Source organism: Pelophylax lessonae (assembly GCF_965119305.1).
Source record: "Pelophylax lessonae genome assembly, chromosome: 6".
NCBI classification, from domain to species: Eukaryota; Metazoa; Chordata; class Amphibia; order Anura; family Ranidae; genus Pelophylax; species Pelophylax lessonae.
The window spans coordinates 52,946,559-53,089,645 of NC_138773.1; the positions used below are offsets into that span (position 1 = coordinate 52,946,559).

The 143,087-nt window shown below is 44.4% G+C and overlaps 3 protein-coding genes across 3 annotated transcripts; 2 read left to right on the top strand and 1 right to left on the bottom strand.

Annotated features, from left to right (window-relative positions):
• Positions 1 to 11,542: 11,542 nt before the first annotated feature.
• ATPAF2 (ATP synthase mitochondrial F1 complex assembly factor 2) lies at positions 11,543 to 45,052 on the bottom strand. Its single transcript, XM_082261836.1, has 9 exons — positions 44,988 to 45,052; positions 34,602 to 34,753; positions 31,289 to 31,333; positions 30,288 to 30,433; positions 21,483 to 21,580; positions 20,817 to 20,897; positions 18,928 to 19,040; positions 17,591 to 17,706; positions 11,543 to 11,850 (listed from the first exon to the last, which is right to left on the bottom strand). The coding sequence occupies exons 2-9, from the start codon at positions 34,720 to 34,722 to the stop codon at positions 11,713 to 11,715; spliced, it is 858 nt and encodes a 285-aa protein (XP_082117962.1). The 5' UTR covers positions 34,723 to 34,753; positions 44,988 to 45,052; the 3' UTR covers positions 11,543 to 11,712.
• Positions 45,053 to 45,285: 233 nt separating this feature from the next.
• GID4 (GID complex subunit 4 homolog) lies at positions 45,286 to 76,504 on the top strand (the record flags this gene model as incomplete). Its single annotated transcript, XM_082262474.1, has 6 exons — positions 45,286 to 45,543; positions 56,942 to 57,001; positions 62,882 to 62,989; positions 66,631 to 66,732; positions 71,349 to 71,479; positions 75,144 to 76,504. 6 exons carry the CDS (start codon positions 45,286 to 45,288, stop codon positions 75,205 to 75,207), a joined length of 723 nt encoding a protein of 240 aa, XP_082118600.1. The 3' UTR covers positions 75,208 to 76,504.
• Positions 76,505 to 104,126: 27,622 nt separating this feature from the next.
• On the top strand, positions 104,127 to 142,755 carry DRG2 (developmentally regulated GTP binding protein 2). The gene is made up of 13 exons (XM_082261834.1): positions 104,127 to 104,290; positions 108,397 to 108,557; positions 111,194 to 111,283; positions 114,723 to 114,783; positions 115,745 to 115,835; positions 116,237 to 116,309; positions 120,762 to 120,852; positions 123,558 to 123,655; positions 126,941 to 127,017; positions 136,442 to 136,530; positions 138,611 to 138,669; positions 141,219 to 141,272; positions 142,319 to 142,755. The coding sequence occupies exons 1-13, from the start codon at positions 104,227 to 104,229 to the stop codon at positions 142,403 to 142,405; spliced, it is 1,095 nt and encodes a 364-aa protein (XP_082117960.1). The 5' UTR covers positions 104,127 to 104,226; the 3' UTR covers positions 142,406 to 142,755.
• Positions 142,756 to 143,087: the final 332 nt, after the last annotated feature.

The following is a 143,087-nucleotide window of genomic DNA, read 5'->3' on the forward strand; positions in this document are numbered from 1 at the left end:
TTTTTTTTTTTTAAAGCTATACTTGCACTCCAGTCTAGTAACTCTGCCTAGGCTAAGATAATAGTCAGTCTGCTGCAGACAGGAGTAGGCAGATCCTCAGTCTCCTCTTGCCTAGTGAGCAGATTGTAACTATGTAGCAATTCATGAGGTCAGAGGGGCTGATCTGTGTCACATTTGTGAACACAGCCAAGAACTGCACACAAATCATGTGTGCATGATTGTCGTCTTTGAGCCAGCATCTCCGTCCAGGAAAGTAGAGTGACCCTGGGTGGTGCCTGAAAAAAGATGGTGCTGTCCTGGAGAGAAAAGAGGGCGAAGGCATTGTCAGGTGGAGTTGCGTGATTTACGAGAGGCAGTAAATGCCTGTAGTTAGCATGAGAAACATTTGACTTTAGGTCCACATTATTGGCTTTGGTTATAGTTTGGTCCTACTCCAAAGTGAATTCAACCAAAAAAAGGGGTTGATTTACTAAAACCGGAGAGTGCAAAATCTGGTGCAGCTGCATAGAAAGCAATCCATTTCCAGGTTTTAGCCTAGGTTCACCTGAGGGCGGGTTTGAAATTGAACTTGCACGATTTCAAACCGGCATTTTATGCCCCGTACACACGCGCAGATTATCTGCAGACTTTTGTCTGCAGACTTACCTTTTCTATGTAGTGCAAGGGCCTGCCGGATTGCATACAAATTGAAAGTGTTTAGGTTTGACCTCATATTATATGGTTTTGGTAAGTCTGCAGACAAAAGTCTGCAGATAATCTGCACGTGTGTATGGGGCATTAGTGTGACTTCGGTGGCGATTTGACAGACATCTGTGCCGGTTCCTGCTCCGATGTCTATTGAAATTACCCCCAAAGTCAGCATAAGTAGTGCAGAAACTACTTTTGGGAATAGGCTCCGATTTAGCATGTGAATTGACATGTCAAATTAGCCCAATGTGATTGTGGGCCAAGCCCAGGTTCACACTGAGGCCGTTTTTTAAATTGTGCGAGTTTAAGCCGGCATTTCAGTCTAACTTCGGGGGCGATTTCATAGACATCTATGCGGGTTCCTGCACTGATGTGTATGGAAATTGCCCCCCAAAAGTAGTACAGAAACTTTTGGGAATCGGTACAGCGCTGCAAAGTTGTCGTCGCACCGATTCAGACAGTGCAATTGGCTCTGATTTGACATGTCAAACTGGACCAATGTAACATGGGCTTAATGTCAAAGCTTAATTGAACTAGCTGAAGTTAGAAGCTGATTGGCTGCCATGCACAGCTGCACCACATTTTGCAATCTCCATATTAATTTTTGTGTTTTGTGTGAATTTTTAAAGGGGTATCCATTTTTTTTTGTCGATTTTTCTTCTTTTTTTTTTTTTTGTCATTGATCTAATTGTGATGATTTTACGATTTGCAGTAGATAGCCCTTTCATTATATAGGTGGACATTTTTCACTTGTTGATTCAAATACTCCAGTATTTTTCAGGGACTTTATGGCGCACAGTAAGTGGCGGTTTTGTTTCCATAGACTTCAATGGAAACGTATCAAAAATGCAGTGCTTGTGTTTTTTTTTTTTTTTTTTTTTTTTTTTTTTTTTTTTGCTGGATTCTTCCACATAAAAAAAAAAAAAAGTGTAAAGAAAAAAACTGCAAAATGCATAAATAGGAATCTGCATAGGTGTGAACCTAACCTCATACTTGCAACAAATAATGGTAAAACAACTGCTAACTTTTAAGTGTAACACATATAAGGGGCAAACATACATAAAGTGCTCAGCATAAATGAGTACACCCCCTTATGAAAAGTAAGTTTCAACATTTTGACAAAACTGAGTATTATTGAACATTTGTTTACTTTAGCTCATTCATTACGTGAAAGTAAGGTTAACCACTTAAGCCCTGGAAGATTTTACCCCCTTCCTGACCAGGGGGTTATATGCGTTTTTTTTTTTTTTTTTTTTTTAATCATGCGCTATAAACAAAAAAAGCGTAAATTTTGCAAAAATAATATTTTTCACATTTTTTTTATATGAAATTCCCCATAAAAAAAATGTAAAAATCAAAATTTTTTAGAATTTTCAGCCAATTTGTTTTATGCTACATAGGTTTGGTAAAAAAAAATTGCAAAAAGCGTATTTTGATTGGTTTGCCCAAAAGAGTAATGACGGCGATCTGCGATATTTTTTTTTTTTGCGACATTGCGGCGGACAGATCGGACCCTTGACTGACATTTTTGACACTTTTGGGGGTACCAGTGACATTACTGCAGTAATCAGTGCTATACATATGCACTGTTACTGTAAAAATGACACTGGCAGGGAAGGGGTTAACTGTATTGGAGAGGGAGGGGTTAAGTGTGTCCTAGGGGCGTGTTTCTAACTGTGATGGGACAGGTCTACTGTTGTAAAAACAGAGATCAACGGTTCTACATAGTAGAACCGTCTGATCTCCATTTTTACACAGGGGAGAATGACAGGCGGCTTGTTTACATAAGCCGCCCGCCTTTCTCCCGCTCTACCGACGATCGTAGTGTGACCGGCAGACATCGGGTCCGCCGGTCACACGCGCGGACTCTTCAGTGGGCGGGTGTGCGCCCGCCCGCTATTGGCTCACAAACCGGTCACAGGCTAGTGACGTATATATACGTCACTTTGCCTGGCCGGGGCTGACCGCCGCAGTATATCTGCTTGCGGCGGTCGGCAAGCGGTTAATAATGTAACTTGGATTACAATGTCTTCAGTTTTACTCAAATGAGTTGATGCAAAAATGAATACACCCTATAACAAAAACTGCTCCATCTAGTATTTTGTATGACCGCCATGATTTTTAAGAACAGCACCAAATCTTCTATGCATGGACTGAACAAGTTGGTGACATATTGCAACATCTATCTTTTTTCATTCTTCAAGAACGACCTCTTTTAGAGCCTGGATGCTGCTGGGTGGAGAGTGATGCTCAACATGTCTCTTCAGAATTCCCCATAGGTGTTGGATTGGGACCAGATCAGGGGACATGCTTGGTCACTGAATCACTTTCACCCTGTTCTTCTACAGAAATGCAACAGTGGCCTTAGATGTGTGTTTTGGATTTAAGCCCCGTACACACGATCAGATTATCGAACAAACTCTCATCCGTTTTTTTGTGGCATGTTAGTCTGATGTGGAAAGTGAAGAGGTTATTTTCATAGGAATTTTCCCGTACGACAGAATTCTACTTCAGAAGTGATGTCATGTGTTGGATTTTTTGTATGTGTTCTTTCGTCTCGGAGCATGCCTAGTCTTGCTCTTAAGATTTTTTTTTTTTCCTGTCGAAATCTGTACTAATGAGACAAATCGGATGAGGACAAAAATTTATATAGCCTGCACATCAGGATTTTGTCAGCCAAAAAGTCGGAGTCGGCTGTCAAAAGCACCATACTAACAATCCGAAAATCGGCAGATCGGTCGTCGGATGAAATTTCTCTTCAGATTTTCTTATCGTGTGTACGGGCCTTAATTTACTAAAAGTGCATGGTGCAAAAATCTGGTGGAGCTCTGCATAGAAACCAATCGGCTTCCAGTTTTTTTTTGGGTCAAAGCTTAATTGAGCAAGCTGAAGTTAGAAGCTGATTGGCTACCATGCACAGCTGCACCAGATTCCAAATGTTCCTGTTATCGTAAATAAATCCCAGTGTCAAATTGGAAAAGTGCACGACGACCAAGGGCACAGAGTGTGATGGTAGCATGTTCTCTTTCAATATAGAGCAGTACATCTGTGCATTCATGATACGGTCACCAGCAGCACTCATGCAGCCCCACAGAAGGACACTGCCACCACCGTCACTGTAGGCACCATGCATTTTTCTATGTACTCCTCACCTTTGCGATGTCATAAGTTTTGAAGCCGTCAGCTCCAAAAACCATTTAGCCTGGTCTCCTCACGAGTACAGAGTCGCAGTAGAATTTTTTTTTTTTCCCTCTTTCAGCATGGGCCTGGCAAACTTTAGGTGGGCTTTTTTTGTGCATGGGCTTTAAGAGAGGCTTCCTTCATGGATGAAACCCATGCATGCCATTGCTCTGCAGTGTGCGCCGTATTGCGTCACGGGAAACAATCACCCCAGTTTGACTTTCTACTTACTGCTAACTGCAGTAAACTTGCATGGCGATTTTCTTCAACCCTTCTCATCAGAAAACGCTCCTGTCGAGGTGTTCACTTCTGTGGACATCTCTGTGAGATGGCAGCAGTCCGAATACTGGAGCAAAAGGGATACAAAGAGGGAACTGCAAAGTAAAGCATGGCTGATCTTCTTGGAGCCTTCCCCTTTCTTGTGTAAAGAAATTTTTTTTCTTTCTCAGCCCTTGTGAAATTTCTCTTCCATGTGATGCCATTGCTGACAGCATGAAATGGGAAGGGGTTTTCTCTGTTAACCACTTCAGCCCCGGAAGGTTTTACCCCAGGGCGCCAGGTCGCATTGGCGACTAGAATTAGGGGCCTGAGTTACACTGCCAGAGGGGTCTTGTCACCAGACATCCCGAGTCTCCCATATGCAGGCTGCGTTTCCCTGACCTCGCAAGGGCCGCGCCCGTATGTGGGAGATTTCTGCACCTCGCAGGAGACTTGGGATGTCAGGCAAAAGAGCGGGGTCTGTCAGCTGTGACAGAACGGGGCCGATGCTTCCTGTGTAGTTCCCGCTCCGTCCTCTCACAGGCGAAGTGATATCAAATGTGGGGAGAGCGCAAGCAGCCACATGAATTCAAGAGGAAGTAAACCCTCCTCTGACACTTTTACCTATAGGTAAGCCTATGATAAGGGTTACCTATAGGTACTGTAAATATCCCCTAAACATGTACTGTTTAGGAGATATTTACCTTGCATGCAGCCAGTGACATCACTGGGGCATGCGCTCTGAAGGAACTGCCGCTGGTGCCGTTTCTTCAGAGCTCCGTGCTGTGACTGTCGGCTCCCGCGCGCGTGCGTGATGTCACCGCGGCTCCGGCCAATCCGATGTCCAGTCGCCCGTCTTCCGGGATCGCGACATCTGGCCATGTCGCCTGTCATACAGGTAAGCGGGCGGCGCGGCGGGGGCTCGTTCTAAGGTAAGTATTTCATAATGAGCTAGTATGCGATGCATACTAGCTCATTATGTGTTTCTCTTACAGGATGCAAAAAAAAAAAAAAAGTTGTATGGGTTTACAACCTCTTTAACAAGAAGTCACTACATAATTCAATGTAGCGCGCTGTTACATGTAAGGCCCCTTTCACACAGGGAGTCCGTCAGGCCGACTCCGGTTTTCTCAGCCGGGGATTTATCCGCCGATCCCCCGCTGCGCAGGAGGGATTGCAGCTCTGTCTCCGAGCTGTGTGCGGAGACAGAGCTGTCAGGTCCTCATACATCTCTATGGGGGGGGGAATCGGATGAGAACGGACCGATCTGATCCACCAGACAGATGGAAAATAGGGTTTCCATCCATCCGGTTATGACAAATCAGATCTCTGCTGACATCCGATGCCCCATAGAGATGCATGGGGCATCCGTTCAAATCCACCTGCAAAACGGACAGGCGAATCTCAACGGACTCCCTGTGTGAAAGGGGCCTTAACCTGCTGCTCCTGAATTGTTACATTGGGAAGATTCTGCACAACAAACAGTAAGTGTCTTCTTACTCAGGATCATTTCTTACTCCTTACCAGAAATAGGTAGTACAAGCAGTAAATACAGCATCTTTGCTGGTGAAATCCTCATTCTACAATGAATGATTGTGTTTTTCTTCATTTATTTTAAATATAATTTATAATAGAGTGCTAACCCAACACTAAGGGATGTACCATTCAGAAATGTAAAAAAAAAAAAAAAAACCTTGCACATCATGCCATCTGTCCTGTGTGCCCACGCACGCACCACAGGGATCCTGTCCCATAGCCCCCCATTCTACAGCACTTTTCAGTCAATTTCCACCCTTTTCAAGAAGTGGAAATTGACTGGTAGAAATTCTATAGGGGGTGACAGGAAGCATGTACCTGCTGTATTCAAAAATAAAATTTCTCTTCCGTTCATTGATGGACACATCTCCAGAATCTTCTTGACCATTGGGTTATACTGCCCTCTCCAATCCGGCCAGCGAGCGTGCACAGGCCTCAGCTCTGTGCTAGGTTGGCCGTGACATAGCCCCACTGGATGGGAGCTGGCCTGCGAGTTGAACGTCTTGTGAGGTCGCATACGACCTGGTCGCGGCCTGAGTCACAGTGTTCCTCCTGGCTGACAGCACCCTAATTCTGGTGGAGAGGTGATCGTGCCAGGGCGGTGCCCACCCAGTTTCATGGTATGGTAAGTAGTTGTCCCCCCTCTCCCCGTTGAGGGTTTTGGGGCGGACGTGGGCCCCTCCCTGGGACAGTGGGACCCCCAGGTTCCCCTCCTCCCCAGCCACTCAAGGGTCATCTTTGGTCTTCCATAACACTCCCCCCTCCCTGGAGGTTGTGAGCTGGCTTTTGCCATGTGCTCTGAAGGGTGCTTCCTTTGGGGCTGCTGTTGACCGGTTTTCTCCGGGCACACACCCAAGGGTTACAACAGGGTCCTCCATCACCCTAGGGGTTAGTGACCTGGGTAGGGGGGGTCCTAAGGGCTCCCAGCTGTTATTTTGGGCTGGGGGAGTGGCTGGGTTCACATCCATGGGTCTGCACCGCACCCGGCCGAAAATGTAGGCCGTGGCTTTGCGGCCTACCTGCCGGACGCTGTTTGGGAGGCCTCAGTGAGGATGGCTGGAGTCACCACCCTCCATTTGGGCATCCGCCCTCTCCCCTGTTGTTCCTGGGTGATCAGTTCCGGCGGGTCTCAAGCCCAGGTGGCGGGGTGCCCATAGAAATTTAGGCCACCAATTGTGGCCTACTGGGCCGCAGATCGCGGCCTACTGGGCATTGCGGCCGAGTAGGCACCTTTTGTGAGAATCCTGTAGCCACCATCTTCCCTTGGATGGGATCTGTGCGGATGGGCCCCCACCAAAATGTAGGCCAGCTTGGCACCTTCCCTGGAGGGGGGGGCGGCGATCATCTTGTTTAAAGACAGCATGCTGCCATTTTTGCGTAGGGAGCCCCCCCCCCCTTTAGCGTTGCAGACCATTTGGGTACCTTGCCTACACATCTGCGTTACAGCGGTCAGACCCCTTTAAGGGGGCCATTTATTTTCATGCGGGCCTCTATGGAGGGGCTCAGAGGGCGACCCCTTTTTTTTTTTTTGCGGGGTCCAGTAGGTGGTTCATTTTTGAGCCCTGGGTCGGCATCCCCTTGTGGGATCGCAGTTGGCGACCCACATCTGCCTGTTTTGTGTCTCTGTAACAATCCTGATTGTTATGTTTTGGGGTGAGCTTCATATCTAGCGACCCTACTGGGGGGTACGCAATTTGAGTGCTCCGATAGTGAGGATGATTCCTCTTCTACTGCAGCCGCGCATGAGACGGGGCAGGTAGATGCACTGATTGTATTGGTGTGGGCAACTTTAAAAATTGGAGGATGCAGCTGCTGCTGTATCGAAGGCGCTGGTCCCCTTTGGTACCCGCAGCTCCCCAAGAGCGGCAAAAGGTATTCCCTTTTTCCACCTACTTTGACGGACGCAGCACCCACCCTTTTATTGCGTTGGGTTATTTTTCTTCTGACACTGCTTCCAACCAAACTAAATGCCTATAGCAGGAAGCGGAAGTTGGAGTATACCCCCTGCGACTGCCCCATAAGCGTGGTTAAGCTTTTTTTCTGCCTAGTGTCCTACTCCTGTAGGGGGCAGCATAACCCCAATGGTCAAAAAGATTCTGGAGCTGTGTCCGTCAATAAACATCAGAGAAAAGGATTTTACGGTAAGACAAAAATTCAATTTTTTATTATTTTAATGGGTTTAATTGCTGGACGTTTTTTCTTTATACAGGCACTTTCCACTCCTGTCAATCAGCTTTAGATCGCCAATATGGTTGAAAATTATTAAAAGGAAGACAAACTGCCATCAAACTCTATTGACCCGAAAATTTTGCTCAGTTTTTGGGATTGAAATAGATCCAAAAAAGTTAGACATCAATAGAAAACAGGAACCCCATCAGGTTTAGAAGCTGTGTCTTGGTTGTAAAGAGGTTCTTTACCTTCACTGATCAGTGATAGACCATCTAACATAGTGAATTATTGGTTGGAGACTACTTTCTGGATGGAACTGAAATGCATATTGAATAACTGGATTTCTAACCAGCAAGAAATCGCTAGATATTTTACAATTCCCTTAAAAAAAAAAAAAAAAGGAGTGGTTTCTCGCTAAGGCTGCATTGACACCTGAGCATAGCTCTTTTCAGGGGTTTATATTTGAGTGGTTTTGAGCACAGGTACAAGCGCATTAGTGTATTTCAAGCTTTTTAAATGTGTATTCAAGCTTTAGCCATTTTTGTTTTAGCCAATAGGAAGCAATACAGGGCAGAGTCCAGCTCTGATATGATAAAAAGTTCTCAAAAAAGCATTTTCATGCATTCCCATTTAAATCAATGGGGCCATAAATACCCAAATCTTCTAACGTAGATCATGTAGCTTTTGGAGTATCAGGCGTTGAGCTACAGGCATCTGAGTGCGCATACAGTATATAAGCAGCCATTAGTTAAATGGGATTTAGGATGTTGAGAGTGTTGGAGCATGACCTGTATAGCACGCTGCAGCTAACTCAACGTGTTACACCAAGTGCCAAGGTAACTGCCCATGCAGGAACCAGTGTCAAAAGCCAACATTACTGGCTGTCCCCCACAGCGTGGGATGAGAGTATGACTCCTAAGATTTTACCATGGTTGCACTTGTCCAGATAAACCCCTTTGATGCCGGTATTAAAAGACAGTGAGGGGTTTACTGAAAAATCCGGAGATAAAATAAAACTAGTTTAGGAAGAGGAAGGGGAGGTTTCTTTATGTAAGAGAAAAGGTCCTTCACCTAGCTCAAAAGTGAGGCCTCGCAGAGTAGGGGGAAGGTTATACAGGCGGCATGTCCGCTAAAGCTTTGCCAGTGTCCAATCACCTGAAGGTATACGTCTATAGCTGATGCTGTTTCTACTGACCACCATCGTGCAGTAACATTCCTTCATTGACCACCAATGTACAGGGACATTATTTTTATTATTAAATGTACAATTTTTCCAACAAATGATAAACCATAGGCTGAAGGCGTAATAATTTAGCAGGGAATCCCTAAAACTTGAAAAATACTTCAAGGGTTCCTCTGTGTTAAAAAGGTTAAGAAAGATTGCTCTAGATCAGTAGTCTCCAAACTTTGGTCCTGTGCTTGCTTTTATCTGGCTCTTGGGGCACAATTTTATTCACTGAAAGCAATGATGGTGCACAATGCCTCCCAATGACACCAATGATGGTGCACAATTCCTACCATTGATATTAATGATGGGGCACAGTTCCTCCCAATGACACCAACGATGGGGCTTAATTCTTACCAATGACATCAACAATGGGGCACGATTATTGCCAATGACAACAATGGGGCACAATTTCTACCAATTACATCAACAATGGGGCACAGTTCCTCCCAATGACACCAATGTTGGGGGATTGTTTACTCCCACTGATGCTGGGATATTTTGTACTCCCAATGGCCACAGTCCAGCCCCTCTAAAGTCTGAAGGTCAGTAAACTGATCCCTTGTTTAGAAAGTTTTGAGACCCCTGCTCTAAACACATTTATCAAGGTAAGGGTTGCATGGAACCCCAGATGATTCTATCCCTGAGTCCTGATGTCCTACCTAAAGCCTAGTACACACGCAACGAATTTCAGCCGACCGGTCGTCCGTCTTTTGTCCAGAGTGGTGTTTTGTTGGTTGGAATGTGCCTAAAAGTCGGAGTCGGTTGTCGGAAGCATCATACTAACAAGCCGAAAATCGGCAGATCGGTCGTCGGACGAAAATTTCCGGCCGAATTTTGACTCCTGTGTACGGGGCTTAAGTCTCATTTTACTTATGCCCCTATCACAACCTAATGAGAAGACTAGTCTGTACCGGAGACTATACCCCTCTTACTTTGCCATCTCCTCATCCAACTTTTCCTTTCTACCTTTAAGAGTCCAAGGCTGCCTTTAGAAATCATGGGACCTCGTACAGTCTACCTGAGGCCCCCCCCCCCCTTCCTTCCCCTACTTGGTGTGACTGTGGTGTCACTGCAGAGCTGTACACAGAAAAGTGCAATCAGCAGCATGCAGTGTGGGGCAGTAAGAGATGGCAGTGCAGAGCTGTGGAGAGTATGGTATGTATAAGGAGGAATGTTCAGGGCAATGAGCAGTAGTGACAGGGTAGGTCAGTGTAGTAGCAGGGCAGTCAGTGAGAAGTATGCAGTGGTCAGGCAGTGAGCATGATGTAGTGGTAGAAGGCAGTCCTTGAGCAGTATGTAGTGGCAAGGCATTGAGCAGTATGTAATTGTAGGGTGGTCAGTGAGCAGTATGTAGTGGCATGACGGCGAGCAGTACGTAGCCATAGGGTAGTCGGGGAGCAGTATATAGCAGGATAGGGAAGTGTCTCCCCATCAGCCATTTACCACATGGATGGGGTGCTATATCTGCTCCTCCTGCACCATTTTCAGCTGCTGGATCAACCAGAATGAAGTGGCCACTTGTGTGAGGAGGGGAGAAGGTGGCTGCACCCCCAAACCCGCCTCCCACCTCCGGTTGTCCTGGGAGAACATGCAGAGGCCGAGAAAGCCTGGAGTGAGAAGAGAGTCACAGGCAGCCTCTGCTGGGCCCGACTGCCAACCCAAAGGGGTCTTGACACACGGTACAGAGGTATATAGCCTGTACCCCTCTATCAGCAGCCCTGGTATGGTCACCATACAAGATTATAGATTTACCAAAACTATGTTATATGAGGATCTACTTAATCTATTCAATAAATCTGTATCCAGTCAGGCAGGCCCTTGCACTTCATAGTTGTTGGTAGATCTAAAAGGAAATTGTAAAATCAGATTGTAATGGGGTGGTCAGCTTTAGGCCCCTGTCACATGAGCGGATTGATCAGGTCCAACTGTCAGTTTTTTAGGCGGACCCGATCGGCTTCCTTATTCTCCTCTATGGTGTGGCTGGTGTAAACGGACGTGTTCGCTTACACCTGCCTACATCCAATCTGATCCGCTAAAAACAAACAGATGGAGATCTGTTCTCCTTCCAGTAAGTGGATCAGATGGGCGCCAGGTGTAAACGAACAGGCTGTCTGTTTACATCCAACCGCTCATAAAGAACAGTGGGCTGTGTCCTCTCTGCATCTGCCTGCTCAGCAGGGTCGGCAAACAGACTCCTAGCGGAGTCCACCCCATGTGGAAGGGGCCTTAGTCCTCAGATGCTATTTATGCTACTGCTCACAATAACCTTTCACCATACATCTTCACTGGAATAAGCATTCTTTCTTGTACCTTACTGCACAAGACCACAGGATCTACAATATGTTCCAGGTCTACATGGAGCACACTGAAGACAGACACTTTTGTTAGCAGGAAAACTTTATTTGAAATGTTATACAATATTTTATAGCAAGCTGAACTCACAAAGTGCTTTTTATATTGCATCCTAAAACATGTTCTCATTCTCTCACGGTGTGTTGTTTTTAAGATTTATTAATTACAAAATTATAAATAAAAAGAAAATGATAAAAAAAATGTTTAAGAGATAAGTTTGTATACCTTCATCTAAAATGTCTGGATGTTGCAAAACATGGCTGCCACCGCCAGGTTTGTTCATTTGGTTACATTGCCCAGGGTCAGTTCTGTAAGAGTTTGTGTTTTACAGTTGAGTTGGAAGAACAAAGATGGACAAATAAAGTTCCTGCAGCCGTCCGAGCACATAATTCATGCAGGTCGTAATCGTGTGCCCATTCTACTTTTCCCCAGCGCTGGATCTGTACCGGAACCAAAAAAAAAAAAACCATGATTAACCACTTCACATTCAGAGCAATTCTTTAAAGTGGAAGTTCAGCCAAAAACGAAATACTAAACCTACTCTCTGCAACATTCTAAACCTAATCTATCCAACCTTGTAAAGAAGAAATCGCTATACTTACTTGTTCTGCAGTCCCATTCTACAATGAGCTGTCAGCGGCGGCTTCAGTGTGTGGGCATGTGCAGGAGAGGCTGCCGACAACGGAAGCCCCATAGTAACTCTATGGGTGGTGTCGCTTCCCAGCTGTTGTCGGTTCTCTCCTACATACAGCATCTGTCGCTGGAGACCAGATCGCTTCAGAAAAGGTAAGTATGGCGATTTTTGCTTTACTGGGTTAGATGGATTCATTTTAGAATGTGGATGAGAGTAAGTTTAGCGTTAGATTTGGCTGAACTTATACTTTTATTCTTCACACGTTAAAACCTGCATTTTGCTAGAAAACAATCTAAAGCCGAGCTCCAAGTTTTCAAGGTCTTACCTTGCGCCCTGCTGTTGGCAGCCATCTTGGACATGTGCAGACTGCAGCCTCTTATAAACTCTGATTGCATGATCACTACTCTGCTGCTTGGGTGTCGCAGTGATGATGCTGTACACCTGACTATATCATTCACCTGATGGGTTGCAGACTTTGCCCTTGTGTTTGTGCTCCAAGGTGCATGATTGCTAGCAGTCTTCTGTTCTCCGTGCTCCTCCGTGTTTGACCAGGCTTGGCTGATGACTCTCCTGGTTCTCGACCTTGCATCAGCAGACGACCTGGCATGGGCAGACTACCTGCTTCTGGACTCGGCCCTGGCTTGGATGACCACCCGCTTCTGGACTTGACCCCGGCTGTTCCTGATCTTGCTCCTTTCTTTTGCTGTGCGTTTATTGTTGTTTGCTTCAATAAACTGCCTTATTTTACCTGCATCTCTAAGTGGTCTGGTTTCCTGGCACCCTGACACAAGTATGATTCTTATTGCATAGTTACACTGCAAATATGCAAATACCATACTTTTGGGATCATTATGGAAGCAGAGAATTACTTTAGTAGTCCCCGCTACTATAATGATCAGCGTTATCTTCTGGGTTCAGTGGCAAGCGACTGCCTTGTTGCATAGTGAAAACTGGGGGTCACTAGCTCAGCGCTGGCTCAAATCACAGAACACCTTGCATTTTTCTCAATTAATGCAAGGTGTTCTGACATGATGAAATGGAAAGTCGGGGCGGTGATGTCATGATCTCCACATTGTCAAAAGAGAGAAAGGTTTGTATTCATGGAGTAAAATACAAGGCATTCTGTAAATGGTGCCTGTACCAAGCGAGTGAACGCCTGTGGCTCAGGACCGGGTGACAGTGGCGATCACTGTAGTAGCGTCAACTACTACAATAATTCTCCTTTTCCACAATAGTCCCACAGTTATGGCATATGCATATTTACATTGGCTCAAGTGGGACCAATGTAACTATGCAATACAATCTATAGCTGAAATTCAGCTTTAGAACCCTAAAACAAATATATATTTTTTGAAAGCAGAGCCCCTGTAGGATAAAGCGGTGACATCTGCAATTTGTTTTTGAAATCTACACTAAACTGAATTTAAGTGCACACAAACACACTATATAAACTACCACATTTTATAGAATATAAAAGATGGAATTGTGCCGAGTAAATAGAGAACAACCATGTGAAGCTGTAAAATGGCGTGTGCCCATGAATGGTGAAAAACTAGAGCAACCAAGACTATCCATAGGCCATGCTTTGAAAGTCTTTACAGCTTATCAATTTCGAGTTAACACTTTGAAACTTGTGGTGACACAAGTGGTGCGTGGCACTATCGCAGTTTACATACACGCGTGCACCCTGCATGTGTATTTGCGCATGTGCAGGGCAATGGGGTTGCTGTTAACATTTTTTATTTATTTTATCGCAGGTTAAATCTAACACTTTTTATTTTAATTTTTTCATTTAAAGACTAAGGCCACCTTTTACAGAAAAATAATAAATGCATATATATTTGCAGGAAAAAAAATGTGCATTTTTTTTTACATACAAGCCTGTAAAGCATTGCACAAATAAATCAGCTACACAAAAGTGACAGTGACTGTGGTGAACCCTGGCACCCTGTCACAGGGGAGCTGTTTGGAGGTGATCCCATTTACACCTGGTTATGGGTGTAACATGGTGCAAAAGGTGGAGCTGGCCTTTAACTTTTATTGCTATCACACAGGGAGCCATAAGCCCCATACGTTATAGCATTGGACAGGTGACGGACACCCTTTATAGAGACATCAGGGGTCTATTAGACCCCTAATTCCTCTACTGGCCCCCAGTCCAGCCTGCAAATAAAACATGAAATACTAACCTCTTCTGCTGTCTGCGCTGTTGATCTCAGCACTAATAAAGAAAAACCTCCAGCTGATGGATCCGGCAGAATCCAACACTCCCGGAAATGTTGATTTCCTATTCTCCTGCTGGCCCCTACGTCACTACAGGATATAGAAATTACATAAAGACTGGTGGATAGAACTACCTAGTGCAGCAGGGAACCAGAAATCTCACACCCCCGGATGTTCTACATTCGCTTTGCAGGCAGCACTGTATTCTGAATCTCTGTTTTAATAACAGAGCTGCTTTAAATACTTTATTTCACTTATCAAAAGTTTAAAGTGTAACCATCTCTTTGTTTTGGACAGCAATGGGGAACACCAGAACCTTTGCAAACATTTTACTTCTGTATGTTCCTGTTTAACCGCTTGCCGACCGCCGCAAGTACATATACTGCGGCGGTAAGCCCGTGCAGGCAAAGTGACATATGGGTACGTCACTCGCCTGTGAGTCAATAGGGGGCGAGCGCACACCGCCGGAGGCGTGCTGCCGCCCCTGCTCATTCACGGACACCTCCGTGCGAGTGACCGGCGGACCCGATGTCTGCCGGTCACTCGCGATCGTCAGTTACAGAGGGAGAAAGGCAAGTGGGTAATCTAAACAAAGCCGCCTGTCATTCTCCCTTGTGTAACAGCAGAGATCATACGGTCCTGCTATGTAGGATCGTAGATCTCTGCTGTTACATGAAAAGCCACATCCCTGCACAGTTAGAAACACGCCCCTAGGGACACACTTAGCCACTGCATCTCTAATAAAGTTAACCTCTTCCCTGCCAGTGTCATTTTTACAGTAATAGTGCATATGTATAGCACTGATTACTGTAGTAATGTCACTGGTACCCCCAAAAGTGTCAAAAATGTCAGTCAAGGGTCCGATCTGTCTGCCGCTATGTTGCAGTCCCGCAAAAAAAAAAAAAAAAAATTGCAGATCGCCGTCATTACTAGTTCAAAAAAAAAAAAAAAAAAAAGACAAAAATCTTTCCCTTAGTTAGTAAACGCAATAACTTTTGCGCAAACCAATCAAAATATGCTTATTGCGATTTTTTTTACCAAACATAGGTAGCAGAAAACAAATTGGCCAAAAATGTTAAATTTTGATTTTTACATTTTTTTGGGGGAATTTCATATAAAAAAATGTGAAAAATATTGCTATTTTTGCAAAATTGTCGCTCTTTTTTTGTTTATAGCGCATGATCAAAAAATCGCACAGGTGATCAAATACCACCAAAAGAAAGCTCTGTTTGTGGGGAAAAAAGGACGTCAAATTCGTTTAGGTACAGCGTCGCACGACCGCGCAATTGTCCGTTAAAGTCACGCCGTGCCGAATCGCAAAATAGGGTCTGGTAAGGAAGGGGGTAAAATCTTCTGGGGCTTAAGTGGTTAAGGGGTTTCTTTCACGTTCTGTCCCAGTGACAACAGAGGAAGGAACAGAACCTCCATCAGCTTGTTAGATCTTCCTGTATCCATATTGGAGATGTTCCTCTCTCCTATTCTGACAGCCATATTGTCACTAAAACAGGAAGTGGAGAAATCTTTTGAGAATACAGAAAACATTAGACCTAACAGAGGCCCTCCTCTACATTGTGGATACATAAAAAAAGAAAAGTTTGGTTGAAATTACACTTTTAACCACTTTACCACTAGAGGATTTTGCTGTCTTACGTCTGGGCCACTTTTTGCGATTCGGCGCTGTGCGAATTTAACTGACAATTGCGCGGTCATGCGACGCCATACCCAAACGAAATTTACGTCCTTTTTTTCCCACAAACAGAGCTTTCTTTTGGTGGTATTTGATCACCTGTGCGATTTTTACTTTTTGCGCTGTAAACAAAAAAAGAGCGTAAATTTTGAAAAAACAACAATATTTTTCACATTTTTTTTATATGAAATTCCCCCCAAAAAATGTAAAAATCAAAATGTTTTTAAATTTTTGGCCAATTTATTTTCTGCTACCTATGTTTGGTAAAAAAATTCACAATAAGCGTATTTTGATTGGTTTGCGCAAAAGTTATTGCGTTTACTAACAAAGGGAAAGATTTCTGTCATTTTTGGTGTTTTTTTTTTTAACGTGTAATGGCGTCGATCTGCGATTTTTTTTTTGCGGGACTGCGACATTGTGGCGGACAGATCGGACCCTTGACTGACATTTTTGACACTTTTGGGGGTACCAGTGACATTACTGCAGTAATCAGTGCTATATATATGCACTGTTACTGTAAAAATGACACTGGCAGGGAAGGGGTTAATTTTATTGGAGAGGGAGGGGTTAATGTATGCCTGGTGCTTACTGACGTGTGGGGGGGGAGGTGACTGTGTGACACAAGGACAGATCCAGGGTTCAGCTATGCTGAACCCTGCAATCTGACCCTGCCTGTCACTTGGGAGATCCGCCCGCTTGTGTTTACACAAGCAGGCGGATCTCCACACTAGATCCCCGACGATCGGGGAAGAGCAGAGGCGATCGCCGCTGCTCCTCCCCTGGCCCGACTCCCGCTGTGACTGAATACAGCGGGAGCGAGCCTCCAGCGGCGCGCGCGCCACCGAGAAAGGGGAGTGTCTGACGATGTAGTACTATGTCGTCAGACGATAACGAGCCACTTTGCCGCAGTAGTACTACGGTACTCAGTGGTAAAGTGGTTAAATAGAGCTAAACTTTACTATACTTACCTCCCTTCAAAGATTTCATGTCCCTCGTCGGCATCTTTTACCCAGCTTCTTCGGCGTGCCAGGCTGTGGCTGATCTCACTGGCCAGTGTGAGATGACATCACTCCTGCAGAGGCGCAGCAGTGTAGTCATTCTGGCACACAGCGGCTTTGCTTGAATGTGAACTGAGCTGCTCTTGTGCAGCTCAGTGTACATTCCAAAGAAGACTGCAAGCTAGCAGGTAGATTCATTTTATTTTAGAAGATACCTTGCATGTCTCTTCTGCAATAAAAAGCCTGCCTGCTCAGTCTTTAAAAGTGGGATTTTAGTTCCACTCTAAAAAGAGAGGACTGAATACACCCATAGGCTAAGACCCATGTCAAACTAGCATTTTTGCCACCAGCGGCAACTCTCCAGCTGCAGGATCCCTAAATAGAACACTTATCTGCTTCTATGGCATTGCCCGCTTGTTGGCTGATACACTGCAAAATCTCACTTGTTGGTGATGCATAGGGAGCAATGCCACAGAAGCAGAAGACTGGTTTGTTTGTGTTCCTAGGAATCCTGTCTGTGACCTGGCTTTCCTAGTCTGACATGGGCCTAAGCACATAACCTGTCAAAGTGTGAAAAGGCCACAGAGATCTTAACACATTGTTAAGTCAGAGTCAGAAAATAACGGTTTCCTCCTTACCTGATACTCCTCCTCTAAGCGGGATAAAACCACGGCTCTCTCCACAGTCAGGAAACGGTCTACGAGACCCATAGCGAGAACCAGAGACTTCAGCTGTGTAGTAATGAACTCAATGCCTGCCCAAAAGCAACAGTAAAAAAAGGGTTAATCCAGCATCTATCTTTTTAGAGATTTTCTCATTGTGGAAAAAAAAAGAAAGTTTTACACATGAAACACAATGCACAGCACAGCACAGCACAGCACAGTAATGAGAGAAATACATGGGCTACCAACTCCTTTTAAAATAGGTGGGGAAGAGGGATGGCGCACTACAGTGTGTGAATAAACCATACGTCTTAAATCAAAGCACTAACAGTTTATTCACACACCGTAGTGCGCCATCCCTCTTCCCCACCTATTGTCAGAGTCTGCACTTCATCCTGTGTCAGGGATTTGGCAGCCTAGGTGTTACTATATACATTGGTTTCATCCTTCATTTACAGTCATCTGGTATTATGATCTGAAAGGAACATATCCAAGGGTTTAGCGCCAGGACAATTCTTTGTTTGATTTTACCAACTCCTTTTAAATGCTTTTTTTTTGGCTGTAATACAATCCAGCCACTCCAGTGCTTTATATCTCTGATCCTGAACAAGTGTGCAGATCAGGATTCTATCTGAACCCTAACTCCACTTAGTGCATGCTTGTTCCTGACCAGTGACTCCAGAATAACAAAAGCCTTTGGATTAGGAGAAATGCCAGAAAACTAGCATTTTCTGAAGCAACAGCAATCTGTATCTCCATCAATGCAGGTGTTCTTCAAGATATTTTTTTAAAGAGGAAGTAAACCCTCCTCTACAACTTGTACCTATAGGTAAGCCTATATTAAGGCTTACCTTTAGGTACTGTAAATATCTCCTAAACATGCACCGTTTAGGAGATATTTACCTTACATGCAGCCAGTGACATCACTGGCGCATGCGCTCTGAAGGAACGGCCGCTGGTGCCGTTCCTTCAGAGTCCCATGCCGTGACCATCGGCTCCCGCGCGGGTGACGTCACCGCGGCTCGGGCAAATCAGATGGCCAGATGCCGCGATCCCGGAAGATGGGCGACTGGACATATCGCCCATCATACAGGTAAGCGGACGGCACGGCGGGGGCTCGTTCTAAGGTAAGTATTTCATAATGAGCTAGTATGCGATGCATACTAGCTCATTATGTGTTTCTCTTTCAGGTCGAAAAAAAAAAAAATGTTTGTATGGGTTTACAACCTCTTTAAAAAGGCGTGTCCTCTTGAAAAGGAAAATTTGCTGTAGAGATATTTAAACTGCCCAAACGTGATCTGGGGATTACTGACCTAATAGTGCCCAGGAGTTGTAGGATGCCAGGTGGCGGTAGAACACCTCTTTGGTCTCAGGAGGAATTACGGGGCCCAGGATGCTGGTGGAGGAGCCGATCACAACATCATACCTGGGGAGACAAAATTACACAGACTTGTAGTTCCTGAGCAGAGTATAACTGTTACTGATGTAATAGGTATGTATAAAATAAGCCTATATAAATACAATACCTCTGTCAGACTTTAAATGTAGCATTTGTGCCCATGTCCCAATTAGGGGAATTTTTTTTTATCACTACCTGGTCTGTTTGCCATCTACCAAATAGATAGGATTGAGAGATTTGCTATCAATATTCTGCTTCCATATTTACAAATCACCCAAATGGGGACACATATAGAAATAGAAAGTTCAAATATCAGCCAGACATTTCTCCCATGAACTCTCTAGACCAGATCCTCAGTGAAAATCCCTCAATTAGTTCCAGAAAAATCCAGTAGAACAAGGCCCCCCCAGCTCTGAAGGATCGCTATAACTGGCCCCCCAGCTCTGGCTGAGCGGGGACCTCAATGAGCACTTGTGAAACGTCAGCTGTACTGCCCAGAAGGGCAGCAGACTTCAAGCTGGGAACTTCTCCAAAACAATAACGCCCGCTACCTCCAGGCCTCAGACTATTTATGAACACCCCCAGCCACCCACTGGGCTTCCTCCCCCAGGGACTGGCTGTGACCACGTAAATATTCAGGCTCTGGGTCTGCCCAGAAAAGAGGAGTAGGGAAAAAAATGTCCATGGCCTCCACCTGTAAAACAATTCCTGTTTTGGAGGTTGTCTCATTTTTGCCCATCTAGTGCACCTGTTAATTTCATTAACACCAAAGCAGCTGAAACGGATTATATATATATATATATATAAATAAAAATACTCAAGCTCTGGTGAAAGAGAAGTGTAAAAAAGAATTGATAACAGCAGCTGTGCACCAAGCAGAAATCACATGTAAACATCAAAGATAAATATAAAAAACAGCGCTAAAGCGCTCGTGCTCCAATTTTCTTAAACGTGCTCCACAAAAGTTAATTCCGTGATGTGACAGACACCCCCTTTGCATTCCCTGGCAACCGGAAGTGACGTCAACGCGTTTCACCCTCCCACAGGGTGTTATCAAGGTCGTTCCGGTTGCCATGGAACGCATGGTGGTTACGGCATTCGCGGAAGCACATTGCTGTTTACATGCTGTTTTATGAATACCATTTTGTAAGTATGTTTTTATTGCGCTATTAAACTGCAACCCTACAGTTACTTCACTATTGGCTCCTTCTCTTTGTTCTGCACTTGAGGATTACTGGAATATCTTAGAAGCTACCGGAGAGTTCATTGTGACCCATCAGTCCTATTTAAATCAAACCTGTTTGACTCCCAGACTGAAAAACTTGGGTTCCATTGTTTCTGGTAAGGAGGGACACAAAAGGGTGTGTGTCACATCACAGAATTAATGTGGAGCACTTCAGCACTTTTAACAAGATTGGAGCACAAGAGCACTTTTTATTGATTACATCACTTTATTTGGACTTTTTATATGTACACGTTTACATGATGCTAGCGCTGTTTTCTATATTTAGCTGAAACTGATCAACAACCCCCTCTGCTCCTTAACTGACCAGATCAATTTCCCAGGAGTTTAACTGACTTGATGTTATACTCTGATTATAAAGTGTTCCTTTAATTTGTTTGAGCAGAGTGTGTGTGTGTGTATATATATATATATATATATATATATATATATATATATATATATATATATATATATATATATATATACACATACACACACACACACACACACACACACACACACACACACACACACACATATACATATACATACACAATCCCTCTAGCTTGATATTTTACCTTTTTTCAGCCCAGTGTAAAGGGGGGTCCCATTCATTCTTCTGTAGCTCGACCAGACCTGGTGGATCCTCCACTCTGTAACTGGAAAATAAGTTGAACTCGGTTTAACTACCCATCGTATGATCTGTACGGTCATCTGTTAAAAACGCTTTCGTTAAAAAAAAAAAAAAACTGAATGAAATGTTTTTTTTTTTTACTCATATAATTTGCAATCCTGAATGAGTTCTGCATATGGGGATAATTTAGTAAAGGAAAATAGACTGTGCACTTTGCAAGTGCAGTTGCACTCTGCAGCGGCATTTGGCTCAGAGCTTAGTAAATAAGGGGAAGCTCTGCTAACTTCCATCATCTGTTCAGGTGCAATGCTGATTTTTTTTTTTTTCCTTGCATGTGATTGGGTATTTTTTTGCAAAGTGAAGCTTCACCTCATTTACTAAGCTAATGCCCCTGCAAAGTGCACAGTCTATTTGCCTTTAGTAAACCAACCCCTACTGTCTGTCATGAGCTTTCTTTTTTGCATTGTGATGTGAGAGGATCATTTAACGTAAATGAATGGCAGAAAATTTCTATTTGGCGTTAAATGTTACAGTAGATACAAACACTGGCCAATCTTTTCCCCCCTTCTAAGTTACCAATTTCCTTTACAGAACATCATAAAGAACTAACCATACTGTGTCAGTGTCCAGGAACTTCAGTGAGGCTGTACTCAGCTGCTCTTTATTCCTGAATGTTGGGTTATCTAGGGCTGTGTTACACAGTGTAGTCTGCGGGAGACAATAATATAACATGAACAGAAAACATCAACACAACATGAACAGAACACATAACAGTATAATGAGCATGAGAAGCTATAATATTCTAAACTGCCACTAGAGGGAGTCATGCTTAAGTCATACCTTGACAGCTCTAGTGTAATGTAAGCTGCAAATTTGATTTTGGGGCCTAGCATTCTGCTTAGCCGATTCTTTAGGGTGATTATATAGTGCCTGGTGGCCATATGAAACCCCCTTCCGCAATGTAGAAACATTTTACATCTGCGCCCAGGTCTTCTTTAACCACTTTACCACTAGAGGATTTTGCTGTCTTACGTCTGGGCCACTTTTTGCGATTCGGCACTGTGCGAATTTAACGGACAATTGCGCGGTCATGCTACGCTGTACCCAAACGAAATTTACATCCTCTTTTTCCCACAAACAGAGCTTTCTTTTGGTGGTATTTGATCACCTGTGCAATTTTTACTTTTTGAGCTATAAACAAAAAAAGAGCGTTTATTTTGAAAAAAACAGAATTTTTGTAAAATCTTACCTGTAAAATTCCTTTCTCTGAGTCCTCCGACAGTCGCCGCCTCTTCATATTCGTCACATATGGGGTATTAGACTTTGCTCCGAAGGAGTAGCTAGGCAACAGAATATGTTAACATTAAAGCTTTTAACATATCCCACCCTCAAGGGGTGGTCCCCTCAGTCAATACCCTCCTACTTCCTGCAACCATATCTCAGTTTCAGTGGAATAGCAGTAGAGTATACAACCAAACCCCAAAAGAGGGGCGGGGGCGGCGACTGTCGGAGGACTCAGAGAAAGGAATTTTACAGGTAAGATTTTACAAAAATTCCGTTTTCTCTTACGTCCTCCGACAGTCGCCACCTCTTCATATTCGTCACATATGGGGACGTCCCAAAGCAGTGCAAACATGAGGGGTGGGAAACGCATCCGCGCCGAAAGGCAACGCAGTCTCCGCATCAAAGAAAGGAACCTTACCAAAGGAAGGAAACCAGCTGGGCTACAGGAAAAACAACTGCTCAACAGGAGCAACAACCCAGGAAAAGACAAATAACCAGGGGATAAAAAACTTATCCCAACAGCCAGAGGTCCCCAACAAGGGACCCTAGGGAATTGCCGCACTAAGAACCTTGCGGCCAAAGGAAGCATCCGTCGATGCCTGAACATCTACTTTGTAGAATTTTGTGAAAGTGTGCACGGTCGACCAGGTCGCCGCCTTACACACCTGGGCTACAGAAGCCCCATAACGACAGGCCCAAGAGGTACTCAGAGATCTAGTAGAATGCGCCTTCACAGGCACAGGGGGAACCTTCCCCTGCAAAGCATAGGCCTGTTCAATGGTCTGCCTGATCCATTTGGCGATGGTAGAGGCCGACGCCGCCATGCCCTTCCGAGGACCCTCTGGAAGAACAAACAAGGAGTCCGTCTTTCGAAAGGACTCAGTCGATTTAAGGTAAACCCTTATCGCCCGAACAACATCCAAAGAATGTAGTCTCACCTCCTTTGGATGTTTAGGCTTCGCGCACAGCGAAGGCAAGACAATATCTTCATTAAGATGGAATTCCGAAACTCGCTTCGGAAGAAAAGAAGGATTAAGTCGCAAGACCACCTTATCCATATGAACAACCAGATACGGAGACTTGCAGGACAAAGCCGCCAGCTCCGACACTCTGCGAGCCGAAGTGATCGCAACCAAAAAGGCGACCTTTTTGGACAACATAGACAACGAGATCTCCCTGATCTGTTCAAAAGGAGCACGTTGTAACACAGATAGAACGAGATTCAAGTCCCAAGGGGGCAGAGGATCCCTCCTAGGAGGAACCAGATGCCGCACTCCCTGAACAAAGGTGCCAACCAAGGAGTTGGAAGCCACGGGACATTGAAACAGAACGGCCAGCGCAGACACCTGACCCTTTATCGTAGCCAGCGCCAAAAGCTGATCGACACCCGTTTGAAGGAAGGACAGCACTCGGGAAACCGAGTAGGTGCGGGGTGAAAACCCCCTGGACTCACACCAGGCAAAATAGGCCTTCCAAGTACGGTAATAAACCTTCCCCGAGGAAGACTTCCTCGCGTTGATCAAGGTATGAACGACCTCTGGGGAGAGACCCTTCTCCTTCAGGACCTCGGTCTCAACAGCCAGGCCGTCAAAGCCAGCGACTGTAAAGCAGGATGGTATATCGGTCCTTGAGACAGGAGATCGTCTCGAAGAGGCAGACGCCACGGGGCGTCGACCGCCAGATTCACGAGGTCTGCGTACCAGGACCGGCGAGGCCAGTCCGGTGTCACAAGAATCACCGTGCTGCGTTCCGAGTGTAACCTGCGAAGGAACCTGGACAGCAACTGAATCGGTGGAAACGCGTACATCAGCTTGTACTGATGCCACGGGGCCACTAACGCGTCCGACGCGTCTGCCCGAGGGTCGCGCGTCCTTGCCACGAACCTTCTCACCTTGTTGTTGAGACGAGACGCGAACAGTTCCAGATCTGGAAGACCCCACTTCGCGCACAACATCTGGAAGACAGCCGGGTGGAGAGACCATTCCCCCTGATCCAGGGTCTGGCGACTCAGATAGTCCGCCTGCCAGTTCTCCACCCCTGGAATGTGAACCGCCGTTATCGCCGGGACATGAGTCTCGGCCCAAGACAGAATGTCGGCCACTTCCCGAGCCGCTCGGGCACTCCTGGTGCCCCCTTGGTGGTTGATGTAGGCCACCGCCGTGGCATTGTCCGTCTGCACCCGAACCGGGCAGCCCTGCAGCCGGTCCGTCCAGCGATGAAGACAGAGATTTATCGCACGCAATTCCAGAATGTTGATCGGAAGGGAGGACTCCCCCTCCGACCAAGTCCCCTGGGCGGACAGAACGCCCAGAACACCACCCCAGCCCGACAGGCTGGCATCCGTGGTGATCACCGTCCACGAGATAGGACGAAACGACTTGCCCCCGGACACCATCGGAGACTGGAGCCACCACAGAAGGTCTCTTCTGGTGCGATGACTCAACGAGATTTGATGATCCAGAGATTGAGTTCGCCCGTCCCACATGGACAGGATCTCCGCTTGGAGACCCCGCGTGTGAAACTGGGCGAAGGGAATCGCCTCGAAGGCCGAGACCATCAATCCCAGAAATCTAATGCACGTCCGCAGAGACGAGTGCGGAACGTCCCTGAGGGACCTGACTTCCTCCTGAAGAGTTCTGAGTTTGTCTTCCGGCAGGAAGACCTTCGCCTGCACCGAGTCCAGGATCATTCCCAGGTAGGGAAGACGAACCGACGGACTCAGTGTCGACTTTGGAAAATTTATCGTCCAACCAAACTCCTGCAGAGTTTGCATCGTGACAGACAGGTCCTTCTCCAGACCCTGGCTGGTCGCAGACCGAACCAGAATGTCGCCCAGATACCCCAGGACAGAAATGCCCTGGGCCCTCAATAATGCCAGAACCGGTGCAAGCACCTTGGTGAAGACCCGCGGAGCCGAGGCGAGACCAAAAGGCAACGCCACAAACTGGTAGTGATCCTCCGCAATGGCGAATCGAAGGTACCTCTGGTGACCCTCAAAAATGGGGATGTGAAGATACGCATCCTTCAAATCGATGGAGGCCATGAATTCCCCCGGAACCAGGGCAGCCACCACCAACCGCAGGGATTCCAATGCGGAACTTGCGAACCCGCACAGAGCGGTTCAGAGCCTTCAAGTCCAGAATTGGACGAACCTTGCCCTTCTTCCTGGGCACGGTGAACAGATTGGAATAAAACCCCCGAAATCTGTCCCGATGAGGCACCGGAACCACCACTCCCTGAGCCCTCAGGTCCCGCACCGCCAGGTGCAGATCCCGTAAACGCTCTGGAGACAGTTGAAGATTTGAGGGAAAAAATCTGCTCTCCGGCCGAGAGAGAAACTCGATCTTGTAACCAGATCGAACGATCTCCTGAACCCATCTGTCCCGCACGCGGGCCAACCAGGGTTGAAGAAAACCGAGCAAGCGTCCCCCCACCCCAAAACTGGGTGAGGGCGCCCCTTCAGGCCGCACTGTTATGGGCTGCGGATCCGGAATGACCGGACTTCTGTTTCCCAGACCAGGGCTTCTTCTGAGAGCCTTGACCTTTGAACGGTTTGCCCTTGTAGTGCGACCGAAAGGCACGAAAGGACCCCTGAGGGGGCCGAAAATTAGCATGCTTCTTCCCCGAAGCCCCCTTAGCCTTGGGGAAATGGGGCAAGAGAGTGCTCTTACCTCCGGTGATCCCCTTAATCAACACATCCAAGGACTCCCCAAAAAGGCGAGCCATCATAAGGCAGATTGGCAAAGGTCTTACGTGAAGATTGGTCCACCGACCAACATTTCAACCAAACCAGGCGGCGAGACAACACCGCCACGCTGTGCACACGTGCAGCCAACGGGACTAAGTCCAAGTCCGCATCACACAGATACATGACACCCTGGTGGATTTGATCCACCATATCCAGGGTCGCCGGCGAGGCAGAATCGGCCACTAGGACGCGCCTAAGCATCTGCGTCCAACTTGCGACAGCCTGGGCTGCCATGAGAGAGGCAAACAGAGCCTTAAGCATAGAACCCGTAACAGAATAAGTATGACGGGCAAGAGACTCCAATCTCCTATCCGTGGCATCACGGAACACAGGGGAATCCTCTGCAGGAATCGCAGTGGATTTGTTTAAAACCGCAATTGCGTGATCCACTGGGGGTGGCACACACCACCTTTCATCAGTGGAAGGCGAGAAAGGATAACGCAGCTTGAACCTACTCGGTACCGCAAAAGGTTTGCATAGATTGCGCCATTGTCCCTTAACAGCGCGCTGAAAATCATCATTGCAGGGAAAAACCTGCGGCGTCCTGCGTTTTCTCTGCGTCCCATAAGCCGCCAAGGCAGCGGGGGGACACACTTCATCCTGCAAACGCAGCGTTTGTTTTATGGAATCAATCAATTCATCCATGATTGCAAGCTCTTCAGGCGAGCCAGGAGGAGAATTATCAACCCCTTCAACTTCAGCCTCCACCTCGGACCCCACTAGATCCAGGGAGGAGCGGGACCCCGATAAGGAGGCCCCCGCCATAACAGCTCCATCACCTTCACCCTCAGAATCAGAGGAAAGAGAAACTCTGGGTCTCTTAGTAGATTGAGCAGCCACCAGCATCTGCACCTGAGCAGCAAGGCCAGCCACAATAGTGGCCAAATCCCCCCCTGGGGGGGAAACAGCGGTCCCCTGGCTTTCCACCAAGGCGGTAGGAAATTTGCCCTCCTGAGAATCCATTGCCCCAATATCAAATGCCGGATAATAAAGGGTTAACTGCCCCTTTAACAAGCGCGGCGAGCGCAGCCCACCGCACCACACACAAGCACAATGAGACCCCCACAGGGACAATAAAACTGACACAGGCAATGGATAAGAAGGATATAACCTGAGGAGACCCTCGCCGCTGCTGCTGCCTCGATCGGTGTATCCTGGAGAAGAGGAAGTGATGCGGCCAGGGCGCTCTATTAAAGCCTATGGGAGGCTACAAGTAAATGGCCGCCATGCATGTAGAACATGCAGCCAGAGCGAGTGTAGGCAAAATGGCGCCGTTTGGCGCCGAAACCGCCGCTCCACAGTACAGTAATGCACACATGCTATCCATGTATAAAAAAACATGTTAGATCGCCGCAGCGATCGCTGTATAGTGCCCAAACATGCCACAAAACATGCCCCACAGCACACAGCTTCTCACACTGACAAGGCTGACACACATAGTGTCACACAGCTCCCCCCCCCCCCCCCTTGCAGCCCACAGCATGCAGCCGAGTGATAGGGAGACAAACAGTGAGAACAGAGGCAGGTTACACCCCCCCAGACTGACACCCCCCCAGACAGACAGGTCCCCACATAGATACACTTACCTCACAATGGCGTGGGGGACCCGCACAGGCGAACAAGCCGCTGCACGAGGCAGGGAGAGTCGCATACAAGACGCACAGAATTGGGGTTAAGAAACCGCACAGCGTCCAGTGAGGTAGCCACCTCACCAATCATCCCTGCACCGAACAGGGATGGGTCGTTCACTGTGCCAGGAGCGTTACCTGGCTGAACGCTCGATGGCAGGCTGGGAAGCCACTGACCCACGACCTGCGACCAGGGGGATCAGCCCGAGACCCAGCCCGCATGATCCTCTTCATCCGAAGAAATAACTAATGCTGACAAAAAGATCAGCTAAGTAAAGGTAGAGAGAAAACTCAAACAAAAAATCAAAAAAGAAGAAAGAGTCTGGGGCACAAAGCCCCAGCACAGATAGAGCCAGCCACTCCTGACAAGCTAGACATTGAAAACTGAGATATGGTTGCAGGAAGTAGGAGGGTATTGACTGAGGGGACCACCCCTTGAGGGGGGGATAGGTTAAAAGCTTTAATGTTAACATATTCTGTTGCCTAGCTACTCCTTCGGAGCAAAGTCTAATACCCCATATGTGACGAATATGAAGAGGCGGCGACTGTCGGAGGACGTAAGAGAAATAATATTTTTCACATTTTTTTATATGAAATTTCCCCCAAAAAATGTAAAAATCAAATTTTTTTAAATTTTTTGGCCAATGTGTTTTCTGCTACCTATGTTTGGTAAAAAAAAAAAAAAAAAAATCACAATAAGCATATTTTGATTGGTTTGCGGAAAAGTTATTGCGTTTACTAACTAAGGGAAAGATTTATGTAATTTTTGGTGTTTTTTTTTTTTTTTAACGAGTAATGGCGGCGATCTGCGATTTTTTTTGCGGGACTGCGACATTGCGGTGGACAGATCGGACCCTTGACTGACATTTTTGACACTTTTGGGGGTACCAGTGACATTACTGCAGTAATCAGTGCTATATATATATATATATATATATATATATATATATATATATATATATATGCACTGTTACTGTAAAAATGACACTGGCAGGGAAGGGGTTAATTTTATTGGAGAGGGAGGGGTTAATGTATGCCTGGTGCTTACTAACGTGTGGGGGGGGGGGGGAGGTGACTGTGTGACACAAGGACAGATAAAGGGTTCAACTATGCTGAACCCTGCAATCTGACCCTGCCTGTCACTTCAGAGATCCGCCCGCTTGTGTTTTTCACAGGCGGGCGGATCTCCACACTCGATTCCCCGACGATCGGGGAAGAGCAGCGGCGATCGCCGCTGCTCCTCCCCTGGCCCGACTCCCGCTGTGACTGAATACAGCGGGAGCGCGCCGCCGAGAAAGGGGAGTGTCTGACGACGTAGGTCTACGTCGTCAGACGATAACCAACCACTTTGCCGCAGTAGGCTCAACGTGAGCAGACGGCAAGTGGTTAAGTGCTTCCATACCAGGCCAATTCTGGCGTTCCTCTCCTACATGTAAAATTCATTGTTTTTTGCTAGACAATTACTCAGAACCCTTAAACATTATATAAATATAGAATAGATTATATATATATATATATATATATATATATATATATATATATATATATATAATGTGTATGTGGTTTTTTTTAGCAGAGACCCCAGATTATGTTAAGCCGAGTAAATTGATACCCAGCATGTCATGCTTTAAAATTGTATACACTCTTCGAATGGCACTAAACTACAGTTTACAGAGGAGGTCTTGTGCTAGAGTTATTGCTCTCGCTCGAACGATCGTGGTGATATCTCACATGTGTGGTTTGAACATCATTTACATATGCGGACGTGACCTACGTATGCGTTGCGAATGAGGGGACAGGGCACTTTAAATTTATTGTTTATTATTTTTTACACTTTTCCTTTCATTTTTTTTTGATCACTTTTATTCCTATTACAAGTAATGTAGACATCCCTTATAATAGGAATAGGGCATGACAGGTTCTCTTTATAGCGAGATCTGGGGTCTATAAGTCCCCAGATCTTGCCTCTAGGCTGGAAAGCCTGAGATAAACAAAAACGATCTTGTCTTCCCACCCGAAGAAACTGCAGTGCTTACAGCCTCCGAAGGTCATAGACATGACAGGGGACCATCTGGTCCTCGGTCAGCTCTATGGTAAACTTCCTCCCCTTGGCAGATTCATTCTCTAACTCGCCGATCACAGGGGCGAGCCAGTAGAAGCACTGGAGGGCGGTGGAGGGTACAAACACACATCCCCTCCTGCTGCCTGTAAAAACAATCAAGAAGCTGAAAAGCTGCTATGACTGTTTTTACTGTGCAGGGAATCGCCGGCAGAAAAAAAAAAAGAAAAAGATATCTGGAAGATGCCTACAGCTGCACCCATCATTCAGATATCTCCACTCAAACCGAACGACGTCATATGACTGGTGGAGACTGCAAGCAGCAGTGCTGACACATGTTGCTTGGGAATGTTCCATCACTATCAGGACACGGGTCCAAACCATTGATGTGCAGCTGATGCTGTAGTGAGTGCACATGGGCAGGAAGTGGCTGGAAGAGGCAGGGCAGATCAGCAACACTGAGATGCAAAAAAGGATTTTAAAAAATTAAGGAAAAACATAAAAAAAAGCACGCAAATTATTTTTTAAGCATAGTGCTTTAGCAAACTAAATGTCATCCATTTAGGTGGTTTACATCTACGTTAGGCAATTTCAAAGCATAGGTCATGGCCTGTTCTGTAAATACTACTTTCAATACACATAAATAAAGGACCTTCATGGACCTGAACTCTTCATACAAAGCACTGTAAGTCTTACCAGGTGCATAGTGAAGAATTTTATTGTATCCTTCTGACTATCCCATTCTGTTGCCACAGCAAGTGCTAGAGGTTCGCTGGGCACCACAAAGACTTTTCCTAGCGGAGTTCTTAACTTCCTGCGATCCAGGTTGATTTCATATCCTCCTGTAAATACACAGTGATTTTTAAACACAAGCAGTGAACGTATCTGAATGTGACCTGATAGAAGCCTCTTACAGTCTCTGTACAGCAACGTATGAGTGTGAGAGGAACAAGCAGCACAAGGAACCAATCAGTTCCTGTGCTGTGAAGAAGCATGCTGATAGGACAAGAGGGCAGGGTGACAATAAGATCAGCTCATCACGGTGCTGCTTCTCTTTTTACTGCAAATTCACAGGCTTGGGCAGGTCCAGCATGACCTGAGCTCAGAGGAAGCGGATTCAATGATGCTGCCCATCAGACCGAGGACATCTAATGGCAGAAATAATCATCTGCTGGTGAAATCTCTGGAATAAAGCTGAATAATTCAACAAAAGGTGGTTTTGTTATTTTATCACTCTCTGCCATCTGCTGCTGATCTCCTGCTTCTGGTTTGTCTCTGCTGCTTCTAAACTGGTTACCCTTAGCTAGGACCCAGCCTGCATTCAGTTCTCTGTCTGCTGCCTTATCTGACCTTCTACTTGATTCTCCACCCATACTTATCTGTCATCTCTCCCTTTAGCCTGAACTTCAGCTCTGCTTCACTATTTCATCCTCTGCCTTGTTTTATCTGAAGGGTCAGCTGATAACTCGTCTGGTTGCTGTCCTGTAGCCAAATCTAATCTCACCATCAGTGACTTTAGCATGGACCAGGCAGTTCTACAGCCTTGAGTCACACAGAGGATTCACTTCAGTACTTGACTTTTCCAGTGCAGGACTGAATATGAATGGTGGAAATGGGACAATACAGACAGTTCTTAAATTAAACACTTGAGGAAGGATACTATACTTTGACTGTCAATAGAGGCATAAGACACCTACCTTCACCTTGGGAAATACTGACATTTTCATAGAACTTCTTTTTTTCTGCAAGAATGGAACAAAGTATAACATCAGAAATGTGTAATATCTACAGATGACACAAATAATAAATTACTTTACATTAGTGATCGACAGATATCGGTTTTTCGTTGCCAGTACCGAAATTTTGGCCAATGCATATCAGTATCGGCCGATATTGGCCAATATTTTTGTACATTTTTTTTTTTATTTTTTGACAGGTACTATTGTGGAGGGATCTGGGGGTCTAAAAGACCCCAAACTCCTCCTCTGCACATAAAAGCATTCAAAACGCCAAGTTTGGCTGTTTTGAATGCTGTCATTTTTTTTTTAATCTGACGCCAGACAGTACCCGGAAGTGGTGTCACTCATGACATCACTTCCGGGCTTTTGCATGGAGACCTGATCAGAGCCGAATACGCCTTTGAACGGGTCTTCGGCGGCCGTGAAGGCTGGTTGCCTGGGTCTCCCGGTGGTACGGGAGACCCGGGTGAGCCACGGAAGGCGGCGGGAGGGGGGACGTCCCCTCCCGCTTCTTGTAATGGCAGCCGAGCGATTTCTCAGCGACAAGACAGCTGACCGTCGGCTATGGACGCCGGTACCAGGGTGATGCCTCTAGCTGCAGGCATCACTCCGGTACAAGCACTTTTTTTCCGAAACATCGGTAACCTCCGGGGCCGATTCCGATATATCGGGGAAAGTGCATATCGGCCCTCTATATATCAGCTTTGCTGATAATCGGTCGATCCCTACTTTACATGACTCGGACAAAAAAAGCACAGAAGAGGATAGGAAACAAAGGAATTGATTTACTCAAGGAAAAAAGCCTGAATACTTTTGCAGGTTTAGTTGCTCCAGAGCTTAGTAATTGAAATAAAGATTCAGTTTACAAAGAACACCCAAGCAAGGAAAAAAAAAAAACAGCATTTTTGCTTGCACATGATTGGAAGATGGAAGTCAGCAGAGCTCTCCATCATTTACTAAGCTCTGGAGAATTTGCACTTGCAGAATAAAACTACACTGGCAAAAGTCCAGAGTCTATTTGCCTTTAGTAAATCAGCCCCAAATAATTTACACACCAGTCTGTCCAATCTCCTATAGAAGTCAGTGCAGTACTTGTTTCAAATGGGGTAGAGGAGAATAGGGGAATGCAGATAGACAGGTCCACTTTAAAGCTGAACTCTGGATAAAAAAATCAATAGGAACCCTTGCAGTCAAGCAGTCTTATTTACCTTATACCTCACTCCCTCCGGCTTCTTCCCTGCTGCACAACCAGTCTGAGCCCTGGAAATAAGCCAGGACGTAGGAATATAAACATTTAGAGCAGTCGTCATTAAATGACGGCCGGCGGTCCAAGAACGGACCGTCCGATGCTTCCGCCTGGAGCGTCAGGCCGCCACTATAAAAAATAATAGGTTTGCTGGGACTGCGGGTGTCCCAGCAACCAGTGACGTCCCGTGTGTGCGCCCCGCCCTCCTGCTTCTTTCTATGGCTCCCGGCTCAGTCCCAGCCGGGCCACGACATTACATGAGTGCCCCGCCCCCTGCACCTAACTGCGGCTCCTGACTCTCACTCTCAGCCGGGCCGCGAGATGGAGCGTGACATCACGTGCGCACCCCGCCCCCCCTGCTGTTCGCGGCTCCTGGCTCTCGCATTTTCCTCCCCCAAAGGTATGTGGGGCACATTTTTAAGGGGGTTGCTTATTTTATAAAGTGCAGACTAATAGGCATATTTTGTTAAGGGGCACACTGATGGGCATATTTTATTGTGCCAATTAGAGTGCCCCATAAAATAAAATATGCCCATTAGAGTGCCCCCTAACATAAAATGTGCCCATCAGCGTGTCCCTTATTTTAGGTTAAGGGTCACGCTGATGGGCAAATTTTATGCTAAGGGACACGCTGATGGGCACATTTTATTTTAGGGGGCACCTCAATGGGCATATTTTAGTTTAAGAGCAACGCTGATGGACAAAGTTTATGCTAAGGGTCACGCTGATGGGCATATTTTATGCTAAGGGTCACGCTGATGGGCATATTTTATGTTAAGGGTCACGCTGATGGGCATATTTATGCTAAGGGTCACGCTGATGGGCAAAGTTTATGTTAAGGGTCACGCTGATGGGCAAAGTTTATGCTAAGGGTCACGCTGATGGGCATATTTTATGCTAAGGGTCACGCTGATGGGCATATTTATGCCAAGGGTCACGCTGATGGGCATATTTTATGCTAAGGGTCACGCTGATGGGCATATTTTATGCTAAGGGCCACGCTGATGGGCATATTTTATGCTAAGGGTCACGCAGATGGGCATATTTTATGCTAAGGGTCACGCTGATGGGCATATTTTATGCTAAGGGTCACGCTGATGGGCATATTTTATGCTAAGGGCCACGCTGATGGGCATATTTTATGTTAAGGGTCACGCTGATGGGCATATTTTAGGTTAAGGGTCACGCTAATGAGCAAATTTTATGCTAAGGGTCACGCTGATGGGCATATTTTATGCTAAGGATCACGCTGATGGGCATATTTTATGCTAAGGGTCACGCTGATGGGCATATTTTATGCTAAGGGTCACGCTGATGGGCATATTTATGCTAAGGGTCACGCTGATGGGCATATTTTATGTTAAGGGTCACGCTGATGGGCGTATTTTATGCTAAGGGTCACGCTGATGGGCACATTTTATGCTAAGGGTCACGCTGATGGGCACATTTTATGTTAAGAGCAACGCTGATGGACACGTTTTGTTTTGCCCATTTTTTGGAGTCATAGCACAGACTTGAGATTTGGACCTCAGCCCAAAGAAAATTTTAGCGACCGTACCTCCTTGAATTTTAATTCGTTACCCCTGATTTAGAGTATTTAATTATAAACATTGCGAGGTGGAGAGACGGGGCAGTGATGATTCGCTCTCCCCATTGTCCAATCAGAGAATGCTTGGCATTTTCTGGATGGTGCCTGCGCCCAGTGGCCGACTTCCTGTGTTCACAATGCAGGACAGCCACACGGCACAGGACCCATAACAAGCGAAGATCACTGTAGTAGTGGTGTCTACTACAGGGATTTCCCAGGTATGGAATATGCATAGTTACGTTGGTCTAAACTGGAGCAATGTAACTATCAAAACATGCCAGAGCTGGAATTCTTCTTTAAACAATATTTTTACAAATGGGACAGTGATTTTTAAAATTACTGGGGCCCATTTTCTACATGTTTATGTAAAATATGACCTTAGCCTTTATATTGATGATAGCAAACAAGGGCTCTGCTCTCTGTCACTCTCTACTCACCATTGGGTGGAGTATAGAAGCGTTTTCTGAAGCATATACTGTCCGCTGAACTCAGGGCAGGATACAGGCGTGGGTTCAGAGCTACACGCCGAGCAAAGACAGTGGTGATACTCTGCAGCATTGTGTCAGGTAGTGGAGGATGCTTCCGGACACTGCAAGAGAACAAACATGAATGAATATAAATATACACACTTATAAGAGATAGAAAGCTAAGTGAAGTATTGACCCCCCCCCTGCAATGAACAAGTGCAGTGATAAACAAATAAAATCTGAAAATGTTTAAAGTGGAACTCCAGAGAGAAAAAAAAAAAACATTTCTGGACATTTGCTTTGTACCAATAAATAAATGACCTCTAATGATGGATGTTGCATGTGTGGCTGGCTATATAAAACTCATCACTCTACTTAGCCCCGACACTACTGCAAGCGCTGAACTTCCAGCACTGTAAATCATAATTCTCTCTCATTCGCTCTTGAAGACTATTGCTTGCTCTTCACCTCGTCCATTCATAACAAATCTTGCATTTTTTTCACAGAATACAAAGCGTTCTGTGACCGGACAATGGGAGGTCCTGATGTTTATCCACCCAATCGCTTCCTTTATCCAATTACAGAATGCCTTGTATTCTGTGTATACAATGCAAGATGTTTTACGAATGGATGAGGTGGAGATCCAGCAGCATTCTTCTCGACTGGATGAGAGACTGAACTTTGATTTACAGCATTGGAAGTTTTTTTCTGGAGTTCCAATTTAAAATGACTGAGCCCAATGCCTGGATCATTCGCTATATTACTATAAATATGGTGGTCAGTCCTATAAACGACATCATGTGAGGAATGCCGGACCTCCGATAACGATACATTAGTCCACAGATGTCAAACACAAGGTGCATGGAGCGAATACTGTAGCAGTGCAGAAATATAGCAATGTAGAGATACCGGTATAGTAATGATGGGATATAACAGTATAGCGATAGTAATGTAGGGATACTAATGTAGTAATTGTAATGTACGGATATAGTAATGTGGGGATATAGTATAGTATGAATATAGTAATGTAATCATAGTAATTTTGTGATACGAATATGGGGTAGAGGGTGTATATGTAAGTAACTGAGGGGGGTGGGGGAAATAGTAATGTAGTCATTGTAATGTATGGATATAGTAATGTAGTGATTGTAATGTATGGATGTAGTAATGTAGTGATTGTAATTTACAGATATAGTAATGTAGTGATTGTAATGTATGGATATAGTAATGTAGTGATTGTAATGTACGGATATAGTAATGTAGTGATTGTAATGTACGGATATAGTAATGTAGTGATTGTAATGTACGGATATAGTAATTGTAATGTATGGATATAGTAATGTAGTGATTGTAATGTACGGGTATAGTAATGTAGTGATTGTAATGTACGGATATAGTAATGTAGTAATTGTAATGTACGGATATAGTAATGTAGTGATTGTAATGTATGGATATAGTGATGTAGTGATTGTAATGTACAGATATAGTAATGTAGTGATTATAATGTACGGATATAGCAATGTAGTGATTGTAATGTACGGATATAGCAATGTAGTGATTGTAATGTACGGATATAGTAATTGTAATGTATGGATATAGTAATGTAGTGATTGTAATGTACGGATATAGTAATGTAGTGATTGTAATGTATGGATATAGTAATGTAGTAATTGTAATGTACGGGTATAGTAATGTAGTGATTGTAATGTACGGGTATAGTAATGTAGTGATTGTAATGTACAGATATAGTAATGTAGTGATTGTAATGTATGGATATAGTAATGTAGTAATTGTAATGTACGGATATAGCAATGTAGTGATTGTAATGTATGGATATAGTAATGTAGTGATTGTAATGTATGGATATAGTAATGTAGTGATTGTAATGTATGGATATAGTAATGTAGTAATTGTAATGTACGGATATAGTAATGTAGTGATTGTAATGTACGGATATAGTAATGTAGTGATTGTAATGTACAGATATAGCAATGTAGTGATTGTAATGTACGGATATAGTAATGTAGTAATTGTAATGTACGGATATAGTAATGTACTGATTGTAATGTATGGATATAGTAATGTAGTGATTGTAATGTACGGATATAGTAATGTACTGATTGTAATGTATGGATATAGTAATTGTAATGTACGGATATAGTAATGTAGTAATTGTAATGTACGGATATAGTAATGTAGTGATTGTAATGTATGGATATAGTAATGTAGTGATTGTAATGTACAGATATAGTAATGTAGTGATTGTAATGTACAGATATAGTAATGTAGTGATTGTAATGTATGGATATAGTAATGTAGTGATTGTAATTTACAGATATAGTAATGTAGTGATTGTAATGTACGGATATAGTAATGTAGTGATTGTAATTTACAGATATAGTAATGTAGTGATTGTAATGTACGGATATAGTAATGTAGTAATTGTAATGTACGGATATAGTAATGTAGTGATTGTAATGTATGGATATAGTAATGTAGTGATTGTAATGTACGGATATAGTAATGTAGTGATTGTAATTTACAGATATAGTAATGTAGTGATTGTAATGTACGGATATAGTAATGTAGTAATTGTAATGTACGGATATAGTAATGTACTGATTGTAATGTATGGATATAGTAATTGTAATGTACGGATATAGTAATGTAGTAATTGTAATGTACGGATATAGTAATGTAGTGATTGTAATGTATGGATATAGTAATGTAGTGATTGTAATGTACAGATATAGTAATGTAGTGATTGTAATGTACAGATATAGTAATGTAGTGATTGTAATGTACGGATATAGTAATGTAGTGATTGTAATGTACAGATATAGTAATGTAGTAATTGTAATGTACGGATATAGTAATGTAGTGATTGTAATGTATGGATATAGTAATGTAGTGATTGTAATGTACAGATATAGTAATGTAGTGATTGTAATGTACAGATATAGTAATGTAGTGATTGTAATGTATGGATATAGTAATGTAGTGATTGTAATTTACAGATATAGTAATGTAGTGATTGTAATGTACGGATATAGTAATGTAGTGATTGTAATTTACAGATATAGTAATGTAGTGATTGTAATGTACGGATATAGTAATGTAGTAATTGTAATGTACGGATATAGTAATGTAGTGATTGTAATGTATGGATATAGTAATGTAGTGATTGTAATGTACGGATATAGTAATGTACTGATTGTAATGTATGGATATAGTAATGTAGTGATTGTAATGTATGGATATAGTAATGTAGTGATTGTAATTTACAGATATAGTAATGTAGTAATTGTAATGTATGGATATAGTAATGTAGTAATTGTAATGTACGGATATAGTAATGTAGTGATTGTAATGTACGGATATAGTAATGTAGTGATTGTAATGTACAGATATAGTAATGTAGTGATTGTAATGTACGGATATAGCAATGTAGTGATTGTAATGTACGGATATAGTAATGTACTGATTGTAATGTATGGATATAGTAATTGTAATGTACGGATATAGTAATGTAGTAATTGTAATGTACGGATATAGTAATGTAGTGATTGTAATGTATGGATATAGTAATGTAGTGATTGTAATGTACAGATATAGTAATGTAGTGATTGTAATGTACAGATATAGTAATGTAGTGATTGTAATGTATGGATATAGTAATGTAGTGATTGTAATTTACAGATATAGTAATGTAGTGATTGTAATGTACGGATATAGTAATGTAGTGATTGTAATTTACAGATATAGTAATGTAGTGATTGTAATGTACGGATATAGTAATGTAGTAATTGTAATGTACGGATATAGTAATGTAGTGATTGTAATGTATGGATATAGTAATGTAGTGATTGTAATGTACGGATATAGTAATGTAGTGATTGTAATTTACAGATATAGTAATGTAGTGATTGTAATGTACGGATATAGTAATGTAGTAATTGTAATGTACGGATATAGTAATGTACTGATTGTAATGTATGGATATAGTAATTGTAATGTACGGATATAGTAATGTAGTAATTGTAATGTACGGATATAGTAATGTAGTGATTGTAATGTATGGATATAGTAATGTAGTGATTGTAATGTACAGATATAGTAATGTAGTGATTGTAATGTACAGATATAGTAATGTAGTGATTGTAATGTACGGATATAGTAATGTAGTGATTGTAATGTACAGATATAGTAATGTAGTAATTGTAATGTACGGATATAGTAATGTAGTGATTGTAATGTATGGATATAGTAATGTAGTGATTGTAATGTACAGATATAGTAATGTAGTGATTGTAATGTACGGATATAGTAATGTAGTGATTGTAATGTATGGATATAGTAATGTAGTGATTGTAATTTACAGATATAGTAATGTAGTGATTGTAATGTACGGATATAGTAATGTAGTGATTGTAATTTACAGATATAGTAATGTAGTGATTGTAATGTACGGATATAGTAATGTAGTAATTGTAATGTACGGATATAGTAATGTAGTGATTGTAATGTATGGATATAGTAATGTAGTGATTGTAATGTACGGATATAGTAATGTACTGATTGTAATGTATGGATATAGTAATGTAGTGATTGTAATGTATGGATATAGTAATGTAGTGATTGTAATTTACAGATATAGTAATGTAGTAATTGTAATGTATGGATATAGTAATGTAGTAATTGTAATGTACGGATATAGTAATGTAGTGATTGTAATGTACGGATATAGTAATGTAGTGATTGTAATGTACAGATATAGTAATGTAGTGATTGTAATGTACGGATATAGCAATGTAGTGATTGTAATGTACGGATATAGTAATGTACTGATTGTAATGTATGGATATAGTAATGTAGTGATTGTAATGTACGGATATAGTAATGTACTGATTGTAATGTATGGATATAGTAATTGTAATGTACGGATATAGTAATGTAGTAATTGTAATGTACGGATATAGTAATGTAGTGATTGTAATGTATGGATATAGTAATGTAGTGATTGTAATGTACAGATATAGTAATGTAGTGATTGTAATGTATGGATATAGTAATGTAGTGATTGTAATGTATGGATATAGTAATGTAGTGATTGTAATTTACAGATATAGTAATGTAGTGATTGTAATGTACGGATATAGTAATGTAGTGATTGTAATTTACAGATATAGTAATGTAGTGATTGTAATGTACGGATATAGTAATGTAGTAATTGTAATGTACGGATATAGTAATGTAGTGATTGTAATGTATGGATATAGTAATGTAGTGATTGTAATGTACAGATATAGTAATGTAGTGATTGTAATGTATGGATATAGTAATGTAGTGATTGTAATGTATGGATATAGTAATGTAGTGATTGTAATGTACGGATATAGCAATGTAGTGATTGTAATGTACGGATATAGTAATGTAGTAATTGTAATGTACGGATATAGTAATGTACTGATTGTAATGTATGGATATAGTAATGTAGTGATTGTAATGTACGGATATAGTAATGTACTGATTGTAATGTATGGATATAGTAATTGTAATGTACGGATATAGTAATGTAGTAATTGTAATGTACGGATATAGTAATGTAGTGATTGTAATGTATGGATATAGTAATGTAGTGATTGTAATGTACAGATATAGTAATGTAGTGATTGTAATGTATGGATATAGTAATGTAGTGATTGTAATGTATGGATATAGTAATGTAGTGATTGTAATTTACAGATATAGTAATGTAGTGATTGTAATGTACGGATACAGTAATGTAGTGATTGTAATGTACGGATATAGTAATGTAGTGATTGTAATTTACAGATATAGTAATGTAGTGATTGTAATGTACGGATATAGTAATGTAGTGATTGTAATGTACGGATATAGTAATGTAGTGATTGTAATGTACAGATATAGTAATGTAGTGATTGTAATGTACGGATATAGCAATGTAGTGATTGTAATGTACGGATATAGTAATGTACTGATTGTAATGTACGGATATAGTAATGTAGTGATTGTAATGTATGGATATAGTAATGTAGTGATTGTAATTTACAGATATAGTAATGTAGTAATTGTAATGTATGGATATAGTAATGTAGTAATTGTAATGTACGGATATAGTAATGTAGTGATTGTAATGTACGGATATAGTAATGTAGTGATTGTAATGTACGGATATAGTAATGTAGTGATTGTAATGTACGGATATAGTAATGTACTGATTGTAATGTATGGATATAGTAATGTAGTGATTGTAATGTACGGATATAGTAATGTACTGATTGTAATGTATGGATATAGTAATTGTAATGTACGGATATAGTAATGTAGTAATTGTAATGTACGGATATAGTAATGTAGTGATTGTAATGTACAGATATAGTAATGTAGTGATTGTAATGTATGGATATAGTAATGTAGTGATTGTAATGTATGGATATAGTAATGTAGTGATTGTAATTTACAGATATAGTAATGTAGTGATTGTAATGTACGGATATAGTAATGTAGTGATTGTAATTTACAGATATAGTAATGTAGTGATTGTAATGTACGGATATAGTAATGTAGTAATTGTAATGTACGGATATAGTAATGTAGTGATTGTAATGTATGGATATAGTAATGTAGTGATTGTAATGTACAGATATAGTAATGTAGTGATTGTAATGTACAGATATAGTAATGTAGTGATTGTAATGTATGGATATAGTAATGTAGTGATTGTAATGTATGGATATAGTAATGTAGTGATTGTAATGTACGGATATAGCAATGTAGTGATTGTAATGTACGGATATAGTAATGTAGTAATTGTAATGTACGGCTATAGTAATGTACTGATTGTAATGTATGGATATAGTAATGTAGTGATTGTAATGTACGGATATAGTAATGTACTGATTGTAATGTATGGATATAGTAATTGTAATGTACGGATATAGTAATGTAGTGATTGTAATGTATGGATATAGTAATGTAGTGATTGTAATGTACAGATATAGTAATGTAGTGATTGTAATGTACAGATATAGTAATGTAGTGATTGTAATGTATGGATATAGTAATGTAGTGATTGTAATGTATGGATATAGTAATGTAGTGATTGTAATTTACAGATATAGCAATGTAGTGATTGTAATGTACGGATATAGTAATGTAGTAATTGTAATGTACGGATATAGTAATGTAGTGATTGTAATGTATGGATATAGTAATGTAGTGATTGTAATGTATGGATATAGTAATGTAGTGATTGTAATGTACGGATATAGTAATGTAGTGATTGTAATGTACGGATATAGTAATGTACTGATTGTAATGTATGGATATAGTAATGTAGTGATTGTAATGTATGGATATAGTAATGTAGTGATTGTAATTTACAGATATAGTAATGTAGTAATTGTAATGTATGGATATAGTAATGTAGTGATTGTAATGTACGGATATAGTAATGTAGTAATTGTAATGTACGGATATAGTAATGTAGTGATTGTAATGTACGGATATAGTAATGTACTGATTGTAATGTACGGATATAGTAATGTAGTGATTGTAATGTACGGATATAGTAATGTAGTGATTGTAATGTATGGATATAGTAATGTAGTAATTGTAATGTACAGATATAGTAATGTAGCGATTGTAATGTATGGATATAGTAATGTAGTAATTGTAATGTACAGATATAGTAATGTAGTAATTGTAATGTATGGGTATAGTAATGTAGTAATTGTAATGTACAAATATAGTAATGTAGTGATTGTAATGTACGGATATAGTAATGTAGTGATTGTAATGTATGGATATAGTAATGTAGTGATTGTAATGTACGGAAATAGTAATGTAGTGATTGTAATGTAAGGATAGTAGTAATTTGGGGGGGGGTAGTAATGCAGTGATTGCAATGAATGGATATAATAATGTATGGATAGATATAGTAATGTAGGCATTGTAATGTAATGATAGTATTTTAGTTATACCAATGTGGGGGGGGGGGGTGTAGGATAGTAATTTAAGGGGTGGAGGGAGATATAGTAATGTAGTAATTGTAATGTATAGGTATAGTAATGTAGTGATTGTAATGTACGGATATAGTAATGTATGGATATAGTAATGTAGTGATTGTAATGTATGGATATAGTAATGTAGTAATTGTAATGTAGTGAGAGATATAGAAATGTGGAGATGGTAATGTAACGAGAGTAATTTAGTGATACTAATGCGTGTATGTGGGGGGGGGTATAGGATAGTAATTTAGGGGGGGGGCAATGCAGTGACTGTAATGTAGTGATATAGTAATGTGTGGATGGATGGATATAGAAATGTAGGGATGGTAATGTAGTGAGAGCAACACTAATGTTGGGGGGTGGGGGGGGTAGGAATGTGGGGAGAAATAATAATATAGGGCAAGGATAGTAAGGTGGGGGAGGGATAGTAATGTCAGAAAGAATAGTTATGGGGGGGATAATGCAGGACAAAGATAGTAATATGGGGGGTGGGGGGGAATTAGTAATGTGGGGGCGATAGTAATCACGTCAGCAGCTCCTCTGTGTAGAACAATCTGCCTTCCCATCAGTGTTCTTCTAGTTGGATAAGGAAAATGTGGCCCTCCAGCTGTTGCAAAACTCTGTTTAGAAAGTTTGAATGAAGATCCTTGTACTAGATAAGATACAAGGATTTGCAAACGGTGGCCCTCCAGATGTTGCAAAACTACAAGTCCCCTCTGGATGTCATGCTTGTGGCTTTCAGAGTCTTGCTATGCCTCATGGGACTTGTAGTTCTTCAACATCTGGAGGGCCACCGTTTGCAAATCCTTGTATCTAGTACAAGGATCTTCATTCAAACTTTCTAAACAGAGAGCCAGTTTACTGTCCTTCAGATTTTAGGGGAGCCGGACTGTGGTCATTGAGAGTAGAAAATGTCCCAGGGTTCTGTCAGAATAGCGCTACCTATCAGATTCTGCTACCGGAAGACAAGTACGGACTAGAACAACTTACTGCGCATGCGCCATGCGTTCCAACATGGCCACTATGCATTCCAACAGCTTTCCTAATGTGACAGAACATGAAGCAGAGGCTGACATCTTCTTACACCCTGCGTGGGTGTAAGAACTAGATGTCCGCCGCTGCTTTGTGTTCTGAATTTTACATTTGTTTTAGCAGTAAACTCACCCTATATACTGAAATGGACTATTTCACCGCAACCGAGTGAAATAGTCTATTTCACTACATAATTAGTTTGTCGCTGAGCAGTGCCAGGTGTACCAAGATGGCCGTCGCCTCCTTCTACCTGCAGGTTTCTCGCTATTCTTACTAGAATAGAATAATATTAAATGTAATACTGTGATTCAGTATATAAGGTGAGTTTACTGCTATAATAAATGTAAAATTCAGGACTTGTGTGGGTGTAAGAAGATGTCCGCCTCTGCTTCATGTTCTGTCACATTAGGAAACCTATTGGAACGCAAAGCGGCCATGTTGGAACGCAAAGCGGCCATGTTGGAACGCAAAGCGGCCATGTTGGAACGCATAGCGGCCATGTTGGGATGCATAGCGGCCAGGTTGGGATGCATAGCGGCCAGGTTGGAACGCATAGCGGCCATGTTGGAACGCATAGCGGCCATGCTGGAACGCATAGCGAACAAGTTGGAATGCATAGCGGGCAGGTTGGAACGCATAGCGGCCATGTTGGAACGCATAGCGGCCATGCTGGAACACATAGCGGCCATGCTGGAACACATAGCGGGCAGGTTGGAACGCATAGCGGCCATGCTGGAACGCATAGCGAACAAGTTGGAATGCATAGCGGCCATGTTGGGATGCATAGCGGCCAGGTTGGAACGCATAGCGGCCATGCTGGAACGCATAGCGAACAAGTTGGAATGCATAGCGGCCATGTTGGAACGCATAGCGGCCATGCTGGAACGCATAGCGGCCATGTTGGAACGCATAGCAGCCATGCTGGAACGCATAGCGGGCAGGTTGGAATGCATAGCGGGCAGGTTGGAACGCATGGCGCATGCGCAGTAAGTTGTTCTAGTCCGTACGTCACTTCCGGTTGCAGATTCTGATAGGTAGCGCTATTCTGATAGAACACCGGCATCAATGCCCCTTCGTTGGGGTTAATGGGAAGAATAATCCCCCATTGTTGGAATCAATGAGAAGGTAAGTTTTATATCATTGGTGTTAGTTGGTGAAATAGTGCCTCAAGGCCTAGATAAAGAGAAGTGAAGGGCCACATCTGGCCCCCAGGCTGCAGTTTGGAGCCCACTGTTCTAGCAGAACAGACAGATGACAGGTCCTCTTACATGGAGGGGTGTGACTCACATACCGGTCTGTAGAGGGCGGCAGAGTTCCTCCAGGTCACACAGAGCGGCACTAGTGGCCCCAGCGCTATGCAGTGTACGGGGCCCCGGTGTTCATTGCATTCATGCTACAGACAGAAATCACATTGAATTACAAACAGGGCGCCGCCATATTGATGACCCCCGGCACGTCCTTGCACGTCACCTGACCTTTTCCTCCTGCCAATCAGCTTCCTTCGCCGCTAAACAGCATCAGCGTGTAGAGACACGCCCTCAACTTTTCTCCGCCCGCCGTGACGGCCAATCGGTAACGCAGCAGGAGGAATGGGCGGGCTGCGGCGCAGCCAATCGGTCCGTTCGGTGCAGGAAAGGCCCAGGCACCCCGGCCGGAGAAGCGGCAGCCCGGGGGCCATGCCGGTCCGCACCGAGACCAGCAGCTCCGGCTCTTCGTCCCTCATCCCTCCCCCGCCTATCAACACGCAGCAGCCCGGGGTGGCCACCAGCCTGCTGTACAGCGGCTCCAAGTTCCGGGGACACCAGAAGAGCAAAGGAAACTCATACGATGTGGAGGTGGTGCTGCAGGTGAGCCGGTCTGGGGGAGAGGCAATGGAGAGCTGTGTGGGGGGAGGACTGTCCTGGTGTGTGGGGGGAGGAGGGGTATGGGGTGTATGTACAGAGGATGGGGGCACACAGGTGATTGGTGTTGGAAGGCCAGCCATGGTCAGGTATTGGGGGGCCGGGGGTGACATGTACAAATGTTGGGAGCAGGGACTGACATATACTGATATTGGGGAGCCATGGGTGGAGAGGTGACAGATGTCAGGGGGGGGGGGGGCATAGAGGGATGGGTAAATGAATATTGGGGGCCATGGGTGGAGAGGTGATGGATGTCTGGGGGGCCATGGGTGGGGAGGTGAAGGAATGTGGAAGTGGCCATGGGTGGAGTGGTGACGAATGTCAGGGTGGCCATGGGTGGAGTGGTGATGGATGTGGAGGTGGCCATGGATGGAGAGGTGAGGGATGTCGGGGGGGCTATGGGTGAAGAGGTGAGGAATGTGGGGGTGGCCATGGGTGGAGGGATGTGTGGGTGGAGAGGTGAGGGATGCGTAGGTGGCCGTGGGTGGAGAGTTGACAGATGTCGAGGTGGCCATGGGTGGAGTTGTGACGGAGGTGGCCATGGGTGGAGAGGTGATGGCTGTGGAGGTGGCCATGGGTGGAGAGGTGACGGATGTCGAGATGGCCATGGGTGGAAAGGTGACAGATGTCGAGGTGGCCATGGGTGGAGAGTTGACGAATGTCGGGGTGGCCATGGGTGGAGTTATGACGGAGGTGGCCGTGGGTGGAGAGGTGAGGGATGCGGAGGTGGCCGTGGGTGGAGAGGTGAGGGATGCGGAGGTGGCCGTGGGTGGAGAGGTGAGGGATGCGGAGGTGGCCGTGGGTGGAGAGGTGAGGGATGCGGAGGTGGCCGTGGGTGGAGAGGTGAGGGATGCGGAGGTGGCCGTGGGTGGAGAGGTGAGGGATGCGGAGGTGGCCGTGGGTGGAGAGGTGAGGGATGCGGAGGTGGCCGTGGGTGGAGAGGTGAGGGATGCGGAGGTGGCCGTGGGTGGAGAGGTGACGGATGCAGAGGTGGCCGTGGGTGGAGAGGTGACGGATGCGGAGGTGGCCATGGGTGGAGAGGTGACGGATGTGGAGGTGGCCATGGGTGGAGAGGTGACGGATGTCGAGGTGGCCATGGGTGGAGAGTTGACGGATGTCGGGGTGGCCATGGGTGGAGTTGTGACGGAGGTGGCCGTGGGTGGAGAGGTGACGGATGTCGAGGTGGCCATGGGTGGAGTTGTGACGGAGGTGGCCATGGGTGGAGAGGTGATGGCTGTGGAGGTGGCCATGGGTGGAGAGGTGACGGATGTCGAGATGGCCATGGGTGGAGAGTTGACGAATGTCGGGGTGGCCATGGGTGGAGTTATGACGGGGTTGCCATGGGTGGAGTTGTGACGGAGGTGGCCGTGGGTGGAGAGGTGAGGGATGCGGAGGTGGCCGTGGGTGGAGAGGTGAGGGATGCGGAGGTGGCCGTGGGTGGAGAGGCGAGGGATGCGGAGGTGGCCGTGGGTGGAGAGGTGAGGGATGCGGAGGTGGCCGTGGGTGGAGAGGTGAGGGATGCAGAGGTGGCCGTGGGTGGAGAGGTGACGGATGTGGAGGTGGCCGTGGGTGGAGAGGTGACGGATGTGGAGGTGGCCATGGGTGGAGAGGTGACGGATGTCGAGGTGGCCATGGGTGGAGAGTTGACGGATGTCGGGGTGGCCATGGGTGGAGTTGTGACGGAGGTGGCCGTGGGTGGAGAGGTGACGGATGTCGAGGTGGCCATGGGTGGAGAGGTGACGGATGTCGGGGTGGCCATGGGTGGAGTTGTGACGGAGGTGGCCATGGGTGGAGAGGTGATGGCTGTGGAGGTGGCCATGGGTGGAGAGGTGACGGATGTCGAGATGGCCATGGGTGGAAAGGTGACAGATGTCGAGGTGGCCATGGGTGGAGAGTTGACGAATGTCGGGGTGGCCATGGGTGGAGTTATGACGGGGGTGCCATGGGTGGAGTTGTGACGGAGGTGGCCGTGGGTGGAGAGGTGAGGGATGCGGAGGTGGCCGTGGGTGGAGAGGTGAGGGATGCGGATGTGGCCGTGGGTGGAGAGGTGAGGGATGCGGAGGTGGCCGTGGGTGGAGAGGTGAGGGATGCGGAGGTGGCCGTGGGTGGAGAGGTGACGGATGCAGAGGTGGCCGTGGGTGGAGAGGTGACGGATGCAGAGGTGGCCGTGGGTGGAGAGGTGACGGATGTGGAGGTGGCCATGGGTGGAGAGGTGACGGATGTGGAGGTGGCCATGGGTGGAGAGGTGACGGATGTGGAAGTGGCCATGGGTGGAGAGGTGACGGATGTGGAAGTGGCCATGGGTGCAGAGGTGACGGATGCTGAGGTGGCCATGGGTGGAGAGGTGACGGATGTGGAGGTGGCCATGGGTGGAGAGGTGACGGATGTGGAGGTGGCCATGGGTGGAGAGGTGACTGATGTCAAGGTGGCCTTGGGTGGGGAGGTGACGGATGTGGAGGTGGCCATGGGTGGGGAGGTGATGGATATTGGGGAGCCATGGGTGGAGAGGTGATGTATAGCGAGGTGCCAATGAGTGGGGAGGTGATGGATATTTGGGGAGTCATGGGTGGAGAGGTGACAGGGGGGCTTGGGGCAAAGAGGTAAACTAATGTATGTACAGATGTTGGGGTTTGCCAAGAGCAGAGAGTTGAAGAGTATATGCTAATTGCCAACATAAAAACGGAGGCCGCAGACTTCATGAAAATTAATATTAGTGTCATTCTCAAAACTTTTGGCCACGGCTGTATATACCAACAAATGGCCAGTTGACCGTCCTTCAGAATTTAGGGGGGGGGCACGAACTGTGGCCATTGGGAGTAGTAACTGTCCCGGCCTCAGTGGGAGTAAACAGTGCATCGTTGGCATTAGGGGGAGGAATGATTCACCATCACTGGTGTCTGTGGCAGGAATAGTGCCCCGTCGTCGGTGTCTGTGGCAGGAATAGTGCCCCGTCGTCGGTGTCTGTGGCAGGAATAGTGCCCCGTCGTCGGTGTCTATGGCAGGAATAGTGCCCCGTCGTCGGTGTCTGTGGCAGGAATAGTGCCCCGTCGTCGGTGTCTGTGGCAGGAATAGTGCCCCGTCGTCGCTGTCTATGGCAGGAATAGTGTTTTGCCCCAAGGGCCAGATAAAGGCAAGCAAAGATTAAACCTAGCACTGCTTCCACATATTAATCACATATACTAACTCATATAAAGTGCCAGTGCATTAAATATACAGATAGTCCATCAGTGCAAACAAAGTGCCAGTGTTGATGAATCCTTCATGTGAAATCCAAGGTGCCATTCAATTAAAGCATGTGCAAGACTAGGATCACCGCCCTGGCGTACGTTCCAAATACCGGATATGACGCCACTCTATCGTCTCCGCTTGACACCTTTTGCCCCTACTGGGCATCTTCAGAAGTATTATGCTATGGAAATCTTATTGGATTTCATATCACAACCTTGCTGAGAGCCCTTCAATCGAAGGAGATGAAAGGAGCCATATCTACATGTTTTGCCAAAGGACATATACCATGCCTGTTTCAATCATACTGTTGGTGAGTGGGAAGCACGGAGTGGCACCTTGGATTTCACAAGAAGGATTCAACACTGATGCACTGGCACTTTATATATGATTTAGTATATGTAATTAATAAGTAGAACCAGCTTTAGGTTTAATTTTTGTTTATGAGGTTACTTCACCTTTCACTATAGCAGCAGCTCCAAACCCATTTTTTTATTTTTTAATCCAAATTCTTTTATGGTTCACATTTTTCTTTTTCTATGGTTCACGTAATTACATGTACAATAGGTACTCATAACGCACAACCATAGCGTGGGTATACTCATAACTTTTAAAGGCAAGCAAAGGGCCACAGTTTGGAGACCACTGGTACCATGCCTGGCGAATGCCCCTGGAAGCTGGAAATCACTAAAGTAGACCGCTCTACTTCAGTGATCTCCTCTGGCTTCCAGGTCCCTCTCCAAGAGGCTACACTTCTGCCTACTGAACACAGGAGGTCAGCCGCTGGGCACGGGCACCATTCATGGAATGCTTCGCATTTTCTCAGTGAATGCAAAGCCTTCTCTGATTGGATGAAGCAGAGAGGTGGGGCAGTGACGTCAGGCTCTCCGCCTCTTGAAATCAGAGAACGTTTTGCATCCATTCAAGTAATGCAAAGCGTTTTCTTAATGATGCCCGTGCTTTGTGGCAGGCCGGCTTCTTCGTACGGGGAACAGAAGCTAACTGAGATCACTAAAGTAGCAGTGTCTATACAGTGATTTCCAGCTTCCAAGGAGATCGCCCAGGTTTGGTATATACAGTAAATGACAAAAGTGGGTACACCCTCACATTTTTGTATATAATTTATTATATCTTTTCATGTGACAACACTGAAGAAATGACACTTTGCTACAATGTAAAGTAGTGAGTGTACAGCTTGTATAACAGTGTAAATTTGCTGTCCCCTCAAAATAACTCAACACACAGCCAATAATGTCTAAACCGCTGGCAACTAAAGTGAGTACACCCCTAAGTGAAAATGTCCAAAATAGGCCTAATTAGCCGTTCCCCCCTCCTGGTGTCATATGACTTGTTAGTGTTATAAGGTCTTTATGCGTTAAATTTGGTGTTATCGCTCTCACTCTCTCATAAAACATGGCAATACTCGCTGAGGATCTGAAAAAAAGAATTGTTGCTCCACATAAAGATGGCCTAGACCCTAGGCTATAAGAAGATTGCCAAGACCCTGAAACTGAGCAGTAGCACTGTGGCTAAGACCATACAGCAGTTTAACAGGACAGGTTCCACTCAGAACAGGCCTCGCCATGGTCGGCCAAAGAAGTTGAGTGCACGTGCTCAGTGTCCTATCCAGAGGTTGTCTTTGGGAAATAGACATAGGAGTGCTGCCAGCATTGCTTCAGGGGTTGAAGGCGTAGGGGCTCAGCCTGTCAGTGCTCAGACCATACGTCACGAACTGCATCAAATTGGTCTGCATGGCTGTCGCCCCAGAAGGAAGCCTCCTTCTAAAGATGATGCACAAGAAAGCCTGCAAACAGTTTGCTGAAGACAAGCAGACTGAGGACATGGATTACTGGAGCCATGTCATGTGGTCTGATGAGACCAAGATTAACTTATTTGGTTCAGATGGTGTCAAGCGTGTGTGGCGGCAACCAAGTAAGTACAAAGATAAGTGTGTCTTGCCTACAGTCAAGCATGGTGGTGGAAGTGTCATGATCTGGGGCTGCATGAGTGCTGCCGGCACTGGGGAGCTACAGTTCATTGAGGGAACCATGAATGCCAACATGTAGTGTGACATACTGAAGCAGAGCATGATCTCCTCTCTTCAGAGACTGGGCCGCAGGGCAGTATTCAACATAAGGACTCCAAACACACCTCCAAGACCACCACTGCCTTTCTAAAGAAGCTGAGGGTAAAGGTGATGGACTGGCCAAGCATGTCTCCAGACCTAAACCCTATTGAGCATCTGTGGGACATCCTCATATGGAATATGGAGGAGCGCAAGGTCTCTAACATCCACCAGCTCCATGATGTCATCATGGAGGAGTGGAAGAGGACTCCAGTGGAAACCTGTGAAGCTCTGGTGAACTCCATGCCCAAGAGGGTTAAGGCAGTGCTGGAAAACAATGGTGGCCACACAAAATATTGACACTTTGGCCCCAATTTGGACATTTTTACTTAGGGGTGTACTTACTTTTGTTGCCAGTGGTTTAGACATTAATAATGGCTGTGTTATTTTGAGGGGACAGAAATTTTACACTGTTATACAAGCTGTACACTCACTACTTTACATTGTAGCAAAGTGTCATTTCTTCAGTATTGTCACATGAAAAGATATAATAGGATATTTACAAAAATGTGAGGGGTGTACTCACTTTTGTGAAATACTTTACATGGGTACTTTGGTCCAAGCTGGATCACAAAAATATCCGTACCTGGAATTCTTTTTTAGGACACTTGGGAGGTCCATAGAAAAAAAAAATGAACGGCTTGGCTTTCAGCATTATCTCTGAGACATAGAGCATGTCAATCAGCACCTGGCTTTACCAAGTCCCGCCCACCGCTTTCATGATTGACAGCTAATTGCCTCTTATCCTGAACCCCCTCACTCTGCGAGCTGCAGTGTCTGGGAGGGGGGAGCGTGAGAGCCACAAATGGAGGATTTAGCCCAGTCTAAGAAGGAAAAGGACGCCTGTGCATCACACAGTAGATGAATATGGTTTTTATTTGGACTGCCTTTAGCTTGAAGTTTAACACTTGTACTGCCATAACTGTATGTAGTAGGGGGGCTGCAGCTGCCGGAAGTGTGTAAGGCCCCTTTCATACTTGTGCAACTTGTTCTGCGACTTGAGACTGCAAAGTTGCATGACAGTTCGTACTCCATGATTTCCAATGAGTACCATTCATATCTGTGTGACTTCAAAGTAGTCCCTGTGTACTACTTTGGGCCGATTTGAATGCGTTTTGAGGTCCATAGACATTGCTTCAAGTCCAGGTAAAATCGCACGACTTTTAGGTCGCATAAGTGTGAAAGGGGCCTAAATCTGACAAGCTGGCTGTTAGAATGAAGTGATCTGGCAGCTGTGCTTTCTTTAGCTGGTTCCTACACACCTTCATATGTGTCATCCACAATACCCCCCTGGAACTATCATCCATTTGTTTTATTGGAGGACAGGTGAGAACCCCTAAAGCAGTGCCTGCCTGGTTCCTGGTTTGGTGAGTAGCTGTCCCCCCCTCTCCCCCTGGAGGGTTTTGGGGTGGACCTGGGACCTTCCTTGGGACGGTTGGACCACAGGGTTCCCCTCCTTCCTGTCAGGCATTCCCCTTCATCTGTCCCCCCATCCTACCCCTCCCCACTTATGCTGGGGCTGTGTGGGTGGTCTGGTCCAGTATTTCTCAACTGCGGTCCCCATGGCACACTAACCGACCAGATTTGCAAGAAAACTGAAATACATCACAGGTGATATCATTTGCTGCTCAGTGATTGCAGTATTCTAAGGCTCCTTTCACACACTCTGTCCGTCGGACGGAGTCCGTTTTTCTCAGCGGGGGATCGAGCCGCCGATCCCCCGCTGAGCAGCAGGAGGACAGCTGTGTCTCCGCGCTGTGTTCGGAGACACAGCTGTCAGGTCCCCATGCATCTCTATGGGGGAAATCGGATGGGAACGGACCGTCAGTCCGTTCTCACCCGATCCAATCCGCTGGACGGATGGAAAATAGGGTTTCCATCCGTCCACATTTGATGGATCGGGTCGGATGTCAGTGGACATGTCTCCGCTGACATTCGATGCCCCATAGGAATGCATGGGGGGGACCGTTCAGATCCGCCAAAAAAACGGACAGGCGGATCTGAACGGTCCGCCTGTGTGAAAGGGGCCTTAGTCTGCATCTCCCTAAGGTAATACTTAAAATCTGGCCTGTTAGTGGGCCCTGAGGACCGGAGTTGAGGACCACTGATCTATGTGATTTGAAAAAGAAAAAAAGGTTAATTTTATAATAATATTAATAATAAAATTTAAAAAAAAGAGTAGTTACACCCAAGCGCCTAGAATTCCAACCAACCCCCCCCAAAAAAAAAAAAAATGTTTGAGCCCCACACGTATGAATGTAAATGCATGCATTGGGGGCACCTAGGTACAAAAATGTTGATTGCATTACACGTTAATAAATTGCCATGCACCCTGGAGTAACAGGAGTAATTCTAGGCCCATTATTCATGGCTAACTCAAAACTGATGACCTGTAGGGGCTTTTAAAGCATCACCTATGGAAAATTTAGGGTACTAACGTATTTAGTAATTTCACGGGCGCACTCATGGTTTGACACATTGTTTACTTGCGCAACGGCATCTTTTATAGCTTACAAAAAAAAAAATGGTTAATTTAGTGCCCTAATTTAGTGTATTTTTTAATGAAACTGAGTTCCATAAGCTCTTGCACTCATGTGATTTAAAAAAATGGGGAACTAGCACTTTTTTATTCTCTTTCAGAAGATGTATTATATTTTGGATGCCTAAAATGACTTTTTTAAAAACGTGTGCAAAAAAAATGCAAAAATGTCTCTGGCAGGAAAAGGATTAAAGTGAGTGAATATCTTGCGATGTATATTGCGGTATGGTGGCTTGCTGGGTAGGCTCTGTGGATGTGCCATGTAATGTAAGCAGAGCCGTTGCTCGCAGTCTTTCTGTTGTTCCTGTGCTCAGTGAGTGGAAAATGTTTGTCCTCAGATGAACTCTGTGCATCTGTGAGCGCTCCGTGCTGTACGGCCGTTCCATGACATACGTGTTGCAGATTATATACCGGCGTTCCTAAAATCTTCAGGCAGGTGTGTGGTCCTTCTATTCGCATCTTCCCCATCCCATGTCCCATACACTAATATAGTTCCTATAGATTTTACACCGTGCAATTGTAGACCATCGAATTATAGGTAAACTTAAGCCTCGTACACACGCAATGATTATTGGCCGACCGATCGCCGTCTTTTGTCCAGTGTTGTTGTGTTGGTTGAAATGTGCTCTAGACTGCACACGAATTTTATCGGCCAACAACAACCAACTTCAGAAGTGATGTCATGTGCTGGTTTACTTTCCGTGTGTTTTTTCTTCTCTGAGCACGCCCAGTCTTGCTCATCTGACTTTTGTCTGCCGAAATCTGTACTGACTGACGGAAAATCGGCCGTTGTGTTGACGGCCAACAAAAACTTTATAGCATGCACACCAGATTTTGTTCGGCCGAAAAGTCGCAGTCGGTTGTCGGAAGCATCATACTAACAAGCCGACAATCGGACGTTGGCCGAAAATTCACGGCCAACAATCGTTGCGTGTGTACGAGGCTTTAGTGTTTTCTGTGGGCTGTCATGGTTATCCAGCTGCAATGTGATTTTCATTTCCTGCATATTTGGTCTGGGTCTGTTATTCAGAAGCTACGGAGGACAGAGGCAGCCAGGCGACCAGCATTTTGGCGAAGACATCAGCAGGATTAATTCATTTGATCAAAAGCCAAAACTTGGATGGAGCTGGGACAGAGTGGCAGCAGAAAATGATAGGAAACCTAAATTGTTGTCCGCAAATACTTTTCCACTGGCAGCACATGCCGATCACCGAATCCTGGCCAATAATCTATAGCCGGGACCCACTGATCAGCAGAGCGAGTGATAGGAGAGAGCTTTGTGTATGTAAACAACACAGCTCTGATCTGACAGAGATGATGGGCCGATTTTGGTTTCCCTGCAAAGCAGGGAATAAAAACCTGCACATCCCTTAGTAAAAGCACCACGCCGTAAACACCTTACACATAAGCACACGTTTAACCCTTTGATTGCCCAAGATGTTAACCCCCTTCCCAGCCAGTGTCGGTACAGTGACCGTGTATATTAGTAGCACTGATCACTGTATTGGTATCACTGGAGAGGTCAGTGGCTTAGGGCTCTTTCACACGGGCAGTCCGATTAGATCCGCCTGTCAGTTTTTTAGGCGGATCTGATAGGATGCCCCATTCAGCCCTATGGAGCAGCGGATGTCAGCGGCGACATGTCCGCTGCCATCCGCATCCGATCCTGTCCGTGAAATCCGGACGGATGGAAACCCTATTTTCCATCCGTCCTGGGGATCGGATGAGAGCGGACAGGCGGTCCGCTCTCATCCGATTCCCCATAGAGAGCACTGCAAGCGGAGACGGAGCTGTCATCCGCCGGCTCAGTGGGGATCGGCGGATCAATCCCCGCTGAGCAGCACGGATCCGCCTACGGAGGCGGACCGTGTGAAAGAGCCCTTAGCCAGTTCCCACAAAATGTCAGTACCGCAGGCAATCTGACACTATCACAGTCCCGCTACAAGTCGCTGATCACTGCCATTACTAGTATTAAAAAAAATGTTCCCAGTATATATCTCATAGTTTGTAAACCCTAACTTTCACACAAACTAATCAATAAACACTTATTGAAACTTTTCTTTTCACCAAAGACCTGCAGCAGAATATTATTATTATTATTATACAGGTTTTATATAGCGCCAACAGTTTGTGCAGCGCTTAACAAAATAAAGGCAGACATTACAGTTACAATACAATTTGGAACAAAAGGAATCAGAGGGCCCTGCTCGTTAGAGCTTACAATCTAAAAGGGAGGGTCAATTGATACAAAAGGCAATAGCTGTGGGGGATGTTCTGATGGAGCAAGTGAAACGGTGTTATTAGTTAGTAGTCGGGTAGGCTTCTTTAAAGAGAAGGGTTTTCAGGGATCGTCCAAAGATGGATAGATTAGGGGACAGTCGGACAGATTGGGGTAGAGAGTTCCAAAGAATGGGAGAAGCTCTGGAGAAATCCTGGAGGCGAGCATGGGAAGAGGTGACAAGGGAGCTAGAGAGTAGGAGGTCTTGAGAGTACCATAGAGAGCGGCTTGGTTGATATTTTGAGATCAGGTTAGTGATGTAGCTGGGGGCAGAGTTGTGGATGGCTTTGTAAACTATTGTTAGCACTTTGAATTTTATTCGTTGGGTGAGTGGAAGCCAGTGAAGGGATTGGCAGAGAGGGGTGGAGGACACTGAACGGTTGGTAAGGTGGTTAAGTCTTGCAGCAGCATTCATTATGGATTGAAGGGGGGATAATCTATGTAAGAATAGATTTTGGCCTTTTGTAGTTAGATTTTAAAAAAAAAAAAAAAATTTTTAATTATTTATTTTTATTTATTTTTTTAACAGAAAGTAAAAACAGATTTTTTTTTTTTTTTTTTTTTTTTTTCTTGAACTGAAGGGGGTAAAAGGGAAATTCAGGTGTGGTTTTCCTTTTTTTTTTATGTCTCCCTTCCCTGAGGCCCCATAGTAGTTCTCTGAGATCAGGCCACATGACCATGCACCCCAATAGCATAAGTCTTTGGCAGCCTGGGCTCATAGAAAGTGACATTGGCTGACATTTACCCTGGAAGACTAGCGACATCTAATGGAGGAGTTACTGCCAGGGAATAGATTGGGATTGAAGGTAAATCTTGCAACAAAAACGGCTTTATTCCCAAGGACTATGTATTTTTTTGCTTGAAAATAGATCTCCACTTATGACCGATATCGTATGCTAACAGCACAAAAGTACGAGCAGCCGCTCATATTCCAGTTGTATCAATGGTTTTCCATTTTTATACTGACGCAAAACATGTATTCCTCATTTTTCTTTGGTTGTATTTTTACCTATAGGATTAGAGATTCTCCTTGCCTGTTCTTTGTGTGTATGAAAATGATTCATACAATAAGAGGGCCACCATATGATTTATTACTAAAACTTGCACCTGTCTGTTTTTCCACCTTTCATCACCTTTATTTTAACTTGCGTTATTATTATTATTTTTTTTTTTATAGCATGTGGACATGGAGAATGCCTATCTGTGTGGATACTTGAAGATAAAAGGCCTTACTGAGGTAACCTTTTTTTTTTTTTTTCTCCCAACAGAGGACCATAAAAGCTTTGCAGAGTTGTATAAAGTACTCGAAACCCATACTTGAGTAAAAGTACAAGTGCTCGATCAAAAAGTGACTTGAGTAGAAGTACTAAAGTATTCAACATTTTTTGTACTTAATTATTGCAAGTAGTTTTTTTAAAAAAAATTTGCTACTCAAGTACTGAAAGTAAAAGTACCAGTAGTTTTGAAAAAAAAAAAAAAATACTCAAGTACTGAAAGTAAAAGTACAAGTACTGTGTTATGTAGTTATTAAAGAAAGAAGTCAAAAGTTTGAACATCATATTGTTTTTTATTATTTCAAATGCAGCTTTTATTTATACATGCAGTAGCATTTATTTTCGTATGCGCTGATAATACACATGTTTTGAGCTTCATGAAACCTCCCATCTACTGTTCTGGCAGTGGTCATTTTTATAATCGTAACGAGTAACTATGCAGCACAAAAAAAAAATATTGGAGTAGAAGTATTGAAATCATTGAATAAAATGTAGTGAAGTAAAAGTGGAAGTAGGAGAAAAAAATTCTACTCTAGGAAAGTACAGATACCGCCTTTTATTACTTAAGTACAGTAGTGAAGTAGTTCTACTTCGTTACTATACATCTCTGAAGCTTTGTGTAAAATAAAAAAGGTAAAGGGCTAGTTATTATTTTTGCCCGTGGACTTCCTGCAGCTGATCTTTCCTATTTGCCACGTCGTGTTCTGCACTGCGTCAGTTTGTGGAAGCGGTTATCTTGGCAGTAAAATTTCTGTGGTAATAATCAGGAAGCAGCAGGAGAGGTGGAGAAAGCACAGATACACTGAATGAATGAAGCAGGGAGATCCTTGTACTGCAGGTCCTCAGGTGCAGCTTACTTTCCAGCAAGTAGATCAGTGAGCAGCACAGTAGTGACCTCACCAAATCTCACTGCAAATCTGCTGAGACTAGCGGTCAGTGGCAGCAGTGCCTTAGATTAGATCTCTCGGGCCGGTCCGCGGCCTGTTGCTGACTGTGCCGCACAGCGGGGGGTAAGAACTGACAGCGGACCGCACAGGGATGTCACAGACCGTGATCATCCCTCACCAGCTGCTGTTGCAGCCATGCCTGTGTGTCCTCTCCCAGCTCCCCCACCCGCCCAAAGGTCTCAGCCTATCAGCAGGGCAGGGGGAGAAGGAGCTGCAGGTCGGAATGGAGAGCTCTTCTCGCCCCCTACCCTGTTGATAGGATGATATCCTGGGGCGGGGGAGCCGGGAGAGGACACAAAGGTTGAGCACAGCCTGGAGTCCTGTGCAGGGGTGGCAGAGGTTAGAATGGAGAGAGAGGAAGGGGGTGGGGGGCTGACTGCAGGGGCACTATATATATATATATATATATATATATATATATATATATATATATGGGTCTGCACTGTAAAGGGGCACTGTAATCATTACAGTGCCCCCTTTACAGTGCAGTCCCCTCTCACATTAGTGTCCCCTTTACAGAGCAGTGAACTTTACATCACAGCGCCCCCTTTACAGAGCAATCCACGTTACATTATTATAAAGGGGGCACTGTAACAAGGACACTGTAATCATTACAGTGCAGTCCCCCCTTTACAGCGGAGTCCCCGTTACAATGATGTAAAGGGGACTGTGGACACTGATTATAAAGGTGGACTGTGCTGTTGTGGTGTAAAAGGGGGCTGAGGACAGACTCTGTAAATATCCTGTACCCTGACCCGTCCACCAAGCATCCCTGCCCTCTCCTGTCCCTGGGGTAATTGTCTGCCATGAAACCTGCCCCTGGTGCCGAAAAGGTTGGGGACTGCTGCCTTGGATAATTTTAAACTGTAGATATTCAACCATTTGGCTCAAAGCACTGGCAGGAATTGTATTACTTTCATTAGAAAAAAAAAAAATTTTCAGGGTACTGCTTACATTTTGTAGAAGATATTTTACTGCTTTTCATATACAATACAATATTAGCAATAAACACTACTATCTTCATATAAAGATTATACTGACTAGTTGCACAATTTATTGTTTTTAGATGTTCCCAACAACATACAAAATCTTTACTTGTTGAGCTTATGTCTACTTTAAAATGATTGTAAAACCTTACTTATGCCCACTGAATTGACAAGCCTCAGGTGATACACAGAAATTAAACAAATCCTCCCACATTCGTTGGACGTGTTTATCTCTCCTCTACAGCCTTCTAAAACACACAGACCATTGGTTATTTCCTATCTCCAGCAGGCAAGTGCAGGTATCTGACATCACACACTGCACAGTTTAGAGAGGAGAGCGGAGTGTAATCTGAAACATGAGTGGAGGGAATGGACACACCCCCTCTTCTACACAGTCTCATAAGGGAACATGCACAACTGAGGGTATAAATCGCCTGTGTGCTGGGCGGGGGCCATGTCTGTCTCCCAAAATTCTGTGGTGTCAGGATAAATTGTCAGAAGGGACTAATTCAGATTGCAGAGGAAAGAGAGAGTAGACACAAATCACTCTCTGTGCTTTGGATTGAAGCAAGCCCACACTATAGAGGGATATGCTCTTTTTATTTTTCATTTCAGAAGTTTACAACCACTTTAATGGCTGTGCAAAGCCCAGTAGTTGGGTAGCCAATATGCTTCAACATTTTAGGGCTACTGTAGACAGGCTGTTGAGTTGTATTTGCATTGACTCCAAGGAAGGAATTAAGTTGCAGCACAGACTGGCCTCACATTGCATTCCTGGTTGTTATAAGGTGGGAAACTTTAGTGTCTTTTCAGCAAAACGGTCTTATTTCTGTAACACTTTGATTGTATCAGTTGTATCTCGGAGGGACATCCCCAAGGTGGATCTGTTGGCGTCTTGGCTCTAGCAAAGGTGCAGAGGTTTGTGGCTCGGTCACATGATCATCTGACAGACGCGCTGGTGGCACCGTGGGGGTCAGTATCGTCTGATTTATGCCTTCCCTCCTCTTAGGCTTCTGCTAAGACTTCCATACAGAATTGAGGCAGAAGGGATTCTGGGATTGTTATGCCGATCTGGTGCGGTTGGTCGCCAAGTTCCTTGGAGGCTTCCTCTCAGGGAGGATCTGCTGTCCCAAGGACCAATCTTCCATGCTGCTTTACAGTCGCTGGCTTTGCCGGCCTCTGCTGTTGAACTCCTGGTGCTGAAGGATGGAGGTTTGTCTGAGTAGGTGATTCCTACGCTGTTGAAAGCTAGGAAATCTTCTTCTAGATAGATCTACCATCGTACATGGAAGACGTACATTGCGTGATGTGAGTCTCTTGAGGTTCATCCTCTCAGTGGCTTGGATCTTGACCTTCCTTTAACGGGGGGGGGGGGGGGTTGAACAAAAATCGAGTACCATCAAGGGCCAGGTGTTGGCTTTGGTGGTCTTCTTCCAATGACCCTTGGCCACACACTCCTTGGTGTGTGTACCTTTCTTCAGGGTGTCTGACATTTGGTTCCTCCAGTGCGCAAGGTGTCAGAACTGGCAGCGTTATCCTGTTGTTCACTTTATCTGGTGATTCACAGAGATGAGGTGGTTCTTCACCCCTGTCCGTTATTCCTCCCAAAGGTTGTCTCTGATTTTCATTTGAATGAAGACATTGTGTTGCCTTCCCTGTGTCCCAGGCCTAAACATTCGAAGGATATTGCCTTGCATGACTTTGATGTGGTTCAGGCAATTAGGGTGTACCTGGCAGCTACGGAGTCTTTCAGGAAGTCAGACTCTCTATTTGTGCTCACAATGGGCCTTGGAAAGGGTTGTCCACTTTCTTTGCGACCATTTCCAGATGGATCAAACAGACGGTGATTTAGACCTATTCCATCAAGGGTCAGGTTCTTTGTTTCCCTGTTAAGGCGCACTCTTCCCGGGCTCTTGGTGCCTCCTGGGCCTTCTGTCATCAGGCGTCAATGACGCAGGTTTGCAAGGCGGCCACCTGGTCGTTGGTGCACACTTTTACAAAGTTCTATAAAGTTGATTTGATGGCATCTGCGGATGCTTATTTTGGTCGCAAGGTTTTGCAGGCTGCTGTTTAGAGGACCTGATCCTCTTCGAGGGTGGATTGTTTTTTTTCAGGTGGGCTTCATTTGTTATGGTTGATCTCCTGTTTCCTGGTTGGCTGCTATTTAGCCTTGGACTTTTTTTTTTTTTTTTTTGCTGTTCCCACCCCTCATGTTTAACACTGCTTTGGGACTTCCCAATGGGTATGAAGATCAGGGGCTGTGTCCGTCAGTGAACGAAAGAGAAAATGGGATTTTCGACTTGCCGTAAAATCAATTTCTCTGATGTTCATTGACGGACACAGCACCCACCCCTTTAGAGTTGTAATTCTTCTGACACTGCTTGTAACTAAACTAGTACTTAAAGCAGGGAGAAGTATACCCCCTGGGACTGCCCATAGGCGTAGCCAGATTCTTTTTCTGCCTAGTTTCCTACTCTCCTCTAGGGGCAGTATAACCCAATGGTTATGAAGATCAGCTCTGTCTGTCAATTAAAGCGGAGTTCCACCCTAAAATTATACTTACCTCCCCATCTTCTTGCTCCGGGTCACCTGACAAACAAATGGATAATCGCAATTTTTTTTTTTTTTTACTTACCTGGTTTAGAAGAAAATATACTCACCTTACTTCCTCCCCTCGGCGGCCACGGCGATTCGTCACTTCCTGGCATGCAATGATTCCTGGGAGCTGAACGTCATCGCTCCAAGGAATCAATGCGCCTGCACTGGCCCCGACGTCAGTTCCGGTGCAGGCGCCGTCATACCTTGCAAACCAGCTTCTGGGCATGCCCAGAAGCTGTGCAGGGATGACTCTGCGGCACCGTAAGTGACGGCGGGGCCAGTGCAGTGCATCGTGAGACCGAAGAAGACGGAAGAGGGCACAGAAGAGGATCGCGCTGGCTTCAAGCTGCCCACACCTGAGATAGCAGCGCTGGACAAGACATTTTCAAGGTAAGAATTTCTTCTTGCAGGTAAGTGCAACCTGGGACAGATCAGAGGCTAGCCATTGTGGAATGCACTAGCCCTGACTGTCCCGGGGTTATTTTTATTAAAAAAACGTTCCCAGGTGGAACTCCGCTTTAACATCAGAAAAATTGATTTTACGGTAAGTCAAAAATCCAATTTTTCTGTATTTTCTAGGGATGCACCTAATAACTAAAATATATACACACACACACCTAATGATTTGAAAAAAAAAATAGGGTTATCAGTGTTTTGCTGATAGAAAAGTGCCGATAATAGCATGCTGCATCACATGACTTCAATGCACAATTGCCAGCCACATTATTTAAATAAAAAAAAAAAAATTTAAACTGTCTATTTCGGGCAAGGGCATCCTGAATTTTTGGTTTTCGGTGCCCCGTTTTGTATTTTCAGACCTAATTGTTACAGGCCCGATGTCTGATATAAATGGACTCAAGTCGGTTGACATCTGGCTGCCCATAGATCTAATCTAGGCTCAGAAATCTCCTGTATTTAAATGCAGCATAAAACTGAATGGACATGGATGCCACAAAAGGGACCTTTTATTTCATTGTGTTCTGATTCCGATCTACCAACAACTCTGCAGTTTGAGGACTTACCCAAATAAATTCATTTGGTTCTTATCCAGCTGGGTAAATCCCTGCATTGCAAGGCCATTTCTAAATATAAAGGAGATTGTACAACACCAAATGTGTGGTCATCTGTAAATGTCTGACAGATCTAAGAATACATGTAAAAATGCCAATGAAAAAATGAGCTATTAGGAATGTCTCTTACTTGTGTAGACAGACTGGCTGCAGTCTTTGAATAGTATCTTTGTATGTAATTACATATCATCTTTGGTTCTCATACAGTCGTGCCAAGACTTACCACTTTCTCCTGCTTCCAGGAATACCCGACCCTCACCACCTTCTTTGAAGGGGAAATCATTAGTAGAAAACACCCATTTCTAACAAGGAAGTGGGATGCGGATGAAGATGTGGATCGGAAGCACTGGGTAAGTGGCAGTATTGGTGTCCAGGACTTTTTTTCTTGTGTTAGTTTTTTAAGAAAAGAAGTATTGGTGATGCACAAACCACCCTGTCCGAGTTCTGTGGGTTTTTCCATCTGGGTTTTAAAAGTGTGAATCTGACTGAGGAGCACCTCTGTGTTTTAATTCTCTCCACATTTTTAGTCTACCTATCTTTGTTGTTTGACCACTAGTTTGGGGCAGTGGTGTATTTTAGTTTTGTACTGCCCTAGGCAAGACTAAAATTGGGCGCCCCCTCCCCCTCCAATGTAAATGTGCCCCACTCCTTCCTTTTTAATGGATGTGACTCCCTCCAAAATTGAAGGACTGCAAGTCCCAGCATGAACCCCCTCTCACAAGACGGGGGGCAAGAGGGGGATGAGAGAGGAGATTAGAGACAGAGAGAGAGAGGGGATGTGAGGGAGAGAGGGGGGGGTTGAGAGAGAGAGAAAGGGGGGCTGAGAGAGAGGGGGGAAGAGAGAGAAAGAGAGAGGGTGGGTGAAAGAGTCAGCTCTAGCAACTAGTGGCAAATAGTGTTTATAGTGGAGGGGGGCTTTTTTTACGCCCCCTGCAAAGTGCCGCCCTAGGCCTGGGCCTTGTTGACCTAGGCCAAAATACAGCACTGGTTTGGGGTTTATTTACCAAAGGCAGATAGTTTGTGCAGTTGTCCCAGAGCTTAGTAAATGAGAGGAAAGTTTGCTCTGCAAACTTCCATTATCCAATCATTTAGAAGCAAACATGTTTTTTTTTTTTATTCTGTTTTGTTTTCTGTGATTGGATATGCTTTGCAAAGTGAAGCTTTACCTCAATTACTAATCTCTGATAGGCATGGCCTATTTTCCTTTAGTAAACCAAACCCTAGTGTAGCTAAAATAAAAAAAAAAATGAAAAATAAGCACAAGGGACATTGCTTATAGTCAGTAGAATGTGTCTCTTGTGCTGATGCCTTTTGAAGAGAAATCTTCCTCCATCCATGACCAAATCTTCCTCCATCCATGACCAAATCTTCCTCCAAAAATCCCTGATATGTGCAGCTGGGTAGGGCAGAAGTTAAGTAAACCGTGGGCAAAATGCAGGTTCACTTTAAAGCCTTAGGTGTAGCTAAAGTAAAAAAATAATCAGCGCAAGGTATAAAACATACAGTCAGTAGGACTGTGTTCTCCCAGCTGCTCCATTCATAGAAGCTGTACTATGAATGGAGTTGGCAGACCTTTCAATCATCTGCCCATTCCTTATTTAGAGATGGCTTTCCATTAATTCATGGTACCTGTAGTACAGCTTCTATAAATGGAGCAACAGGGCGGAAGGGTGAGCATAGTCCTTCTGACTGTAAGTTATGTCCCTAGTGCTTATTTTTATTTTATTTTAGCTACACTTGGGCTTTAAAGCAAACCTGCAGCTTTAAAGACCCACTTACAGCAAATGCAAAATGCTTGGTGTGGGGAGGTGTTAATGTGTCGGGCATTTACTGTTGTATGTCTGTCTGCTGGGGAGATTTTCCCTACTTATAGAGAGCATTTGGCTTTCTCCCTCCTCCTTGTACATCTTCTCTCTCTTCACATTAGATAGTAGAGGGCTGACAGCATGCTAACCCACTACCCCACGGGGGGGGGGGGGGGGGGGAGAATCAGGGGAAGCAAAGCTGCTGAGAGAAAATGAAATTAAAAGAACTTGCTACTCTGTATTTTGAGGATGAATTGCCACACAGCTACAGAGGTTCATGAAGGCTTGTTTTAAAGCTTAACTCCGGGCAAACTTTTTTTTTTTTTTTTTTTTTTTAGGAAAGAGGAGAGCAGAGATATACTTGCCTAATCCTCCCAGCACAAGACCGGTCTGGCACCCCCGCACTCCAGCGAATAATGGACTGTTCCTGATGTTATCACACCTAGAGCAGGCTCCATAGACCAGGAACAGTCCACCGCTGGACCAATTGGGAGCGCCGTTTTCCAGGCACTTTCTGCTCACCCCTAGCCATAGGAGCAGTTGACCCAGGCAATGCAGGGACATCCCCACTGCATATGGAAAAATGTTTTTTGCATGGAGTTGCGCATTAACTCTTTCTCTACCATTGACTTGATCCCAGATGTTTTGGCTTTTCAGTAAATGATCAGGGTGGTAGGATAGCTGAGCAATAAATCAATCAGTTTAGCCAAACCTAAATGTGTAATAAAGTTCAATAAATAAATGGCAGATTGCTACCCAACACTTGCAAGTGATTTCACCACACTTTTCGAAAAAAAAAAAACATAAATAGTGCAGTACAATCTACAATAAATACATTTATTAATGTCCACCAATCCTATATTAACCCCTTCATGCCTAAGAGCAAAACAAATCTTAATTCCGATGCCAATTTTGCAACTTTGACACTTATTAGTAAACCTGTACATATCATCATAACTTACTTTGTTCATCCAGGTGGATTATACCTTTTTTTCATGACAAATTGGGCTTTGATTTGGTGGTAAATTATAATGGATATCGCCTGATTTTTAATTTTTTATTTCTTTATTATTATTTTTTAAGGAAAACTGGCCCAAAACAGTTAAAAAAAAAAAAAAAACTGTGAAAAAAATGTAACTGCTTTTCTTGCTACTACCATAACCTACTACCAAAGAACAACCCCCAAAAAAAGTTCTCATGCTCCTGACGATTGCAACTATACCACATATGTGTATTATAGTTGTTGTTGTACCCATAGTACAGCCCAGAAACAATAGTGCACATTTTATTTTTTATTTTTTTATCCTGCCTAAAACCCACTGACACTAACTGCCACTGATACTAATATAAAAAAATCATGTCCAAAAAATACTGACCCTGACCTTGACCCAAACACTAACCCTGGTACTGATTTTAGATCAAACCTTAATCTAGTTTTTTTTTTTTTTAATATATTTTTATTTTTTTCAATTTCTGCAAGGAAAGAGAAAGATACAATGTTTCCGTCTCCTCTATTCACAGACTGAAAACACGGGCTAGTTTGACAGTGACTGATCACTGTGGTAGCCAATCAAAGGCTATCACAGCGATCAGGTGACCTGGACCTGGAAGTCCCAGGTCCTGATTGTTCGAATGGGGCTCGGGGCTCTCGTGAGACCCCAATTTCTGTGCTGGGAGCGCGCCGTGCGATGCGCTCTCAGCACAAAGGGAGATATTCAAATATGCAGCTCTACAGAAAAAAGCCCAGCCCAGTGGGGCCGCATATTTACGTACAGTTGACGTAAAGTCCACATATATTGACTATCACCACTGTGATCATAAAGTGAAGAACCATGTGTCGCATATCGATCAGAGCTGTGATATTCATTATAAGTGGACTTTAATATTTGTGGACGTTCTTAAATGTATTTGTTTTTAGAACATATTTATTGTAGATTGCGCTGCACTATATATGGTTTTATGGATGGAAATCCTGTTAAAGTGATCAGGCAGCTCTCCATCATGATCCTTGCATCTGGACCCCTTTCACCTAGCTATGGGCCAGTGGTTTGAAGTCGCCCATACCTAGAGCAGACCTTGGTCATGAAACTTTAAAAAATATGTTTAAAATATTAATCACTAGAAGAACTATATAAAGCTATGTTTGACATTTGTCCATTTTAATCAATCGGATCATCTTTCCACAGGGCAAGTTCCAAGCCTTCTACCAGTATGCGAAAACCTTCAATTCAGATGACTTTGGTTTTGATGAGTTGAAAGCTGGAGACTATGTCTTCATGAGATGGAAGGTAAATTTCATTACAGAGGACCTAAAGTCAAAAAATCGCCATTTAGAACTTTGGTATACTTTTCTGTCAGCTGATACAGGCTCAGTCCGGGTTCCCCAGCAGCTGTCCTCAGTTCTGCTTTTCTGCTACTGCTTTGTATTAAGCAGAGGCAGTAATTATTGCTGTGTCTATCTTTCAAGACTCAGAAATCAGTTTTTGAAGCAGTAGACCCTTAAAGTCAGTCTTTGTCCACGGGCCTGGTTTAAAAGTTGTTAGTGTGGCGCTATCACTTAATCTTTCAGTGTGTCCAGACAGTGAAGATGTTACCTTTGCCAAGGCAGTAATTCAGTGCCATGTTCCTCTCTCATGGGGAACACCTTAAAGATGAATCCCAGGTATGGTATATTTGGTCTAGCTTAGACCAGTGTAACTTTGCATATATACCATACCTGGCCATTGCCCTTGATAGCTGGAAATCACCGAAGTAGACCCCGCTACTCTAGTGACCTCCCCTTGCTTCCAGGTCCTGTGGTGAGTGGCTGGCCTGATGCATTCTTAACACAGATAATCAGCTTCTTGGCACAGTTCGGAGAATGCGTTGCGTTTTCTCAATGAATGCAAAGCATTCTCTGATTGGACGAGTTGGAGAGGCCGGGTGGTGACATGATTGAGAAAATTCAAAGTATTCCCTGAATGACATCACTTTCATAAAAACATACTCCTTAGCCTATTCTGACACTTCTCTCCTACATGAAAAAATCTTTTTTTTTTTTTTGCTAGAAAATTACTTAGAACCCCCAAACATTACACACGCACATACATACATATATATTAGCAGAGGCCCTATAGAATAAAATGATTGGTTTTGCAATTTTGGCACGGTATTTGTGCAGCAGTTTTTCAAACTCCATTGTTTTGTGGAAAAAATACACCTAAATTAATTTTATTACACGAAAACACCATATAATACCCAATTTTTGGGTAAAATGTAGAAGATTTTGTGCCGAGTAATAAGATACCTAACATTTCACGGTTTAAAATTGCTTATGCCTGTGGAATGGCGCCAAATTATGGTACTTAAAATTCTCCATAGGCGACACTTTAAAAATGTTTACAGGTTACCAGTTTAGAGTTAGAGGGCTGGCAGTAGAATAATTGCTCTTGCTCTGATGTTCATGGCGATTCCTCACATGTGTGTTGTGATCACAGTTTATATATGCCTGGGGACTTGCTTATTTGTTTACATTTGCGCAAAAGCACGGGAGTTTTTATCTAAAATCTTCTTCCTTTTTTTTTTTTGTGTAATACCTTTATTGCTATCACAGGGGGTGAACAGAATCCCTTGAGACAGCATGGGCTGTGACAGGTCCTCCTTATGGAGAGATCGGTGGTCTATTAGACCGCAGATCTCTCCTCTGGCCTGTTCTGATCAATCTGATCGGTTGCTTTCCTGGCCACTAACGGCCCGGTAAACAGAGGCAGTTTCTGCAGTCACAGAGAGGGAGGAACAACATCAGCTCCTCTCTCTCTCTCTCTCTCTCTCTCTCTCTCTCTCTCTCTCTCTCTCTCTCTCTCTCTCTCTGTGTGTTCCATGCAGCTGTCGCTGCCAGTCGCAGTGCTCCTGGGGTTGGCAATTGGACGGAAAAACCCGGGAAAGGCGGCGGTGAAAGTGGGCGGTGTACCCCCTTCTACCTGCACACAGAGGTGGGCGGGTTACCCCCTTCTACCTACACACAGAGGTGGGCGGGTTACCCCCTTCTACCTACACACAGAGGTGGGCGGGTTACCCCCTTCTACCTACACACAGAGGTGGGCGGGTTACCCCCTTCTACCTACACACAGAGGTGGGCGGGTTACCCCCTTCTACCTACACACAGAGGTGGGCGGTGTACCCCCTTCTACCTACACACAGAGGTGGGCGGTGTACCCCCTTCCACTACCCGCAGAGGTGGGCGGTGTACCCCCTTCCACTACCCGCAGAGGTGGGCGGTGTACCCCCTTCCACTACCCGCAGAAGTGGGCGGTGTACCCCCTTCCACTACCCGCAGAAGTGATTGAAGGCACAGCCACTCTAATCACTTCTGCCTCACAGGGAATCGCCGGCTGAAAATACTGATACCGGGATGATGCCTGTAGCTGCATTCATATCATTCCAGTATAACCACTGCAAACCGAGGACGTCCTATAACGTCCTACGGTCGGCAAGTGGTTAAAAGGATATAAATCCAATTTTGTACATCAAATGTCAAATCAATCTGAGCTATTACCCTGTAAAATTAGTGATTTCATCACTGTGCTGTACATAGCCTGTGCAGAGAGCAGAGCTTTACGGGAGGCCATTAGGCCCCGCGACTACATGCTGCCTGCAGAAAACTGCAGTCAATCTGAACTAGGGGAGAGAGCAGCACTGAGCGATCTGTGTTACGTGAAGCTCCTGCACAACAGAAAAGTTGGGATTACTGCACAGATCTGGAAGATACAAAGCGCACAAAGAAGCAAGTAAGAATACACATGACTCTTATGACCTAATACATGACTCTTGTATTAGGACAATATTTGCTTATCCTGGAGTCAACCTTGAAATTATGACCTGTTAGGGACATTTGGGACAGGAGCCGAGAGTCATAGCTGCTTGTCACCAGTATAGGAAAGGGTATGTGCCCATGAGTATTATACTTTAAACTTTGCTTTAGTGTGGTTTCTATTAAGGGCCTGTTCACCTTTCCATTTTATTGCAGCAAATTTGTTGCATTTTGCTGCATGTAAAGTAGAAATCCAATTCTTTCCTATGTGGCTGGTTCACTCCTATTAACTTCAGTTTAGCAGAAAAGGGAAACTGTGCTCATATACAGTATCCCATAAAAGTGAGTACACTCCCCACATTTTTGTAAATATTTTATTATATCTTTTCATGTGACAACACTGAAGAAATGACACTTTGCCACAATGTAAAGTAGTGAGTGTACAGCTTGTATAACCGTGTAAATTTGCTGTCCCCTCAAAATAACTCAACACACAGCCATTAATGTCTAAACTGCTGGCAACAAAAGGAAGTACACCCCAAAGTGTCAATATTTTGTGTGGCCACCATTATTTTCCAGCACTGCCTTAACCCTCTTGGGCATGGAGTTCACCAGAACTTCACAGGTTGCCACTGGATTCCTCTTCCACTCCTCCATGAGGACATCACAGAGCTGGTGGATGTTAGAGACTGTGTGTGCCTCCACCTTCCATATGAGGATGCCCCACAGATGCTCAATAGGGTTTAGGTCTGGAGACATGCTTGGCCAGTCCATCACCTTTACCCTCAGCTTCTTTTTCAAGGTAGTGGTGGTCTTGGAGGTGTGTTTGGGGTCGTTAAAATGTTGAAATACTGCCCTGTGACCCATTCTCTGAAGGGAGGGGATCATGCTCTGCTTCAGTATGTCACAGTACATGTTGGCATTCATGGTTCCCTCCATGAACTGTAGCTCCCCAGTGCTGGCAGCACTCATGCAGCTCAAGACTGACACTCCCACCACCATGCTTGACTTTAGGCAAGACACTTGTCTTTGTGCTCCTCACCTGATTACCGCCACACACGCTTGACACCATCTGAATCAAATAAGTTTATCTTGGTCTCATCAGACCACAGGACATGGTTCCAGTAATCCATGTCCTTAGTCTGCTAGTCTTCAGCAAACTGTTTGTGGGTTTTCTTGTGCCTCACATTTAGAAGAGGCTTCCTTCTGGGATGACAGCCATGCCAATTTGATGCAGTGTGCAGCGTATGGTCTGAGCACTGACAGGCTGACCCCCCACCCCTTCAACCTCTGCAGCAATGCTGGCAGCACTCATACACCTATTTCCCAAAGACAACCTCTGGATATGATTCTGAGCACGTGCACCCAACTTCTTTGGTCAACCATGACGATGCCTGTTTTGAGTGGAACCTATCCAGTTAAACTGCTGTATGATCTTGACCACCATGCTGCAGCTCAGTTTCAGGGTCTTGGCAATCTTCCTATAGCCTAGGCCACCTTTATGTAGAGCAACAATCATTTTTTTTTTCAGATTCTGAGTTCTTTGCCATGAGGTGCCGTGTTGAACTTCCAGTGACCAGTATGAGAGAGTGAGAATAACACTAAATTTAACACACCTGCTCCCCATTCACACCTGAGACCTTGTAACATTAACGAGTCACATTACACCAGGGAGGGGAAAATGGCTAACTGGACATTTCCACTTAGGGGTGTACTCACTTTTGTTGCCAGCAGTTTAGACATTGACTGTGTTGAGTTGTTTTGAGGGGACAGCACATTTACACTGTTAGACAAGCTGTACACTGACTACTTTACATTGTGGCAAAGTGTCATTTCTTCAGTGTTGTCACATGAAAAGGTATAATAATTACAAAAATGTAAGGGATGTACTCACTTTTTTGAAATACTGTATATCCACCCGCTGCATGAACAGTTTAAATCCAGCCTTAAATTAAAAAAAAATCTGGATAGAGCCTCTGAGTCTTGTATTTGAGAGAATCATATTTATTCTGGCTGAGGTTGGGGAGCTGACCTGCTGCAGATCCTAAAAAAATGTCAATGTTTTTGGTATTCATTGTGTTGTGTTCCACTGACCTCTCTTCCCCTATTCCATAGGAGCAGTTCTTGGTGCCCGATCACACAATCAAAGACATCAGTGGCGCTTCCTTTGCTGGCTTCTATTACATATGCTTTCAGAAGTCTGCTGCAACAATAGAAGGCTATTACTACCATCGAAGCTCCGAGTGGTAAGGAGCCAAATTTTCTGTTTCCTGTCATCAGCAGTGGTATGCATGCTTCATTGGTGAAACCTCAAGAGATTAGTGGTTACCCTACCAGACAACCCATTTTTTTTGCAAATTGCTATTAAAGCAGAGTTCCGGCCACAAAATCGACAAAATCTCCTATAATATCCTATTTGGGGAGGGTAATTCTCATAACCATCCCAAAAGAGGGCTACAATTTATTTACTTTTACTTCATTGCAGAGAACAAAGAGGCACTATTTACATCTAGAGGGAAAACAGGCTTCTTTGCCGTAATAGCTGTGAAAATACTGATTCTCTCACAAACTAGTTCTGGGTTGCTCAGCAGATTGTTTTAAGAAAGACCTGAAATGCATTTCTGTCCTAAATGCACAAAATATGAGTGCCAGTGACAGAAGGATGGTGGTGGGGAGGAATGGGAATAGGCAGAGAATGGCGGTGGGGAGGAATGGGAATAGGCAGAGAATGGCGGTGGGGAAGAATGGGTATAGGCAGAGGGATGGTGGTGAAGAGGATTGGGATCAGGCAGAGGGGATGGTGGTGGGAGGGATGAGATCAGGCAGAGGGGATGGTGGTGGGGAGGAATGGGTTTAGGCAGAGGGGATGGTGGTGAAGAGGATTGGGATCAGGCAGAGGGGATGGTGGTGGGAGGGATGAGATCAGGCAGAGGGGATGGTGGTGGGGAGGAATGGGTTTAGGCAGAGGGGATGGTGGTGAAGAGGATTGGGATCAGGCAGAGGGGATGGTGGTGGGGAGGAATGGAATCAGGCAGAGGGGATGGTGGTGGGGAGGAATGGGATCAGGCAGAGGGGATGGTGGTGGGGAGGAATGGAATCAGGCAGAGGGGATGGTGGTGGGGAGGAATGGAATCAGGCAGAGGGGATGGTGGTGGGGAGGAATGGAATCAGGCAGAGGGGATGGTGGTGGGGAGGAATGGAATCAGGCAGAGGGGATGGTGGTGGGGAGGAATGGAATCAGGCAGAGGGGATGGTGGTGGGGAGGAATGGAATCAGGCAGAGGGGATGGTGGTGGGGAGGAATGGAATCAGGCAGAGGGGATGGTGGTGGGGAGGAATGGAATCAGGCAGAGGGGATGGTGGTGGGGAGGAATGGGATCAGGCAGAGGGGATGGTGGTGGGGAGGAATGGAATCAGGCAGAGGGGATGGTGGTGGGGAGGAATGGAATCAGGCAGAGGGGATGGTGGTGGGGAGGAATGGAATCAGGCAGAGGGGATGGTGGTGGGGAGGAATGGGATCAGGCAGAGGGGATGGTGGTGGGGAGGAATGGGATCAGGCAGAGGGGATGGTGGTGGGGAGGAATGGGATCAGGCAGAGGGGATGGTGGTGGGGAGGAATGGGATCAGGCAGAGGGGATGGTGGTGGGGAGGAATGGGATCAGGCAGAGGGGATGGTGGTGGGGAGGAATGGGATCAGGCAGAGGGGATGGTGGTGGGGAGGAATGGGATCAGGCAGAGGGGATGGTGGTGGGGAGGAATGGGATCAGGCAGAGGGGATGGTGGTGGGGAGGAATAGGGATCAGGCAGAGGGGATGGTGGTGGGGAGGAATGGGATCAGGCAGAGGGGATGGTGGTGGGGAGGAATGGGATCAGGCAGAGGGGATGGTGGTGGGGAGGAATGGGATCAGGCAGAGGGGATGGTGGTGGGGAGGAATGGAATCAGGCAGAGGGGATGGTGGTGGGGAGGAATGGAATCAGGCAGAGGGGATGGTGGTGGGGAGGAATGGAATCAGGCAGAGGGGATGGTGGTGGGGAGGAATGGAATCAGGCAGAGGGGATGGTGGTGGGGAGGAATGGAATCAGGCAGAGGGGATGGTGGTGGGGAGGAATGGAATCAGGCAGAGGGGATGGTGGTGGGGAGGAATGGAATCAGGCAGAGGGGATGGTGGTGGGGAGGAATGGGATCAGGCAGAGGGGATGGTGGTGGGGAGGAATGGGATCAGGCAGAGGGGATGGTGGTGGGGAGGAATGGGATCAGGCAGAGGGGATGGTGGTGGGGAGGAATGGGATCAGGCAGAGGGGATGGTGGTGGGGAGGAATGGGATCAGGCAGAGGGGATGGTGGTGGGGAGGAATGGGATCAGGCAGAGGGGATGGTGGTGGGGAGGAATGGGATCAGGCAGAGGGGATGGTGGTGGGGAGGAATGGGATCAGGCAGAGGGGATGGTGGTGGGGAGGAATGGGATCAGGCAGAGGGGATGGTGGTGGGGAGGAATGGGATCAGGCAGAGGGGATGGTGGTGGGGAGGAATGGGATCAGGCAGAGGGGATGGTGGTGGGGAGGAATGGGATCAGGCAGAGGGGATGGTGGTGGGGAGGAATGGGATCAGGCAGAGGGGATGGTGGTGGGGAGGAATGGGATCAGGCAGAGGGGATGGTGGTGGGGAGGAATGGGATCAGGCAGAGGGGATGGTGGTGGGGAGGAATGGGATCAGGCAGAGGGGATGGTGGTGGGGAGGAATGGGATCAGGCAGAGGGGATGGTGGTGGGGAGGAATGGGATCAGGCAGAGGGGATGGTGGTGGGGAGGAATGGGATCAGGCAGAGGGGATGGTGGTGGGGAGGAATGGGATCAGGCAGAGGGGATGGTGGTGGGGAGGAATGGGATCAGGCAGAGGGGATGGTGGTGGGGAGGAATGGGATCAGGCAGAGGGATGGTGGTGGGGAGGAATGGGATCAGGCAGAGGAATAGTAGAGGGAGGAATGGGATCAGGCAGAGCAATAGTAGAGGGAGGAATGGGATCAGGCAGAGCAATAGTAGCGGGAGGAATGGGATCAGGCAGAGGAATAGTAGCGGGAAGAATGGGATCAGGCAGAGGAATGGTGGTGGAGGAATTGGATCAGGCAGAGGAATGGTGGTGGAGGAATTGGATCAGGCAGAGGAATAGTGGTGGGAGGAATGGGATCAGGCAGAGAGGGCACCATCCCTCAGCCTGATCTCATCCCTCCCACCACCCCACTGGTGCCTCCAGTGATGCTTCTGCTGATGTGGGGCCTCCTCGAGCGCCTCCTCCTTCACTCTACTGGCTATTAGCTGACTTTCTGCTCCAGTGTCCATCTGGAAGAGGAGGGGGCTTTAGTCGCCAGGCAGGCGCTGCCTCTGTGTTTCTCCAGGATAGGCAGAGTACTGCACGGAGTGGCGGATGACGTCATTGGCAATCGATTAGGCCGACTCTCCGCATCGATGCAGAATCACAAACGTCTGAATCGCGATTCTGCGATTATATTCAACACCCCTAGACTAGGATCCCGAATACGCCATATCTACTGAATATTAATGCCAATGTGATATTTCAGTTTTCCCTTTTTAATTAATTCAGACATTTCTAAAATTCTGTTGTTTACTTTTATTATGGGGTACTGAGTGTAGATTAAGGAGGAAAAAAAAATGAAAAAACTGTACTGTCAGACTGCAGCCTAACAATAAAAAGGAGGTCAGAATACTTTATAAGTGCACTGTACCTGTATACAGGTACAGTACAACCATGCAATTTCTATGTGCAGCTGTATGCTGCACCTCACTCGCAGATGCAGAAATACACCCGCAATTTACATCCGAAGCCTCAAACGGAGCAATTAGAACACCGAAGCATTCTGTTTTTATATCGGTCAATTTTATGTTTTTTCTCTGCAGGTACCAGTCTTTAAATCTGACACATGTCCCTGAACACAGTGCGCCCATCTATGAATTCCGGTGACACGATGTGGAACACCAAGCAAAAAACCTACAACCGAGATCGAGCGGAGCTGTCCGCTTCCAAACCTGCTGCTCGCCACTTCTGTCCAAGCTAGAGACTCTGAGAAGAATGTATGAGTGTTATAAGCAATGACACATGAACTGGCCTACTGGCGTCCACTTCCTATACTTGCCGCAGTTTTTATTTTATTCCGCCGGATTTTCTTGTTTTATGTGTGTTTTTTTTTTTTTTTTTTTTTCCCTTCCACCCCTGTGCTTGATATGATGCTCCTCTGTTAGTCCTAAACTCAAACCAACAAAGGCACCTTTTCCTTCCGATGGAGAGGGCACCGCAGCAAATATTGGGAAGTTGTCGTTTGGTCGTCCATCTCGTTATTTTTTTTAAAAAAAATATAACGGATTGAGTGACAGACCGATTTTTGCTTTTTTTCTATTGACTTTCCATTGGGCATGTTCCGTGTCAACTTCAAGAGTTGCAAGACGGACTAAACACTCCATTTGATGTAGAGGATTTTCCCTGGAGCTCCTCCTTCCCTTCCTTCCCCACCTCCATGAGTGTTCCTAGCCCCAAAATTCTTACAAGAGTGATATTTTTGATTCCCTTTACCAACGAAAGAAGAATCTACTCCAGACTGCAATACATTTTACCCGTTTTCACATTGAAAATGGCAAATGTCAGATTTTTTTATATCTATAAATATATATTATAAATGCACATATATTTAATCAAAAATCTAAATCTATGGATACCTCCAGAGACAAGAACTAGGTGAAGGCTTAATGACTTGTTGTGCGGAAGTCTGATCGACTAAGGTTATACCTGCTGGGTGACGATCCAGGCTCCTGGCCTCCCCAAGGTATCCCAGTTTCTACTGTGCAAATACCCTACTGAAGTGGGAGGGTTGAACCCAGGACCGAAAAAGTGCCATCTTGTGGCTTTTTGTCCATAGCGCAGTGCAAACTTTTGCAGTACCATTGAGAATTACGGAAAGACTACAATGCAAGTGACTTATCGCGAGGAGCTACACCGGGACTGATGCAGTTTCCAGCAAACAGTCTCGCAGAATAAAAGCATGGGATGGCTTCTTTCGCTGTTTCCTAAAATGCTTAGGACTTTCGCCTCATCTCACAGCCCTGACCAGCAAACACTGATTAACGCTTTTTATTTATGTTTTCTATATTACATCCGCCAAAATTTCTGTGTTGGGGATTAGTGTCATAAGAGATTTTCTCGCCGCTAACGCTACCGGTTTGGTTTGTATTGCATCGCTAGCATATTGCGTGTAGATCTTTTTTTTTTTTTTTTTTTTTTGACAAAAAAAGCTAAAATGTGAGGAATTATGACTGTTTCATTTGCAGTCCTAAGGCAGATCTGTGTGCGCAGTTTTGAGGAAACCGTGTTACTGAGGGTGGGGGTCGTGGGATAGACGTCTTGCACACTACGGCTTAAAAAAAGCTCAGTACAGCCTTTTTTTTTTTTTTAAATCTAAAATGCAGCCCATTGTTTATATTTTGCCTGTACACACAGGCGCACAAACAAGCGCTGCATATTCTTGAGTTTAAAAAAAAAAAAAAAAATTTAAAAATCTGCTTTTCCGGTCAGTATTTTGCGCTGGTGCATACTAATTAATTTTCCCTAGAAATGTATTATGCACACATATGCATAAAACTAACACTTAAAATTACATCCAGAGATGCTGATGCTCTAACATCAGTACCATGTGCAAGAGGCCTTAAGGAGACTATGGTCCGTTTTGTGTGATGTGTACTTTGGAAACATTCTATAGATACATCGTGCAGGGCTGCACAGATTCTGTAGCTGGCCCAGTTCAGCCTCTGAACCAGCAGTGTGTTTTAAAGGAGGAGGTGGGGTCACTACTTTACACCTAAATAGATCCAGCAAACCTATACGATAAAGGTTTTATTTCATGCAGATTTTTATATTGAAGACACCCTTGGCTTTGTATTTTAGGTTTTTTTTCTGCCAGCGCTGGGTAGGCAGCTTGAGCCTGCAATGTCCTAAATGTTAGCCATCGGGAAACCTGCCTCCCGATCTTCTGACTTGCACAAAACGCATACCTCTGCTAGTTCCTGGTCTGTGATCTTCCACAGACCTGTTATTTTCAATACCGGTGACTTTTATAGCTTTAGAGCATTTTATGCTGCTGGACAGCGCAGGTGGTATGGGGAAAAGCTAGATGGTAAATGGGAATAGTACCAAGCCTGCAGACAACAGTAATCATGGGTCCCTGGTGTGAAACTGAATGTGTTTTTACAGCATTCCTTGAGTGGTGTATATGTACATTATGATTGTTTATAATGTAAGAAATCAACCAATAAGACATATATTTTTTTTTTTTTCCCCCCTGGAAACTTATTACGTGGGAAATAATGGAGCTGTTGGGTTCAGTCTAAAAATTACTAGCTGCCTGGCTTTCTGACTTCAGTGCTAATCCTGATCTGGAACTAGTAAAAAAAATGGAAGTCCGTGTGGTCAGAAGACCAGAATTTGTGTTCCAGATCAGTGGGGGTACCAAATTATGGGCAGGCAGCCATCATTTATGAAGAGGTAGTCATCGGCAACCTACCTTAATACCCTTCCAACAAATTTTTTTTAAAGTGTATCTAAACCTCCAAAAATGAATATATCACAACTTACCAGTCCTTAGATGTGGTTTGTGCATTTGTTTTCTCCCCCATTATGTTCATGTAGCAAACCTTCTAATACACTTCCTGTACCTTTTGCAGCTACACTCATTTCTCCTTTGTAGCCATGGGGCTAGCCATGTTTTTCACACAGCCTGGTCTTCAAATATATCTCATTTTGTTCATCTCCATTGCATGGAGGATTGATGAGAATAGTAGTGACAAGCACACTGCATTTCTGTCAAAATCAACAGAATTTTTCTGTTTATAGCCTGAAAAAAGGAAACTAGTGCAACCACCCGATCTAAGAACCGATTAGCTGCAACGTATTACATGTTTGTTCTTGGGTTTAATTGGGTAAGTCAGGACAGAATTAAAATATATATCAGAGGTGCACCGAATGGAAATGTTGGTAGCGAAAATGCAGGATGCCAAAATTACAGTTTTTAACAAATCTGTATATTTTTATATATACAATGAGAGTGAAGAATATGTATCTACCCAAGGTCTCCTACGAACATATAATCTTTTACAACCTTTTTCCTTGAACAACAAACTCAGGGAGATACAGAAGTCTCCATGTGGACCTTCTAATTAGACTGTTTTTACGGACTTGTGCGCGTGCACAGATGTCCCTTGTTTATAGCGCTGTTAGTGTTTTTGGTCTATTTACGTCTTATGTCAATGATCCTTTAAACACCCATTTTACATATTTTTATATATAATTGTATTATCTTTGAATTTTTTATTTAATATAATGAATTTAAATGAATATGAATTTGTTGACCATTATCGGCACCTTTTTTAGCACAAGAAAAGCTCAAGAAAAATGCACCCCTTTAAATTCTAAGTATGTCTTCTTCACACTGGTCCCTTTCACTTCCGTTGTGGTGTTAAAAATCTTGCTTGCTGCATTTTTGGTCAGTTAAACGCTACTCCCCGTTGAAATGCATTGAAACCGCAGCAAGAAGGCATCAATAAAGGTCACATGACCTAAGAAAAACACAACATAGGTGCGGTACAAATCGTGTGCGTTTTCGGTGCCTTTATTCGGTTCATCTCTTTTTTATATATATATATATATATATATATATATATATATATATATATATATAATAGTGTGTGTGGGAGGGCGAATTATGCTCTTTACGACAACACCGGAAACGAGCACAGGGTAGCTCTGAATTTCTAACACAATCAATCAATCAACAGGTTTATTTTTGCGTGTATTGAGCAGATCTAACAAAAGGCTATCAGTTCTATTACTAGACCAAAAGGACACACATAAGAAAAGTTCATTATTAGGGTTTCAGTTTATGGATCATGTACAGTTATATCTATTTACAACAAAAGACCAGGCTCAAAGTTTTTTTATTTTATTGTTTGCGATGGTGTCTAGGCCTTTTAGGCTTCATCCAGCCATGATTTAGGCTGTGTAATAGAATCTATTGCTACTGGGCACAATCATCAAATGTGGTCAGCTTATTTGGTCATTGCTGTTTTTGTCGTCTTTTTTTTTTTTATCTATTTTGATTGGTTTGAATCTGTTCATGAGTGCAGCCCGTAAAGAAGAAAATATTCTTCAGACCCAGCTTATGTCCTGCATACAGAGGTCTTTGTTTAGTACAAAGTGGTGTGTTGGCCATCAGAATCAAGTCTTTTTCCGAAGCAAAATTGGGATTTGATGTACATTTTATGAAAAAAATCTTTGTGGAGAACTAACTTTTGTACCTCTGTTTTGGACATCTTGGTCCAAAACCATGGCCATGATATGGTGCTTGCCATCCATTGACAGCTATAACAGCCTCTACTCTCTTGGGAAGGCTTTCCATGAGATTTCAGGATGTGTTTTGGGGAACGTGTGACCGTTTACCCAGAAGAGGATTTGTGAGGTCTGGTTGGATATTGGTTGAGAATACCTGGCTCATAAGTAATGCCAAAGCTGTTCAGTAGGGTTGTGAAGGATCGTCAAGTTCCTTCACACCAAACTCCCAAAGCCTTGTCTATATGGAGCTGGCTTTAGGCACCTGAATGCAATAATTAGGAGGGGTGTCCACATACTTTTGATCGTATGGAGTAGACCAGCCTTTTTTTTTTTTTTTTTTCATCTATTTAACATTGGGGAACCCTTTAACAGAAACTTTGATTCTAGGGGCCCTTTGCAAATCAATATAATACAAATCAATATAATACAGCTTATGGTCCTTATGCATTAACAGTAAGTTGCAAATAAAATGAAAATTTATAGAATGTGGTGCATTTGACACCCAGGGCTGCTATAAACCATAATATTTTTAGCAATTTTAAAATGTAAAAAAAAATTAATAGCCAGAAAAGTTAAGACAGTAAAAATGTTAGTATTCCCTCAAGTGGTTGTCAGTGGAAAGAGGTCAAACTACATTGATGGAAAAGTGCAAACAAACAGTGTTGGTCATTGAAGGGCCCCCTTACATTCAACGTCGGTGAAATGCTCCTTAAGCAGGATATGGATGGTTTAACTCTTGGCTGGTTCAGCAAGGACTGGCCAAGATTCGATCCATATATGAACTATGAACATATTGATTGTACTCAAGTCTGTCGTACAACCAGCATGTTGGATTTCTAGTATACAAATTCTTGCCAACAGATATAGCTGCTAGCAATAATCACTGTGTTGTTCTCCTGGGAAGGTGGGGAGTTGTCCCCACTGGGAGAACACAATAGCTCCGTAGGAGGGATTTCCACATCCACACTGACTGTGTTGATGGGGGAATCAAGCGATTTTTTTTTTTTTTTTTTTCTCTCCCCTCTTCTTTTAGCAGCCTTACACTGGTGGTCATCTGGTAGAATGCTGCTTTCTTTGTAGGCTAACAGGAAGACTTCCCCTTTTTACAGATAGTTAAAGAGATAACTCTTGTCTTTGAAAATGCTCTTTACTTGAGGAACCTCTAACCGCCTCTGGAGGAACGCTGCTTAAAAAGAAAAAAAAAAACTTGTCTTTTTGGGGTGAAGGTTTTTTGAGCAATGCAATGGACAGCCTAATTGGCAATATTGATCTTTTGACAGCACTAGGCTAGACAAAGCTTAAAGTAGGTGGCAACTATCTTTATTAAGGGGCATTGGCTGCCTGGCTCCCATTTTCCAGTTCTGTACTACAGTATGTGCAATCTGGGAGAGTTCTGGCAATGCCTCCTGAGAAACAGATAGGCTTTCATAGGAAAAAAATGACTTGGCTGAATAAATGGAAGGCAGAAATGTAAGTTAATACTTTACCTGCTGGGTTGTCAAAGCATCGTAGCTTTTGGTTCTATCCACTGATGTGCTGGTAGAAATGGGCAGATTGTGATGCCCCTTGGAAGTGATCATTATGGAGGCTTCAAGACACTCTTCTCTACAAGATATTGGTCATGCTAATCTCTCATCCAACAACTTTTTTTTTTTAACTGGTAGTTACAGGGAAATATAGGGCACTTTTATGCTTGGCAACCCTATCAATATTTTAGACCTCAAACCAAAACCATGTCTGCAAAGAGTAGGATTAACACTTGCCCCTTATGCCACATGTGCTGCCAATATCTGCTGGCTAAAACATCTGCTCCTGTACATAAAAAAATATATATATATATATATATATATATATCTATCATCAACCCCTTCATATTTGAAGCTTTATTGTCCTAGGCAAACAATACAAAGCACTGCCCGGGGATTCCTCAAAGTGGAACTTCACTCTCTCAATAACATTCACTATTTTATTCCTCCTGCTGGTAGCATTAGTAAATACATAGGAACGTATATCTCATTTACTTGTTTTACATTTTTTTTTTTTTACATTTCTGCAGTTAATTCCCTGTGTTTTTGCCTAGGCAAATTACATCCTAAATCCAGGAGTCTTCTGAGCTAAGCACACCCTCCTGCTTGTATGCCTGAACTAAGGGCAGATTGTTTCCAGGAAGTCAATGCTACAGGAATCATCTGCCTTTACTCTGCCAAGGCCAGAAATGCTAGGGGGGGTTGATTTCTCATCAAAATAAAGGCTGGAGACATGGATGCATGGGGAATTTGCTTTGAAGATTAAAAATGAATCAAATAGAGTTTTTGGTGCTCACATGCAGTGTAGTTCTGCTTGAAGGAGCTCCCAGGTGCAGCTTGGTGTTGCATGAGCCGAACAACAAAGCTTCACTTAGAATGTGCCTCTTCTTTTTCTTGGATTTGCAATTTGGGACAAGAACGGGCCTCTGCCTGCTAAGGCACCCAGCTAGCCAGGTCAGTAACCTGGAATACAGGCTTTGGGAGCGGCAGGCAACCTTAACCTTTTTGATCTTTGGCACCTTGTTTCTCTTAGCTTGCTGTGGTTCCTTCTTCCTGACCTCGCTGTCACTACCAGCCACAGTAATGTTGTAGGAGTTGTAGAAAGGAACCATGGGTGGCAATGAGTGAGCACATGTGGATCTTTCAGCCAGTGTAACTCCTGAAGACTGCAGGTTTACACAGCATGGGTGGTGCGAGGCATAAATATTAACCCTTCTCTTTACAGTCATGGCTTTGGTTTAGAGTTTAATAATAACGACATGCTCTCTTTGAGACACAGTGAGAAATGTCTCATGGGAATCTGTTTAAAGGGAACCTGTTTCGGGAGGGGGGAGAAAGCTGCCATTTGCTGACCTCCAAAGATTTAAAAGCCACCATTGCTGACCTCCAGCAAAGAATGCTGGTTAGCTGGCGGTTCAGATGAGCCAATGGCTTCAATTCTTTTAGTTCATTGCCACAGCAAGAATGGTCTGTAAGGATGTCCAACTGGTGCCGATGCTTTGGAGACCATAATTCTTTGGCAGCTGCATTTGACATGCTTCAAGCAGGTTTTGCACTCCTATCAACATGTAAAGGATTGCAAAACCTATTTTCTTTAATACAATTAGTACACTCAGTGCACCTCAGGATGGATCCTCACCTATACAAGCTCAGCTAGTTAATACTGTATTAATGCAGTTTAAGTATTTATAGGTCCCGCCTTCTTAAAACTTGTTAAATGGTCTCTTCACTTAAAAAACATAAAAAGTAATAAGTGGATATCTGTGAAAAAATATATGAGTAGATGCTAATTGATTGCATGACCACCCTGTTTCGAAGTCAACACTTAGGAGACAGTTTCTGGCTGAATAGAAAGCTGACGAATGTCGTAGTATGACCTGAGAAGAAGACGTTATCAGAAAGTTATATAGGAGCTGTAGACGGGAAAAGGGGGCCCAAAGGTTCTAGAGTGAGTGTAAGCCTTCTACCATCTTGTGGCGGTATGTGAGCATTTTAAACACTTGCTGGGTGGCAAGATATATTCAAACAATTTTATAAATATATATATTTATATTATATAAAGTGCTTCTGCAAAGGCCACCAAAACTGAGCAACACACTTATCTAAAAGAGGTTTCCAATGCACTCTGTCACCTGTGTGTATTGACTGATGGAAGCTGCCATTCTTCTATGTTTGTGCCACATACTACATCTAGGGCAGTTAGCCTGTACCAGTGATGATAAACCTTTGGCACCCCAGATGCTTTGGAACTACATTTGCCATGATGCTCAACTGCACTGCAGAGTGCATGAGCTTATTGGGAAATGTATTTCCAAAACATCTGGAGTGCCAAGGTTCACCATCACTGGCCTATACCTACTGACTGTATTGCTGCAGCTTGGAGAATGACTGCTTCCACCAGAGCGTAATGATGGAGATTTTTGCTAATGAAGACTTTTTTTTTTTAAAACCCGACCATGATGGGTAGGAATAACTAAACCCAAGAACAAACGTGCAAAAAGTTGCCGCTTAAACTCCTTAGATGTGATGACTTTATTCATTTTTTTCTCTCCAAGCTAATATTTTCACTAAATACCGAAAATATGTTGATCTTCCCAGAAATGTGGTGTCTTTGTCACTTCCTGTGAGCTGCACTGAAGAATATCTTCCTTCTGTAAACTACTCCTTACCCTGCCCTCCATGTAATGGAGATGGACATGTTTGGAGTCCATATCGGGTGAGCAGCGTAGGGTGACATCCATGGCTTCCCCCCATAGATACATTGGAGGAATGAGGTAGACACCCAAGGACAGGAACCATGTCCATTGCAGGCTTACCAAGCAGCTTGAAAAAAAGTAAACCAATGCAGCCACCACACCAAGCACTAGTAATCTGCAATATTACGTTTATAAATTTGGGTTTAGAAACACTTTATTTTAGAATAGAGCTTTGAACATCTGCTGGGTTTTATGGTCACTGTGATACTGCTACCTGTACCCCTGGGGACAAGAAATTAGGAGCCACTCGGTGTGATCAATGACATTTTTAGCTTTTAGGGGTTGGTGCACCTTGCACATAATGCTTTTTTTAATTTTAGGTTTTTCTTTTATTCTTTGTACCATCCAATCTTAGAAATTGGTTAAAGCGTGTCTAAAGCCAAAGTTTTTTGTTATAGTGTTGGAGAAAATTATGCGGGGTTAGAACCTTTGTTTTTTTGTTGTTGGCTTTGGGGTTGATGTATTTAAGGCAGATAGTCTGTGCACTTTGCAAGGGCATTTGCTCCAGAGCTTAATAAATGAGGTGAAGCTTCACTTTGCAAGGATAACAAATAAAAATAGAAAAAACCTGCATTTTTGCTTGCATATGATTAGACGACAGCAGAGCCCCCTCTCATTTATAATGCTTTGGAGAAAATGTCCTTGCAGACCGCAGTCTATTTGCCTTTAGTAAATCCAACATCAAGTCTCCGCTATGAAGATTCATGCTCCCAAATTTTGAGCCATCACCAGAATTAGATTATCACAAAGGAATTGTCTTCCCTTTGGGGAGATTTCATCTCATTTCCTGTGATGTGTTCCCATGGGACACAAATAACAAAGAGCCGGACCGGGGGCATTAACGACTTTGGGGTAAAAAGTTTTGGCTTTAGATATACTTTAGAATCTTTGACTGCTAAATGAACTGCCACACATTCTGCAATTTGGCTTTGTCAATAAGCTAATTCATGCAATATATTGATGATCTGCTCAGCTTCCATTGTACAAGACATCCTGAGTACATGGCAATGCTCAGTATTGCTTCATATTTACATGCATAGTGTTTTTTTTTTTTTGTTTTCGTTTTTTTTTTCCTTTAATGCCGAAAATCAAATTGATTGCAAATGCTGTCACTGTGGCTAAAATGAGACGTTGTAAGGTTTGGCAAACCCTCCATTGGCAATGAGAGCGCCAACGCAGGTCGGGCTGCAGAGAGATAAAGATCTAACATTGTCATTTATTGGTGTGGCATAATCTCCAGCTCGTTGCACCACAATGCTGTTCTGGTACAATGTGCAAGTGACTTTTTAGCGTGTCACTTGGGGTTTTCAATGCTGGGTTTGGCAAACAGTCCTAATAAAAAAAATAGAAAATTACTAGTTGTGACTTTTATTTCACTTAACTGAAATGTGTTTTGAAGATAATACAATGGAGCTTATGAATATGAAAGGGGGGGGGGGTGCTTCTAAAAGCTCAAAAGCAAGATGGCAATCAGATTTTTAAAAATGTTTGTATTACAAATATTTATTATGCTGTGCACCATGACCGGCAGGCAGATGCAAATGTCCTCCCAAAAGCGACAATCAGCTGCTCTTGCATGACTCCCCCCAGCCAGACAGAGGAGACGTATGTGTGAATAAATGGAATGGATAACGGCTTTTTGGTCAGGGTTAAATCAAATAACTATTTTAATAGAAATGTTTTTTAATAGAAAACCTGGCATTTTAAATATTATCACTTGTCTGGACAGCAGATGGCACTCTAAGCACCTTTTTCTTGTTCTCCTCTTGTCTCCTTTGTTGTGTTAAAAAAAAATATATATATTTTATTATATTTTGTGCTTTCTATTAGCTGTTGATTGAACCCTTTGCCATCCAATGCATATGTGTGGTGGCAAAGAAGGTGGGCTTTAACACTTGCTGTACTTGCCTTAAGTGTGGTGCACACTCTGAAAAAAATGATAGAAAAATTCCATACGAGGCACAATCGGTTGATTTTTGTATTGTGTTTACACAAATTTTGACATCTGATTCAGCCTTTCCAAACAAAAATTTCCAAACTCTAAAATTCTTCTTGTACGTGCACAGAACTAACAATTTAGTGCAAAAGAAATTGGATACGAAAGACTGCATGATCAGAAAGGAGGTTTCGTACAATTAGTACCTTCCTCGGTTTCGACCTGCTGTGAAACATCGAGGAAGATTTTCTTATAGTGTGTACTAGGCTTTAGTGTGTTGAATGAATTTAAAATTAATAACACGCTTCACAAACCCTATTGTGTCTAAAGTATTGGGACGCCTGCCTTTACACGCACATGCACTTTAATGGCATTCCAGTCTGTCAGTAGGGTTTAATATTGAGTTGGCCCACCCTTTGCAGCTTCAAGTCTTCTGGGAAGGCTGTCCACAAGGTTTAGGAGTGTGTCTATGGGAATGGTTGACCATTTTTCCAGAAGTGCATATGTGAGGTCAGGCACTGATGTTGGATGAGAAGGCCTGGCTCGCAGTCTCTGCTTTCATTTATCCCAAAGGTGTTCTTTCACATTGAGGCTCTGTGCAGGCCAGTCAAGTTCCTCCACCCCCAAACTCGCTCATCCATGTCTTTATGGACCTTGCATGTTGGAACAGGAAGGGGCCATCCCCAAACTGTTCCCACAAAGTTGGGGGCATGAAATTGTCCAAAATGTCTTGGTATGCTGATGCCTTAAAAGTTCCCTTTACTGGAACTAAGGGGCCAAGCCCAACCTCTTAAAAGCAACCCAACACCATCCCCCCCCCCCCCCCCCACCACCACCACCACCACCACCAAATGATTTGTACCAGTGCACAAAGCAAGGTCCATAAAGACATGGATGAGACAGTTTGGGGTGGAGGAGCTTGACTGGCCTGCACAGAGTCCTGACCGAGACTGCGAGCCAGGCCTTGTCTCCAACATCAGTGCCTGACCTCACAAATGAGCTTCTGGAAGAATGGTCAAACATTCCCATAGACACTCCTAAACCCAATGGACAGCCTTCCCAGAAGAGCTGAAGCTGTTATAGCTGCAAATGGTGGGCCAACACAATATTGAATCCTACGGACTAAGACTGGTATGACATTAAAGTTCATGTGCATGTAAAGGCAGGCGTCTCAATACTTTTGGCAATAAAGTTTATGTCTCCTTTGAAAGCTGAGGTTCCTGTGCTGAGAGCCTGCTCTTACACAGTGAATGATCTTTTATAGATAGCTCCTGGTCTCTAGTAATGATTGGAAGCCAGTGGGCCAAACCCATGATCATGTGACAATGGTGAAAGTAAATCAGAGCAGTCCCCCTGCCCTTACTGCTCCTTAAATCATTGTATATGAGTGAGTGCAGGGTCCTGTGGTGACTCTCTCCAAAGGGATGGGTCCATGACACCCCGCACTCACCAAATGTCCTCAGTCTTGACGTCGACATCTAGTGGTCGAAAGGAAACATTGCAGCGGATTTTGCTGGGGGAAGTTTTGCAGCCTGAGCTATATTTGCCCACTTTGGAATTTATTATTATCAATATGATAAAGGATTTATATAGTACCAACAGTTTGAGCATTGCTTTAGAAAATAAAAAGAGACAGTACAGTTACAGTACAAAGCAAGGCCAGAATGTTAGGACATTTTTGTGGTGCCTTATTAATATTAATGTCCTTTACTTCTGAAGAGAGAGCATTTTTTGGGTGGGCTTTTTGAGGCACAGTTAACGCCAAATGGGATAATATTTGAACAACTTTATTACGAACATATATTAAAAAGATCTCATGAAATCACAGCTTTTGTTTATCTCAAAACTACCAAAATGTTGTAGTTATACATCAAACTATTACATACTACTATTCTATACAAACCAACGCGTTTCTTGGATCACAGTCCACTTCTTCAGGAAAAGGTGTTGGAGATATTTTAAAAACAACTCTATAATATATCAAAAACCTAAAGACCATTAATTTACATAAATCCAAAGCCTAGAGGGTCCAGAAAAGGGTACCTCAATACAGGGAAAAGGGGAAACCCCTCCAGCATCCCAGAAATATATTCTCCACATGTACTATTTCCTTATCAAATTTGTTTAATTTGAATAAAATAAAGGCGAACAATCTCAATTTTACATGGATTATGGTACATATTCAAAGGGTAACAAATTAATTACTTTAGTTGGAAAGACAAATAAAAATTCAAATGCAATATCGCACTATATAAGCATCAAAAAGACTGTCAAATGTCATATCATAGAAAAGAAAGAGAAAGGTAGATTGTTTACTGTCAGTTTAGTTTTAAAACAAAGTGATTAATAAATCACTAAAGCAAAAGTATATTTCAATGGGTCTGGAGAACAACCCTGTACCACATAAGTGATAAAAGAGAAAGGGTCAAAAAAAGGAGTAATAGACTAGAAGAAGTAAAGAAACGGTAAAAAATACAGCTGGAGTAAAGGCCCGTACACACGATAAGAAAATCTGAAGGGAAAATTTGTCCGACAACCGATCTTCGATTTTCGGATTGTTAGTATGGTGCTTTCGACAGCCGACTCCGACTTTTCGGCTGACAAAATCCTGATGTGCAGGCTATAAAATTTTTGTCGTCCGTCAAAACGACGTCCGATTTTTGTCTCAGTACAGATTTAGACGGAAAAAAATCTTAAGAGCAAGACTAGGCATGCTCAGAGACGAAAGAACACATACAAAACAATCCAACACATGACATCACTTCTGAAGTTGAATTCTGTCGTACGGGACAATTTGTATGAAAATAACCTTCACTTTCCACATCAGTTTAGCATGCCACAAAAAATGGACGACAGATTATTCAATAATATGATCGTGTGTACGGGGCTTAAGGCTCCATTTCCATCTAGGCATTTTTGGGCGATTTTCTCATCTAAGCCTCAGCTCTAAAAACGCCCAACAAGACAATTCCCATTAATTTCAATAGCCTCTGTTCTCATCTGAGTGTTCGCTCACCATAAGCAAAACGCTTGTGGCTCAAAAAAGTACATGAGCTTTTTTTTTGGCAGAACAGGCATTTTTATTTTTTTTCATTGGTCACTTGTCAACTTACAAACGCCTGAAAAAAAAAATGCTTGAAAAACACCTGTAAAAATAGCAACGCCTAGATGTGAACATAGCCTAAAAGGTAAATTTGATAGAGGTAGTGCGGCTTCAACTGAATGAAAGGGTAAATGAAGCATTATTACCATGGCAATAGTAAGATGTCATTAAAATCTGGAGGTAAACAATGTTTAACCCAAGGTAACCAAAGTTTTTCAAATTTGCAGATCCGATCACTCCGACAGGGGCTCTATTGGTTCTGTGAATAGTTTCGGCTACAATCAGATTTTGAGTTTTCCATGCCTTAGCTATTGTTTGTTTTGCGGCTGTTAACCACTTGCCGACCGCCGCAAGTACATTTACTGCAGCAGTCAGCCGCTCCTGGGCAAAGCGACGTAGTACTACATCGCTCGCCCAGGAGCCTGTAGGGGGGAGCACACGCCACAGGAGGCACGCTCCCGCCCCCGCTCATTCACAGGCCTCCCCGCGCGTGTGACCGGCGGCTCCGATGTCCGCCGGCCACTCGCGATCTCCAGCAGGAGAGGGAGAAAGGCAGACGGCTGATGTAAACACAGCCATCTGTCATTCTCCCTGATGTTAGTACAGAGGCTATGCGATCCTGCTATGTAGGATCGTATGTCTCTGTGGTTACATCACAAGCTACGCCCCCCCCACAGTTAGAATCACGCACCTAGGGATACATTTAATCACCACTGATCACCAATAAAGTTTACCCCTTCCCTGCCAGTGTCATTTTTGCAGTAACAGTGCATATTTATAGCACTGATTACTGTAGTAATGTCACTGGTACTCCCAAAAGTGTCAAAAATGTCAGTCAGGGGTCCGATCTGTCCACCACAATGTCGCAGTACCACAAAAAAAATCGCAGATCACCTCCATTACTAGTTAAAAAAAACAATAAAAATTACATAAATCTTTTCCGTAGTTAGTAAACGCAATAACTTTTGCGCTTATTGCGATTTTTTTTTTTTTTTTACCAAAAATATGTAGCAGAAAACAAATTGGCCTAAAATGTTAAAAAAATTTGATTTTAACATTTTTTTTGAGAATTTCATATAAAAAAAAATGTGAAAAATATTATTTTTTCAAAATTGTTGCTCTTTTTTTGTTTATAGCACAAAAAATAAAAATCGCAGAGGTGATCAAATACTACCAAAAGAAAGCTCAGTTTGTGGGGAAAAAAAAAAGGCGTCAACTTAATTTGGGTACAGCGTCGCACGACTGCGCAATTGTCCGTTAAAGTCACGCAGTGCCGAATCGCAAAATAGGGCCTGGTCTTTGAGCAGCCAAATCCTCCAGGGCTTAAGTGGTTAAGAGCTGTAAAAGAAGGTGACATTGATCTCTGGTTTTAGATTCAAAGAGCTAGAGCAGGATTAGGTTGTATGGAACTTTCAAACATTTTAGAAGCTAAATCAGAAACTGCCTTCCAATATTTTTGGGCTATTGGACAATCCCACCATATATGGAGTTGGTTTCCAGGATCTGAACAGCCGAAAAAACAAGCTGCAGGGTAATCGGGAGCGTATTTCGCTCCTGATTACCCTGCTAAATACTAACGAGAAAGCACCTTATAATTTGTTTCCACAGCAACAACATTAGAGGAAGCAGATTTAGCGGCTAACCATCTACTGGACCATTATCATTGAATGAGCTGTTTAGATCTTGTTCTCATTTAGAAACAAAGGGAGGAGGGGTCAGTATCAAAACTAGCTAGAATTTGTTTATGAAGAATCAAAACAAATCCTCTGATAGGTGGGACATAATTACATATATGCTCAAAACGAGTGCCTGATTGTAGGTGTGGTTGGGAAAAAAATGAATCTGTAAATAGTGGAATAATTCAGATTGGGGAAGTCCATAAATTTCACATAGAGTAGGAAAGGAGTGTAACGCTGGATACACACTATACGACTTTTGTTGTTGGATTTCCTTTAGATTTACCTTCAACTATGTAGTGCAAGGGCCGGCCTGATTGCATGCAAATTTAAAGCGTTTAGGTTTGACCTCATATTATATGGTTTTGGTAAATCTAAAGGAAAAAATCGAATGAAAATTGTATAGTGTGTATCCAGCTTAAAGAAGATGCGGATACAAATTTATATAATCTAAATAGATTAGCTGCACTCCACGCATTAAAGCATTAAGGGGAAATCTAGGCAGAGTAAAAGGTAGGGTTTTTAATAAAAGAAAGATGTGGTATATGGGTCAATAGAAGGCCAAGAGTGGTTCTGAATCGATCCCAGATGGATAAAGAGTGTTTCGTGATAGGTTTGCGGATTGGAGTGCGATCAACTGGACATAACCATAACATATTAGATACTGAGATAGGGTCATACTCCACAGACTCATTTGCTACCCATAGCCGAACTTCCTTTACTGCATGGTATTTAGGTAAATGTGCAAGGTGAGCTGCATGATTATAGGCAGAAATATTGGGGAGACCTAAAGCCCCGTACACACGTACCGATCGTCGGCCGAACGATCGGCCGTCTTTTGTCCAGGGCTGTCATGTCTGTTGAAAACTGCAAAAGACTGCCCAGGAATTTTGTCGGCCAACAACAGCCGACTGCAGAAGTGATGTCATGTGATGGTTAACTTTCCTTGTCTTTTTTCTTTTCTGAGCATGCCCAGTCTTTCAAATCTGCTGTCTGTCGGCCGAAATCTGTACTGACTGGCGAACAATCGGCCGTTCTGGTGTTGGCCAACAAAAATTTTAATGCCTGCACGACAGATTCTGTTCAGCCGAAAATGCTCTGTTGGCTGTCGGAAGCATCATACTAACAAGCCTACGATCGGCCGATCGGTCGTCGGCCGAATATTTACGGCCGACAATCGGTACGTGTGTACAGGGCTTAAGCCTCCACGTTGTGGAAGACAAAGAGTGGATTTAACACATGTACTATTTCATAAGAGTAATGGCACCAAAAGTATCTTACATTGAATAATGATTTATACTAGCAAAGAAAAAAAAAAGATTTATCTCTGTAACTATTCAGTATAGCAACTTGCTCCTATATTTAATTAATCTATAGTTGTTACTTAGATTATTCACAAGTGGATAAAAAGCGCCTTATGAATGAACTTTGTAGGACCCTTATATCTGCGGATATGTCCCTTTACAAATACTTTACACCATTAACATTAAGTACTTTAAATTGAGAAACACTTAAATGTTATAAATCCCTTTTTAATAACCACAAGAGGTTAGGGCCAGAAAAGTAACTTCCTATTCAGATAGATAACCCACTTTCCTAAGAAGATAAAAGATGCCATATATAAAATGTAAAAACAAGGTTTTCTTATTTGTGTTAGGAACAATACTCTGTATCCGTTAAATAGGATATTGTGCAGATTTTGTATCCATCTGATGCTGACTGCGTGTTTTCTTTTTGGTCCACTTAGAGGAATTCCTAGTGGGATTCCCGAAGATAGACACTGGGGCCGAGGCCTGATCTTCACTGATTGGGTAGTAGGGTGCCGCTTGTGGCCTTTGTTTATTGGCGGAAGGAAGCATTTGGTCGGCCCCCTTTCCTCTATTTTGCTGGGGCTGGTTGACTAGCAGCATTGTACGAATACTCGGTAGCCAAGGTGCTCTAAACATGCGTGACCCTGGCGCCTAGAGGCCGCTGTGACATCTCTCACTGTACGCATGATGATGTCACAATATGGCACCCGCAATCCGAATGCCAATGTGCCCAGGAACCGGAAGCGCATCGACCGCCATCGCAATGTATGCTTTCCTTCTCCCCCACGAGTAGAGCAGGCTCTCCCAGAACTCCACATTTACACCAAACTCTGTCCCCCTCTGTGAGGCTGCTGCTGCAACCTCCCCTCGCCAAGCAGGCTACTCCAGCACAGGTGTTAAACTCTTTGCTACCCATTTGGGAATGCACCCACAACTGGCAGATATCTTCGCTGTAAAGCAGGCACTTCTTGTCACAGTTCACTGCAGTAGCTTTCTCTTGGACCTGCATACACCAAACCGCCCAAGCAAACTCCTGGCTTCAACTTTCCTTTCAGTTGCCCGTGGTAACAGCCACATTCATCCACAGAGAAATCCCAGATGAGCCCCCACATATATTGCTACCCCTTCAGGAGCCACTAAATATGTGTCCCAGGTTCTTTTCCCTCTGTGTGGCACCAGCCAGGTCAACCACAACATTCACTCCTTTTGGCTCTATATACAGAGGCTTGCCTTTTTTCACATTTATTGTAGAGTAACTTGGATAGGCTTAAAGAAGCTGTGGCATACTCAGAACACTAACAAAAGTGTGAGGACATTCTTCTCTTTGCAGCTGCTTCCCAGAAGAGTCCCTTGATTAGTATGAAGACATAAAGTGGACAGCACCGGGATACCATAAGCAATGTTTTTGACCAGGCCAGGCAAGCCTTAATACTAGTGCATCAGGGGTCAACAGCAGCAACAGACAGAAGAATCCTTCTCTCGCAGGTCTGTACTCTGGGGCTTGGATGTCTTCCTCCAGACTCAGGCAGACAGTCTCTTAAGTGAACCTTCAGACCAAATCCTCGGTGAAGCCATATTTTAGCTCTCTATAAACAGAATAGGCTCCCCCAACTATGCGCAGCTGGGACCTTTATAAGACAGTCAGAATCTTCAGCTGGACTTCCAGGAAGGGCTGGCCGCCTCCCCTCCTAGGGAAGAACCCTGCTCTCTGTGTCGCCAAACTATTTATGCACTCCCCAACCACCATCTGGGCACAACTCCCCAGGGATTGGCTGTGGCTACACAAATATGCAGGCTGCTGATTTGACTTTCCCACCCACTATATTCTAAAATTCTGCAGAAGACAGGGGGAAGCAATCAAAATTGCAGCCTGCAGAATCCAGAGCAGTCTAAAGCAATCACAAGCTGCTGTGCTGATTACTGGAGAGCCACAGACATAAATTTACCTACCCTTACTAGCAGCCTATCTAGGAGGAAGCTACATCAGATTTCTGGAATGATTAACCACTTAAGCCCCGGAAGATTTTACCCCCATTCCGACCAGGGGGTATTTTGCGATTCGGCACTGCGTGACTTTAACGGACAATTGCGCGGTCGTGCAACGCTGTACCTAAACGAATTTGGCGTCCTTTTTTCCCCACAAACAGAGCTTTCTTTTGGTGGTATTTGGTCACCTGTGCGATTTTTTGATCATGCGCTATAAACAAAAAAAGAGCATCAATTTTGCAAAAATAACAATATTTTTCACATTTTTTTATATGAAATTCCCCCCAAAAAAATGTAAAAATCAAAATTTTTTAACATTTTCGGCCAATTTGTTTTATGCTACCTATGTTTGGCAAAAAAAATCGCAAAAAGCGTATTTTGATTGGTTTGCGCAAAAGTTATCGCGTTTACTAACAAAGGGAAAGATTTTTGTCATTTTTGTTGTTTTTTTTTTAACGCGTAATGGCGGCGATCTGCGATTTTTTTTGCGGTACTGCGACATTGCGGCGGACAGATCGGACCCTTGACTGACATTTTTGACACTTTTGGGGTTACCAGTGACATTTCTACAGTAATCAGTGCTATATATATGCACTGTTACTGTAAAAATACACTGGTAGTGAAGGGGTTAACTTTATTTGGGAGGGAGGGGCTGTGTGTGTCCCTAGGGGTGTGCTTTCTACTGTGATTGGCTGTGGCTTCAGCTGTAAGGACACTGATCAACGGATCTACATAGTAGATCCATGTGATCAGTGTCTTTGCAGCGAGGAGAATGACAGGCAGCTTGTTTACACAAGCTGCCTGACATTCTCCCTCTCCCCCGCCGATCGCCGAGTGGCCGGCGGACATCGGGTCCGCTGGTCACACGCGCGGGGGGGTCCGTGACCACGCGGGAGCGGGAGCGCGCCTCCGGGGGCGCGCGCTCGCTCCCTAGACCCTCACAAGCAAGCAACGTAGCCCTACGTTAGTTTGCCTGTGAGGGGCTGACCGCCGACGTAGATAGTCGTGCGGCGGTCGGCAAGTGGTTAAAAAGTGTTTTTTGGTTTTTTTTTTGTGTCCTTGTCAAACAGGGCATGCTTTCGATGGGATAATAAACAGAGCAAAATAGGGCACAAAAAAAGGTTCATTTTTAGGCCTCGTTCATTACAGTATCTCACAAAAGTGAGTACAACCCTCACATTTTTGTTAATATTGTATTATATCTTTTCATGTGACAACACTGAAGAAATGACACTTTGCTACAATGTAAAGTAGTGAGTGTACAGCTTGTATAACAGTGTAAATTTGCTGTCCTCTCAAAATAACTCAACACACAGCCATTAATGTCTAAACCGCTGGCAACAAAAGTGAGTACACCCCTAAGTCAAAATGTCCAAATCGAGCCCAAAGTGTCAATTTTTTGTGTGGCCATCATTATTTTCCAGCACTGCCTTAACCCTCTTGGGCATGGAGTTCACCAGAGCTTCACAGGTTGCCACTGGAGTCCTCTTCCACTCCTCCATGACGACATCACGGAGCTGGTGGATGTTAAAGTTCTTGTGCTCCTCCACCCTCCTTTGAGGATGCCCCACCGATGCTCAATAGGGTTTAGGTCAGCTTTACCCTCAGCTTCTTTAGAAAGGCAGTGGTCGTCTTGGAGGTGTGTTTGGGGTCGTTATTATGTTGGAATTCTGCCCTGTGGCCCAGTTTCAAAAGGGAGGGGATCATGCTCTGCTTCAGTATGTCACTGTACATGTTGGCATTCATGGTTTCCTCAATGAACTGTAGCTCCCCAGCACTCATGCAGCCCCAGACCATGACACTTCCACCACCATGCTTGACTGTAGGCAAGACACATTTGTCTTTGTACTCTTCACCTGGTTTGACACCATCTGAACCAAATAAATGTATCTGGTCTCATCAGATAACAGGACATGGTTCCAGTAATCCATGTCCTTAGTCTGCTTGTCTTCAGCAAACTGTTTGCGGGCTTTCTTGTGCATCATCTTTAGAAGAAGCTTCCTTCTGGGATGACAGCCATGCAGAATAATGTGATGCAGTGTGCGGCGTATGGTCTGAGCACTGACAGGCTGACCCCCCACCCCTTCAACCTCTGCAGCAATGCTGACAGCACTCATACGTCTATTTCCCAAAGACAACCTCTGGATATGACACTGAGCACGTGCACTCAACTTCTTTGGTCCACCATGGCTAGGCCTGTTCTGAGTGGAACCTGTCCTGTTAAAATGCTGTATGGTCTTGGCTACCGTGCTGCAGCTCAGTTTCAGGGCCTTGGCAATCTTATAGCCTAGGCCATCTTTATGTAGAGCAACAATTCTTTTTTTTCAGATCCTCAGAGAGTTCTTTGCCATGAGGTGCAATGTTGACCTTCCAGTGACCGGTATGAGAGAGTGAGAGCGATAACACCAAATTTAACACACCTGCTCCCCATTGACATCTGATACCTTGTAACACTAATGAGTCACATTACACCTGGGAGGGAAAATGGCTAATTGGGCCCAGTTTGGACATTTTCACTTAGGGGTGTACTCACTTTTGTTGCCAGCGGTTTAGACATTAATGGTTGTGTGTTGAGTTATTTTGAGGGGACAGCAAATTTACACTGTTATACAAGCTGTACACTCACTACTTTACATTGTAGCAAAGTGTCATTTCTTCAGTATTGTCATATGAAAACATATAATAAAATATTTACAAAAATGTGAAGGGTGTACTCGCTTTGGTGAGATATTGTAGGTGTACACCCATATGAGGGTTGTGTTTATGAACAGGAGGATGCACAGGTGTTCTGTGCAGGCAGTCCCATTCATGTTAGCTGGAATGGCTGAAAGGACATACTGTAGCTGCAGCTTCCATGTTGACATCCATTCAGGTGCGGGTCCCTAAACGCACTCCGTCTGTGTCCGGAGTTGGTTGGAGGCTCTATTCGCATGTAACCAATCAGATGAGCGCTTGCATGCACACAGTAACTTGCCATTTATTTGTACAGGCTGTGCAGGCAGCGCTTACTACCACCGGCAAGATTCTCGCCAGCTGCTGACCCCTGTGCAACCCTGTAAATGTACAAAAAAAAAAAAAAAACGTAACAATGGTTGTAACCACTCTATCTGAAACAAAATGCCTGATGTAAAACTTTAAGCTCATAGGATAAAGTATATATAGTATTTAGGGTGTAACATGAAATATGTTTGCATACCTCATCTCCAATACCCACATCAATCCCTTTTTATTAATGGAGCTTGGCTGTGTGGCATGTTTCCATGCATATGGGTTGCTGAATCAAAATACTACAAGCCTCATCTGCCACCATGGTGGAGGAAATCATGGATCACACCAACAGTATGTGCAGTGCAGTGATGTCACCTGTCTTGTAGTTCATTGTTTTCTGCCTCCAGCCCCAAAGCAGAATGTCCATACCCAGAAGCGTATCCACTGCAAGAGATACAAAGCATTTGCTTGGGCTGCATTTTTCAGGGGGGGGGGGGGGGCACCACCACTCCCAGGCAGAAGGGACCAGTGGAGTTGCTACAGGGGGGCAATTGCCCCCCCCCCCCAGGTTATTGGAGGGGGGGGGGGGGGGTTGGGGCAGTCCCATCTGGGCTGGGCACGGGAGGGGGGGGGGGCGACAAAGGCAGGCCTGCAGTGATGTAATGGCACCCCTTGGCACCTTTTATGATTCATAGAAACAGCCCTCACTGGCTGGGGAGGTGGGGTACTGCTGTGCTTGGACTCCACTGTGATGTGTGATTTTCATCAAATCATCTACTGTACAGAGAGGTGAGAAAATGGAAAGCATTACAGGAGAATTTTCTATTCCCTATAAAAGCCATGAATGATCATTACTGGGGAGTCATGTCCGCAGTCTCTAACCATCTCCTGTATACTTCCCGCAGTGTCTGACCATCTCCTGTATTCTGTCAGCAGTCTCTAACCATCGCCTGTATCCTGTCTGCAGTGTCTGACCATCTCCCGTATACTTTCCGCAGTGCCTGACCATCTCCTGTATCCTGTCCGCAGTGTCTGACCATCTCCTGTATCCTTTCTGCAGTGTCTGGCCATCTTCTGTATCCTGTCTGCAGTCTCTAACCATCTCCTGTATCCTGTCCGCAGTGTCTGACCATCTCCTGTATCCTGTCCGCAGTGTCTGACCATCTCCTGTATCCTGTCCGCAGTGTCTGACCTTCTCCTGTATCCTTTCCGCAGTGTCTGACCATCTCCTGTATCCTGTCCGCAGTCTCTGGCCATCTTCTGTATTCTTTCCGCAATGTTTGACCATCTCCTGTATTCTGTCCGCAGTCTCTGGCCATCTTCTGTATTCTGTCCGCAGTCTCTAACCATCTCCTGTATCCTGTCCGCAGTCTCTAATCATCTCCTGTATTCTGTCCGCAGTCTCTAATAATCTCCTGTATTCTGTCCGCAGTCTCTGACCATCTCCTGTATCCTGTCCGCAGTCTCTAACCATCTCCTTTATCCTGTCCGCAGTCTCTAACCATCTCCTGTATCCTGTCCACAGTCTCTAACCATCTCCTGTATCCTGCCCACAGTCTCTTACCATTTCCTGTATCCTCTTTGCAGTCTCTGACCAATTCCTGTATCCTGTCTGCAGTCTCTGACCAAGTCCTTTATTCTGTCCGCAGTCTCTAATCATCTCCTGTATTCTGTCCCCAGTCTCTGACCATCTCCTGTATCCTGTCCGCAGTCTCTGACCATCTCCTGTATCCTGTTAGCAGTCTCTGACCATCTCCTATATCCTGTCCACAGTCTCTGACCAACTCCTGTATCCTGCCTGCAGCCTGTGACCGGCTCCTGTATCCTGTCTGCAGTTTCTGACCAACTCTTGTATCCTGTCCGCAGTCTCTAACTGACTCCTGTATCACATCCGCAGTCTCTGACCATCTCCTGTATCCTGTCCGCAGTCTCTGACTATCTCCTGCATTTTGTACGCAGTCTCTGACTGACTCCTGTATACTGTCTGCAATCTCTGACCAACTCCTGTATCCTGTCAGCAGTCTCTGTCCAACTCCTGTATCCTTTCTGCAGTCTCTGACCAACTCCTGTATCCTGTCCACAGTCTGACCAACACCCGTATTCTGTCCGCAGTCTCTGACCAATTCCTGAGGTGAAGCTCTAACAGGAAGAGGGGAACCTAAAGAGGAAGGGATGGATTTACAGATGAAAGGGTGGATCTTAAATAGAAAGGGGTGGGACAAATTTAGAAGGGGGGTGCCCGATTTGAATCGTGCCTAGGGTAGGGTGACCAGACGTCCCCGGACCAAGTCTGTCTCGGTTTTGTCCCTGGATTGGCAATTTCAAAGACAGTCAGTGCAGAATTAAAAAAACAATTCTGAATTACACTCCCTCGCGCCGCTGCTCCTACTAGCTCAGGGAGGTATATATTTTTTTCCATTATCCGTGCCCCTCTCTAATGATCATGTGCTGGTTGGAGCGGAGGGAATAATTCTTCAGTTTCAGGCGCATGCCCCTTCCGCTCTTCTGTTCCTCTGCCTTGGCTCAAGTCCTGGCCAGCCACCTGCCTGCCTATCTCCTTGCCTTCCCCGCCGGAGTGATCTTCCTCCACTCACCTCCGCTCCTCACCCAGTAGTAGCCGGGGGTTGGGAGAGCAAGACTTGAGAAGCTGAGGCGGGCATCTGCAGGGGTGACAGGCAGAGAGGCAGCTGAGCTCAGCTGACAGTGTCCAGCAGCAGGAACAGAGGAGAAGAGGATCCCATCGTGGTATTAACCGTCACTATGAGTAAAAGACAGACACTTAATGGTTTGGATTGCTTCAGGTGGGACAGTAATATTTGTCAGCAATATCTCTCCTGAACTATGAAGATTTAATCCCACTTTACACTGTGTATTCCATGTATTTCAAGGAAGGAGACACACAGACTGTCCTTGGCAGGCTTGTCCTATTGTCTATTTTGAGATGGAATGTGTATTGGGTTAAAAGTCTACCTGACCCATTGTTAAATGTTAATGACCTCACATTGTTCTGTCCAGATGGCCAGTTAATTAGTTCTGGTTAATTCTGTTTCTGTATACAATTTCATCTGCATATGATAATGTAATCATTCTACCCCTGACCTGTATGTAGTAATTTGATCAGGAGGGGGATGTGCTCATGTGTGTATAAATTGAGTGTGTGTCTGTTCAATAAAGAGTCTGTTTTTACCCTTCATGTAGTCTGGACTCATGTTTGGGGGGTAACCTGCTAGAAGGGATTGCTATGTTCTTTATACTCCCTTGGATAATCACTAAGCTCTTGTAAGAGCTTGTGTAAGAGCTTGTTCCTGCTTCACTCTCTGGGGAAAGAGAGGTTCACCCACGGGAACCTGAAGCCTTGTCGTAGGTCCAGGGTGGGTAGGAGACGGCGAGACCCCAACCAAGCTGCGGTGGTTCGTGGGATCTGAGGTGGTTATGGTGTCTGGCAGAGTGCCTGGAGCTCTCGGGAAGCACTAGGAGCATCCGTCAACTGAGGTACTCAGTCCGGGTTGCCGGTTGATTTATTACATTGCCATTGCCTTCAAGGCTTTAACACAGGTGTGCTCTAAGGGTGTCTGTGAATAGACCAAATTGCACTGTGCCTGTCGCTCTGGCATCATGGATGGTATCATAACTCACAGGCAGGGGGCGCTCTATTATGGCTCTGGCTGGCAGTGCACTGTCACAGTGTGTCACATGACATAGCTGCTTATTGGTCATAATTTAACAAAATCAGCACCCAGCAGCCATGTTGTGACACAATGTGACAGAGCCAGCCAGAGCAATGATAGAGCGCCCCCTGCCTGTGTGTTATCATAATGTTGATGATCCTAACAAGTTACCAACCGCCCCATAGCAGATTTCCTTCTACAGGGCGGTCATGCTGCGCAGGATCATGTGTATATATATGTGATCCTGCATTTCCAGGTATCAGAGCCGTAAAGCTGGTCCAGCACATTTGATGTCTGCCAGTACCCGTCGATCGTTCTGTACACAGGCCGAACAGCAGGCGGTCTGTCAGTATGTAAGACATTAATCCTGTGTTCCTGCAAAGCAGGGACAGGGATCTATGCCTTCCCTTAGTATAAGCACCTCCCCCACAGTGAGAAAACACTGGCTAGGCACACATTTAAAGCGGAGTTCCGGGCACAGATGTCATTTTTCAATAAGCATACCCCCGGGACAGTCAGGGCTAGCACATTCCACAATGGCTAGCCTCTGATCTGTCCCGGTTCGCACTTACCTTTTAGAAGAAATACTTACTTATAAAATTTCTTCCACAGCGTTTCCATCTCTCTTGTGGGCAGCTGAAGCCGGCGCGGTCCTCTTCTGCGTCTTCTTCCGTGTCTTCTTCTCCCAGAATGCGCCGCACCGGCCCCTCTCGTCACTTCCGGTGCGGCGCCGCATTCCTAAACAGCTTCTGGGCATGCCCAGAAGCTGTTTAGCAGGGGAATGCGGCGTCGCCCGTAAATGACGTGCGGGGCTGGTGCCGTCGCATTGATTCCTGGGAGCGATGACGTTCAGCTCCCAGGAATCATCGCGAGGCAGGAAGTGACGGGTGAGCCGCGGCTCCGAGGGAGGAAGTACCCTGAGGTGAGTATTTACGATCTACAATTACAAGGTGAGTTTTAAAAAAAAAAAAAAACTAACTATCCAATTCCTTATCAGGTTATCCAGAACTAGCGGACGGGCACAAAAAAAAAAATATCGATTTTGTGCCCGGAACTCCGCTTTAAACCTTTGATTGCCCTAGATGTTAACCCCTTCCCAGCCAGTATCATTAGCACAATGACAGTACATATTTTTATCACTGATCACTGTATTATTGTCACTGGTCCCTAAAAAAAAGTGTAATTTAGTGTCCGATTTGTCCGCTGCAATATCGCAGTCCCACTATAAGTAGCTGATTGCCCCCATTACCAATAGAAAAAAATGATGTGTCCCCGGATTTAATCTTAAAAGTCTGGTCACCTTAGCCTAGGGCAGCACAAAACCGAAATACACCGCTGTCCATACCTCTCTACAGAGCTGGGCTGGGATGAAAACCACGCAGGAGACTGCACATTGCACCCCAGACACACTGATTTTGGTTGCAATGCTTTATAATACAAATTTACAAATACACATTTTTTTTTATTAAAGTGTATCTAAACCAAAGAACAAAAATGAACAGTGTTGCAGCTTTCCCATCATCTGATGTGGTGGATGCATTTGTTTTCTTTTCCATTCTTTTTTTATCTTTATTTTAACCTAATAATCCTGCTAATAACATGTTTCCTGCTTAGAACGGTTGTCACCCCAGGACTGGGAGCATGTTAGGCCTACATAACACAGCTATACTGGTGGACACACGCATCAATTTTTTTATCCAATCGACATGCGAATTGATAAAATAAATCGAATGACCTTAACTCCCTAAAAAATAGAGCGAGACTCGGTAAAGATCAGATTCCAGTCGCTACTCTGGGGCGGAAAATTATCCATCAATTTGCGTCACACCAACATGGAACTGAATAGGAAACTGCATATGACAGATGTGACTGATTATTGAGGATCATACACTATATTGTCAAAAGTATTGGGATGTCTGCCTTTACACGCACATGAACTTTAATGGCACCCCAGTCTTATGGGCCATACACACTATAAGATTTTCTGAAGACTTTTTCCTTTAGACTTACCAAAACCATATAATATGAGGTAAAACCTAAACACTTTCAATTTGTATGCAATCTGGCAGGCCCTTGCACTACATAGAAAAGGTAAATCTGAAGAAAATCTAACCACAAAAGTTGGATAGTGTGTATGCAGCTTTAGTCTGTAGGGTTCAAAATTTAGTTGGCCCACCCTTTGCAGCTATAACAGCTTCAACTCTTCTGGGAAGGCTGTCCACAAGGTTTAGTAGTGTGTCTATGGGAATGTTTGACCATTCTTCCAGAAGCGCGTTTGTGAGGTCAGGCACTGATGTTGGATGAAAAGGCCTGGCTCACAGTCTGCACTCTAATTCATCCCAAAGGAGTTCTATGGGGTTGAGGTCAGGACTCTGTGCAGGCCATCAAGTTCCTCCACCCCAAACTCGCTCATTTATGTCTTTATGGACCTTCCTTTGTGCACTGGTCCAAATCATTTAGTGGAGGGGGGATTATAGTGTGGGGTTGTTCTCGGGGGTTGGGCTTGGCCCCCTTAGTTCCAGTGAAGGGAACTCTAAGGGCCTCCGCATACCAAGACATTTTGGACAATTTCATGCTCCCAACTTTGTGAGAACAGTTTGGGGATGGCCCTTCCTGTTCCAACATGACTGCGCACCAGTGCACAAAGCAAGGTCCATAAAGACATGGAGGAGTGATTTTTGGGGTGGAGGAACTTGATTGGTCTGCACAGAGTCCTGACGTCAACCTCATAGAACAGTGATGGCTAACCTTGGCACCCCAGATGTTTTGGAACTACATTTCCCATGATGCTCAAATACAATGAAGAGGGCATGTGCATCATGGGAAATGTAGTTCCAAAACATCTGGAGTGCCAAGGTTGCCCATCACTGTCATAGAACACCTTTGGGATGAATTAGAGTGCAGACTGCGAGCCAGACCTTCTCTCCAACATCAGTGTCTGACCTTAAAATTGCGCTTCTGGAAGAATGGTCAAACATTCCCATAGACACACTCCTAAACCTTGTGGACAGCCTTCCCAGAAGAGTTGAAGCTGTTATAGCTGCAAAGGGGGGCCAACTCCATATTGAACTCTACGGACTAAGACTGGGATGCCGTTAAAGTTCATGTGTGTGTAAAGGCAGGGGTCCCAATACTTTTGGTAATATAGTGTATCCTCCGATTGATACTAGCCCTCAAGTCTCTGTTCTATTGGATAGGTTGACCATTTAGAGATCGGTAATCCCCAATAGGAGACATAGATAAATGATCAATCTCATTCTGATCGATGTGTATGGGACCACCATAAAACATATTTAAAAAATGATATATATTATAAATTATACATAAAATCTTTATGTCCGCCTGCAAAATATTAAACAAAGTTCCATCAAAAACATCCAGGAAGCTTGTGTTTTCAGGACAGTTCATGTTTTCTTTCCCTTCTGGCCAGGAGCTGCTGACATCAGAGACATTTAAATGCCATAGTGAAAGCACACAGTTTTGCTTATCTGAAAACACCAGAAACTTCAGACTGTGGGCATCTTGCCCTCATCAAAGATGGCCGTCGGTGCGCCTGCGCGGAGTGATGACAGCAGTGGCCCTGTCTCCGCCCTTTTCCCCGGCTTCTGGGTGCCGTGTTCCTCGCGGTGCGGGTGATCAGGTGGCAGGCAGGCCGCAGACATGGGGATCCTGGAGAAGATCTCGGAGATCGAGAAGGAGATCGCCAGGACCCAGAAGAATAAAGGTGGGGGAAGGGCCTAGAATAACAGAGGAGGGGGAGGGGAGGATGACCATGTGTATTGCTTGGAGCTCCAGCTGTGGGCGGACTACAATTACCAGCATTGGCAGGGATTACTGGGAGTTGTAGTTCCTCAGACAGCTGAGGGGGGGGGGGGCAGTCACACTTCACTGTCATTGCTTTAGCTACATTCACGCCTAGGCAGAATTTAGAATGCGCAAAGTCGCGCCGCGCTTATTCTCTGCGCTCATAGTGCATCCTATTCATTTCAATGGGCTTTCCTACACGCCGCCGATGCGACAGTTCAGCTCATGTAGCGCTTAGCGCATTGTGCGTTTTTAACCACGCCAAGCGTTACCGTGCGTCTTCTTGCCGCGTTTATTAGCAATGAATGGAACCGCCAGTGTGACGCCCGTTTCCTCATTTTGTAAACATGTCCAAAACACTCCGAGGTGAATGGGACCTTATGCCTCGTTTCCACTGAGCGGTTCGGTTCAGTTCAGTACGGTTCGGAATTGTACACCTTGATCAGGCTTGCGTTTCCACCGCCAACAGTACCTCTACAGTATTGCTCCACCCTGTTGGTACGGTACTAATGTGCTTGGTACCCCAACGAAAGGGTCCCAAAAAAGTATTATGGTACGGTTCGGAATTAGGGTACCATTCACAACTTTTGACAATGGAAAGGCAAAAATTGCGTACCGAACCGAACCGTACCGCTCAGTGGAAAGGAGGCATTAGGGTAGCTCGTTAATTTTACCCGCTTCTATATCTGGCAAATTCTGGCATTTTTCTCCTACATGTAAAAATCATCATTTTTTTGTTAGAAAATTACTCAGAACCCTCAATTTTTTTTATATATATATTGGAAAAAGGAGTAAGAACAATGACCTATACACCCCAAAGGGGATCCTAGTCAATCTCACCCACTCGGCACTAAAGTGCTTAATGCTACATTGAATAGCTCGTATAAATACAGTGTTAAAAACCATCAATACCAAAATCAATTAAATACAACTGGTAAAAGTAATATAAAATCACAAAACCATCTAAAACCTTTCGGATCTCAGCTGCTGTTATATATAAAAACAATCTTAAAACCTGGTGTGTACATATAATAAAATCACATGCAAACACTAACAGCGCTATGATTGATCACACAGTCCATAATGTGTCATATCTGCAAAAGAACAGCTTGCTGGCATCATCTTCAGTGATAAAATCCTGTATAGAGTGTTCACGTGCTCTAATATAAAGGTACTGTAGTCTGTGGTACATCATACTATCTCCGCTTAAATGTACTCAGCCGCTCTGCACTTACCATTGTATAAATGTGCGATACATCGTGTATGGATTTTATCACTGTATTGTATGCAGGCTATATATAAATATATGTAGTGTTGCGTGGTCACCATGGAGATATGTATTGGTTGCTACCGGTTTTGATGGCCGCTAAGTACAATCTCCATTAATGTATTTCCCTGGCGGGAGATGGAGGGTTAACATACTCTTCCTGTCAGTGGAATAAAGTGAGTGAGGCAATTGAAGCACACCGTGTGTGGGGCGGGATGTGGAGAACGTTCCGTTTTGCCAGTAGTAATGGACCCCTCCGGAGTGGTGCTTCCGCCCTTCCTCGCTTAATATATATAGGAGTGGTGTCGCCGTGTGTCCACGCCCTCCGTTGAAGTCAGCCAATGACGAAACGCGTTAGGGCGTGGACACGCGGTGACCAACGCAACGTGAGGATCCGGACGTCTGACGTCACGCCGAACCCGGAAGTCCTACGGCGGTGGTAGCCGCGGCTTCGTTTCCACAACGGGACGGCTTGAGTTGTGCAGGTAGCCCGGATCGGGACTAATTACATTGGATGCTTTCTTTTAAAGTTTGTTTGTGAGTGCATTTTTTGTTGGAATTTGCTTTAATAAATGTGTTTTGACGGAATCACGCTATGAGAGCACCTTTCTATTTGCATATCACCTAACATCCATGGAGTGATCCAGCCATCATCTATGGGAAGTTCCTGGGCTGTGAGATAAGAGGTTTTCCCTCCTGTGCATATCTTGTTGGGCCCTATATATAAATATATAGTGAGGTACGTGGGCACTGCTTGGGGGGCATGCCGGTGTGGTGAAGGGGCACGTTCTTTTATATTAGAGCACGTGAACACCTTATACAGGATTTTATCACTGAAGATGATGCCAGCAAGCTGGACTGTTCTTTTGCAGATATGACACATTATGGACTGTGTGATCAATCATAGCGCTGTTAGTGTTTGCATGTGATTTTATTATATGTACACACCAGGTTTTAATAAAAAAAAAAATATATATCAGAGACCCTAGGGAATAAAATGGCAGTCATTGTAACTTTTTATGTCACATGGTATTTGAGCAGCAATTTTTCAAATGCATTTTTTTTTTTTGTTGAAAAAAAAACAAACAAAATACTAAAGTTAGCCCAATTTTTTTTGTATAATGGAAAAGATAAGTCGAATTAATAGATACCTAACATGTCACGCTTTAAAATTGCACACACTCGTGGAATGGCGCCAAAATTCAGTACTCTAAAAATGTTTTCAGGTTACAAGTTTAAAGTTACAGAAGAGGTCCAGTGCTAGAATTATTGCTCCCGCTCTAATGTTCATGGCGATACCTCACATGGGTTAATTTTTTTTTTTGTTCTGTTTTAATATTTTAATATTTTTATTTTTACACTTTCCCTTACATTTTTTTTTTTGTTCTGTTTTAATATTTTTACACTTTCCCTTTAATTTATGCGATGGGGGGGGGGGGGTATACGTCCCCTCCCGCTGCCAGTAAAAACAATTGAGCGCCTGAACTGCTACTCTGATTGTTTTTACAGTACAGGGAATCGCCGGATGAAAAAATAGATATGTGAATGATGCCAGCAGCTGCACCCATCATCCGGATATGCCCACTGAAAGCCCAGGATGGCATATGACTTTCAGCAGTATGGAAGTGGGTAAATAGGCCGCCAATGCACAAGAGCGGGCAGTCAGCATTTTGCCATTACAGCACACATTGGCTCCCTCCCGTGTGTTTCAGCACATGTGCCTTGGGGCTGTGTTGCTGTAGATCCCATTTACACCATTGCATTCCAGTAACGTGTAGAAACTCGTAAAAAGTCCGCTACGAACGCATATCGAGCTTGCAGAGCCATTCATTCCTAATGGCACCCCGAACGCGGCTAGCAGACTCCTGAAAGGGTGCGGGAGTTTCTGTGACGCACGCAGGGCTACCCTATGTGTACTGCGCAAAAAAAAAAAAAATTCAGGCGGTAGCACGTGTTCCCAATACTCCTAGTGTGAATGGGGTGCCATGTACAGGGCAGGCGGCTCCGATTTCCGTCTGACACTCGCGATCGTTTCCCAATGAGAGAGAACGGTCAGCTGTCCAATCTTCTCCCTGGAATTATCATAGAGCCCATGTGATCCTTCTATATAGGAGCACAGGTCTCTGTGATCATTTCACAAGCCACGCCCCCCACAGTTAGAAACATGCCCCTAGGTACACATTTAACCCCTTGATCACCCACACTGTTAACCCCTTCCCCGCCAGTGTCATTATTACAGTAACAGTGCATATTTTTAGCACTGATTACTGTAGTAATGTCACTGGTCCCCCCAAAAAGTGTCAAAAATGTCAGTCAGGGGTCCGATCTGTCCGCCGCAATGTCACAGTCCTGAAGGTTTTACCCCTTTGATGACCAGGGTATGTTTTGGGATTTTCTTTCCCTCTTAGTAATACCATTAAACAGGACAAATAGAGGGGGTGACTCTCCCTAATGGGGACACAGCAAAGAAAAAACCTGACACGGGTTCAAATCCCTCTCCATTCCATCCAAAACAAAAAACAAATTCTTGCCTTTGGTTCCATTTTATTTTTATCTGATCGCTCTGTAAATTTCTGGACAGTCAGCAGCCAGTGATCCCAGACCAGTGTGACATTTATATTTCTGGATTGGGCATTTTGATGTGAGAATTATTGTGAGATGATAAAATCAGCAACACATTTAAATGCCATGTTGGAATTTGGATTTGATGCTTTATTGCCGTGCGTGTCATGTGACCGAGTCGCCTCTTACTCTTCCAGCTACGGAATACCATCTGGGTCTGCTGAAGGCTAAACTCGCCAAGTACCGTGCGCAGCTTCTAGAGCCGTCCAAATCGGCTGCCGCCAAGGGAGAGGGCTTCGATGTTATGAAATCTGGAGATGCCCGGGTGGCACTGATCGGGTTCCCCTCTGTGGGTAAGGTCAGTATATGCTTATATACGGTTCACTTCCTTTTATTGCAAAGTACACATAGAGGTTGATTTACTAAAAATTGAGAGTGTAAAATCTGGTGCAGCTGTACATGGTAGCCAGCTTCTATCTTCAACTTGTTCAGTTAAAGGGTAACTCCACTTTTGTGGGGAAAAAAAATAGCAAATAAAGAAAAAACAATATAGAGTATACAATTGCGACACAAATCATATTATAATTGAATGTTACTAAAAATGACCTTTCCTTTACAATCTGCAGCTGTTTTAATTTTCTGAAAATGCAATGCAATATGGCTACCTGGAGGTGTTCTGTACACAGAATGTAAACTGACCACACCCCAGAAACATAATTTCCTGCTTGTGTGATTGGCTCACTGATTTTCCCAGAAGTCTGCACTAAGATACAAGTCAGATTTCTGGCATCCCCTGCAACAAAAATGTCATTTTTGGTGAGATACTCCCAATAGGAACCTGTCTAAAGGGATGCAGGCCCAGCAGATTTCCTCGTTAGAGCCCTGCAGCTGCCACAGCTGACTGATAATTATGAGACCACTCCCATTAGACCCACTCAGCACAGAGAACAAACGAGGATTTCTTCAGAATAAGAAAAGGTAGGAATCTGCAACAAAGTGTGTTATAACCCTTGCAATGTACAGAGATCACCCAGAGGGGAATGTTTTTTTCTCAACAAAAGTGGAGTTACTCTTTAAGCTTTAACCAAAAAAAAAAAAACCTGGAAGCTGATTGGTTTCTATGCAGAACTGCACCTGATTTTGCACTCTCCAGGTTTAGTAAATCAGCCCCACAGTTTCCTGAATATTAGACATCAAGAGATTGGGCCGGATGGAGGGCTACCAATATTCAAAGCCTTACCTGGTTTGTCCTTTACCCATCCCCCTCCCATGGCTTTCAACATAGCAATGAAGTTTTAAAATAAAACCTTTTTTTATAGTTCTTGCATACCATACTTTAGACCCAGTGATGCCATCATTGGGTCTCTGTGCTTCTCTATACAATGCAGGTGGATTATGGCTGGTGGGAAGGGCCAACAGGGTGGTGTACATAGCTTCCTGAAGCACCCAGCCTCAGTACTCCTCTCAGGAACCCTCATCCCTGATGCAAGCAGTAGGCAGGCTCTTGGGAGCAGTTATATGAGTAAATATCAATATGATGTAATGGGTGGGTATCAGTCTGGAGGAGTGGGTGTTCCTAGGTGGGTATGTTTGCATACAGACCGCCCTAGGTAACGCCCACATGTGACGTACGGGGCGGGCCAGGGACAGTCAGGCTGGGGTGGAAAGGGGTAGGAGAATCTCAATCGGGAAGTCAGGCGGGCTCTATGTGGATTCTAATGGACATTGTGAGAAGCTCACAGTGTGCAGGGAAATCAGAGGAAGCCATTTCAGTAGAGGAGAGGAGCCGCTACAACTGTGCAAGACTGAATGCTTTAAGCCAAATAGTTAAACATAATGACGGGGTCTTTTCAAAGCTGAACCCCAGAAATAAAAAGTGCCCCCACCCCTGTAGTGGGGCTCCCGCTGAACTTCAAGGGATAAATCATGCCTCCCAACTTTTTGAGATGGGAAGGAGGGACACCTATTAGCAAAAGTATGTAGGCATAGGACACACCCCCTGTCACACCCCCTTAAAAGAGAATTAACCACTTTACCACCGGAGGATTTTGCTGTCTTACGTCCAGGCCACTTTTTGCGATTCGGCGCTGTGCTACTCTAATTGACAATTGCGCAGTCATGCAACGCCGTACCCAAACGAAATTTACGTCCTTTTTTTCCCACAAACAGAGCTTTCTTTTGGTGGTATTTGATCACCTGTGCGATTTTTACTTTTTGCGCTATAAACAAAAAAAGAGCGGAAATTTTGAAAAAATAACAATATTTTTCACATTTTTTTTATATGAAATTCCCCCCAAAAAAATGTAAAAATCAAATTTTTTTTATCATTTTTGGCCAATTTGTTTTCTGCTACATATTTTTGGTAAAAAAATGGCAATAAGCGTATTTTGATTGGTTTGCGCAAAAGTTATTGCGTTTACTAACTAAGGGAAAAATTTCTCTAATTTTTGGTGTTTTTTTTTTTAACGAGTAATGGCGGCGATCTGCGATTTTGTTTTTTTTTTTTGTGGGACTGCGACATTGCGGCGGACAGATCGGACCCCTGACTGACATTTTTGACACTTTTGGGAGTACCAGTGACATTACTGCAGTAATCAGTGCTATAAATATGCACTGTTACTGTAAAAATGACACTGGCAGGGAAGGGGTTAATTTTATTGGAGAGGGAGGGGTTAACGTATGCCTGGTGCTTACTAACGTGTGTGGGGGGAGGTGACTGAGTGACACAGGGACAGATCGCATGTTCAGCTATGCTGAACCCTGCAATCTGACCCTGCCTGTCACTTAGGAGATCCGCCCGCTCTGTTTACACAAGCGGGCGGATCTCCACACTCGATTCCCCGACGATCGGGGAAGAGCACCCTGCCTGTATGTTGTGCATTCACTAAACTCCTTGGTAATCTATGCATCCTTAAAAACGACAGCAGAGGTTGCAATATACTGTAGATTATATTATTAATTTATTATATATTGTCTTTTTTTGTTTAATTACAGTCCACCTTCTTGAGCTTAATGACATCCACAGCCAGCGAGGCTGCTTCTTATGAGTTCACCACCCTGACCTGCATTCCCGGAGTGATAGAGGTGAGTGTGCCTTTAATGGAATTTATAAGGCTAAGTTTACACTTGTGGTTGGGGGGGGGGGGGTGCTGGGGCGCATCTGAGCACCAAAAACACTATTTCATTAATTTTCAATATTCACAGCAAACTTCCCCATCCATCCATTTGTTGAGGAATCACTTTGAAAAGCACCCCTCTAGAATTTCCGGCTGTGGCCATCTTGCGTAAGGTGCAAATTATTAATGTAGAATTAACTTTCCAGAATCCATCTGCCCTTAGCTCAAGCATGCATGCAGAAGAGTGTGCTTAGCTGAGAAAACCCCTCATCCTCTCCTCCCCTCCTGAAGACTCCTGGGATGTATGACCTCATTTACCTAGACAAACCAGGAAGTAACTGAATGTAAAAAAAAAAAAAAAAAGTTTAAAGCAAGTAAATATGATAAAGTATATGCAAACCAGAAAAAACACTGTGCTTAAGGAGAAGCTGACACCTAAAACAATAGTACAAGTTCCAGATAACGAGATTCTAAACAATATGGTACACATTCCAATCTATTTACTAATGCTAACATCATAAGGATTAAAGTGATTATAAAGGCAGAAGGTTTTTTTATCCTAATGCATTTTATGCGTTAGAATAAAAAACCTTCTGTGTGCAGCAGCTCCCCTCAGCCCCCCCCCCCCCATTGCTTACCTGAGCCCCATCTCAATCCAGCATTGTCTATAACTTTCTCAGCCATCTGGGACTCTCGTCCTCATTGGCTAAGACACAGCAGCATCTCCATTGGCTCCCGTTGCTGTCAATCAAAGTGAGCTAGCCAATCAGGAGAGAGAGGGGATGGGGCCGAACCGCAGCTCTGTGTCTGAATAGATACACAGAGCTGTAATTCGGCTCGGGTGCCCCCATAGCAAGCTACTTGCTGTGGGGGCACTCAACAGGAGGGAGGGGCCAGGAGAGCCAAAGAGGGACCCGAGAAGAGGAGAATCTGGGCTGCTCTGTGCAAAACCAACTGCCCGGAGGAGGTAAGTATGACATGGTTGTTATTTTTATTGAAAGAAAAACGAGACTTTAAAATCACTTTAAAAATAATCAGTGTTGATTGGGAGAGTGAAGTTCACTTTAATCTGCAAGGGCAGCTGGACGGGGTTGTACACTTGCCGTGGCCATGATGTTTTGCTGCGTGGCAAGAATTCTACCCCTTTGTCTCGTTCACCAGGCATTACCACCCACTGAACGCGATCCATTCAAGTGAATAGGGCAATATGTTGCCTGCTCATCGTCTGTTTTAACCCTGTAGATGCAATGCTGCAAATGTGGGCATTGCTCTTGGTTGCTCATTGCCCTATTCACTTGACAGGGGCGCATGTGGCAGTGCTACCTGTTGAATGTGACTGGGGACAATTTATGCCACGAGGTGTACAGCCCCGTTGGGCTCCCTTTGCAGCATAAGGGGGGGGGGGGGCTGCGGAAACCCAGCCGAGCCACCTTTGCTGCCCCCCCCTTCTTCCTCTTATTCCCACACCTGTAAACATGCCCTTACATTGAAGTGTTACTTTACCCAGGAGCCTGCATTACCTGAATCTGGTGGTCTCTCACAGAACATGGAAATGCAATTATTTTAGTAAATATAAACTGCTAAAATAACTTTTCTCATCAGTAGCATATAGAAGTCTTGTGACTTCTATCAGTGCCTGGTAAAGCTTGTAGGAGATGTTTTCATACTGCACTGGCTGTCCTGTCAGGATCCAGGCCCCCTGACCCTCTGTCTGGACAGTGCTGATTGGCCCTGTGCTGATCACATGCACTTTCCCAAGAAAAAAATAATCTCTAGCAATACACACCAAACTGAGCATGTGCAGCCTGACTCCGAAGGCTCTGTCTCATCCAGACATGTTGTGGAGTCAGTGGAAGAAGGGGAGGATCTGTGCATACAGGATCAAACAGACTTTTTACACAATGCAGAGGGTTAACCCCTTAGGTTCCACATTGAGTATAACAAGCATGCTTTACTGCATATACACACTGAATTTACTGTTGTGGGATTAGTACAACTTTAAAGTAGTCTATCAAAGGCAATCTGTGGATTAGGGATCAACCGATTATCGGCAAAGCCGTTATATTGAGGGCCGATCTGCACTTTCCCCGAAATAGCGGAATCGGCCCCTGAGGTTACTGATATCGGGAAAGTGTTGTACCGGAGTGATGCCTGCAGCTAGAGGCATCACCCCGGTACTGGCGTCCATAGCCGACGGTCGGCTGTCCTGTAATGACAACCGATGCGGCTGACATTGCAAGGAGCGGGAGGGGATGTCCCCTTCCACGGCTTGCCCAGGTCTCCCGGGCATCCTACCTGCACGGCCCCCAAAGAGAAGACCTGATCAAAGCCGCATTCGGCTCTGATTGGGTCTCCATGTAAAAACACGGAAGTGATGTCATGACATCACTTCCGGGTACTCGGCGCCAGATTAAAAAAAATGACAGCATTCAAAACAGCCAAACTTGGCGTTTTGAATGCTTTTAAGTGCAGAGGAGGGGTTTGGGATCTTTTAGACCTCCAGATCCCCCCACAAGAGTACTTGTCAAGTGTAAAAATAAAATGTTTTTAAATGTACAAAAATATTGGCCAATATCAGCCGATACCGATATTCAATGGCCAGAATATCGGTATCGGCAACGAAAATCCGATATTAGTCAATCACTACTGTGGATGCCACAAAGGCATTAGGCCTTCCAGCCCCTGTCCAGTGGTGGAGCCCACAGGTGGGAATATTGGCCCGTATTCGCATTCACAGTAAGGGACCTGCTCAGAGTTACCAATTGTGCAGCGTCCTCCGTTATCTGGGTGGCCTCAGGGGGAGACGTGTTTCCAGGAATGTTGCTGGACAATGCGTTTTAGGGCTTTAAAATGCATAGCCTAGCAACACGTTGCCAACATATGTACACAATCCTTCTTTGAAAATGCAGAACACCACAACGCCTGGTATATCTGTTGAAGTGTACTGTGGAACAATGTTTTTGGGAGCCATTTTTCAATGAATGCCACTGCAATGCACAGCATATGTGTGTGACAGTGGGTGGTAATTCACGTTTTTTGCACGTGTTGCCACACACCATAAGGGTGAATGAGCCCTAAAGACAAACGAGCCAAGTACAAAAATAATAAAAAAACATTGTGTTATTTGTATAGCATTTATCACATGAAAGGTCATTGATGCTTAGATACCGAAAACAAATTTTACCACATCAGTTTGTTAGTTAACTAAACTTTATAACTTTATCAGTTAGACAGAAATGTCTGAGAACTAGGAGCATGCACCTGCAGCAATGGCAGTTAACATTCTCACAGCAAGGGGCATTCTGTGTGAGGACTTAGGGGGCATATCACAGGAAGTTGAACAGCATTTTTATATCCTTCTTCTTTTTTCAATACTTCCTTTCTTTTTCTTTCTTTTTTTTTTTCAGTACAAAGGAGCTAACATCCAGCTACTAGATCTTCCTGGAATCATTGAAGGGGCAGCCCAGGGTGAGTGCTGCTCATGAGCAGTTTGTTAAGCATCACTTGGCTTATTGTTTATTCTATAGGCCTGGTTTGAGTGTCATTTGCTATCCCCATGATTAATCTCCAGGGGACGGAGTGAGATGTGTTGGGGGTGTGGCCTGGCTGGAGTCTGGGCTGGGTCCGCCATTTATCTCGCTTAATGCACATGGGTCTGCTTCATGATGTGCAGCTTATGGATCTCTTTTCCTTTGACATTGCCTGTTGTGACGGTACTCACAATCACTGGGAATGAAAGACAGACCCTATATGTGGGGCCCTTGGAGTAATGTTACTTTGGATTTAAGTCCATATCTCCCCAAGACAGTCAGACTCCTAGCAGATGCCAGTCTCATCAGCTCAACCACCTGTTTTCCAGACATTGTTAAATATGCTGATTTACTGACCTGTTATCCACTGTGGGTTCTGTGTTTACACTTATTATAATGTCTATTGAATTTCATGAGCTCGAAGACAGCAGTCTGCTAGTTAATTGGTTCAGGTTGATTGAATCATTGTCATCTATTAGTTACTAGTGGAAAAGTAGAATACGGTTTGTGTTGGTTGTCCTTTAGATAATTAGTTCAGGTTAGTTCTGTTTCTGTATACAATTTCATCTGCATATGATAATGTAATCAGGCACCTGACCTGGTGTGGTAATTTGATCAGGAAGGGGGTGTTTCCCTGTGCTGTATATATTGAGTGTTAGACTGTTCAATAAGGGAAGGTTCCAGAACTTGTACAAGCTAAGTTGTCGGCTAGCTTTGTATGGGGGGGCGGCTTGAATATCTGATATCTATGTTCAAGCCGTATACTGACAGAAGCCCACAAACACAGTGTGGGTCGCGGTTCCGTTACACCTGTCATTTGGGTGCCATATTTAGGGCTAAAAGGAAGACCCTCCCTTAGGTGATAGATGGGACTTTAATAATTTTCTGTTATGTTTCAGGGAAGGGAAGAGGACGGCAAGTAATCGCTGTGGCTCGAACATCGGACGTTGTCATCATGATGTTGGATGCCACAAAGGGTGAGGTCCAAAGGTTAGTAAGTTCATGAAGTCACCTATTACACACTTTTTATGTTGAATCTGTTTTTATTCAATTTAAAGCAATATAAACAATAAAGAATGAAAAGATAAGAGAAATAGTCCATGTCCATAGAGAAACAGAAGATAAAGTATACAAGGATAGCACAATAATAACAAGTCCGGTGGTACAAAATTATAAGATACAGATCTCTGAGACATGGAAGAAATAGGTTTGGAAACTGACTTTTCTTTTTCTGTTTTCTTTTCAAGGAACCAGTAGTCCACAAGATATAGGCATTTAAGAATGTGACATATATAACCACTTAATGCATATCCACGTATCCCTATGTTGGCTGACTTTAACGTCATAATAAACTGCAAACTTTTTTGACTGTCACCTTTTTTTTCTGTCAGATCTCTGCTGGAGAAAGAGTTGGAATCGGTGGGAATCCGACTGAACAAGAGAAAGCCCAATATTTATTTCAAGGTGGGTGATCGTTTTTTTAAATCAGAAAATACATTTTTATTGTACAAACTTGCAAAAGCTTCAAATAGTGCTAATTTTGGCAGCAAATTTTAGTTTTAGTTATAGTCTTTTGACTAAAATGCTATTGTAGTTTTAGTCATATTTTAGTCCATCTAAATTATTTTAGTTTTAGTCATATTTTAGTTGACTAAAATCTCCAGTACATTTTAGTCCACAACAAATCGAATGGGTTTAGGCAAATTGTAATGCATTTTTTAAACATTTCTGTAGAAATCCCAAACTAATTATATACTGGTGTAAAAATCAAATTATTATTTATGGTTTTAAGGTTTAAACATGCACTACAGATTAAAGTCTTGTACACACTATAAGAAAATCTGGCGAACATTTTCGTCCAAAGAATTATCGTACGATTTTCGTATAGTGTGTACACAACTTTCTACAGATGATTCAGAATTTTCGTTCGAAAATTCTCAAAGGAACAAACTCCAAAATTTTTCTCGTATAGGAAAAAAACTAACGATTTTTGCTTAATGTGTACCATTTTCGTACAATTTTTGTACAAGAAAAATCAGAAAAGAAAGACTGCGCATGATCAGAAACAATAAACAACAAAAAATGCCTTTGTCGTACGAGAATTTCCGTACGAAGTTTCGTACAAAAATTCTTTCATGGGTTCCGATTTGCTGTAAAACAACCAGGAAAATCGGACAACCGTTCGCCCGATTTTCTTAGAGTGTGTACCCCACTTTAGCCATTGTGATATATAACGTCTTTATAAATAAAACCAAGTTTCATAAACAAACAAAAATATTGCTTTTTGACAAACAGTAGTGCAAATTTAAATTTTTTTTTTTTCTTGTATTTTAAACTCCTATTGGCTGTAACGTAATTGCACATAAATATATTACCAACATTAATTAGTAAGAAAAAAAAACAAAAAATAAAGCCTTTTTTTTTCTCTTTCAGCAGCTTAGCTTACTTCTGCTTATGCAGTGGTGCAATACATTTTTAAACTTTAAAGCGGAGTTCCACCCATTTTTAATAGGTTGGATTACATAGATGTATGTAATCCCCTTTAAAACGGCTTTTACCAATGGAAACTTTTTTTTTTTTATTTGCTAGTAAATACCTTAATTTCTGCTTTATTCCTCTTCTCCTCACTTCCGGGGTCCGATCGGCGATGACGTCATTTGGCGATTCGCAGTGTGTGCTGGGATGTATTCCATGCCAGAAATCTCGCAGTATTACCCAGGAGCTGAGCTGTACTGAGCCGTGCCTGCCCCGCCTCCTCTCAGTGAGTTGTACTATATGCATTGTATTCAGGCCGTTCTCTGCCCCGCCTCCTCTCAGTGAGCGAGGACTGAAAGCATTATATCCTTACTGAGCTCACTGAGAGGAGGCAGGGCAGAGCACGTCCTGAATACAATGCATACAGTACAACTCACTGAGAGGAGGCGGGGCAGGTCACGGCTCAGTACAGATCAGCGCCTGGGTAATACTGCGAGATTTCTGGAATGGAATACATCCCAGCACACACTGCGAATTGCCGAATGACGTCATCGCCGATCGGACCCCGGAAGTGAGGAGAGGAGGAATAAAGCAGAAATTAAGGTATTTACTAGCAAAAAAAAAAAAAGTTTCCATTGGTAAAAGTCGTTTTAAAGGGGATTACATAAGTTACGAAAATGGGTGGAACTCCACTTTAATGTGCTATTATTACAGGCTCTGGATGAAATTGCATTGCGGATTTAGAAATGGCCAGCAGAGTAGTGTTAATTTTGATGTCCAGTTTCGATTTTAGTTTTAGTTTTAGTCATAGTCTCTTCTCCTCTCTTCTTCTCTCTTCTCCTCCTCTTCTCCTCTCTTCTCCTCTCTTCTCCTCTCTTCTCCTCTCTTCTCCTCTCTTCTCCTCTCTTCTTCTCTCTTCTCCTCTCTTCTCCTCTCTTCTCCTCTCTTCTCCTCTCTTCTCCTCTCCTCTCTTCTTCTCTTTTCTCTTCTCTTCTCTTCTTGACCTATCTACTTTTTTTCTACTCCTGTTCTCGGGGAAAAAAGGGAATAGACAGCCCCATACCTTACTTGGTAGTTACACTTCTTAGACTTTATGACAAACAAAATAAGAGAAGAGAACTATCTGAAATGCTCTTCACCTATACTTATCTGAGATTTACGTATCTCAGAAAATTGTTTAATTGCTGGACATGCAAGTTATATGACTGAAGTTTTCAATGTTTGCACATAGCGTCGCACGACCGCGCAATTGTCAGTTAAAGCAACCCAGTGGCGTATCGCTAAAATGGCCTGGTCAGGAAGGGGGTAAAACCTTCTGGAGCTGAAGTCGTTAATGTGTGTGTGTATATAGATTTAGGACTAGTGCACACTTTAAGAAAATCGGGCGAACATTTTTATCCAAAGAATTTTCGTATAGTGTGTACACAACTTTTGACAGCTGATTCAGAATTTTCGTACGAAAATTCTCTAAGGGACAAACTCCAAAATTTTTCTCGTATGGAAAAAAAAAAAAAGAACGATTTGCGTTTAATGTGTACTATTTTCTTTTCTTTTTAAACGGTTTTTATTGAAGGCAAAAGAAACATGGTACAGCAATATGCAGTGGAAACAGTAGGTACATGCCTAGATAAAACAAGGCACATTGAGATACAAAACTGCTGTATATAACACACAAACAACATGTAGCAAATGCAATACGTATATGGGATCGACCCGGCGTCTTGTCTGGGATGCAATGAGGGTGCGCTCAAGCTGTAGGTGTGGCCGAGGCCACGCTGCGTGGATGGACCCCCACACAGAAGGGGTCTCAACCAAAACCAAGGTATAGCTCTTAAGTGGGTACACCAGGGGCCGAGTGGGCTGTGTTGGCAGGGTTGGAATGAAAGTGAGGTAAGTAGGGGAGGGTCGTGGGGGGGGGGGGTATCAGCAGGTGCCCGGAGGGAGCCTCGAACCCCCTTAGGGGCCCAGGTGGGAAAAGAGAGCCGGTAATGAGGGCGACCAATCAGGTGAGTACAAGGCTGTCGTCAAGGCCCGGTGGTAGGCAATGGTCAATCCAGGGTCGCCAGAGCCGTTCATAGGGAGCCAGTTTGTTCAACAAAATTGCTTCCGTTTTAGCATGGAGCATGGATTGGGTAACCCTGTGTAGCATAGCCAGATGACAGAGCGTGGGGGTTTTCCACGCTTTCGCGATGGTTTGCTTTGCAGCCGTCGTGACATAAAGGTAAAGTTTGAATTGACGGTGTGTAAGGTTAGGTGGCTTGCGATTCAGGAGGGCAGATGTCGGGTCAGGGACAAGAGGGATGCCAAACATGGTAGACAGAGTTTCGTGCACTTTGGACCAGAAAGCTTGAACCACAGGGCACTCCCACCAGATATGTGCGTGGGTGCCTGGGAATTCGCATCCCCGGAAGCAACGTGGGGAGTACTGAGGTGCATATTTAGAGATCCTAGCGGGAACCAAATACCATCTGGTGAGAACCTTGTAATTTGTTTTGAGTGCAACAATATTTGGGGATGCCGATTTGGTAGCCTGCCAGATTTGTATCCAGTCCTCATAGTCAAGTGTGATGTGCAGGTCACGTTCCCACTTGACTGTGTATGTGGGCGGGGTGGTCTCCTGAGCCGACAGGAGGTGGGCGTAGAGGTCAGAGAGGAGTCCTCGTCTGTGAGGGTCGGTTTAATGTGTACTATTTTCATACTATTTTTGTACAAGAAAAATCAGAAAAGAAAGACTGCGCATGATCAGAAGCAATAAACAACAAGAAAAAGGCGTTTGTCGTAGGAGAATTTTCGTACGAATGTTCGTTCATCGGTTCTGATTTGCTGTGAAACGACGAGGAAAATCAGACGATCGTTTGCCCGATTTTCTTATAGTGTGTATCCCACTTAAAAGTATTTGCTAAAAAATTGATTCAGAATTGTACATTTTAAAAGGACTGAATTGATGAGGATCTGGACAAAAGTTTATTTATTTATTTTTTTTTTTTTTTTACTTTTTCTTGCAAATGAAATCTGATTAAGGCCCTATACACGATCAGAAAATCGTACGAAAAATACCGCTTTCAAATCGATTGTACGATAACCTGATCATTAGTACACAGCTTCCGAGAGCCGATCACGACAGCTCATCCTATATTATCCAATGGGTCAAGCACAAATATTTTTCTCCTATGATAGCAGATTGTACGATTTTTGTTTAATCCGTATAGTTGTCATTACATAACTTACAGATTTTTATTCTGTCATACGAGAATTTTTGTAACTTTAGTAAACTCCTTATTTTCGATATAAGACTAGCATGCAAAAAAAGAAAGCGGACGATCATTCGTCCGATAATCTTATCGTGTGTACCAGGCACAAGCCAAAGAAGAGTTATGTAATGAGTAATTCAATCTACGTATAAAATGAGTAATTTGATCTGCATCTGCTTTTTCCTTGCAGCCCAAGAAAGGAGGAGGAATCTCATTCAACTCTACTTTACCTCTCACCCAGTGCTCCGAAAAACTGGTGCAACTCATTCTTCATGAATATAGTATCCTTTTTGCCAAAAACCATAAAAGGATAATTAAATAACACAAAGCGGTAATGTTAGGCAAATCTTGTGCAAGTATTTGATGCAAAACATTGTTTCTGCTGTCGGCTGCAAAATTATTTGAATCGATTTGCATGTTACCATTGATGTGATCAGCTTAATTTACCAACTCATGTATGGCATAGGTGCCAGTTTCTTATACCAAGCATTCCCATGTAGACTCATCTGAAAAAAATTCACCAACCATTATAAAGATTTCGCTATACAATAAGTAAAGGTAAGGTGGCTTTCAACCCCAACACTAACTATTCTTGAATTTGTTTCCATTCCCCTCATCATACCTTATCCTGCCTACCCTGTATAAAAAAAAAAAAAAAAAATCTGTGTACTGGGAGCTGTAACATTACCCACAGGCTTCCATGGCCCAGCCATTGACGGCACTCCCTCCTCTCCCTTCAGCAGCCACTCACTGACAAAGGGGAGCCGGTGTAACGTTAAAAAACCCTACCCCCGTGAAAATTCCCTACCCTTGTCACTTCCGGTGAGGGTACGTCAATCATCAGCTGAACCGCTTCCCAGTGCGCATGCTCACAGCTGCGGAGGGTAGGGAATTTCCACGGGGTAGTGTTTTTTAATGTTACACCGCGTCATTCATGAGCTGTTGCCGCGCGTCCCTCTGCGCATGCCCAGTCACTAAATGAAATTATCTCGGCTCCAAGCCTGAGACTTCCCTGCAGGCGCGCGTCATTCATCAGCAGGTGCGGCATCCCAAATGATCTCGGCTCCAGGAAAATGTTAAAGCGGCGGAGTCTATGAAAATTTAAAACATTTTCCTGGAGCCGAGATGATTTCATTTAGTGGTTGGGCATGGGCAGTGGGACGCGCAGCAACAGCTGATGAGTGACGCGGTGTAACTTTAAAAAACACTACCCTGTGAAAATTCCCTACCCTCTGCAGCTGTGAGCATGCGCAGTGGGAAGCAGTTCAGCTGATCAATGACGTACCCTCACCGGAAGTGACGAGGGTAGGGTTTTTTCACGGAACACGGGAGCTGCAGGATCACGTGACTGGCCTGTAGCGGACCTAAAAACGGTAGGTATACTGATCCTACACAGGATTGGCAGGAGAGGTTTGTAGGGGGACACTTATAAAAATAGTTAGTGTTAGGCTTGAATTTAACTTTAACCCAAGAACTGCTGAAGCCATCCCAGATACGTAACATCTAAATTTGGTAACTTAAAGTGGTTCTTCGGTTATTTTTAAAAAAAAAAGTGAAAGTCAGCAGCTACAAAAACTGTAGCTACTGACTTTGAATAATTAGACACTCACCTGTCCCAGGATCCAGCGTGTCCTCACCTGGGCGGTCCCTGGCATTGGCATGCTAACTGTGGGCAGCTGGCTGTGACTGCTTGTGGCTTCACTGCCAGCTGCTCAAAGCTCATGCACAAGCCCAATCTGATTGGTCCTGACGCTTTCTGGGACCTGTGACATGCCCCAGGGTGAAGGGGGTGTGAACTTTCATTCAGATCACGCAGCTATCTGACCAGAAGTGGGGGAGTGGGTACCTGTCAGAAACAGGTACTCGCTCCCCCTAAAAAAAAAAAAAATGAAGTGCCAAAACTGTAGAAAGAGGGAGGGAGGAGGAAGAGCAGAACTTCCCCGTTTGGGTGAAGTTCTGCTTTAAAGTACTATTAAACTCTCACTGCAAAACTTTTTTGTTTTTAATTTAAATCCACCATAAAAGTGTGAAACTATTTTTTCTCAGTTGGACCTCAACCATTCACTTTTTCAATCTTTGATAGACTAATTACTCAACCTCCTCTGCACTTCCTGGAGCTTCCACTTCGGGAGCCAACACTGTTCACATTGATTAAAGTTCACATTGATGACAGTTCACCTTACTTCATGATTAGGGACTACGTGTCCCATGATCCCGCACACCTTTTAGATTAAGAGCACGCATGTTCATATGTCAATCAAAGCTGTCTGAAGAAGTAAGGCTTTGGTGCTGCTTGCGCACATGGAGCATTGTGCAACAAGATGCTGTCTCAGCTGAGAGGGTACATGTAAGGTTAGCTATGCTGGGGGGTCCAGAGTCACCCAGCGATACTCTGCAAGGCAGCATAGCCACCCTATGGATGGAAATTCGGTATACAGTATTTTCCATGCCTGGAATCCTTTTACTGGTAGCAACTTGCCTGGATCACTATTAAAACAGGGCCAATACTTACCTGCTCCTGTTGTGTTGTTCCCTCATTGGCTGGCCCAGAGGTGTCATTCTGTCACCATGTAGCAGGGGACACTCCCAGAAGTTTGCTGGATGCTGAAGATTGTTTAGATGGTGGCTTCTTATCAATACAGAGATTGGGAGAAACTACCTACTTTTCAGAGAAGCCTTCTTTGTGTACTTTTATTTTAGATACAGAGCCGAAAATCATGGAAGCAGTGCTGATTTATTAACCTTTTTTAGATTTTGCTTTATGTATTCATGCATTAATAGGTATGTTTGAGGTAGACAGCCACTGAGTTGTTTTTCGTAGTCACCTGTCTGGTTTCTTTACTGGAAAACAGAACAGGATATCTGATCACAATAGGAAGCAGCACTATCCTCCTTTCCCAAAAAGGATTGCAAGGTGGCCATTTGTGGTCACATCTGCCCTCATTGAGGCCTTGTCTGTAGAATAGTCTTTAACTTACTTTTCCAGAAATGTTTAATGCCGAGGTCCTGTTCCGAGAAGACTGCAGTCCGGATGACTTCATCGATGTCATCGTTGGGAACCGGGTGTACATGCCCTGCCTCTATGTAAGTCCTAACTTCTTATTTAGAAGATTTAAACTCTAGGATGACATGTTAATTCCTATTGTAATGTCCCTTCTTCAGATGCAAGAAGTTCACCCCAGGCCAGGTAGTACAAAAAAAGATTTTAGCAAGCCTTAGTGCAGGTTCCTACATGCTTTGGTTTTGTAGGTATTGAGCAAAGGCCATGGAAGTGAATACACTATTTATTAGTTTCTGCACTGTAAATAGTATTGGAATAAATTTATCACTTATTTTGGAATTTGTTTATTTATTTGCACATTAGCACCTTTCGCACAAGTTAATCACACACAGTAAGATCCGACCGATCCGATTGGATTGATACGTGTGCTGCACTTATTTTATTTTATTATATTCCATTGGTGTCACTTCTTTTTTGTGGAGTCTATTATATGAAGTTTACATACAATTTCACCCCGACACTTGATCACTTATAGGTAGCGCCGCATCAACTTCTTTTGCACTTTATTAAGCATGCCATAGTATGCAAATATGCTGTGCATACTATGACATATGCTCCTAGGGGCCAAAAAATGTTGCTTTAAAGGGGGTTATATCACACACACCGTCACCTTTACAGTGCCTGCAAATCTTTGTGATTGTTCTCCCTGATGATTTGTAGCTGCTACATTGTTGGTTCTGTAGCTGGCTTTGGCATTTGTCTGTGCAGCCACAAACTGCTGGCGTGCAAGGGTCAACAGCTGCCTTGGATAAACTGAGTAGTCACCAAAGCTAGCTCCAAACATTGCAAAATGTCAATCATTCAGCAAGTAAGCTGCAAGAAACTGAAATCTCTGTGACACAAACCCATTGCTGACTGCTTTTCAGTTTTCCTAGTAGCAAGCAAGCAGTTCTGTAGCTCCTACAAGGTTTTATTTGTGACTTGCCCTATTGCTGTACAGAAATGTTTGAGTGTACGTTCTCACCTTTCCTGCTGCTGATCACCGCTCTCATCCTGATGTCTCTGATGAAACTGATTCTTCTAGGAGTGTCCTGTCTCCTGGTTCCCCTGCAGCTCTCACTGGTCCTGCTGACCTTGTCACTATTGTGCCATGTAATAAGTGGAGATCTGAATCGGTGAACTGCAACCAATTTCCAGAAGTGTTGGTTTCCCAATGGACTTCAGAAGGCAATTTCTCCAAATTAGAGGGGCATTGAGTGGCGTGGGCAGCAGGAGAGATGAGAATGTAAATTGAATCACTGAAGTAGACACCCCTACTACAATGATCCCCACTAGCTTCTGTTTCCCACACCAAGCAGCAGCTGCATTCTGAACATAGATCAGCCACTTGGCATGGGCGCCATTGAGAGAATTCTTTTCATTTTTTTTAATTAATGCAAAATGTTCTCTGATTGAACAAAGTGGAGAGTGTGACATCTCTACCCCTACCTCGCCAACTTGTCCAATCAGTGAATCCTTTGCATTAGTTGAGAAAAAGGAAAGCATTCCCTAATGGAACTGGTGCTGAGCAGTCGACCTCCTGTGTTCAGACTGCAGCAGGGCAGCTGCTCAGCTTGGAACCTAGAATAAAGTGGAGATCACTGGAGTAGTGGTGTCTATACAGTGATTTCCAGCTTCCAGGGGGAACGGCCAGCTTTGGTATATGCATATGTAAAAATATTTTTACCTGAAATTCTTTAAACTGGTTCTAAAGCCTCAAGGTTTGTCACCTTAATGCATTCTATGCATTGAGGCTAAACGCCTTCTGTACTGCTGCTCCCCCCCCCTTTTTTTTCTTACCTGAGCCCGATCTGGCCCAGTGATGTGCATGAGTGCAGCAGCTCCTGCCGCTGTCTCTCTCCTCATTGGACAGATTATTAGCAGCAGGGACCATTGGCTCCTGCTGCTGTCTCTCTCCTCATTGGACAGATTATTAGCAGCAGGGACCATTGGCTCCTGCTGCTGTCTCTTTCCTCATTGGACGGATTATTAGCAGCAGGGACCATTGGCTCCTGCCACTGTCTCTCTCCTCATTGGACAGATTATTAGCAGCAGGGACCATTGGCTCCTGCCACTGTCTCTCTCCTCATTAGACAGATTATTAGCAGCAGGGACCATTGGCTCCTGCTGCTGGCTCTCTCCTCATTGGACAGATTATTAGCAGCAGGGACCATTGGCTCCTGCTGCTGTCAATCAAATCCTGTGATGGGACAGGGATTAATTCCCACTGTCTGTGTCAATGGACGCAGCAGCGGGACTTGGGAGCGAGCCCGCATGGGTGCCCTCAGAGAAAACGGCTTTCCGTGGGAGCACCTGATGAAGAGGAGGAGCCTGGAGCGCCGGCAGGGGACCCCAGAAGAAGAGGATTAGGATGCTTTGTACAAAACCATCGCACAGAGCAGGTAAGTACAGTATAGGCATGTTTTGCTATTTTTATTTAAAAAAAAAAAGAAGCTAAGGTTTACAACCACTTTAACGCAGTTAAACACCACCGAGCTGTATTATGCCCCTGAGCATTAATTGTTACTAATGGTTGGGTTTCTTGTTTGAGTGTGGAGGTCACACTAGTGTATGGAAAGCACCCTGGACCTGTGAGCTTAATATAAAGTTTATGGCAATCCTAATATATTTTTAATGGTCACCATAAATGTTTTAGATGTAATTTGTCCTGGAAGGTTTCCTTGATCCGGGGTTTCAGCTGTCACTGAGTGACATGGCTGAGAGGTCAGGCCTCCTTTAGTGAGATTGATACACCTTGATGGAACGCAGTAGGGAAGGTGAACTGGACTGTTTTACCCTTCCTGGAAAAGAGGAAGGTTAAGGATTGTGAACTCCCAATTTTAGCAGGACCCAGAGGACCTTTAGAAAGGTGGAGATCCGCTTTCATCACGCAGAAATGTCAAACCGTCTACCACGATAACAAATGATTGATTTTGGGTTTTACACACATTAGAAAAAGTACTTTTAAGTGGAGACAATAAACTGACAACCTTTGTGTACTGTATCTTTAGATAAACAGTGTTGTCATCCTAGGGCAAAGTGTTATGTCTATAGAACACATCCCACTTTCATCATCTCCATAACCTAGGGAAAGGTGTTTTGAAGTGCTCTTGGTACTGAGAACAATGCTAACTGAGTTTGAACATAGTTATCAGCTTTCAAGATTTCTGGCAGGATCAACATGTATTTTTGCACTTAGTGTACTGATATAACATAATACTTTACATGATATATTTAACAGACCAAACAAGAATTTTCTTGTTAGAATTGACATACCCTTTAAGGTTGGTGGTCCTTTTAGTAGCCTCTGTTTTGATTTGTCTGTACAGGTATATAACAAAGTAGATCAGATCTCCATGGAGGAAGTGGACAGATTGGCCAGGCAACCTCACAGCGTGGTAATCAGGTGAGCTCAGGGCTGTCGACCTATAATAGATCTTGCTTATCAAAGTGCCTAAATTAATGTATTTTTTTGTCAGGTGACTGTTTTTTTTTTTTTTTCTGTCTTTAGAAAACTGAATATAACTTGCATTTCCAGCTACAACTTTTGGGAATATGGGAATGTCATTGTTTTAATTGCTATCCAAGTCCAAGTTTTTGGGCAGATGATACCCCCTACCTCTTGCCCTCATTTCTTTTTATGAAATTTAGCGGAGACAACTCAGTTTTTTTTTTTTTTTCTTTTAGGTGCCTTGTTAAGTTTCCTTTGACTGTTAAAGTGGACCTAGAGTCCTCCATTAAACCCAGAAATGTCACCAAGGCTGCGCTAAAACCTTTCCAAGGCTTCCATTTTCTGCTTAATAGGGAATAGCTACTGCAGAGGCTGGAATCTCTATGCAGACAAGTGCACTTTGTTAAAGAGTCAGCCGGTGCCACTGTATGCACACTGTTCCCACCATTGGCTTTGGCTCAGTCCTAAAAGCAGCATTTTCTGATAAGCAGAGGAAAGGTTAGTGTCTGAAGCTTCTGTCGCTCCTAAGATGACCATACACTTATTGACATTCATTCCTTTTTGGCCAGCCAAGGATGAATTTCCGTCAGTGTGTGGGCTCCTCTGCTTACCAGAAGTTGATTTTTCTAGGGAGGGAAATATCGACGTAGTTTGACTTTAGATGAGCTTTTAATTGCACACAGTTGTGCAGATACCTGTAGGAACCAAAAATCATAAATCACCTGTCAGACTACAACATATTGCTGAAATCAGTTTCTGACAAATCTGGCCCTAGCCCTTCTTCCTCTCATTCATTTGCCATTTATTGCCCCCACCAGTTATACAGACACCCACTCATTTGGGCGGATTTAGTTCACCCGAAGCTTATACTTTAGATCAGTGTTTCTCAAACTTTTTTCAGTCAAGGCACCCTTTAAAATTATAGACAATCTCAAGGCACCCTTTAAAATGATAAACAATCTCAAGGCACCCTTTAAAATGATGGACAGTCTCAAGGCACGCCAGTCCAAAAAGCAAAAAACTATTCTAATAGCTTTATATAATGCAGCAACATCCAAACAAGTAGGACACCCAATGTTAGCGGTGATTTTCTGTCCCAAAGCAAATACACTTTTGCATACTGATTCTTATTAGTATTCCAATGTTTCTCTTCTCATTCAATTTCTCTCCATCAGTCAGCTAATGTAACCTCAGTGCTGAGGGAGAGGAGCAGAGGAGGGTCAAACAAGGATGGCGTGGAGGCAACAGACATCCTCCTTAGCAACTGATGAAGTCATTAGTTGTTAAGTTGCAAGTTTCTAGAAAGTAATAATGAAAACCGGTGGCTTTGTGTAATTTAATGGCAGGCTTGATCCACCTGCCAGCTTGTCTATCATTTTTGATCAATGTTTAGGCAGTTTGCCAGGGCAGCCCTGAAGAAGCCTCAAGGCATCCAAGGGTGCTTGGGCACCTTGGTTGGAAAAGGCTGCTTTAGATATAGGTGGTGACTAGAGGGCTGAGTCAGCCCCCAGCTTCTTATACATCTTGGATAATCCCAACAGTGAGACCTCCCTTCCACAATTACTGACACTTCTCCTGTCCAACAGAGGGGGTTTGTGTGTTACTGCCCACCCTTGTGTGTCCCAGCTCCTTCTTTTACATGCTCCATAATATAAAATAAATACAAAATCTAACAAGGAAAATGAGAAGCGTTCATAATAGGCACAGCAGGTGTGCAACATCAGGAACTCCACACAGAGAGCTTACCGATAGAGCTCCTGAAAGTGAGGGGGTTTACACCACTCCAGCATCTACCAAAATCTGAAAAGTGGTAGTAAAGTCCGCTTTTTGATTTAAACCTACAAGAAAGCCTATAATAAGGCTTACCTGTAGGGACAGTAAATATCTCCTTGACGTGCACAGCTTAGGAAATATTTACTTTAGTAGCAGCCGGTGACGTCACCGGCACTGCGCTCTGAATGGAAGGTGCCGTCCATTTAGAGCTTTGTGTCACAGCCGTGACTCCCATGTGCATGCATGGGAATGACGTCATCACGGCTCCACCATTCAAATGGCTGAAGCCCACGAACCCATAAGGAAGACCAGGTGAAGATGGAAGCGCCAACAGCGGTGACAATGCACCTTGGAGAGCCTAATTTTAAGGTAAGGTATTTTCCTGCAGGGGCCCACTTGCCCCCAAATCATGTACCTGTACGTCATTTGACTTCAAGTGGTTGTACCGGAGTAATGCCTGACGGTTGGCTCTCTTGTAAAAACAACCAGAGCAGCTAAGCAGCCGCTCGGTTGTTATAAAAAGCAGCGGGAGGGGATGTACCCCCACCTTCCATGGCTCGCCCGGGCTCTCCTTTCCCACCAGAAGACCTAAACGACCAGACGACATATCCGCCGGCTGGCCATAGACCCAAAGAAAGCCGGTATCCGCTTTAATCGGGTCTTTATATATGTCGCCAATTTGTGAAAATCAAAAGTATTCAGAAACTTTAATCATTGTTAATGCTTTCAAGTGCAAAGGAGGGATTTGGGGTCTTTTAGACCCCAGATTCCTTGATAAAGAGTACCTGTCAGGTGCCTATTGCTGTCACATGGATGTTTACATTCCTTGTGACAGCAATAAAAGTGATCAAAAAAATGTAAAGCAGCAATAATTAATAAAATAATATAAATTAATAATAATAAAAAAAAAAGGAACATGCCCCAGTCACCCTGTGCTAGTGGTCAAAGGCAAACGTGTGCGTCGGTCCCGAACACACGCATGCCGCGATCATACCACATGTGAGGTATCACCATGAATGTCATATCATGGGCAGTAATTATAGCACCAGGCCTCATCTGTAACTTTAAAGTGGTTACCTGTAAAGGCTTTCAAAACATCGCCTATGGATGATAAAAATTACGACGTTTGTCGCCATTGTGCGGGCGTGTGCAATTTTAAAGCGTGACATGTTTGGTATCTATTTACTCAGCGTGACATTGTCTTTTATATCGTACAAAAAATTAGGTTGGGTATTGTGTATTTCTCTTACGTCCTCCGACAGTCGCCGCCTCTTCATATTCGTCACATATGGGGTATTAGACTTTGCTCCGAAGGAGTAGCTAGGCAACAGAATATGTTAACAATAAAGCTTTTAACATATCCCACCCTCAAGGGGTGGTCCCCTCAGTCAATACCCTCCTACTTCCTGCAACCATATCTCAGTTTTAATGTCTAGCTTGTCAGGAGTGGCTGGCTCTCTCTGTGCTGGGACTTTCTGTCCCAGACTCTTTCTTCTTTTTAAAATTTTGTTTGAGTTTTTCTCTCTACCTTTTACTTAGCTGTTATTTTGTCAGCGTTAGTTAGTTCTTCGGATGAAGAGGATCATGCGGGCTGGGTCTCGGGCTGATCCCCCTGGTCGCAGGTCGTGGGTCAGTGGCTTCCCAGTCTGCCATCGAGCGTTCAGCCAGGTAACGCTCCTGGCACAGTGAACGACCCATCCCTGTTCGGTGCAGGGATGATTGGTGAGGTGGCTACCTCACTGGACGCTGTGCGGTTTCTTAACCCCCCTTGTGTGCGTCTTGAATGCGACTCTCCCTGCCTCATGTGCAGCGGCTTGTTCGCCTGTGCGGGTCCCCCACGCCATGTGAGGTAAGTGTATTTATGTGGGGACCTGTCTGTCTGGGGGGGTGTCAGTCTGGGACTGTGTAACCTGCCTCTATTCACACTGCTTGTCTCCCTATCTCTCGGCTGCATGCTGTGGGCTGCAAGGGGGGGGGGAGCTGTATGACACTGTGTGTGTCAGACTGGTCAGTGTGAGAAGCTGTGTGCTGTGGGGCATGTTTTTTTGGCATGTTTGGGCATATACAGCGATCGCTGCGGCGATCTGACATGTATTCTGATATTGGAATGTAATGTGTGTTTTAATGCACTGTGGAGCGGCGGTTTCGGCGCCAAACGACGCCATTTTGCCTACACTCGCTCCGGCCGCATGGTTTACATGCATGGCGGCCATTTTCTTGTAGCCTCCATAGGCTTACATAGAGCGCCCTGGCAGCATCACTTCCTCTTTCCAGGAACACCGATCGAGGCAGCGGCGAGGGTCTCCTCAGGTTTTATCCTTCTGTTCTTGCTATCCATTGCCTGTGTTCAGTTTGCATATTCCCTGTGGGGGTCTCATTGTGCTTGAGTGTGGTGCGGTGGGCTGCGCTTGCCGCTCTTGCTTAAAAGGGGCAGTTAACCCTTGGTTGTCTGGCATTACAGGGGCAATGGATTCTCAGGAGGGCAAATTTCCTACAGTATTGGTGGAAAGCCAGGGGACCGCTGTTTCCCCCCCAGGGGGGGATTTAGCCACTATTGTGGCTGGCCTTGCTGCTCAGGTGCAAATGCTGGTGGCTGCTCAATCTACTAAAAGGCCCAGAGTTGCTCTTTCCTCTGATTCTGAGGGTGAAGGTGATGGGGCTGTTATGGCAGGGGCCTCCTTATCGGGGTCCCGCTCCTCTCTTGATCTAGTGGGGTCTGAGGTGGAGGCTGAAGTTGAGGGGGTTGATAATTCTCCCCCTGGCTCGCCTGAAGAGCTTGCAATCATGGATGAGTTGATTGCTTCCATTAAGCAAACGCTGCGTTTGCAGGACGAAGTGTGTCCCCCCGCTGCCTTGGCGGCTTATGGGACGCAGAGGAAACGCAGGACGCCGCAGGTTTTTCCCTGCAATGATGATTTTCAGCGCGCTGTTAAGGATCAATGGCGCAATCTGCGCAAACCTTTTGCGGTACCAAGTAGATTCAAGCTGCGTTATCCTTTTTCGCCTTCCACTGATGAAAGGTGGTGTGTGCCTCCACCAGTGGATCACGCAATTGCGGTTTTGAACAAAGCCACTGCGATTCCTGCAGAGGATTCCCCTGTTTTCCGTGATGCCACGGATAGGAGACTGGAGTCTCTTGCCCGTCATACTTATTCTGTTACGGGTTCTATGCTTAAGGCTCTGTTTGCTTCTCTCATGGCGGCCCAGGCGATCGCAAGTTGGACGCAGATGCTTAGGCGCGTCCTAGTGGCCGACTCGGCCTCGCCGGCGACCCTGGATATGGTGGATCAAATCCACCAGGGTGTCATGTATCTGTGTGATGCGGACCTGGACCTGGTTCCGTTGGCTGCACGTGTGCACAGCGTGGCGGTGTTGTCTCGCCGCCTGGTTTGGTTAAAATGTTGGTCGGTGGACCAATCTTCACGTAAGACCTTAGCCAATCTGCCTTATGATGGGTCTCGCCTTTTTGGGGAGTCCCTGGATGTGTTGATTAAGGGGATCACCGGGGGTAAGAGCACTCTCTTGCCCCATTTCCCCAAGGCTAAGGGGGCTTCTGGGAAGAAGCATGCTAATTTTCGGCCCCCTCAGGGGTCCTTTCGTGCCTTTCGGCCGCACTACAAGGGCAAACCGTTCAAAGGTCAAGGCTCTCAGAAGAAGCCCTGGTCTGGTAAACAGAAGTCCGGCCAATCCGGATCTGCAGCCCATAACAGTTCGGCCTGAAGGGGCGCCCTCACCCAGTTTTGGGGTGGGGGGACGCTTGCTCGGTTTTCTTCAGCCCTGGTTGGCCCGTGTGCGGGACAGATGGGTTCAGGAAATCGTTCGATCTGGTTACAAGATCGAGTTTCTCTCTCGGCCGGAGAGCAGATTTTTTCCCTCAAATCTTCAACTGTCTCCAGAGCGCTTGCGGGACCTGCACCTGGCGGTGCGGGACCTAAAGGGCTCAGGGAGTGGTGGTTCCGGTGCCTCATCGGGACAGGTTTCGGGGGTTTTATTCCAATCTGTTCACCGTGCCCAGAAAGGAGGGCAAGATTCGTCCGATTCTGGACTTGAAAGCTCTGAACCGCTCTGTGCGGGTTCGCAAGTTCCGCATGGAATCCCTGCGGTCGGTGGTGGCTGCCCTGGTTCCGGGGGAATTCATGGCCTCCATCGATTTGAAGGATGCGTACCTTCACATCCCCATATTCGAGGGTCATCAGAGATACCTTCGATTTGCTATTGCGGAGGATCACTACCAGTTCGTGGCGTTGCCCTTTGGTCTCGCCTCGGCTCCGCGGGTCTTCACCAAGGTGCTTGCACCGGTTCTGGCATTATTGAGGGCCCAGGGCGTTTCTGTCCTGGGGTATCTGGACGACATTCTGGTTCGGTCTGCGACCAGCCAGGGTCTGGAGAAGGACCTGTCTTTCACGATGCAAACTCTGCAGGAGTTTGGTTGGACGATAAATTTTCCAAAGTCGACACTGAGTCCGTCGGTTCGTCTCCCCTATCTGGGAATGATTCTGGACTCGGTGCAGGCGAAGGTCTTCCTGCCGGAAGACAAACTCAGGACTCTCCGGGAGGAAGTCAGGTCCCTCAGGGACGTTCCGAACTCGTCTCTGCGGACGTGTATGAGATGTCTGGGATTGATGGTCTCGGCCTTCGAGGCGATTCCTTTTGCCCAGTTTCACACGCGGGGTCTCCAAGCGGAGATCCTGTCCAGGTGGGACGGGCGACCTCATTCTCTGGATCTTCAAATCTCGTTGAGTCATCGCACCAGAGGAAACCTTCTGTGGTGGCTCCAGTCCCCGTTGGTGTCCGGGGGCAAGTCGTTTCGTCCGATCTCGTGGACGGTAATCACCACGGATGCCAGCCTGTCGGGCTGGGGTGGAGTTCTGGGCGTTCTGTCCGCCCAGGGGACTTGGTCGGAGGGGGAGTCTTCCCTTCCGATCAACATTCTGGAATTGCGTGCGATAAGTCTCTGTCTTCATCGCTGGACGGACCGGCTGCAGGGTTGCCCGGTTCGGGTGCAGACGGACAATGCCACGGCGGTGGCCTACGTCAACCACCAAGGGGGCACCAGGAGTGCCCGAGCGGCTCGAGAAGTGGCCGACATTCTGTCTTGGGCCGAGACTCATGTCCCGGCGATAACGGCGGTTCACATTCCGGGAGTGGAGAACTGGCAGGCGGACTATCTGAGTCGCCAGACCCTGGATCAGGGGGAATGGTCTCTCCACCCGGCTGTCTTCCAGATGTTGTGCGCGAAGTGGGGTCTTCCAGATGTGGACCTGTTTGCGTCTCGTCTCAACATCAAGGTGAAGAGGTTCGTGGCAAGGACGCGCGACCCTCGGGCAGACGCGTCGGACGCGTTAGTGGCCCCGTGGCATCAGTACAGGCTGATGTACGCGTTTCCACCGATTCAGTTGCTGTCCAGGTTCCTTCGCAGGTTACACTCGGAACGCAACACGGTGATTCTTGTGGCACCGGACTGGCCTCGCCGGTCCTGGTACGCAGACCTCGTGTATCTGGCGGTCGACGCCCCGTGGCGTCTACCTCTTCGAGACGATCTACTGTCTCAAGGACCGATATACCATCCTGCTTTACAGTCGCTGGCTTTGACGGCCTGGCTGTTGAGACCGAGGTCCTGAAGGAGAGGGGTCTCTCTCCGGAGGTCGTTCATACTTTGATCAACGCGAGGAAGTCTTCCTCAGGGAAGGTTTATTACCGTACTTGGAAGGCCTATTTTGCCTGGTGTGAGTCCAGGGGGTTTTCACCCCGCACGTACTCGGTGTCCCGTGTGCTGTCTTTCCTTCAAACGGGTGTTGATCAGCGTTTGGCGCTGGCTACGATAAAGGGTCAGGTGTCTGCTCTGGCCGTTCTGTTTCAACGTCCCGTGGCTTCCAACCCATTGGTTGGCACCTTTGTTCAGGGTGTGCGGCATCTGGTTCCCCCTAGGCGGGATCCTCTGCCCCCTTGGGACTTGAATCTCGTTCTATCTGTGTTACAACGTGCTCCTTTTGAACAGATCAGGGAGATCTCGTTGTCTATGTTGTCCAAAAAGGTCGCCTTTTTGGTGGCGATCACTTCGGCCCGCAGAGTGTCGGAGCTGGCGGCTTTGTCCTGCAAGTCTCCGTACCTGGTTATTCATTTGGATAAGGTGGTCTTGCGACCTAATCCTTCTTTTCTTCCGAAACGAGTTTCGGAATTCCATCTTAATGTGGATATTGTCTTGCCTTCGTTGTGCACGAAGCCTAAACATCCAAAGGAGGTGAGATTGCACTCTCTGGATGTTGTTCGGGCGATAAGGGTTTACCTTAAATCGACTGAGTCTTTTCGAAAGACGGACTCCTTGTTTGTTCTTCCAGAGGGTCCTCGGAAGGGCATGGCGGCTTCGGCCTCTACCATCGCCATATGGATCAGGCAGACCATTGAACAGGCCTATGCCTTGCAGGGGAAGGTTCCCCCTGTGCCTGTGAAGGCGCACTCTACTAGATCTCTGAGTACGTCTTGGGCCTGTCGTCATGGGGCTTCTGTAGCCCAGGTGTGTAAGGCGGCGACCTGGTCGACCGTGCACACTTTCACGAAATTCTACAAAGTAGATGTTCAGGCATCGGCGGATGCTTCCTTTGGCCGCAAGGTTCTTAGTGCGGCTGTTCCCTAGGGTCCCTTGTTGGGGACTCCTGGCTGTTGGGATAAGTTTTTTATATCCCCTGGTTTTTTTGTCTTTTCCTGGGTTGTTGCTCCTGTTGAGCACTTGTTTTTTGCTGTTGCCCAGCTGGTTTCCTTCCTTTGGTAAGGTTCCTTTCCTTGATGCGGAGACTGCGTTGCCTTTCGGCGCGGATGCGTTTCCCACCCCTCATGTTTGCACTGCTTTGGGACGTCCCCATATGTGACGAATATGAAGAGGCGGCGACTGTTGGAGGACGTAAGAGAAAACGGAATTTTTGTAAAATCTTACCTGTAAAATTCCTTTCTCTGAGTCCTCCGACAGTCGCCGCCCCCGCCCCTCTTTTGGGGTTTGGTTGTATACTCTACTGCTATTCCACTAAAACTGAGATATGGTTGCAGGAAGTAGGAGGGTATTGACTGAGGGGACCACCCCTTGAGGGTGGGATATGTTAAAAGCTTTATTGTTAACATATTCTGTTGCCTAGCTACTCCTTCGGAGCAAAGTCTAATACCCCATATGTGACGAATATGAAGAGGCGGCGACTGTCGGAGGACTCAGAGAAAGGAATTTTACAGGTAAGATTTTACAAAAATTCCGTTTTTTGCATTAAAAATTTAAAAAGTGTATTTTTTCCACAAAAACTGTGCTGTGCAAAACCCACCAATTTATTCTCTAAAGCCTTTGCTTTAAAAAATATATATAATGTTTTGGGTTCTAACTCATTTTCTAGCAAAAAAAACCTGATTTTCCCATGTAAACAAAAAGTGCCAGAAATGCCTCGTCTTCAAGTGATTAACCTCCTGCTTTCCTGAAGGAAACCCATACAAACACAGGAACCATGAAAAAAAAAAAAAGCAGATGGTGCCCTTTCTGGAATAGAATATGGAATTGCAGCTCTTGTGCCACCAACGTGTTTGAGAATGTTTCCTAACCATCTCCTCCTTTTTTTTTTTTTCCTCTTAGTTGTGGGATGAAGCTTAATCTGGACTTTTTGCTGGAAATTCTGTGGGAATATTTGGCACTCACCTGTATCTACACCAAAAAGCGAGGGCGTAAGTAGCATCTACAAGTTTAACATCTTTGATTCTTCCTTTCATCCTGTAGCTCTATTGGTGTGTGTGTGTGGGGGGGGGGGGGGGAAGTAATGGGTCATTTAAAAAAAATATATTTTTATGATGAACTGAGCACAATCCTAGACCATACTGAGATGACCTTTTTAAAGAATCATTCCAGGCATGGCTATATTATACATAGTTACATCGATCCAGCTTGAATAAATGTAAATCTGTATAAACCAGGGGTCTTCAAACGATGGCCCTCCAGTTGTTCAGGAACTACAATTCCCATCATGCCTAGTCATGGCTGTGAATGTCAGAGTTTTACAATGCCTCATGGGATGTGTAATTCGGCAACAACTGGAGGGCTCTAGTTTGAGGATCCCTGGTATAAACCATACCTGGGCGATTCCCCTGAAAGCTGGAAATCACTGAAGTATAAACTTCTACTTTAGTGATCTCCGCTTCCGAGTCCTGTGCTGACCGGTCAGCCTGATGCATTGGAAATACAGGAGGTCAGCCGCTCAGCATGTGCGTCATTCAAAGAATGCTTTGCATTCTCTCAATGAATGCAAAGCATTCTCTGATTGTACACAGCAGGGAAGCAGGGTGGTAACGTCATGCTCTCTACCTTTTCTAATCGGAGAACCTTTAGCATTCATTGAGAAAATGCAAGGCATTCTTTGGTGCCCTTGCTGACCGGCCGACCTCTCCTGTATTCACAGTGCATCAGGGTGGCTGCTGGGACCCAGAAGCAAGTGGCAGTCATTGAAGTACCGGTGTATACTTTAGTGATTTCCAGTTTCCAGGAGAATTTCTCAAGTATAGTATATACATAGTTACATTGCTCTAAGCTGGACCAGTGTAACTGTATAATATAGCTGTGCCTAGAATTATTCTTTGAGTTAGGGACCTTTGATTGTAAGCTCCTTGAGGGTAGGGACTGATGTGAATGTGTAATGTATATGTAAAGTGCTGCGTAAATTGACAGCGCTATAGAAGTACCTGAAATAATAATATTAGCAAACCGCAACATACGAGTACAAAAACAGGGAATGCTACTGTGGATGCTTGAAATAGCATTCTAGACCTGAACACACTGCTCTGATGCATGCCCTGTGAACAAGGCCTTCGAAGCTCAGCCAAAGATAATGTATTGAATTTCCTGTTTTCCCACCTATGCTCATCTTTTGACATTTAAGAACCAAAACTTATAAAATACCAGGTTCTCTTGATAGCCCATCTTCTTTGCAGCCACTATTAGTATTGTACTACCCATTTACATGTCTGAGCTCCAGATAGAAAGCCCATTGTAATGGCCATGTTGGTCCGGACCATAGCTTACGGGGGATAAAACTTTCCTCCCATCGACTGTTCCTGAACCTGGCAATTTTCCACAGTACAGATGCCGTTCACTGCATAGCAGAAAGATGGGTAGATCCTAAATTAACTTCAACCCTCCTACTCCTCCCCCATATCAAAAAGTACTAGGTATCTCAGAGAACATTGACAGGTGGCCCTGAATAGGCAAAATGACAGGCTTACTTTAACACGCACTTTGAAGGCTGTCGGATCCAGGAAGCTGTTTACTTCCGCATGGCTGGTGGGTGGAAGGTAAAGGCCCTGCATATATATAGGATGACAGACAGCCTAAACTTCTGATAAACACCCCAACCCCACTTACAGCTGGAAGAAGAGTAGCGGAACGGTCGCACTTCCCATAGGATGCAATCAGAATTTATTAATAAAGTAAAAAAAAGGCACAGGATGTAACTGGCATCATGCAGGGGACTAAAAGGATGACGCGTTTCACACGACTAAGCGTGCTTTATCAAACCAGCATGGCTGGTGGAGGGGAGGTAAACTTCTGATAAACACCCCAACCCCACTTACAGCTGGATTGACCTCCAACCTGGACACATGACCCAGAAAACCCACCCAATTACTCTGACTCAAATTGGTGCATTCTGACCACAGGGAAATATGGATTGCGTGAAACGCTGTTCCTTACTTGAATAAATTAGGTCATATTTTCAATGTGAATTACAAGGAGAATTTCCTTTCTATTTCCTTACAGAGAGGCCGGACTTTTCAGATGCAATTATCCTCAGAAAGGGGGCTTCTGTGGAACATGTGGTCAGTATATATTTTTCCTCTCTTAATTAAGACTATTTATAAGATGTTATATGTTCATGATGCAATGGGGGTTTTACAATGTTTAATACGTATTTGTATTGACTAGTATAATATGATATCCACATGGTACATTGGAACACGTACATATCCGCCAAGCACCCGCGCTTCCACCTATTTGTTCCCCAGGAGTAAATTAGAACTTATGAACTTTTATTAACCAAAAAGCTGACCTAAGACACAAAGGGGTCTATATATAAATGTTCTCATCCATGATTCAAACAACTTTCACCCAAGATCCACACATTTATCTATTTTGGTTTAATTGGAAAAAAATGTATGAAACCTGAATGGAAGTTGTGCACATCTTCTATGAAAATATTCATAAATAGACCTTAAAGTGGAACTTTACCCATAACAACTTGATAAAAAAAAATGTTAAGGAGCATACATTCTACATTCATAATTATGCCACCAAAATTAGTGTGTGCTGTAAATTGCCTCCAGCATTGTCCCTGTTTCTTCTTGCTGGAAGCTGCCATTTTGCTGAAGCCCAGATCCCCTGAACAGCAGTAAATCGTAAAGCAGATCTAAACCCATCAATTTATTGGTTTCAAAAATTGGCTACATTCCTGGAATGCCAGAAATGCTAACTGTCACATTTGCTTGTGTTCTCAACCAAACTGTCAAATCATCAAATGGCTGATGTCATAACTGATCACATGTGCAGCACAATGGCAGTTGCAGATCAAACAGAAGCAACTTCTTTGGCTGTAAAGGATAGGAGGTTTTAATTCTGCTTTAAAGCTGTCAGCAGATCGGCCTCTAAGTTCCTAAAAATGGAAAGCAACTGAGCATGTGCAGAGCAGGGTGAGACAGTGTATTACTGGATTTTAAACAGTATAAGTACTTATTTTTAGTAGCTATACCTGCAAAAGGAGCCAGCCTGAAGTGATCTCGCAGGATTTAATTTTTTGACTAAAGTTCCACTTTAAAATAACATCTACTCCATCAGCTCTTTTTTAAGTCAAATTGTGTCATGTTCCTGCAGTCAGCCTCCAGCCAACTGTTTAGCATGGAGGATCAATTGATTGAACAAGCTAAAAATCATGTTTACTGTTGTATTCCCTCCTGATTAGGCAGTGCTGGAAGTGTATGGTGCCATCTTCCCCTCCCCTCCACGTGGAAAAAACATGAACTGCTGATCAAACTGAGCATTGATTGTTATGGACAGGGCTGACCGGACTAGGAATTTTCTTATAAGACCTCGTTCACATGGGTATACCCGTGTAAATGAGGCCTTAATTAATAGGCACCTTAATACCACCCAGTCTGTTCCTTGCTTGGTTTAGAGGCAGAGTGCCGATCAGTAGATTGGTTTCTTTGCTACCTATTTTTTTTATTTTTTGACTGGCTAATAGAGGGGGTAGACCCCATAAGTGTTGTAACACAGGGTGCATCTATGAGTCTACGTATCCAAACAATGCTGAGCTTTGTCTTTAGAAAGCCCAGCACTGCCTGCACGCTTTTAGGGCACCCTGTAAACAGCTGACTAAACCAAACAAATTTGACCCTTCAAAGTAGGGATAGAGCGATTGTCTGCAAAGCCGATATATATCGATATATATATCGATCTGCACTTTCCCCGATATATCCAAGGTGACCGATATTGCTGATATTTCGGGAAAGTGCTGTACCGGACTGATGCCTGCAGCTAGAGGCATCACCCCGGTACCGGCGTCCATAGCCGATGGTCGGCTGTCTTGTAATGAAAACCGATGTGGCTGAGAAGCCGCTCGGCTGTCATTACAAGGAACGGGAGGGGACGTCCTCCCCCTCCCGCCGCCTTCTGGGAGACCCGGGCATCCAGCCTGCACGGCTGCCGAAGAGAAGACCCGATCAAAGCCGCATTCGGCTCTGATCTGGTCTCCATGCAAAAACCTGGAAGTGATGTCATGACATCACTTCCGGGTACTGTCTGGCACCAGATTCAAAAAATGACAGCATTCAAAACAGCCAAACTTGGCGTTTTTGAATGCTTTTAAGTGCAGAGGAGGGGTTTGTGGTCTTTTAGACCCCCAGATCCCTCCACAAAAGTACCTGTCAAAAAAAAAACAAAAACATTTTTTTTTTTTTTAAATGTACGAAAATATCGGCCGATACAGATATGCATTGACCAAAATATTGGTATCGGCAACGAAAAACTGATATCGGTCAGTCAGTACTTTAAAGTGTGTCCCTCTTCTGGAAGTCTGTCTGCACTCTGTATAATCTGACTTCCCCCCCACCATTCAAATCTGTCCCAGAGCAGCAGCTTTCAAGTTAGCTATGTGATCACTGCTGTTATTGCTGGCATTTGCCGCATGCTGGCAGGAAGTGGTAAAATTGAATGTTCAGAAGTAATATTTTATATTTAGTTGATGTTTTTTTTTTTTTTTTTTTTTAACAGTAAACTAACTAAAATTTGTTAACACATTTCCATTTATTGTGCAGTATTTTCTTTTTTTTTGCCCTTTGACCTCCTATTAAACCAGCTTTTTGTACATTTTCAGTGTCATCAGATTCACCGGACCCTCGCTAGTCAGTTTAAATACGCTTTGGTTTGGGTAAGTGTCTCACACAACAGTGTCTTAACCCTAACTGCCCCTTTAAAAGCCTTTATCTAGCTAAACAGAAAAATCAGGGACTTAACTTACAGTCAGTAGGATGTGTCCCTTGTCATTTTCCAGTGTAGCGGGGGTTAATACAAAAGGAGCTGTCACATTCTCTCATCAAGAGAGCCCGACTATGCCCACCCTTGCACCTGGCTGCTCCACTCTTAGAAGCCGTATTACAGCTTCTATGAATGAAACCTGATCAATGAAGGGAGGGGCGGAGCTATCAATCATTCACCTGTCCTCCATTCATAGATCCTGTAGTATGGCTTCTATGAATGGAGCAGCTAGCCAGAAAGAGCAGGCCTAGTTGGGCCCTTTGATGAGAGCCTGTGACGGCCCCTTCGTTTTATTAAACCCCCTCCCGCACTGGAAAATTACAGGGGTGGAAGTCGGGGGGGACTGGGGACAGAGGAGGATTTTAAATGCAAGAAGAGGAATCAGCACAAGGGACATATCTGCTGACTGTTAAGCCAGCTATAGATGGTTAGAATCTGCTGAACCCGCCGAGATTGAACCAACCACCAGGTTGATTGTACCCATGTCGATTCATTGATCGACTTAGGTACATATATCATGTTGGATTTTTACATACAGTTATTGCCAGTGGCTATAGCCACTAGTAACAATCATTGTGTTCCCTGGGAGGGATGGACCCCCGCGACTCCCCCCTATAATGGCTATGTTGGTGGATCAAGTGATTTTTTTCTTTCCAGCAATCATGAGTTGCAACCTACCTAAAGCTGGCCGTATATGATACAATTTTCTTATTCCATATTCTTTAGATTTACCTTGAGCTATGTAGTACAAGGGCCTGCCTGATTGCATACAAATTGAAAGTGTATGGGTGTGACTTCATATCATATGGTTTTGGGAAATCCAAAAGAAAAATTGTGCAAGAAAATTGTATAATGTATGGCAGGCCTAAGTTATGTCCGATGTGTTGATTTTTTGTTTTTAGTTTTAGCTATTCTTCAACTTTAATTATGTCTCTGCAGGGGACCAGCACCAAATACAGCCCTCAGAGAGTAGGCCTCACCCACAACATGGAGCATGAAGATGTTATCCAGATAGTCAAGAAATAGGACGGAGCCACTCCATTCAGCAAATGTACACAAACCATTTTACTTGTCATGTTACACCTTCCAGTTAAGAAACATTAAACATCTCTGCAAAATCTTCAAACCCCTCCAAGTTCCATGTGCTGCAGTTTGTGGCTGGCTGTGTATCTCTGGGATGAAGATGGCTGCTGCGTCACAAATTACCCAAGACAAACGCTGAGGCAATACATGCCAGAATTCTGGAGTAACGCCATTTAAAAACAGAATGCTTAGTCCTTTACTGGTAATTCAGGTGACTGATATTCTAGCAAATGGATACACAGAGTGACCATTTCTTTGAGTTAATGCAAATAAAAAAAGTTGCACTTTGGTAATAGTGTGTGTGCATGTCTCTATATGTACCTTATTAAGATGTTTGTGTGTATATATATATATATATATATGTATGTATATGTATATATAAAATATTCCCAAGTTCTACTGACCCTCTCTTCTCTCCAGTGCCTTGACTTTCCTCCTTGGTTCAGCATGGCTATGTCATTCTGCCCATCTCCTGTGAGCCCAGCCTGTTGTTAACACATCCCCTAGGGCAGTGGTCTTCAACTCCGGTCCTCGGGGCCCACTAACAGGCCAGATTTTAAGTATTACCTTGGGGAGATGCAGACTAGAATACTGCAATCATTAGATCACCTGTGATATAATTTAG

What these genes read in the sequence shown, in the direction of transcription:
- DRG2 (XM_082261834.1), top strand. Translation starts at nt 104,227, where the DNA reads ATGGGGATCCTGGAGAAGATCTCGGAGATCGAGAAGGAGATCGCCAGG. An exon ending in TGTACATGCCCTGCCTCTAT is followed by an intron (nt 123,656 to 126,940) that starts GTAAGTCCTAAC and finishes TTGTCTGTACAG; the next exon opens with GTATATAACAAAGTAGATCA. An exon ending in CTACACCAAAAAGCGAGGGC is followed by an intron (nt 136,531 to 138,610) that starts GTAAGTAGCATC and finishes ATTTCCTTACAG; the next exon opens with AGAGGCCGGACTTTTCAGAT.
- ATPAF2 (XM_082261836.1), bottom strand. Translation starts at nt 34,722, where the DNA reads ATGCTGCAGAGTATCACCACTGTCTTTGCTCGGCGTGTAGCTCTGAAC. An exon ending in CAGTATTTCCCAAGGTGAAG is followed by an intron (nt 30,434 to 31,288) that starts GTAGGTGTCTTA and finishes GTGTATTTACAG; the next exon opens with GAGGATATGAAATCAACCTG. An exon ending in GCTTAGAGGAGGAGTATCAG is followed by an intron (nt 11,851 to 17,590) that starts GTAAGGAGGAAA and finishes GTTCCGGTACAG; the next exon opens with ATCCAGCGCTGGGGAAAAGT.